Source organism: Delphinus delphis, chromosome 2 (genome assembly GCF_949987515.2).
Source record: "Delphinus delphis chromosome 2, mDelDel1.2, whole genome shotgun sequence".
In the NCBI taxonomy this organism is placed as follows: Eukaryota; Metazoa; Chordata; class Mammalia; order Artiodactyla; family Delphinidae; genus Delphinus; species Delphinus delphis.
Window position 1 is genome coordinate 125,886,209 of NC_082684.1, and position 142,086 is coordinate 126,028,294.

Genomic DNA, 142,086 nt, shown 5'->3' on the forward strand with positions numbered 1-142,086 from the left:
ATCTTTTCTGAATGATGAAGGGGTTGAGGGTGACCCCTTGGCTGAGATGGGGAACAGAGGAGGGAGGGAAGTTTAGTGGGGAGAGTGATGAGTTCAGTTTTCAATGTAGAAGCTTGGCGAGCCCCGGAACTTCGAGGGGCAGTGGCTGTGCAGAATTGCTCTCCAAATGCCACTGAAGAGGGGGAAGTACAGTCAGAGAGTCAGTCGGTTCATCTGTTTGGTCAGTAAACATTGTGAGTGGCTCTGTGTGGGATGGACAGATCAGCAGGGGCTGAGAGGCTCACAGTACAGGTGTGTGTCTCGTCTTGTGGAGGAGACACACACCTGTACTTTCTATTTCCTAGATGGGATTTCCTAGATGGGATGCTGCCTGATTCACGAACCATTGAATAGAGTCAATTAGATTTTCAAATTTCCCCAGTTGAATTTTGTATTTTGGCACCATGATTAGAGCTTGGAATTTTCAGCCCTGCTCCCCATTCTCTCGGGAAGAGAGAAGGGCTGGAAATGGAATCAATGATCCATCATGCCTATGTGAGGACGCCTCCATACAAAACTCCATACAAGAGTTTCCAGGTTGGTGAACACATCTGTGTACTGGGAGGATGATGCACCCCAAATCCACAGGGTCAGAAGCTCCTGTGCTCGGGACCCCTCCAGACCTTACCCTGTGTGTCTCTTCATCTGGCTGTTCATCTGTATCCTTTATCATATCCTTTAATAAACTAGTAGATGCATGTAAATATATTCCAGAGTTCTGTGAAGCCACTCCAGAAAATTAATCAAAACTGAGGAGAAGGTCATAGTAGCTTCACATTTAAAGCCCATGGGTCAGAAGCACAGGTGACAACCTGGACTTGCGACTCTCATCTGAAGTGGGGTGGGAGCAATCTTGTAGGACTGAGCCCTTAACTTGTGGGATCTGACACTGTCTCGAGGTATATAGTGTCAGAATTGAGTTAAATTGTAGGACACCCAGCTGGTTTCACAGAGAATTGCTTGGTGGGGAACGCCCTCCCACACACATTTGGTGACCGGAAGTGTCAGAAGTGTTGTGAGTGTGGCAGTAGTGTTAGAGTTAGGAAAGACACAGGAGGAAAAGAACCAAGGTTTTTCCAATACACATGGATAAATCTTGAAAACATTATTTAATTTCTAAGTGAAAGAAGCCAATCACAAGAGAGCACACATTGTATGATTCCATTTGTATGAAATGCCCAGTGTAGGCAAAGACATAGAGACATAAAGTAGATTGGTGGTTGCCAGGGTCTGGGGTGGTAGGGGGATGAGGAGTAGCCAAGGGAGCAAGCCATGAGGAAGAGCATTCCAGGCACTGGGAACAGCAAGTGCAAAGGCCCTGAGCTGGGACAAAGTGTGGTCTGATCAAAGAACAGCAAGGAGGCACATATCTAAAAGAGAGTGATGAAGGGGAAAGTGGTGGGAGATGAGAAAAGAGAGGGGGCAGTGAAACTGAGCAGGACCCTGTGGGGCCCCTGGGCACTGAAGACTTTCTGCGTCCCCCATTGCTTGTTTGTACAGAACTCCAGCCTCCATGACCTTCCCTGAGTTCCAAAGGGCAGATTCAGACAGTTGCTAATCAGGGAAGGAAGGGGATGCAGTGACAAGGGAGGAGGAGCCAAGAAACAATAGTGCAGCCTTGGGGCAGGTCCTGGTTCTGCCTCAAGGGATACACATAACAACATGTTTGAGCTCTTCATAGAACTAAAACACAACAAATGGCAGATGTCAGCATTCTTCATACCAGAGAAGACCACCTGAGTCCAGAGTAAAGGAACCAGAGAAACTCATCAAAAGATTACCTGAGGGACTTCTCTGGTGGTCCAGTGGTTAAGACTCCAGGCTTCTACTGCAGGGGGCGTGGGGTTGATCCCTGGTTGGGGAACTAAGATCCCGCATGCTGCATGGCCAAAAAAAAAAAAATTACCTGAGACCAGATTAAAGGAATGCAGGCCCTGCACACACCCTAATCTTATCAGCAACCCCACCCTTGAACCATTGCTTATAAAACTCCTCACCAAATCTTCCCAGGTTGGGACACAGTTTTCAGGGACAGGAACATGCTGTGTTGCCCTTTGCCTGGCAAACCAATAAAGATATTCTTTTCTACTTCACCCAAAACTCAGTCTCTGAGATTCGATTTGGCACCAGTGAACAGAGGCTGAGTTGTTGGCATCAGTAGTAAGACCAGACTGTGTAGGGCCTTGTGGGCCACTGTCAGAGTGTTGGCTTTTACTTGGATGGAGACGAGATAACACTGGCTATTTCGAGCCAGTGGAGGATGTATTTGTCTTATGTTTTAACAGAATCCCTAAGGCAGGAGATGGACTGTAAGAAGGCAACGGTGGAAGCAGGGAGATGGGTTTGGAGGCTACTGTGTTGATTCAGGCAAGAGACGATTTTGGCTTGGACCAGGATGGGAGCAGTGGAGGTGGGAAGAAGTGTCCAATTCTGGATCTATCTGGAAAATAGAGCTCACCTTCAAGTCTTGTGGTCTGAGCAACTGGGAGATCGCAGCTGGATTTTATCAAGTGAAGGAAGACTGTGGGAGGAAGTAGTTTCCCTGCTAGTCTCTGCTCACGTATAGCAAGAAGTTATAGCAGAGCAAACATTTTAAATTTGATATTTTTTTTCCTGAACACTAAACCATAGACACTGAGACCCTAAAGAGTGTTCATAATGATCACTTTTGAGGGCTGTGTGGTGTTCCATTCAATTCATTTACCCTAAATTACATAACCATTTCCTTGTAATTATCTAGACTGTTTCTGTTTTAATTTTAAAAATTATAGATAATCCTATAATGAATATCTTTGTGCTGATAGCTTTGTCTTTGTGGATCTTTCTTAGGAGATTTCTCAAGGGATTGATTCTCAGGAATGGATTTACTAAGTGAAAGAGTAAAAACACTTAATAGCTCTTGAGACACATTGCTAAACTGTTTTCCACAAAGACTGTGGCAGTTTATAAGGCCAGCCAAAACTTAGAGTGCGGCAGTTTCACCATAAGTTAGATAGTAGAGGACATTAGCATTTCAGTTACACTTTCTAATAAAAGGGGTAAAAGCTTCAAATTTAAAATATCTTTGCATGTACTTGATTATGGTTAAGGTTGGACATTGAAAAAGTTTATTTGTGTTTCTTTGACTGTGAACTGATTATTCAGGTCCTTTGCCCATTTATTTACTAAAGTCTTAATAGTTAGGAAAATAAACTAGGGAAATTCTGTGTAAATAAATTTGTGTTCCTTTTGTAAAAATTTTTTAAAAGCCTTTGGTATGTGAATAATTATATTCCTATTTTGCTGACTGATTGATTTAAAAACTGCCATGTTGATTACAAAAACATTTCTTAGAGTGAAGCACACCTGGATTGTGTTGTGCTGTAGTCACCAATAAGGGCCCACCTTCTAGATCCTTCTCCTGAGTGGCAAAGTTTTCCCACCGTCTAGTTCAAACATACCTCGCTGATGGGACCTCTGGCACTACAAAGTGCAAGGGACAGGACAAAGGGGCTTGTCCAGAGGAGAGTGACCTGCATGTTGGAGAAACTCTGGAACATGTATGAGGAGTAGCGGCTGGCAGTTCTGGACTCAGGGAATGGGTCCCAGCTGAGCGGGAGGTAGCTTCTGTCTTCCTGGCGTCCCTCCAGCTGCTCCAGAGTCAGGAAGCACCTTGTTATGGGAGTTAGACTGGGAAACCTCTAAGGTCCTTTCAGTACTGAGAACCCGAGCTTCTGAGAATGACACTTTTCTGCCTCAAAGTCTTTGCTGGCCTTGGTCCCTCCTTATTGCCCCATCTTAGGCTGCTGACCACTTTGACTTCTTCAAGGGCTGATTCAAATGCCATCTCCATAGTGGAATCTTCCCTAATCAACACCCCTCTCCTGCCCAGCCCCACCCCCCAAACTGTTAGAGCACCTGTCACTGGCTGAATTTTTTCTGTGTTTCTCCCTCACTAGACTCCGAGGGCAGGGCTGGGGCTTATTCATTTCCTTGTCCTCACAGTGCACCTGAGAGGGACTCCGCTTAGGAAGCCTTTGTTGAGTTGAATGACCCCCCTCCCCAGGGGAAGCTTAGCAGTTAGGAGAACTGCCATAGTAATTAGGAGGCATCCTAGTACAATGTCGGCATCATCACTTACTAGCTGTACCTCAGTTTCCCCATGGAGCTGTTGTGAATTAAATGGACCTCTTGGAGAAAGTCATTTTGCATTTGTTTTGTAATCACTGAGCAGCAAGTACTCTGAGTCTATATTCCAGACACAAAGACATAACAGATGGTCTCTGGGCTTGAGGAGGATCTCAGTGGTACACAGCAGGGTAGAATGTGATAAGGTTCCTGGGAGAGGTGGGAACCAAGTGCTAGGGGGCTCTGAGTAGGGAGAAGGAACACATGGATGAGCCTGGGGAGTTTCCCAAAGGAACCAACATCTGAGCTGAGTCTTGACAAGTGGCTGGAATTTCAACAGGTGGAAATGGTGCAAAAGGGCATTCTGGCAGAGGGAATGGCATGAGCATAGGGTGGGTAAAATATGGGAAGCATTTGGGGGCTGGCCAGGAGCCCTACTTGGCTGGCACTCCAGGACTTTGGGGCTCGAAGGAGTGACAGGAAATATGGCTGAAAAAGACAGTGGTGAGAGATGAATGCAAGAGAGAGCCAGGAGGTTTTAGGGCCCAGATGGGCCCTGGTCAGAGCTGTGAGTGAAGGAGAGGATTGTGTGGAGAAAGGACTGGGTTGTCTGGGCATCAGATGGTCAGTCCTGCAGGAGGGCAGGGGTGGCAGTGGGGATGGAGTGGAGGGGGACTGGGGAGAACACCCCTGGGTGGGACTGCCAGGGCCTGATGAGAGGAAAGGCCAAGGAGAAGAGATTGATGAGATCCCTGTATCCTGATGAGGCCACAGACTTAGCTGTACTTTATTATCTCATGAAAGTCACTGGCATCACTTCTGCACCTAATTCACCACCTTTCTGGGTAGATGGGTAGCTCTTCTCTGGAAACAACCTCTTCCAGGGTGGGGTGGGGGGAGACTTAGTCTATCACCGCGGCACCCAACTAGGGGACCCGTGATCAGTAGAGCTTCAGGACTCTGGTTGCTGAGGAGAGGATGAGGAGGAAGGGGAGTATGGGTGTTATTTCCTCAGAAAGGCCTTCTCTGTCCTCTCTGTTAGATTTGAATCAGGTCCCCTGATTTTACCTTCTCATTGCTCCTTGCACTTTCCCTTCCTGACACTTATCACAGTTTTAATTTACATATTTGTGTGTAATTGATTGGTGCCTGTCTTTTCTACTGGATTGTAAAACCCAGCACTTAGAACAGTGTCTGGTATCTAGTTGGCACTCAGAAATATTTGTAGAGCTTTAAAGACAGAAAGCAGATCAGTAGTTGCTGGGACCTGGGATTGGAGCTGGGATTGACTGCAAATGGGCAAAAGGAGTATTTCCATAGATTCGAAAACTGGATTGTGGTGATGGCTGTGCAAACTGTTTATATTTAATGAAAATCATCGCGAAATTACAGTGAGTGAATTTTTTTTTTTTTTTTTTTTTTTTTTTTTTGCGCTACGCGGGCCTCTCACTGTTGTGGCCTCTCCCGTTGCGGAGCACAGGCTCCGGACGCGCAGGCTCAGCGGCCGTGGCTCACGGGCCTAGCCGCTCCGCGGTATGTGGGATCTTCCCGGACTGGGGCACGAACCCGTGTCCCCTGCATCGGCAGGCGGACTCTCAACCACTGCGCCACCAGGGAAGCGCCACAGTGAGTGAATTTTAAGGTATATAAGTTACAGCTCAATAGAGCTAAAAATAAATATTTGTGGAACGAGTAAATGACCTTTCTCCCTCTCTGAGGCTGTAAACTCCGTAAGAGAAACTAAATCCCCCAAATCTAGAAGGGTGACTGGCATCTAGCAGGCGCGGAACAAACATCCCATCTGAACAGTGAATCTATGAATGAATGAGGAGAGGAAGGACTCTTACCGGAGATCACTGACTGCAGCTTCCGGGTCGCTGCTCCGCACGTCGCCGCGAGACTAGCCCGGCGATTGGCCAGCGGAGCCAGGTTGTCCAGGACCGGGACCAGGAGCGTGCTCGGAGAATCCCCTAGGCGGGTCCGTGGGGGCGGGGCTTCCAGGGGGCGGGGCTTCCAGGGGCGGGCTCCCGGCGCGGGCTGCCGGGCTGCGCGGCTGCGCAGTACTGCCGCCGCTGTCGCCGTGGTGAGAGTGGAAACGATGGCCGGGCCCGCGTGGATATCCAAGGTGAGCGCCTGGCAGGCCGGTTTGTGACTGGCGGGCGGGTCGCGTGCTGGGCGGGGGCAGGCGCGCGGCCCCCGATGGGGAGGCGGCGGCGCGCGGCCGGCTGGGGACAGTTAGAAAGCCTGTCCTGGCCGCCTGTGCCCCTCGCTCCGTGGCCCGCGTGCGGTGTGTAGGCAGCCTCGCTCTCGGAAGGTAGCGCCTGGGGCGGGGACAGCATCAAGGTCAAGGCAGGGGGCGCAGTTCCTGCCCCGGGCAGCATCCCGGTTCCACCTCCGGCATCTGCCCCGTCCGGAGCCCAGGCCGCGCGCGCAGCCCGGGAAGGTCACCGGAGCCGCCGCCCTGGCTCCGCCATTCCGGCGGTTTCCGAGGCTGCGGCCCTGCAGCCTGCTGATCGCGCGGAGAGTCCCCTCCAGCACGGCCCAGGCCTCCCCCAGGTGTCTGCTCCGGCCCGGGCCGGGTAACCTCCCAGGTGAGGGAATCCCGAAGTCATTTTCCTGCCAGACTTTTTCTTCCTTAGAGCTCTTACCAATCTGATCGTATAGCTATTTCCCCTTCAAAGGACACAGAGTACCTTGCACCTTGGAATTGCTATCTGAACACTGGGAGACTGAGAGAGGGAGACCAGCAACACCTTTCTTTCACCTTTTATTTGTGAGCATCCTGCGTTCTCACCTTGACAGCTCAGATGCCTGCCGCAGCTGGATAGGGTTTCCGACCATCTCTGCAATTCTTTGGTTCCTCAGTGGAACTAACTGTGCCTGAAAACGTAATTGCTCAAGATCACACAGAAAGTCCGTGTCAGAACTGGAAGAGGAACCCAGATGTCTCGGGATTCCCAGTTCTAAGTCCCATTCTGCCTACTCTGTGGCCAAGGTCACACAACGAATTATAGGCAGAGGGAAAAATGGGCCCTCAGGTCTCCTGTTGCTCTTAAGAATGATCCCCTAGAAACCTACCATAAGCAATTTAATTTTTTTCTATAAAATTTGATACTGCATTTCTCCTTTGTTTTAAGTTTAAAGCGAGGTCCGCATGCACTGTTATTTAGTGAAAAGCAGTCTACACTGGAGTTTAGGAGTCTTAGGTTTAAGTATTGTTAGTACCATTGATTGGCTGCGTGACCCTGAGCAAATTACTTAACATCTCTGAGCCTTAATAAGCCTGTAAAATATTTGTACTTGCTTCACAGAGTTGTTTGAGGATTGAAAAAATTAATGTGAGAGCACCTAATACATGCAGAAGGAACACAAAAACCTGAAGCTTTCCTAGCTGTCAATATACTTATCTTACAGTCTTCAAGCAGACAATTGGGCATCAGTAGCTAGGTTTTATTTAGTAACTGGGTTCTGCTTTGTTACCCTCTTCAGACCTGGATTTGTGTATGATGGTAATTTATTTCACATTGGCTCCTGAAGGTAAAGCAACTTCTGTGTCATTGTCTAACAGAAGTCAATCCTTTAACCACTGAGCTTACACTTAACATCTAGTCATCTTTGGTAGGTACATTAAGCTTCAGAATGAGGGACTAAATAAAACAGCTAGTAAATTTCTTTTGCCTTTAGCGTGGTCTACAAGAAAAAAGTCACATAGTAGGAATTCAGAAAGTGTCAGAGGATGAGGTTCTCCTCTGACATGGAATGGACTCCCCGTGTGACCTTTGGCAGTCATTTGACCTCTGTGGGCCAGTTTCTCCCTTTAGGGACTGGGATAGACTGTGTCTCGGAAGCTGATGTCCCAGAATTATGAGAAAGCTGAGCTGGATGTGAGTTTCAATCAGAACAATCCTCTATTAGCGTTCCATTTAAGGTTTTATTTGAAAAAAAGAGATCTGCAGCTTAAATTTATTTTTTTCTAAAAAAGCTTTATTTAGAAAAAATAGTGAGTTTCTAAAGGCCTTTCTGGCTCTAAAATACTATAATTATAACGAGGCAGTTCCCCCATCAGGAAGCTTTTATTGAGTGAGTACCTGCCATACATTCTACACTGTATTTACATGTTTTTAAGTTGGAGGATGAAGGTAAAAAAGGAAATGAGGTGCTATGGATGAAGATGTCCAGGAAGTCAGAAGTTCAGTCCATATTCTGTGAGCCTGGCCTTAGTCTCCTTATCTGAAAAGGGCTACTAATACAGTCTCTCCAGGTTTTATTAAAATAAAATGATGTAGTATATGTACAAGTATACTATAAAGTAGAAGTCAGCCTGTGCTTTAAAAAATCTTGTCTTAAAAGCTCCGGGTCATTCTAATGATTTAGATGCAATACTACCTTATTCTAAGATCACGAAGGAGAGATGACAAAGATGAAGAAGACTGGTTGTTAGAGAAAATCATTGCAAGTATTAAAGCCATTTGCTGGAGTGGGAACTCATCAAATAGAGAGATGCTTGAGGCTGGCCTCAGTTTTTCCAAAAGTATTCTGAGCACCTACTGTGAGCTAGGCACTGTTCTAGGTACTAGAGATAGAACAGTGAACAAAACATGAAAATCTTTGCCTCATGGATTTACATTTTAAATCAGTTATTTTGGTTGGGTCTTTTATCACAAAGACATGGGCCGTTTTTTTTTTTTTATTGGAATGTAGTTGATTTACAGTGTTGTGTTAGTTTCAGGTGTACAGCAAAGTGAATCAGTTATACATATACATATAGCCCCCCCTTTTTGTTTTAGATTCTTTTCCCATGTAGGCCATTACAGAGTATTGAGTAAGGTTTCCTGTGCTATACAGCAGGTTCTTATTTATCTATTTTATATATAGTAGTGTATATATGTCAGTCCCAATCTCGACATAGGCCTGTTTTTTTTTTTAATTAATTTATTTATTTTGGCTGCACCAGGTCTTAGTTGCAGCACACGGGATCTTCGTTCAGGCACGTGGACTTCTTAGTTGTGGCATGCAGACTCTTAGTTGTGGCATGCATGCGTTATCTAGTTCCTGACCAGGGATCAAACCCAGGCCCCTTGCATTGGGAGCGTGGAGTGTTACTCACTGGACCACCAGGGAAGTCCTGACATGGGCCTGTGTTTTTCTTTTGTTTTTTTTTTTTGCGGTACGTGGGCCTCTCACTGTTGTGGCCTCTCCCGTTGCGGAGCACAGGCTCCGGACGCGCAGGCCCAGCGGCCATGGCTCACGAGCCCAGCATCTCTGCGGCATGTGGGATCTTCCCGGACCGGGTCACGAACCCGTGTCCCCTGCATCGGCAGGCGGACTCTCAATCACTGCGCCACCAGGGAAGCCCATGGGCCTGTTTTGAGTGAATGTTTTTTCTTTCTTTCTGGGGAGTGGGGAGAAGGACTCATGCAAATTTTATAACATAGCCTTTAAATGGTCTCCCTTCCAATAGCCCATTTGCTGGTGGATGAATCATGTCCTAGGATTAAGTGTTTGGCCAGTGGTTTTGGCATAGCATATTCTTTTGGATCTCACACTGTCTTTTATTGTCAGTCCAGAGAGATGACTGTAGATGCCAGGTTAGAGGATACAATTCGTTCACAGCTCCTTGGCTCTTGGTTAGTGTCTCTTTAGTGGGTGCTGATATTACAGCAAAGGTTCAGGACTTACAAGAACGGTCCCCCAAAAGGAAGACTAAGGATATAACAAATGTATCTTTGCTCATGTATCTAGCATGAAAAAAAGTTAACATTTAGAATTTTTAATGAATTATTATTTATTTATTAAATAATTTTATTTATTTTTGGTTGTGTTGGGTCTTCATTGCTGCGTGCGGGCTTTCTCTAGTTGCGGCGAGTGGGGCTTAGTTGCAGTGCGCGGGCTTCTCATTACGGTGGGCTTCTCTCTAGGTGTGCGGGCTTCAGTAGTTGTGGCACGCAGGCTAGAGTGCAGGCTCAGTAGTTGTGGTACATGTGCTTAGTTGCTCAGCAGCCTGTGGGATCTTTCCGGACCAAGGATCGGACCTGTGTCCCCTGCATTGGCAGGTGGATTCTTATCCACTGCACCACCAGGAAAGTCACTAAAACTTTTAATGAATTTTAATACCTTTGGTTTCTGTACCCAATTTCTTTGATTATATTCTGTTTATTATAATGTAATATGACTTTGTACCAGTTTTCAAGGACTGAATTATTAAAGTTCAAAATAACCTTTCAAAATTTATATTTCTGGTGTGTCATAGTGTTAAGCGGAAAAAAAATGTACCGGTGGTAACGTCTTGGGGTAGTGGGATTAGTAGGTCACATTCCTTTTATTTTTCTGTATCTTTCCCCTCTCCCAGCAATTAACAATAATGACCATGTCACTTATATTATCAGAAGAAGTAGATAATTTATTTAAAATCTTCACTCTGTATGACACAGGTGTCAAAATAGTATTAAATAAATTTTGTTAGATTTTTATTATACCGTGTAATTTCTTAATATTCATGGGAGAAGAACAGGCATAATGTATAATTGGAGGAGCCCTGAACTAAGAGTCAGGAGACCCAGATTGTGGTCTCTTTGTGGTCACTCTGTGACCTTAGGCAAATCCCTACTCTTTGGACCCACTGTCTCCACTGTATAATGAGTAAGTTGGGCTCTGGGATTTATAAGGACCCTGCTGGCTCTTAAAATTAGTGATAGTTTTCTTAGAGTGTGTGTTACCCCCAAATTGACCCAGTGGTCAAGAATGTTGACATTAAACCATCCAGATCATCTGAGAAAAATCCAGTGTTTGAGCTAAGAAAGTAGAGTTTCATTCTAGCTTCAATGTCTTTTGACAACTTTTCATAAAATTGACTTTAAAAGTACATATATCGTACTTACATTCTCAAAGTAAAGGTAAACTGAATATTTCAGTTTTCAAATCCAAAAGAGCTTGCTACATTGAGCTAATACATGAGAAAAATAATCCTCGGAAATTCCTGAATATATCTGTGCAAAGTTGCAGCATTATCAGCTGCAGAGATGGTTCCATCTCTACCTTTTAACTATATGTGGTTTAATTCTGTATGTAACATTTCTTTGTTGATATTAAATGTAGGTCTCTCGGCTGCTGGGGGCATTCCACAACCAAAAACAGGTGACCAGAGGTTTTGCTGGTGGTGTGAGTATAATTACGTCTTTTATTTTTTCCTTTTAGAAGTTTCTCAAGAAAGATGCTTAGACACGTTATGTAGCATTTAATCTTCACTTATTTAAAATTAGGGAAAATTGGCCATACTTATATTGTATATTTAAATTATTGGTGAACATGCATAAATCTATTAGGTCACTTGCACATTAAAAAAAATTGTATTATAGCTGGTGCTGTAAGCCTATCACATTAATATCTTGAAGGAGGCTTGTTAAAAATAGTTATAAAATAGATTATAAAAAAACAGATATTATCTAAAGAGAGCAACTACCCTTGAGCCTGTTACTTTATTTCACAACCTCATTTGGATAAGACAGTTTTTTTCCAAACTAGTGCAGGTTGAGACAAAATTGTTGAGAAGCTTCAAAACCTGCTTTGCATTTTTATTTTGTGAGCTTCCCTGAAAACAGTAGATTGATCGCCAATCAGGAATGCCTCAAACATCTATAAGCCCTGTAGGCTTAGATGCATCGATACTTTGCTTACGTAGTCTTCATAGGCTCTCGTGTTAGCGGATCATCTATTTCTCATTAAATCTGCTGCTTTTAGAATTCCCAGCGTTAGAGTTCTGTGCTTTAAAAGCTGATACCACATTTTTAGAGCATTCTAAGACTGTGGGTCAGTGACTTCCTGTATGTTTTTATTTTGCCTCCTTCTTACAGAATCTGATTTGGATTTCATAATTCCTATACTCCCGTATAACATCTTACCCTGTGAGGGATTTATAAGACCATAGTATATCTTTTTTCATTTACTTTCTGAACTGTGGAAGTAAAATAGTTTTTTCTGGTGGCCTGATGACGTTTGTTATTACATGTTGGGAGAACAGGAAGAAGAAGCCAAAGGGGTTCTTTTGGCTCTGCTTTTGCTGCAAAAGATGCAGAATGAGGCTTGCGCTTTAGCTAAGCTAGCATTTAGCTAGCTAGCATTTCAAATGCATTCTGAAAGCTGATGAGATGATCATTGCTCTCTGCTGTTATTTAATTTCCAGGCTGTCCATTAAAAAATATATATTGGCCTGGTGGGGAGGGGGTTATATTTGAAAGAAATAAAAGAAACTAATTTTTAAAAAAGATTTCTTCAGTTGTACAGAAAAATTCAGAAATAATTAGTCCACCTGCTTTGGGAGCATCACTGGAAGGTAAAAGACCAGGGAAATGTAAATCAGTGATTTTTTAAAAATGTAGCACAGGCAGCTGGCACTGAAAAAGGCCAGGGACTGTTGTCTGAACCTAACTTCTAGGTAGGGGAAATACCCAAATAATGACATATATAGTTTCCAAATGGTAATCCTCATTTAAATCCTCTCATCATTTCCCTTTACACATTTTTTTTCTGTGTTTGAAATGCTGGCTGTATTTTGTTTGAAGCCTTTGAACTAAATCGTTGCTGTTACATTACAAATACACTTGTCATTCTAAGTGTAATTCAGACATTGCAGGTATGATCACATACCCTATTCTTGTTGGTTCCAAGTAAACTTTGCTGAGCTCATTTGGATTACTTTTGTCATTAGGAGCCAACTTTATAAAGGAAATCAGGAAAATGGAGACCCTCTCTTGATGTGAAGTCTGATTTTCCGAGTGCCAAAACAGGCCTCAGTGGTACTCTGGAAGTGTCTGGGAGTGTTTCGTAAGACTGCACGAGTTGCATGAGAAACCGAACTTCCTAGGCTCCCGGTGGAGAGGAAAGCCCTTGCCTTCCTGGGAAGCCCTCTAAATTTTACTGAGAGAACATTGTTGAAATGTTTTGCTCTCCTTGGTTTTACAGACTTGAATTAATTGGTCTCCTTGTAGTTTGTCTGAAATGAAACATCAATTGGGAAGTTTACCAGGTAGTTTATTTTTGTTTTATCTGGAGAGCATCACTTAAGTTCTTTTTAAAACCTCTGGGCTCAGCTATAGGGAGTAGAGTTGTGGAGTCTCTTGATTCTTGACTCCACTTTGTTAAGCCGTTGGAAGGTAGGTCTGTTTTCTTAAAGGCATTTCTTATGAGTTAAGAAAACCCATAAACTGGATTTCTTTGTCAATGATGTTCCTTTTTAAACCTTCAAAAATCAATTCTGACTGTCTTCTTTGATGATTTCTTATATTCAGGTTAAGACGGTAACTTTAATTCCAGGGGATGGAATTGGCCCAGAAATTTCAGCCGCAGTTATGAAGATTTTTGATGCTGCCAAAGTAAGTGGGCTTAAAAAATACTTTTGATAATAATTTGTAGAAAAGTTTTCTTAGCCAGTTGGAGACAGTGAACTCTTAGGATGAATTGTTCACGTTTGTATGAACTTGGTGAGGTCTGTTAAATTTCACAGATTCTGACTTTAAGAGTGTTGTTTGCTGCCGTCATTGTCAATAGTTTAAGCTACTGCACTGGCATCAGTTATATATAAAGTAATCCAAGTAGTACTGTAATTTTTGTGGACTTTTGAACACTGCCTGGGTTTAAAGTCTTTAAGCCCCTCCAAGTCACCTGTCTATCTCATTTTTCCTTCCTGCCATAAAAAAGAGAATAGAATTGATACTTCAGAAAACTATATAGGGCATTTTGAAAGATTCTTTTTTTTTTTCCCCTGGTGTGGAAATATCAAGTATGAGGTATTATTATCCAACAGCCTAGCCTTCAATGCAGGTAGATATTTAAAAATCTAGAGAATTTAGGAAACTTGGACTTTGTTTGACCTGATGCTTTATTCTTGCTATTTATAGCTGCTAGGCGAAATAATGTGTAAGATTAAATCAGGGTTGTTATGATACCAACAGCTATAAGTCAAGGAATTCAATTTATTTATACTAAACATACATTGTTTTTCTATATGAGTTTTTAATTAAAACTCCTACAGAGGAAATGATGCTTATACAATAGCATTCCCTAAGGGAACTGAAATAGGATGGCTCTCAGCTGTAAGCTCCGTGTGAACAAGGAGCACAAGTCTTGCTCTGTGTTCCTATTCCTAGTGCGTGCCCAGTTGGCTGTCAGATGTGTGTATACACACTGAAGGGTGTGGGTGAAGAGAAAGGATAACGCTGGTTTATTCCTTAAAACTTCTTTCATAGGTTATATAATATGTCTTTTTTTTTCTTAACAGCTTTATTGAGATTTAATTCATGTATCGTTCAATTCATCATGTAAAGTACACAGTTCATTCATGGAGTTGTGCAACCATCACCATAGTCTAATTTTAGAGCATTTCGTCACCCAGAAAGAAACCCCATATTCATCAGCAGTCACTCCCCATCACCCTTATCTCTCCCACCCTGCCCCCTCCCATCACCAGCCCTAGGCGACCACTAATCTACTTTCTCTCTCTGTAGATTTGCCAATTCTGGACATTTCATATAAATAGAGTCTTAAAATTACATGGTTTTTGTGTGATGAATTGGGAGATTGGGATTGACATATATATACTAATATGTATAAAATAGATAACTAATAAGAAACTGCTGTATAAAAAAGTAAATAAAATTCAAAACTTCAAAAAAAATTACATGGTTTTTGTGATTGGCTCTTAGCATGATACTTTCAAGATTCATCCATGTATCAGTACTATGTGATATTTCTGTGAATCATGTTTCTCTGCTCCTTATGATATTATAATTATAGCCACGTTAACAGTGATTGTGAAAAAAAGAAGTAGGCAAGTGGCAGCTAGGAGTGATGACTGGACAAGGGTAATGTGGAGAATCCATCTGGACATGCTAGGGAATGACATCTCTTCTTACATGCCAGGAACTTTCTGGGCCTTTACTGTATGTGTTTTCACCAGCTGCATCCAAAGTGAGGAAGTTTGTTTATAAATGTAGTGTGAATGTCAGTCACATGTAGGTCTTTCCAGTTCACTGTGCTCTGTGGTGTGGCATCTAGGCACCTATTCAGTGGGAGGAGCGGAATGTCACCGCCATTCAAGGACCGGGAGGAAAGTGGATGATCCCTCCAGAAGCCAAAGAGTCCATGGATAAGAACAAGATGGGCTTGAAAGGTAGCACTGAAGTGACTATGATGCTTATTATTGATTTCTGCTCCAGGTGTTATATTTATCTTTACCTAGATTTATCTTTTGTATAATTTTTACATTTTTATTTTAATTCATACATGCTCAAGGTCATGATTCAAAATATTAGCATGTGACAGATTGGAATTCAGCATAGGCTTTAAATCCAGACAGATCCACTGTGAATCTCATCCCTGCTGCTTACTGGCTGGGAGGCTTGGGCAAATTTCTTACTCTTTTTTTCCCCTTTACCTTTAAATGACAGCAATAGGGAATTCCCTGGCAGTCCAGTGGTTAGGACTCAGTGCTTTCACTGCCTAGGGCCCGGACTCGATCCCTGATCAGGGAACTAAGATCCCGAAGACTGGCACAGTGCAGCCAAAAAAAAAAAAAAAAAATGACAGCAATAGAGTTGATACCTCATAGGGAGGTGGTGTCATAGGATTAGCTAATGTCAAGGACCTGATACCGTGCTTGGTCCTCAGTCAGTAGATGCTCGATGCAGTTGATATTCCAGAAAGCTTCATTGAGGAAATTTCTTCCTTCATCTGAATCTGAGGGAGAGGGTAAAGTTAGAGGCAGAACATATTTTACAAGGTAGCCCAGGAGGGTCTGTAGATGACACAGGGAGTAGGCACTGAATGTTGCCTGAGAGTGACCAGCTGTAGATGGACTCATTTACGATGAAGAGAACATCTGACTCAGAAACAGAGCACCTGTCTGCCCTTTTAAATGACGCTTGTAGAGGCTTCCCTGGTGGCGCAGTGGTTAAGGGTGCGCCTGCCGATGCGGGGGACGCGGGTTCGTGACCCAGTCTGGGAGGATCCCGTGTGCCGTGGGGCGGCTGGGCCCGTGAGCCGTGGCCGCTGGGCCTATGCGTCCGGAGCCTGTGCTCTAAAACGGGAGAGGCCACGGCAGTGAGAGGCCCGCGTACCGCAAAAAAAAAAAAAAAAAAATGACGCTTACTTTGTTGTAAAAGTGTCCCTTGATTCATGAAGCATGCACGTTAGATGTGTCACAAAGCTACTTCACGTCCAAACAAAGGATCCTAAATACATCTCTGATGGAATACTGGAAAAAATAAAAATTGGAATTTCAAATACAGTTGGCCCTCCATACCCACATGTGCATCCGTGGATTTGCAATCATGTATGGAAAATATTAAAAAAAAAAATTCTGGGCTGGGACATCCCAGTCCCGGTTGGTCCTCCTTGCCTGCCACCGGTGCCACCGGTCCGTGCAGCCAGCCCAGTTAGCCCGGTCTGCACTGCCCACCGGCCAGCTGGTCTCCCACCACAACCATGGATGCCATCAAGAAGTTGCAGATGCTAAAGCTGGACAAGGAGAATGCCATCGACTGCGCTGAGCTGAGGACCGCAGCAAGCAGCTGGAGGAGGTGCAGCAGGCCCTCCAGAAGAAGCTGAAAGGGACGGAGGACGAGGTGGAAAAGTATTCTGAATCAGTGAAGGATGCCCAGGAGAAACTGGAGCAGGCTGAGAAGAGAGCCACCAGTGCCAGGGCAGATGTGGCCTCCCTGAACCACTGCATTCAGCTGGTAGAGGAGGAGGTGGACCAGGCGCAGGAGCGCCTGGCTACAGCCCTGCAAGAGCCGGAGGAGGCTGACGAGGCAGCTGATGAGAGTGAGAGAGAAATGAAGGTTATGGAAAGCCGAGCTATGAAGGATGAGGAAAAGACGGAGATGCAGCTGAAGGAGGCCAAGCACATCGCTGAGGATTCAGACCGCAAATATGAGGAGGTGGCCAGGAAGCTAGTGATCCTGGAAGGAGAGCTGGAGCACTCAGAAGAGACCGCTGAGGTGGCGGAGAGCTGGGAGGAGGATCTTCGGACCAGGGACCAGGCCCTCAGGTCCCTGATGGCCTCAGAGGAGGAGTATTCCACCAAAGAAGATAAATATATATGAAGAGGAGATCAAACTGCTGGAGGAGAAGCTAAAGGAGGCTGAGACCCGAGCAGAGTTTGCCAAAAGGTCGGTGGCAAAGTTGGAGAAAACCATTGATGACCTGGAAGAGACCTTGGCCAGCACCAAGGAGGAGAACGTGGAGATTCACCAGGCCCTCGACCAGACCCTGCTGGAGCTCAACCACCTGTGAGGGCTGGCCCTGCCCCCAGCCAGGCTATAGTTGACACCCCAACGAATAAAACTGGTGTTACCAGCAAAAAAAAAAAAAAAAAATCCACAAAGTTCCAAAAAGCAAAACTTGAATTTTTTCACTGGCAACTATTTACATAGTGTTTATATTATATTAGGTATCATAAGTAGTCTAGAGATGATTTAGTTTACAGGAGGATGTGTGTAGGTTATATGAAAATACTATGTCATTTTATAATAAGGGGCTTGAACATCCATGGATTTTGGTATCTGCTGGGTTGCTGGGTCCTGGATCAATCCCTCCCCCCAAACCCCCATGCCGAGGGACAAGTGTCAACACTATGTACTTGTGTTTATAAAGGAAAAGAAAAGACCAGACTGTATCCTCTTGTCATCTGGGTATTCTTCTTTATTACAGGCCCTTTAAAAACCCCCATAGCCGCGGGTCACCCATCCATGAATTTATTGCTGCGTAAAACATTTGACCTTTATGCAAATGTCCGACCATGTGTCTCAATCGAAGGCTATAAAACCCCTTACAGTGACGTAAATATTGTCACCATTCGAGAGAACACGGAAGGAGAATACAGTGGAATTGAGCATGTGGTATGTTCATTTGGATACTTTTTCATTCTTAGTTGGGTTGCTTTCTGTGCACTTGGGACCTTTGTTCAAATTCCCAGTTGAAAATATTTCCCAAAGACAGTTCTCTTGCATTCTGTGAGGAGTTGTGGGTGTTTGTCTTGTCCTGGGTCTCTGGCTGACAGTACTCAAATGGATGCCTGGGCGAGGGGTTGTGGTGCTTCAGGGTATGGGCTTGGGAACTTGTCCTGTTTGAATTTTGAATCCTCAACTTCATACGTAACCACCTCTGCACCTTGGTTTTCCTCATCTGTGCCGTGAGGCTTATAATACCTGGCTCCTAGGACTGGAGTGAACATGATTAACCTCACTGACATACCATATGCATGATGCTTGCCTTGGCAGCTGGTGCCACGCAAGCCTGCCACAGATGGTGTTGTCTGCACACTGCCAGCAGTCCAGGACCGGGTTGTTGCCATGCCCTTTCAGCGAGGCAGGACTTCCTCTGTTTCAGATTGTGGATGGAGTTGTGCAGAGTATCAAGCTCATTACTGAGGGGGCGAGCAAGCGCATCGCGGAGTTCGCCTTTGAGTATGCGCGGAACAACCTCCGGAGCAACGTCACGGCCGTGCACAAAGCCAACATCATGTGAGTCCCTGTGGGTGGCGCTCCGTCTGGCTTTGTGGGCGAGGAGCAGTGACAGGGCTTTCCTTTCCTCTCTCCAGCTTGCTCATTGACTCCTGATAGCTCTGGAAAATGGCCTTGTAGCCAGTCAGAGGGTCAGGCATTTCTCTTGTGTCAGAATATCCTATTTAATGTGCTTCATTGGGTGGATGACTGGAGCAGGTTTGGAGGGAGCAAGAATTCAGGTCCCGGAAGTTTAAGGAGGGCCTGAGAACCATCGGGGAAGGAAGCCGGAGAGTCTGGATCCCCAGGTGCGGTGGGCAGTTAGCTAAGGCCCCGTCTGCAAAAGGGCAATCGTTTCTGTGTTAGGAGGGAATAGCAGGAATGTTTCTGAGATGGCCCCCTGCTCAGGGGCTTAAAATATTTCTCGTAGTGCTAATACTATCTGATGTATTACTCTAGCAGTTTGAATTCTTCTCAGCCCAACTCAGTGTATTAGGAAGCAGGTTTCCTAACCTAAGGAAAGTGTTGAGCATGTAAAATAGTAAAACCATTTAAATAATTGAATAAGTTAACCTTTTAAGGCAATTTTAATGTTTTATTAATAGATATTGCTGGATAACACTATAAAAATATAGTCTTCTTTATTATGATCAAACTATATTACATTTTTTATCCTTTTGTACTTCCAGAAGTATCCTAAAACATTGAAATTTGCATTTTACTGATTGCCAAAAAAAATAATTTAGCTGTAATTGAAATCAGATATCTGCAACTTAAATTTCTTGAACTTACTTTACTTCTCTGATTTGATCTTTTTCTCTCTGCAAGTCTTTGCTTTCAACAATTTTTATTTGATTAAATACAGGCGAATGTCAGATGGGCTTTTTCTGAAAAAATGCAGGGAAGTTGCAGAAAACTGTAAAGATATTAAATTTAATGAGATGTACCTTGATACAGTATGTTTGAATGTAAGTATATATTCACACTTACCTGCCACTTTTTGTGGTGTATAGTGTGTCCGTGTGGTGCACAGTTTTTGATTGCTAAACGCACAAATGCATTTTTTGTAGATGGTCCAGGATCCGTCCCAGTTTGATGTCCTTGTTATGCCAAATTTGTATGGAGACATCCTTAGGTGAGTCTGGCTGTACCTTTTAGCCTACAGTTTATTTATAAATGTCATAAAATAAACTGTGGCTTACAAATTTTAATCAAATATTATAAAATACAGCATTTGTTACAAGCTGCGAGTTGAATTCTGACAATTCAGGTGGTGATATCAATGGTGATATGCTGGACGGGTTATTCATTCATTTGCCAAATCAGCTCTGGGCTCTTGCTCCCTGACCATTAGTTCCCGTTTCCCATTTTACAGATATTTTATTGGTTGGTTGATTGATTGATTTCAGTGTTTTATCATGTATAGCTAGGTAGGTGGGTGTTCATTTTTATAAATTTTTTGTAACTTTTGGCATAATTTCAGACTTACAGAAAAGTTGCAAGAATGGTACAAAGAATTCCTGTGTACTCAGCACCCACATTCACCAAATGTTAACATTTTACCAGACTTACTTTATTACTCCCTCTCTCTCTCTCTCTCTCTCTCTCTCTCTTCTTCTCTCCTTTTCCCTCCCTTCATCCTCCTCCTCCTTCTTCTTTTTTCTCTCTTTGTCTCTACAAACATACACATGATGGTGGTCAAATGGTGCTTTTGTAAGTCCATCATTCCTTCTACATGTATCAGTTGGCATTCTACTGTAAGGATAAGCTTTTCCTTCTCTCTTATTTATTTGTTTACTTATTTGCCTATATCAATTTGGACTCCTGGTTTCTATTTTATTTAGTGGTTATATCCATCACTATCATCTTTTATATCGATGCATATGTTGTGCAGACTTGGCCAGTGGGAGTCCCTTTGAACTGTCTCTGTGCCCTTTTGACACGGCCCATCATTTGCTTTCTGGCACAATAAGGTGCTTCAGGCTCATCCTATATTTTCCTAACTGTAGTCCTGGAATCAGTGATTTCTCTAAGTAGCCCAGGTTCCTTTTAGTGGAGAGTGGTATTTGAAGATGAAAGTCTGGGTGCTAGGTGAGACATTTTATTTTTCAAAATATCCTTTGAAATGCTTTTCTGCCCCCAGTGACCTGTGTGCAGGACTGATTGGAGGTCTTGGTGTGACACCAAGTGGCAACATTGGAGCCAATGGAGTTGCAATCTTCGAGTCGGTAAGGACCCTGGTGACACCTGAAGCAGAATTCAAGTCAGAATGACATGAGAACCCAGGAGGGCTTATCTGCATAAATATATTTTAACTCTTGAGTTTTTCCAATTGCCAGAAGAAAATGAAGCTTGGTTTATTCATTCGTTTTCCTCTTATTTCTTTTTCATCCTTATTATTTATTATGTATCCTTCCTCAGTTAAAATATTTTACTGAAAGTTGGACTGGATAAGATTGTTAGTCCATATTATTGCACTTAAAAAAGAATTTCTTTAGCTCTTTATTTTTCTGAGGTTTTATTTCTAAGACATATGTCTGAGCAGCTATTTTTCATCGGTGAGGAAAGCTGATTAAGAGCCCAGCTTCCCTGGAAGAGGGCTGTTTGCTCCTGTCTCCCTCCTGACTGCACTCTTTTCCCCCCCTACCCGGGCAGGTTCACGGGACCGCCCCAGACATCGCAGGCAAGGACATGGCCAACCCCACGGCCCTCCTGCTCAGTGCCGTGATGATGCTGCGCCACATGGGGCTTTTTGACCACGCTGCAAAGATTGAGACAGCATGTTTTGCTACAATTAAGGATGGGAAGGTATTGGTAATCTTGCCACACTTCTGCTGGGTAAAATGCATTTCCTCTTTGGGTTTGTTTTTCTTTTGTGGTATGCAGGCTTCTCACTGTTGTGGCCTCTCCCGTTGCGGAGCACAGGCTCCGGACGCGCAGGCTCATCGGCCATGGCTCACGGGCCCAGCCGCTCCACAGCATGTGGGATCTTCCCGGACCGGGGCACGAACCCGTGTCCCCTGCATTGGCAGGCGGACTCCCAACCACTGCGCCACCAGGGAAACCCCCTCCTTGGGTTTTATGTGCGTGAAGGACCGATGATGGTTCTTCTCAAGAGGGCCAAAGGATTGGATGTCGAACGGGCATTCTTAATGTGGGCTCCCTGAGTGAACTCGGGCAGTCTGCACACTTGTGTGCATTTTCTGAAGAGAGGATAAACGTATTTCATCAGGGAAGGGCTGAGAAGCACTGTGGTAGGGGCACCAGAGTGCAGTGGAAAGAGCAGTGGTGTGGGCGTCAGAGCAGTGCAGGCCCAGTTACCCTGTTGTTACCTGTGGGATCTTGGCCAAGTCCATTAATTTTTCTTGGCAGCTTTCTCCTCTTCCCAGCAAACATCTATTGCGTACGTGATAAGGTACGGAGAATATAATAAAATGAGGAATAAGGGGTGGTCTCAGGCCTCAAGGAGCTTGGAATCTAGCAGTGGTACAGATGCAGATGTGTCTGTAATACCGTGGAGCTATACATTATACTACGTGCATCTGTGATATAAAAGTAATGTAGAAGTTTTGTACAAGTAATAATGGCTGATATTAATTGAATACTTTCGTGATTTTATATTCATTATATATATCTCAGCAAATCTCTACTCCTATGTGACATAGATACTGTAATTAAGCCCATTTTTTAGATGAGGAAACCGAGGCACAGAGAGATTAAGTAAGTTTGTCCAAGGTCTCACAGCTCCTAACTGGCCAAGTTGGGGTTCACACCCAGTCTGGCTCTTACCCAACAAGCTTCACTGTTTCCATAAGCAGTTGTGACTCATAGGAGGGTTGTGATCAATTATTCTGAAAGTGGGAGGAGAACAGAGGAGGTCATGGCTTTACAAGGCTGGGCCTGAAAGGCTGATCCCTAGTCCGAGGTCTCTTCCTTTTTTTAAAAAACTAACATTTTAAAAAAGGATAAAATATACATAGTATAAAATCGACCATTTTAATAATTTTTGAGGCACACAGTCTATTGGTATTAAATATTAATACTTTTCATATTGTGCGACCTTCACCACCATCCATCTCCAGACTTCTTCATTTTCCTAAACTGAAACTGTCCCAATTAAACAGTAATTTACCTAGTTTCTGCCATTCCCCCAGCCCCTGGCAACCACCATCTACTTTCTGTCTCTGTGAATTTGACTACTCTAGGTGCCTCTTGTAAGTGGAATCATACACTGTTTGTAACATTGTGACCGGCTTATTTCACTTAGCATAATATCTTCAAGGTTTGCTTCTTCTTTTTAAAAAATTCTATAATTTGAAATTCTTACGGCCAAAATATAAGAAACCCAAGCTTGTTTTTAACAGCCTGATATAGTCATATTGAAGGGCATGTGATTATATATATTTTTTATTCTGACGCTGTGTTTGAGAAGCTACTCATAGAGCCCAGCAGAGAGATGCCTAAATTACACAGTAGGCCCTTTAAATTGTTTAGGATGTGATGGGACAAGAGAATTAAATATATTGAGTTGGGAGTAAAGAGAGTATAAGCTGGTAGAAAACAGAGAATATGGGAGGATTTCTTTCTTAAAGAGGGGAATTTAAGAGTTAAGTGATTTAAATATTTCCTTAGTATTTGTTTCTTAGCCTCCAAAAATAGGTCAAAATGTGTCTTTAAAAAAAAAATTTTAAAGTCCTCAAGGAATTTATGCAACCTCTTGTTTCAGATTTGCTGTCATTTAAGTGTCCGTAATCAAATGCTTCCTTAGGGTCTATTGTATGGACAAAGGGAAAATTTTTGGAAAGCCTCCCTGCTTCCCTTTGTAGTGGGAGCATCTTGTTCTTCCAGAGTGTTTCTGTGTACACTATCGAATTAGCTTTTCTAAGTCCTTGGGTAGGTGGATGGCGGTGGAGTGGGTCTCACTTTGAAATGAGGAACTAAATGAAAGAGTAGTCAGGTAACTCACTCATCTGGTATCTCACTGAGAGCTTTAAATAAAAACATCCTTGCTTTGGTTTAATGTGTGGATACATTTTTTATCTTTGCTTTTTCCTTTTCTCAGAGCTTAACAAAAGATTTGGGAGGCAATGCAAAATGCTCAGACTTCACAGAAGAAATCTGTCGCCGAGTAAAAGATTTAGATTAAGGCTTCTACAAACGCTTTTGCGTCAGTCACTCCTAACGGACTCCATGTCAGCCTGTATTAGAATACCTCCCATTATGTATGCATTTATGCATTTGTTGCTTGTTTCTTGACAGAGTACATTTTTAGACCTGGCCTTTTCTTAACAAAGTCTGTGCAGAGGATGCAGGTGATGTCCCTGGGCCTGCTTTCAAAGGACTTTATCCAAGTGCTTGTTTTATTTATTAAATGTCTATCTGGTACACATTTTTTGAAAACTCTAAGTGGACTGTACTGTATCATTTGCCATTGTTAACCATTTTACGCTTCAGTTACAACAGTTTTTCTTTAACTGTAAATATCCTGATACAGAATTAATACGAGAAAACATAACTTTTTCAAGAAAAACAATGATTTCCTTGGTTTATGAAAAATATAATGAAAATAAAATAGAATGTTGACATATTAGCACAAGATGATATTCTTATAAAACTAAATGGGCACAAGAGAAATTTCCTGGGAAAGTTTACATCAAAAACAGTGAATATGGTATATTTCTTAGTGATATGGAAAGTAAAGACTGATTTGTGCTTTAAATGAATTACTGAGTATGAATAAAGACTTCAGATCCGAGAAATATATAATGAGAGATGTAGTTTTTGTTAATAAGATATGGGTAATATATCAGGTACAAAGACACAAATGCATTGTGTGTTCAATTATTTTTATCTTAAGATGATTGACTATTCCTGGCGAGAGCTTTTAATGAAGGAGTGATCCTTCCTTTTCATTGGACATACATCAGGCATCGTGTGTAACGCAGCCCTTGATCCCCTGTGCAGACCCTGAGTCAGACATGGGAGCCGACCATTGTGTGCGGTCACTCTTCCCCAGCATGTCTGTCTCTGTCTGGAAGTGGACCACACTCCCACTGATACTGCTAGAAGGCCTGACCATATAAAATTTGACTGCAGTTGAGGACCCTGGGGTGCTGGCTACTGACTTTATACTTCAGTGGCTACCCCTTCCCCAAAACACCAAACTACCACCCTGTGCCTCAGCACCACCAGTTGCAGGCTCAGCCTGAGATGAGTCACCAAATCGTGCCATCCTGGGGCTTGCCTCAGCTTTTGACCTTCAGGCACTTCCCCATCCCTCCTCCATTCCCCATCCTTAGCATGATTTTTCTTTAATCTTCAGACACTCACTATTTTCATGGACCCTTTGGTCCCACACCAAAGGCAGCTCATGTCCTCCTTGGCCCTTGTGTGACATTGCAAACCTGTGGCTTTGCGTTGTGTACCCTGGTCACAGGGGATTTCTTTTTTGTTTTTTTTTGTTTTTGCGATACGCGGGCCTCTCACTGTTGTGGCCTCTCCTGTTGCGGACCACAGGCTCCGGGCGTGCAGGCTCAGCGGCCATGGCTCACAGGCCCAGCCGCTCCACGGCATGTGGGATCTTCCCGGACCGGGGCACGAACCCGTGTCCCCTGCATCGGCAGGCGGACTCTCAACCACTGCGCCACCAGGGGAACCCACAAGGGGATTTCTTAACTACAACAAATATCCCTGTCTGGGTCCTTTTTTAGGCTGGTAACCAGACTCACAACCTTATATGTATTTTACTTTGTTTAACCTGCTGCTTCTGTTTTATTGAATTGTGCTAATTATCAGTGATCCTTGGGTTTACACTAATAAAGAATTCCCAAACGAATTGAGGTGTATGCTTTCTCTACCGATTCCCCATTTAGATGCCTTAGGTCATTTTGGCTCAGTTTGCTACTAAGAATGGCTGCTTCAAGTATTCAGAGTAGGCAGGGTGAGGGGACATGGGTTCGATCTCTGGTTGGGGAACTAAGATTCCACAAGCTGTATGGCTCAGCCCAAACAAACAAAACAGCAGAGTGGGCAGGGTGGCAGGGTGGCGACAGACTAGCCCCTAATTGACTGCTTTCCCTAGAATGCTCCACTTGACCTCCTCCCACACCTTTGCTTATTCCAGGGCACTGGAGGTCATTGGTAATACCTATTGCTCAGTGTCCTGTGGGTTAAATAACCACTACTCTGGACTGATCTGCTGCTCTATTGACAAAAAAATCAGGTACTTGTTGACAGTTCTGTTAAAAAGTTTAATTTCAAATTACACATTAAATACAACCAAATAGGCAGCAGCAGTTTTATTAAGCATCAAAGTCAGTGGGTGTGTGTATGGTGGAGTGCCTGGTAATGAGATGATGGGGTCGGCAATGTCCAACAAGATTCCAGAGTAAGTCGGGTGTTAGGTGCGTTACAACTGAGCGCTTTCCCTGCGGCACACTGGTTAGCCGAGCCATCTTCCCCCTCTTCCCTCCCCCAACACCCAGCCTCCTGTTAAGTGAGCTAGCAGCCTGTTAAATCTACCTGGAAGTAAGGCCAAAAAGTCAGCCCTTTAGTTCTGGAAAGAGAGTTGATCTCACTTGTCACCCAAACAAAAAGCAATACTTTTAAAACTATCCACACATGAAGCCTCTCGGCATAAGACCTGGCAAATGTAGATGCCAGGACCGTACCTGACCCAGAGAACCTAACAGACTTGCCAGAAGTGCATGTGCCCAGACTGAAGAGGACCTGGGGGGGTCAGGAAAATACTCAGCCTGCCACCTTCAGGAGAAACCCGGGAAGGACGACCCCTGATTACTTTTTTTGCTCTTGGTAAAAGGAGTCGATGATATCTTTGTACTTCTCTAGGACTGTGAGCCGTTTCAGCTTCATAGTGGGACCTAAAAGAGAAATTGGAAGAAATGAGTGAGGGCTGGGCTCTGAGATGTCTGAGAAGGTGTGTGGTAAACATCTAGACTCAGTGAGTCCCAGAACTCTGGAATTAAGCCAGACCAACAAGTAGCCATCCTCCAAGATGGCCCATGGTGATCCCTGCTCCGTGGTCACACCGTTGTGTGGCTCCTTCCCACACTGTACCAGGGTTGGTCTAAGTGGCCGGTAGAATACAGGGGAAGTGGGGTAATTTACATGACAACAACTGATAGGCAAATCATCTCTGCGTTTCAGTGAAAGTTCATACGATGTTGGATGTAATGCTTTGATTGCTTGTGATGGGGTAGGGGAAAGCCCTGGCCAGGGAGGGCCTCTGGCATGGTCTTTATGAGATGTCTTCCTCATATCGCTTTTCTTGGCCTTGGTTCTCTCCTCTAATGCAAGGTCAAAAGGGCTCTGATTTGGGTAGCTTCAACTCCATTTCGTGCTAACTCATACTTGGCTGTGTAACGGGAGACTTCAAAATCAAAGCCATTTATATAAACTGCTTAGACAGGACACCTATCTGGTTGACCTTGCATTCAATTTGCTGGCACAAGACAACCAGATAAGCTCAGGGTCTCTGATAGCAGCTCAGCATTACTGTGAATAGTTGCATCTGGGTTCAGCCTTGATGGGTCAGAGGGAATCTCATTGAAGGAGCCATTTGCATACCCACCCCGCCATGCCATGAACACCCCAAGATGCTATAACCAAGAGCGACTTCATCATCCAACTGAGGCCACACCAGAGGCCTTTTCTGCTTCTGTGGACCATGGCCCAGAAGGGCTTCCACCCTTTACCTGTTGCATGAGCTGACTTTACAAAAGATTATGGTGGTCTCACTCCCTAGAGCCAGATGACTCCAGCCCAAACACTAACAGGAACTTGGTGTCTGCCTGGTGGTCCCACTGTGATTTCAGGGGAAAATGGTTCCTTAGTCAAAACAAAGTTAAATGTTATAGGTTCAAATTAATGAATTCCAGCACATATCTTATATACTGAACAGGCCCTACCTAACCACAAGCCCAGGCACTGAGCAATCAATGTCCTCCCACAGGAAGGAGGTGGGTGTCATCCAAAGTGCTGTCAGGGACCTTCTGTTTGCCATGGCTGCTTCCTAGTGGGCACCTCCCAGGCTCTGCCGTGGCCTCTGCCCTCCTGCACAGCCCCTGCAATAGTGCAAGGAAAACACCTACCCAACTCTCCACCCGAAATGGAGAAGTCCCTCTCAAGAACGGCCCACTTCTGGATGTGGTAGGGTCGGGCAGCTGCATTCATGTTGACCCTCTGGATCCCCTCTTCAATGGCCTGATACACGGCCTCATCCTTCTTCCCCACGACCTCCGATACCGTGGCAGCTTTGCTGCCCACCCTCTGGCAGAACTCCACAGCTTGCTCGGTCAGATTATCAGTTGGGTCAGAGGTATCAGGATCCAGAGTGCACTGAAAAGCCAGAGAGAGATCAAAACCAAGCCTCACTCCACAAGATGTGTGCCCTGGTCTTGGAGGAGGTCACACTGCTGATCGTCAAGGACGTGGATCACCATGAGCTCTGTTTCAAAGAGATGGTTCTAGAATGAGTAGGATGCTACTCGGACTGCGTTGAGCCCCGTGGTGGGGTGGAAGGAAGGGAGGCCTGAGATTGAGATGACCTCAGCCAGTGAGATCATCTTTTAAAACAGGGACCATAATTCTGGCCCCATCCAGTACCCTGGTATCAGATACCAGATTGGTTATCTGCTGAGGGGACTGAGGGCAGCAGCGCTGTGTAAACTGGACTGTACTGGAACACAGAAGATCATCGGGGCAGCATACTATTAACTGTATTACCAGGGGCAGAAGGGATTTCCTTGCGCTACGGCTGCCCCTTAGGGCAGGCAGCACTGACTAGTTATTCCAGAATACAGTCATGAGATCCAGACATGTCCTGGTTGAACATGGCTACTGCTGGGGTCAGACCCACAGACCACCCACTGGCTGCTCCTCCAGAGCCAGACCCCAACCCCCCCACCCCCGACACACCTTCAAGGTGAGCAGCATGGACAGGAACTTCCTCTGGTCCCCGATCAGCACGGCATTGCTGATGATGGGCAGCTCTGTCTTCACGGCCTCCTCAATGGGCACAGGGGGCACATTCTCCCCACCAGCCGTGATGATCAATTCTGGGGAGGCAAGCCCAGGTCCCTGGCACAGGCTTCAGTCCAGGTGCTCAGACCAAGCACACCCAGACTCTGCCTGGAGAGCCGACCCTCTAAACAGGACCCAGGCTCGATCACACATCTGCCTGCGTGATTTCCAGAAAGGTGTTTATCCATTCACCGAGCTTCAGTTTCCCCTGGGAAATTGGGGCATGGGATTCCCACAGGGATGCTGAGGGCACTGTATCCACTTGGGCAAAGTAAGCAAAGCACCTCTTCCATGGAGGTGTCCCCAACTTACTTCCTTGGGAGAGCCAAGCTGTTCATGGGAAATTTCTTTGAAATCTCATGCTCTATTTTAAATTTTATGTCCAATTTGTGTTCTACTCTACCTCATATCCATGTTTGCATATAAAAATACATATTTATGTCCTCAAATTTTCTGGAAAGACTTGCCTTGTTTATCTAGGGACTTTGAATCTCAGCTCTGTCATTTACTAGCTGGGTGACCTTGGGCAAGTTACTTAACCTCTCTGGTTGTCCTCATTAATAAGTCGAGGTAATGATAGCATCTTTCCCATGGGAGACAATAGTAAGTAAAATGATGTCATTCAAGGTGTGTGGCACTTAATAAGGGCTCAACACTTGTAGTGGGTATAAATTGTGGTGGCAGTATAATTCCTCTGACGTCCCAGCACAGCCTTGAACCCAGCCAGAGGCGCTCACCTTTGAGACGCCCAGTGATGTAGAGGAAGCCATCGGCGTCCAGGTGGCCTGAGTCGCCCGTGTGCAGCCAGCCGTCGGCATCAATGGCCTCACACGTCTTGTCCTCCATGTTCAGGTAGCCCATGAAGATCGTGCGGCCCCACAGGCAGATCTCTCCGATGCCCTCTGCATCCTCATTCACCAGCTTCACCCGGCAGCCCGGCACCACCTTGCCGGAGCTGGGGGGATGGAGGGGCCGGGAGGCATGGTCAGAGGGAGCAGTTTCCTCCAAGCCCTGGATCAGCCCCTAGTCTGATCCATCTAGTCTTCACCGATGCCTAGAATGTCCTTTCCCAGGATTTTTGTAATTTAATAGGGTCCTCAGAGCTGAGACGTAGGGCCAGTTAAAGGTTTTTAGGTGAATGAATGAATCAGTGGGGGAAATCCTAATGGGACTTTAAGCACTGTGATGGGCAAGCAGGGAGGGGAGGTGTTTAAGCACAACAGAGAATCCTTCAACTCACTCCCTAGAGCTGATTGCCCCCTACCCCACACCAGAGGACCGGCCCAGTCCCCCCAGCTCCCATCCCAGATGAAACCAGGGCTACCAGCAATGCTGGGACACCCGCTAACACAACCCACCCTACTGGAGGCAGAGGCCAAAGGGAAATTCCTCCATCAGAGCCCTGCTCAGGAAGCCCCTGGGCTGCAAGGCTGTTTGCAACCACAGACCCAAGTGACACTGTCACAGAGACCATCCCCACGAGACTCGGGCCTGGCCAAGGGACTTGGCCCAAGATAGAGCTGTTGGCACTCAGGGACCCATAGTCCAGTGGCCTGGGCTCAGGGACCTAATCAGCAGGGGGCGGCACTGAAGGGTGTCAGCCAGGACGTGCAGGCTGGCATATGTGCTGAAACCTGGGCCACACCTGTAGAGCCGGTAGTTGTAGGGGCTGGACATGAAGTGAGGGCCCGAGGTCTCGCTGAGGCCATAGCCCGCATACAAGCGGATGTTGAGGCCCAGGAAGAAGTGCTGTGTCTCCGCGGTCATGGGGGCTCCTCCGTAGAAGTTTTTCTGACACTTGGCAAAGCCCAGTGCCTGGCGGACTTTGGCTAGCACCAGGTAATCTGCCAGTCGGGTTGTGAAGGGCTTCAGATCGCTGGTGGGAGAGGGAGAATGGCTCACAGAAGACCACTCACACACACACACACACACACACACACACACACACTTGCATTAAAAGGGTGGGTGTTCAGTGGGTACCCGGAATGGCCGTTCCAACGATCTATTCTGATTGGTTAGTGGCAATGCTGAATCCACTGCTAAATATTTTTAATATTGGCCCTGCCTGTGAACATGCATGCACACCTAGGTGTGTACATGTAGTTATGTGCAAATACGTCTTGAGCTGGGAAGTTAGAAAACCAGATTCAGCTGTGTATGCTTGCACAGACAACACAGAGGCACGCAAGTTCGCACACAGTAATACACACTTGCAGAGACTTGAAGTATATATGCACAGACACAAACATGTGTCTGATGCCACTTGAAGCTCTTGAATGGGTCATTCATGCATATTCACTTTTCATGTCTGTGCAAATGAAGCCCTAAGTGCATAGACACGTGTACATGTCTCATGAGACATGATACCGTTTCACAGACACACTAGTAATGGAAAATATTTCTAAACTGGAACAGGCCAGATTTATGCCATTGATCCTCCCACAGCACTGGTTGGGAATTTTAAAGCAATCGAAAGGCTGTGGGCGAGAGATGAGTGGTCACTTTGGATTATGGGAAGGCTGGAAAACCCCCATCACTGTGGCCCCTTCTCTATAGCCACCTACTGAAGTCAGGAGGAGACCCCTCAGGAGGCTGCTAGGAGCTGCTTCCAGGGAGGTAAATGCCACCCCAGAGGGAGCAAGTCAGTCCTTGCTGTCAGACCCAAAGATGGGGTGATGGTCTCCTGTGGGATCTGGCAAGAGAATAGGGGCTCAAGCCCAGCCACTGATGGGGCTTCTGTGCAGGGGTCTGGACAAGCCTGGCCAATGGGGCCTGGACAAACCTGGCCTATCAGATCCTAGGTTGTGTCCTGGGGTTATGACCCAGCCCTGCTGCCTCCCCAGGCCTCCTGCCCCCTGGCCCTCTCTACCTGCTCGGGCAGGTGAGGTTCTGCTCCAAGGTCACCGACATGGCCCACAGCAGCATCTTGCGCCGGATGAAGCCAGACTGAGCCGCCACCTCCTGGATCCGCTCCATGATCTTCTCCCACACCCGCGGCACCCCCATGTGGGACGTGGGCTCCACTTCCCTCAGCGTGTTCACCAGGCTCCCCTGTTCACAGCCAGCAAGAGACAGGGCTGTGGTTCAGAGCCGGCCGGGAGCCAGGAGGCCCCTGTCACCAGAGGCAGTGTGCACACACGCAGGCATCCTGTATACAGTAGCTCACACAGGTGTACGCACACACCTCATGCAACTCATGTCACATACTGTCGGCTACGACTCAACAGCCATCTACTCACTGCTCTTCTTTGCTAAAAGAACCTTGATGTAGCTCAGGTACCAGGGTGGCCAGATGCTTCAGAAGTACCTTAGTCCCCTCCCAGTCCTGGGGGCAGTGACTTTTTATTAGTCTAACTCAAACATGGTAATCCCATTCCCTTAAGCAGTGACTGGTTGATGAATGGACACGGGACAACATTTGAGCCAATGTAGGGGAGGGGGAAGTCTGCTAGGGGGCTCTGGGGACGTTCTCCTCATGGTTAAAAGAAGGATCCCAAGCACAGGTGTAGTTTATGAGGCTGGGATGCAGGGCAGGGCCGTGGCCATCTGTGACCATCCTGTGATCTTACTCTGAGGGTGGCCCGTCCTAGATGGCACTGTGGACCCACACACCACTCTGACTCAACTTTCCTTTATGTAATATCATCAGTTTCCCTTCTTGTTTGATCATCTGAGTCAGGCTGTGCTAATTGCAGTTGAAAGAATTCTGACTGCTAAACACATGGGGAACCGGCGTGCTTATGATGCACACACAGGGCCCACAGACACAAGCACACACTCGGGCAGGCCCTTGCACACACACTTGGACACCCACTTAGGCAGAGAGGCAGACTGACCTTCAGGGCATCAGTCTCAGCAAAGCAGACCTGGGCCCCCCACTGGATGCCTGTCCACAGGTCATAGATCTGGGCAGCAATGTGGCTGAGGGGCAGGTAGCTGACCACCACCTCCTGTTGGACTTCTGCGGGTTGGATGTCACCAGCCTGGCTGCCGTAATGTGCTGTCCATGTGATCTGGTGGACAGGGAGATGGGTCCTGGCAGTCTACAAAGCCAGCCCTGGAAGTGTTCACATCTGTGGCCACCCTGTGGGCTTGGGCTATTTCTTTGGAGTGTTCTTTGAACACCCTAGAGGTTGTTCACCCTCCTGGGCATCTCTGCAGGAAACACCCTGGGACAGGCCTCCCCCTCCCAATCCCCACCATTTTGCTGGGCTCAGTCTGTACCACAGACTTAAGGGTTGTCCTACTTATCCCAGCTCCCTGAGCTGAGAGACTGAAGGAAACTCCCTGGGAGTTGTTAGGGCAGGGCCACTGCCCAGATCCACCCATAGCCTACCCCTACCCATCTGGGCATCTGTCCTACATTGTCTTGACTCAGCATCACGCCCTTGGGATTCCCAGTGGTGCCTGACGTGTAGACCAACACGCAGCACTGGTTAGGCTGCTGGGCATTGATGATGGTGTCCAGGGCCTCCTCAGTCACCTCATTCCCCAGATCCATGAACTCCTCCATCTGCGGCCAGGTGGGAAAGTGCAGACAGGCCAGGTGAGCTGGGCAGGCTCACACAGACCCCACCTGCCCCACACGAGCCCTCTACCCATACCGTGTACACATTGGCCATCTTTGTCGGAGGAGGTTCTTGAAATATCACTACTGCCTTCAGGTGTGGCAGGTTTTTCCAGATCTGTATTGACAGGAAAAATAAATGGGGTTTCATTTTAAAAAGTCACCTCTTGAGAAGACCCCCATCTCCAGGTGTTAGTCAGCCTGGCAGGCACCTTGTGGCAAAGGTTGTTGGTCCCCAGCTCTGACCTTTCACTCAGCAGGACACTTGCCACCCTTCATGCATGGTTCCCCATCATGAGAACTTTGAAGCAGCCAAGGTGGGATAAGCAGGGGGCAAGGAATGACTTCTATTAAAGGAAAACCAGACAACCTGGGGCCTGGCTGAGTGCAACAGGGGACTGTGTGACTGCAGAAGAGAGAAGAGAGGAAAGGGTAGAGGGAAACCAGAACTCAGTTATCTCACTGAGTTGAGATGTCAGAGGTCAGAATTCAGGAAAGCCGGGGTGCCTAGAATTTGTGGGACAGAATACCAGACAGGAGAGAACTATGCAGAGAAAGAGTTCTAGAAATTTCTTTAGGGGTCATCTTGATTCTTTGGCAGATTATCAACCTGCACAGGCATAGGTGAAACTCCGTGAAACTAGATGAAGAATAAATGCTGGAGGAAGATCAAGGACTGGGGCTAGAAGACAAACAAGAGCATGTACGGGACCAGAACTGTTTGTGTCTCCATCAGCCAGAGTGGAGGGACTTCTGGAAATAGAGACCCCAGAAGGGTCAGGTCTTAGGTCTGGGGCTAAATTAGCCTTAGAGGAAAGGCTATCTAAACCTGCTCTGAAAGGCTTAATTAAACACAAGTCTCAAAATGAAATTGAAAGAGAGAAAAAAAATGGAAAAAATTAACCTGCAGGAGAAAACTAAGAAGCCTAACATATGTGTAATTGGAGTTCCAAGAAATATTTTTGTTAATTGAAAAAAGTCTGAGAAATTTCCAAATTTGATTAAAACTATAAATCCATCAATTCAAGACTCCCGGTGAACCCCAAGCAGGATAATCACAAAGAAAAACCACGCCAAGACACAACATAATCCAACTGTTGAAAACCAGTGACAAAGGAAAAAATCTTAAAAGCGGCCAGAAAAGCAAGATACACCATGTGGAAAGGAACAAAGATAAGAAATTATAGACTTCTTATCAGAAGCTATGCAAAGTAGAAAACACTGGGATGAAGTCTTTACAGAGCTGAAAGAAAAAAAAGGAAACCCTGTCAACCTAGGACTACAAACTAAATGAAAATATCTTTCAGAAAATGAAAGCAAAAATGAACAAGTTTTCAGACAAAGAGAAGCTGACAGAATGCATTGCCTTCAGACTTGTATTGCAAGAAATGTTGAAGATTAACATATATATGCTAATGTGTATAAAATAGATAACTAATAAGAACATGCTGTATAGCACAGGGAACTCCACTTCGCCGTACAGTAGAAACTAACATAACATTGTAAAACAACTATACCCCAATAAAAAAAGTAAAATTAAAAAAAAGAAAGAAAATTCTTAAGGAGGAAGGAAGATGAACCAGATGAAAACTTGGGTTCGACTTAAAGGGATGAAGAGTGCCAGAAATGGCAAATACGTGGGTAAATAAAAAGACACTTTTTCCTTCCTTTAAAATTTCTTTGAATGATACTTGACGGTTTAAAATACTGCATTGCAGGAGTTATAACTCACATAGAATTTAAGTATAAATGACAACAGCACAAAGTATGGGAGAGAGAAGGAAGTACACTGCTGTAAGATTCCTACATTATATGTAAAGTAGTACAATATTATAATATTATTTGAAAGTAGACTGTGATGAGTTAAAGTTGCATAGTGTAAGCCCTAGAACAAACACTAGAGGGAGAGCTAGTAAACCAATGGATAGAATGGAATACTCAAAAACAAACCAAAATAAAAACAGAAAACTCCATCCAAAAGAAGTCATGAAAGGGGAGAAAAGGATCAAAGAATGGATCGGACAAATGCGAAACAGCCAACTGGTAGTTTTATAGACAATTTTGTCAGACTGGATTAAAAGGCATGACGCAGCTATACGCTATCTATAAGAGTCTTGCTTTAAATATAAGGACACAGGTAGGTTAAAAGTGAAACAATGCAAACATATATACCATGCAAACGTCGATCATAAGAAATCTGGAGTGGCTATATTAATTTAAGACAAAGTAACTTTGGAAGAACAGTTGCCAGAGATAAAGAGGGACATTTCTTAATGATAAGGGGATTAATTCATCCAGAGGGCATAACAACCTAAATATGTGTATACATAACAGAGCTTCAAAATACACGAAGCAAAGACAGAACCAAAAGGATAAATAGATAATCCTCAACAATAACTGGAGATTTCAACGTTCCCTTTCTCAGTATTTGTTAGCACAAGTAGACAGAAGATCAACAGGGATATAGATGACTTAAACAACATTAGAACACTATCAATCAAGTTGACATTATTAACATTTATAGAACATTCTACCCAACAACTGCAGAATGCACATTCTTTCAAATATGCGTGGAACAGTCCCCAACATAGATCGTTATTCTGTCTACCACACCTGCTGTGTACAAATGGGGTGCTTCAGGTAGCAAAGAGTCCCAGGTGATGAGAGAAAGTTCTTCCTTTGGAGAAGAATCCCAGCTGATCAATTAGAAAACATTTTCCCATGGCTCATGAAATAATTAATTCAGGCAAAGATCATCAGTGGAGAAAGGCTGATGGGGAATGTCACAGTGGATGAGCAGGTAGCCACCACAGGAATCCAGGGATGAAACTCAGAGTTCACTACGAGGTACCACCTGACATCACGTGCCTCTTGAGGCTGTGCCATGGGAAGTACACAGTGCCACCTATGGGTTGCTCCTGCCAATCACTGTCTAATCTGAAATGCATCAACACTTGCCATCTAACAGGAAGTGCAGAGGTTAGAGGGACAAGCTGAACAACAGCTCAGGACGGCTAACCTAGTTTCTGCAGCACGTCAATGACAGAGGTTCTCACACTTAAGCCTGTGTCAGAATCACCAGGAGGCGTGGGCCCCATACCCCGAGTTTTGGAATCAGTAGGTCTGGGGGGGTTCTGAAACTAAGCTCCCGGGGGATGCCGTTGGTCCTGGACCACACTGCTGTATGGTACGGGAAACAAAAGGTGGGGCCTTTGTTTTGAATTAAAAGACTCTTAAGAGACACCACCAAATGCAACACATGGGCCTGGTTTAGATCTTGATTCAAATGAACGAACTGTAAAAAGACATTGCTGGTATTAGATGATATGAAAGAATTCTTTGACTTGTGTAAATAAAGGTGATAAAGTTACTTGTGATTAAGAAAAATGTCATATATGTTAGAGGTATTGAAATATTCGGGGGGTGAAATGTTGTGATGTCAGAGATTTGCCTTCAAATACTTCAGCAAAATAGGTAAACTGATGAAATGAGTGTGACAAAAAACAGTGATGATGATTAAATCTGGATGAGCACTCTATGAGGGTCCACTACACTCTTCTCTCTATTTTTGTTTATCTGGAAAGTTTCATAATACGAATTTTAAATAATTACCTAGGGTGGACATTTCTGATTCAGTAGGTCTGGGCCTCGGTTTCTTCAGTGGTAAAATGGGGCAGGGAGAGGGCATTGGGATTCAGTAGGTCTGGGCCTCGGTTTCTTCAGTGGTAAAATGGGGCAGGGAGAGGGCATTGGGATCAGATCAACCATCTATGCAGAGCGGTTGTCTCCCTGAGGGATGGGGCAAAACTATTGGGGGGCTTTTTAAAGCTCCACTGCCCTCCCCACTCTGGGGTTCTGACATGAGCGCCCACGCTGAGGAGTGTGTGACTCCCTCGGGTAAGGCTGAGGACGAGAGCTAACACCATTGCTACTTGGTAGCTGAGGCTCTCAAGGAATCTTAAACCGGTGGGGCTTCAAGCAAAGCTGGCCTGGGGGCACCTGGGTCAGAGGGCTCTGGCATCTATGACGGCTCCAAACCTGAGGAAATCAGGGCCCCGATGAGTCCTAGGGGGCCTGGGACACCCCTGCTGTGCACTCTTCTCTAAATATTTGTCCCCTTTCTATGAAGTGAAGGGCCCAAGTGCTTGGGGAGGGGGAGGGCGAAAGGGGGTGCTGAGGACAGCTCGGGTTCACCTCAGTCTCTCAGAGCCGTTCACTTTGGGCCACTTTATCTGCACCCACATCTCCTCCCCCAATCTCAAGCATTTATCCAAATCAGACAGAATGGAGGCCCTCAGAATGAGGGAACCCTGACAACAGGGTTCAAAAGGAGTGGAGACAGAAAAGGGCTTCACGCAAGCTGAGGGAAGGCCCGTCCTGCGATCCAGATCCCACAGTCCTAGGAGGTTGGAGACCACTTCTCCTGCCCTCAGGTACAGGTGGGGAGCTGAGGTCCAGGTGATATCTCCAGAACTAGGGCCCAGCCAACAAGTCAACCCGGGAGCCTCCTTTGAGAGGCAGGGAGCCTTGGAGGATCTTGCAGGCTACTGGGTGTAGCTGGGGCCCAGAGGTGCCCTCAGGCCACTGCATGCCAGCGTGGTGCCCACGGGGGCAGAGCCAATCAGGGAGGGACCTTAAATGAATCAGGAGGCATCAATGCTCCAGAAAAGACCCAGCTGCCCCAAGAGGCACTGTTGAGCCCCTCCAGTGCCCTGCTGTCTTCAGAAGACCCTGCGGCACTCGCTGTGGCTTAGCCCAAGCCCCACCCTGTGGCAGCCCACACCCCCACTCCCCATCGAGACTCAGACTTGGGTGCTCACGTGTCAGAGCCCTGAGCCACCCTCAGGGCACACAACCCTTCCCCGAAGGGAAAGCCATGGGGAACAGCAGGCTGGCTGGGGGATGTGGGGTATGTCCCTTGGACACTCTGGGCCTCAATTTTCAGACCTGGCAAATGGGTCGGCGGCCATTGCCCTGCCTGTGTGCGTGTGGTGGGGCGGGTTGCTGTTGAGAATGATGGAGGATTCTGGCAGGGAGGGTGGAAAAGCCCTTTGTAAGCTGGAGGTCTGTGAGGACGCCCAGCCTGACCCCCATGGCCCTGGTCCCTTTCCCCCAAACCTTCAGGATCTTTTCCAGCTGCTTCTGTGTGTCGACCACGATGATGTTGGCACGGCAGTCATGGGCGATGTACCGGCAGGCTTCGGGGGAGCTGGTTGTGTAGATGCCAGTGACGATGCCACTGCAGGAGACCCAGGAGGATGCGTGTCTGGGCAGGTGCAGTGGGCCACCCCCTTGGCCCCACCCCCTGCCCGACACACCCACAGCCCCCAGGCCCAGAGAGCTCCCATGGCCCAGACAGGCAGCTCAGCACAGTCGCCCTAGGCAGAGCAGGGACAAAGGTGGTGCTGGGGAGGGCCCCGGGGAAGAGATGGGATGTTGGGGACGGGGTTGGGGGCCCCTAAAAAGAGATAACGACCCTCTCTCCGCTCTCTGCCCACCTCCAACCCACTGGAGACCCGGCCCCTCCCTCAGCCACTCACCCTGCGAATACTGTGCCCACTGCCGAGAAGAACCACTCCGGGGAGTTGAAGCCGAGGATGGCCACGCTGTGGGCCCGCTCCAGGCCGAGCTCCAGGCCAAAGGCAGACAGGCCGGGTCAGCCTCTCATTCTCACCAAGCCCCCCTTCCAAACTGCAGGGACCCTGCCGCCCACCTGAGGGACCACCCTCCCAGGCTCCCTCATTAGAGAGTGCCCTGGGGGACGAGGCACTCAACAGCCCTTGCTGCCCCTCCCAGGGCCTTCCCGGGGAGCCCAGACCTCAACCCAGTGCACCAGGCTTCTCAGGCCCCTTGAATGGGACAAAAAACGAGAAGCTCATGTCACGTCCTGGCACACGGCAAGGGCCCAGTGAACGTAAACCCTCAGCACCAGGCCAGAGTGGACAATTAGCTCAATAAATGGGCTGGTTTTTACTGTTATCCTTTCTAAGGGCTTGCCCAGTGGGGCGTCGGAAAGAGGCCTGTGAGGACCAGAGCTGGAAGGCAGGGCTGGGGAGGGGAGAGGCTGTGCCTGGAGGGGCTCCCTCACCTTTAGGAAGCCCTTGGCGGCTTTGCGGGCCAGCAGGTAGTATTGGTTGTAGGAGATGTGCTCCCACATGCCCTGTCGCTTGAAGCCCAGAGCGCTGAGGTCCCCGTACTTGTCCAGAGCCTCGCAGAACATCCGATGCACAGTGTAGGGAGTCTGTGGGCAGCTGGGGTCTATGCGCAGGTGGACGCGCCCATCGGCCCGAGTTGTCCACAGCGCCTCCTCTGCAGGGTCCGGGAGACCACAGCTTGGATCGTGCCAGCCCAGGGTTGTCCCCAGGGGACCCTTGGTCCTACCTTAAGCAGAGCTCCCAGGCCTCTGTTCCCAACAATGCCTTGGGCACTGGGCCAAGGGGGCTGGCAGACATACCAGGAGGCTCCCTGGAGGGGGAGGTCTGACAGCCTTGAAGGATGGGCAAGCCTCTAGGGGTGCAGCAAGGAAGAGGAGAGAGAATAGCTGGAGGGGAGGAGGAGGCCTTGGGGACCCTAGAGACGTTTTCCTGCCAGCTGGGATTTGCCCCCTGAGGGTGGGCAGTCTGCAGTGGATTTGCGGCTGCCCCAGAAGAGTGGGACTGTCAGATCCTTGGGGTTTCTACCCTTCCTCTGCCTCCTGAGAATGGCTTGGGGACAGACCCAATTGACAGAAGGTCAAAGCATCAAAAATAGCCCCTTCCAAGGGGTTAGAGGAGACTGAAAACCAGCAGGCTCTGATCACTAGCCTGGAAAATTTCCCAGTCCCAGGAAATAATCTAACCATCTCTGCTCATTCTTGCCTAGTGCCAGGCCCCATGCGAATGCCTCACATGGGGATCTCATCTAGTCTGCACAACATGGGTCTGGTAGCCCCATTTTACAGATGGGGCAGCTGCAGCTCAGAGAGGTTCAGTCATTTCCCCAAGGTCACACAGTGGGAAAGGTATGCCTGAGGCCAATGCTCACACTTGGGACAGTGTCCCAGGCACAACCTAGCCTTTTTTACTGTGTGCAGTAGGTGGGAACAGAGCTTCAACATTTAGTATGTGAGATGTGAGGTGAGCCGTTGAACCCTGAGTCTGTTTTCTCAGGGGAAAGGTAAGGGTTTAGTTCTCATGGATGATATGAGGGTCAAAAAAATGAAAAAGCCTTGGCATATAGTTGGGGCTCAATAAATGCACACTTCTGTTCTTCCTCCTTTTTCTAAGTTCTCCAGATCATTTGCAAAGGAGGGTTGGATGGGTGGTCTAGATCCTTTTGTCCATGAGGCCACTTTTTGGGGCCATGGTGGTCATTCTAAAAAGGTGACTCAAGGGTGAGGAAGTGAGGGCTGACTAGGACCACAGGGGCTACCCTGCCACCTGCTAGCCAGACCCATGCTGAGATGGAGAGGTCCCACCTCCTTGGATGTCCATCTCGAGGCGGGACCAACAGGGGTCCTGTGACCAGCCCTTCCCTTCCTTCCAGCAGATGGACTGATGACCTTGTCTCTCCTGTTCAACACTCTAAGGTTTCATGTGGACCCTGAAGTTGGCAGAAAGAGGTAAAGATCCTGGGGCTGGGACAGGAGAGCCCATCCTTCCTCCCATGGAGGGCAAGGATGGGGGACAAGGGGACATATTCCGGCCCAAGCAGAAGAAGGGAATGTCTGAGGCAGGGGAATGTCAGCCTGGGAATGTGGGCTGGGGCAGAGAGAAGGTCACCCAGTGCCAGGCCTTGTGTTCTGACAGAAGTCAGAACCATGCTGGCTGGCGTCCACCACCTCCCCAGGCTGAGACCCACATCCCCAGGTGGAGGCGTGAGCCAGGGCCGCTGAGGACCCCTCTCCAATCACTTCTCAGACATCTCTAAGCCCCTTTCCCATATCCTGGGACCCCAGCCTGGCAGATCCCAGTGATCAACCTCTTTAGGGTCTCCAGTCCCTGCACAAGGTGAAAGTCCATTCACATGAGCAGACCAGGGCAAAGACACAGGCTGTGGAGTCAGGTTGACCTGGGTTCCGATTCCATTCTGCCACTCCCTGCTGTGTGACCTAGGAAAGTCTTTCTCCTCCTAGCTCCATTTTAATCATCGTCAAACGCAAAGGGTTGGAGAGGTTATGGAGAGGCTGTAACCCTCATACAGGTGGCGGGAATGTAAAATGGTGCGGCCATATTGGAAGCCAGTTTAGCAGTTTCTTAAAAAAATTGAACCTAAATCTACTATACAACCCAGCAATTCCACTCTTAGGTATCTACCCAAGAGAAACGAAAACACACATCCCCACAAAGACTTGTACATGAATGTTCATAGCAGCATTATTTATAGTAGTCAAAAAGCGGGAACAACCAAATGTCCATCAACTGGTAAGTGAAAACTAAATGTGACCTCTCCACACAGTGGAATACTATTTAGCACTAAAAAGGAACAAAGTACTGATACAGGCAACACCATGGATGAAACTCAAAAACATGTTCGGTGAAAGAAGCCAAAAGCAAAGGACCATGTATCGTCTGATTCCATTTACATGGGATGTCCAGAAAAGGCAGAAATGATAGAGAGCAGATGAGTGGTTGCCTGAGGCTTGGAGTGGGAATGGGGAGTGACTACAAGTGAACACCAAGGATCTTTTTGGGGTGATGGAAAAGTTCTAAAATTGGATTGCTGTGATGTTTGTACAACTGAAAATTTGCTAAAAATCATAGAAAAAGTGACTTTTTTCAATGAAAAAGTGACAAATCGTTACACTTAAAATGGGCAAATTCGATGGCATATAAAGTACACTTCAATAAAACTGCTTTTAGAAATGGGAGGAAGGGGAATTCCCTGGTGGTGCAGTGGTTAGGACTCCGCACTTTCACTGCTGAGGGCCTGGGTTCGGTCCCTGTTCGGGGAATTAAGATCCCACAAGGTGCGTGGCACAGCCAAAAAAAAAAAAGGGAGGTAGAGTGGAACGCTGACACACAACCTCCTCACCCAAATTGGGACAAGAATTCCGCGAGGTAGCCCGGCCTGCGTGCCCAGAGCCTGGCAGAGTCACTTCCCAGTAGCTGGTAGCTCTCTTCCTTTCCCTGGAACAGATTCCTCTTCGTGCTTAGACCAGAAAAGGCACGTTTCTCCTGTGGGCACTGCTAGATGCTCATGCCGCACTCCATTTACCTGTTCCCCCAGGCTTGCCAAGATCATCACAGGTAAGGCTTACAATCTGCTGTGAAAGCTTCCCTCAGCCCAAAGTTTTAACTCTAACTTATCATCTTTTAAGTTATAACCTTTTTTAAAAAATCACAAAACAATACATATGTGTTCTAAGAAATAGAAAACAATTTAGAAGTACATGATATAAAATGGGATAGGGCTTTCTTAATGCTGCCTGTCTAAGTAACCACTGTTCACATTTGGTGTATGTCATGCTTATACAGATATACATACAAGGAATTCATTTTAATTCTGTTGCTGTTGTTTTTTTATCCAAAGGGAAAAAAAAAAGAATCGTGTTACTATTGTATTACTCAAGGGTAGCAAACCCAAAATGCCCATAGGGGATAGGTAGGTAATGTACCAGCTTCATAATAAATAATATATAAGAGTAAACAATAAATGAATGAAGTGCCCCAGAATTTGCATGTGAAACACAGAGGCACAGTCTTCATTTTCACAAAGAAATAGGCTCCCTCTCATTTTCCTTGAGACACGTGGCCCTTGTAGTCCACCTTTCGTTTCTCTGTTTTTTGATAAAGACAGAGAATAGTGCAACGTTTTACTAAGGAAAGCTGCAATACAAGGGTAGTGATCACTGCCCCGACCCCAGCCTCAGTGTCAGGGAGGCAACATGGAGTGGTGGGGACTGTGGGGTGGGGGGAGCACACGCTTCATCTAAAGGGGTGGCTGCTCCTTGGCTCTAGGATTTGGTGCCCAGGAGGAAAGGAACCTGAGGGCTGCCTGAAATCTGGTGTTTATGTGTGATCATCTGATTTTTAAATGTTGGCTCCTACATTCAGACAGCCATTAGCCAAGTCATCCGTTTTTAACTTCCGTGACATTAATGTATCTCTCTCATTGTGTGTGTGTGTGTGTGTGTGTGTGTGTGTGTGTGTGTGTGGCTGTGTTGATACGGCTCCGTTGGCCACATCATAATTTCGTATCATCATGTACATATCACAACCACTTCCCCATTGAAAGACACTCAGATGATTTCCAGGTTTTAGCCCTTAGGCTTTCCAAAGGACAGATTTCTAGAAGTGGGTTTACTGCATCTGAAGAAAAAAGCACGTAAAATTTTGTTGGACGTTTTGGACAGAGTTCCTTCACCTGATTTCTTCTCTCCCACTAACTACACGGTTCTGCCTTTCCCCTGTGTTAGTTTTTTATCTCATGGTGCCTTCGCTTTGGGGTTAAGGCATCTCACATCCTTCTCAGAAGGAGGAAGGAAGGAATGGACAAGGGAAGGAAAGGCAGTTGGTCCGTGAGATCAGTCTCTTCTTAGCCCAGCTGCTTTGTGACGGGGATGAGAGGCCTGGCCCCTGGTGGACCCACGCCCTTCGGGAAGGGTGACCGGGCAGTGCAGCTCTGGCCCAGCCCTTTCTCTCTACATTTACTGCACAGGCTCACCTGTCTGAACCCCAGACTAGCCAGAAGGGAAGACTTTGGTGGGAAGGGGCCTGCCCCTGCCCTTGGCCTCCCAGAGGCCTAGTCATTCTCCTTCCCTTGAAGGAATTAGAATGGGCACAGCTCCCATTTACTGAGCACCCTACTTGTGCCAGGAGGGCTGCGCGCCACCTTGTTCTATGACCTCGTGTTTAACAACCTTCCATCCTGTGAGACTCACAGAGGCTAAGTCACCGCTGGCAGAGCTGGGATCCCAACCCACAGTCTGACTCCCAAATCCACACAGTTCCAGTTGGCCATGCTGGGGTCATGGTGGGGGCCTTAGTGGAAGCACAAGTCAGTCTCTGTCCCATCCCAGTCCCAGAGGCTGGATTGAATGACGGTGTGTCCAGGGGACCTGGGCCTTTCCCTCTCTCCCCTCCTCCCTTCCCCCCCAGGATGGATGAGGGTGGTACAGGACACATTGCTGCCCAAGTACAGAGAGAGGTGGGCCCCCAGAGCAGATGCCTGCCCAAGTGGGCCACGGCGGGCTGAACCTCCGTCCTGCATGCTTGAGAGCCCCCAGGTAGGGCCTGGCAAGACCCAGCCCCTCTCAGTGCCCTCCTGACCTGAGTCCACCACAGCTCAGTGGCTTCAGGCTTAGGAACCGATGGAAGCAAAGGTAGGTGAGCAGTGCCTGCAGTGCCTCGTCCTCTCCCGCTTCTCATGTCCATGTATCCCCACTTCTGGGCCTTTGCTCACACCATTCTCTCTCCTAATCTCATCTCTCTCGGAAGAGAAATCTCTGGACAGTGAGGTAGAAGACCTACCTATCAGCAAGGTGGGCAGAGCAGTCAGAAGGGGTCCTTTGCCCACAAAGCACTGGATATTGGCCCTGCTCCCCTGGCCACAGCAATGAGTCCAGAACCCCATGCCCTGCACAGGGGCCATGAGGTCACCGTGCTGGGCCTTGCCCCGAAGTGAGCGCTCCTTGTGGGCAGTGACTGATCCACTCAGAGCCTCTCTCTTGCAGAGTTGGACAGTGACTTGCAGAGATCATGACAGATCCACCGAGATCAAGGGGTGGTAGGAGTCCTAGCACAGTGTGGGGAGCAGAGAGAAGCAGGCAGTGGCAGTGCAGCAGAGAGGGGCTGGGTCTGAGCAACAGTGGTTGTCACCAAAGTGGGGAACCACGGAGGTCTCTTTCTTCCCATCCCCACTGGACACTTTCTAAACTTCCTTTCTTCCCTGCCTGTCCTCACGATAACCTCCATCAACTAAAGCCATCTGAACTCACCTATCTACCTATGTACCTACCTACTTACCTACCTTCCTACCTACATACCTACCTGGGTTTCTCCTAAAGTCAAAGAACATGAAGTAGCAAAGATGGAATTAGACAAACAGACAACACCCACTGTTGGCAAGGGTGCTGTGCCGTTTGGAAGTGTGAATTGGTATGACTTTCCCGGGAGCGATTTAGCAATAAATATCAAAGGGATTAAAAAAGAAGTAACTTCTGACACAGCAATCACACTTCTAGAAAGTACCCATGGGAAACAATCAGAGACACACAGAGCGAGAACAGGGAGATGGATATCTTAGCAGCTCTGTTTCTATTAACAAAATCATTGGAAAAAACCCAGTGTCCAATAGGGGGACATGATAAATTCATTAGGGTACAGCCCTATCACTGATTCATAGGCAGTCATCAAAATAGTATTTAAAAAATATTTAATGACACAAGGAGATGTCCAGAGTATACCCTCAAGAGAAAAAAAGGGAACAAACAAAAGTGCATATAAAAATGCAGAGAGAAAACTAAAAAGATCTGCCTCAAAGTAATATTGTTAAAAAGCTTAGCACATGGTGGGTGCTCAAGAAATCTCTCTCCGTCCTTTCTGACTAGACTCTGAACTTCTGAGGCAAGCACTGGACTTGCAATAAATGTTTGCCAAAAGAATAAATAAAACTGAACATGTGATGCCCATCAGGGATATAGACTGAGACCTCAGTGGTGGGGGAGCGGTGGGGGGTAGGGCATCCTTGAGCAGTGGAGGCAGGGCATTCCTACACATAGTACCATCAGAGGGAGAAGAAACTGAGTCTCAGTGGGGGAAGGAATGGCCGAGGTCACAGCAAGTTAGGGGCAGAGCTGGGACTGACTAGGACAAGACCTCTGACTGGCAGCTGCCTTGCATCCAGTGGCTAGGGGGCTGGTCAGTGAATGAGGTTTAGGCTCGGGGATCCATGGTCTATTCCTTTGGGGATGGTGTTGGCGGAAGAGGAGAGTGGTACCTGAGTCCCCTGACCCTCTGCCACAAAGTAGGCTGCTCAGAACTGAGCAGGAGGGAGGCATCACGAGTGGGTCCAGGGCTGCTCTGGTACGTCTCAGCCAGCCTACCTGCAGGTGATTCCTTGGAGGAGAGCAGAAATGTAAGAAATCGGGATGGATTGCCAGACCCTTAAATTTGTCCCCATCCCCTCACCTCGAAACTCAACAGGGGCGTAGGTCTATCCCATGCCCAGCCATCTCACTGCTGCGATAACAGCCCAAACATGCCCAGGACCCAATCAAGGTCCCTATCACCCAGCAAGGCACCCCACATCCAAACCAGCCCTGATTCCAAACGGCATCCGAGGGTTAGATCTATGGGGAGATCTACAGAGAACCCAGCTAGCAGGCAGCCTGCAGCCAACAGCCCCAAGCACACACCCGGAGAATGTCCGCTGAGCGCTGGGGGCGGGCTGTCCCAAGGCCCCGCTTGCACTTTGTCCTGCCTCTGTCTCGTCTCCCGCTCTCTCTCATGTTGCCCCACCTCGTCTTGGCCTGACCCCGGCCTGTGTCTTACAATCACCCATTGTGCTGGGAGTGGTGAGGCAGGCAGGGAGCTGTGTTCTCTGGGGCTCTGGAATAAAGGCTCCTGAACAGCAGAGGAAGTCACTCTCAATTAGCTGGGAAAGGGAGAAACACGGAGAGCAGAGAGGAGAAGCCCGGGGTGTTTCCTGCAGCCTGTGGGAATGGCCTCGGAATGAAGCTGATTAAGAAGAAGGAGGGAGACACTGATCCTGGGTAAATGTGGTTCTAGGGCCGGGACAGATGTCTCTCTTCAGGGCACGGCATCCTGCAGCCCCTGCTGCAAAGGCTCATCTGGGACGAGCACCAGGGTCTCCCTCTTCATACAGGGACCCTTTGCTAAGGGTCTTTGGAACCTGCTTAGCCCCATGCCAGGCACTCTGGGGATATATGAGGGGAAGAGCCCACGGTGGCTTCAGGACATGATGAGAGATTAGGGTCAAGGCCTGCCTGGGCCAGAACAGTTTGTCCAGCCCTTGGCACACCTGTGGCTTGACAGAACTGGACATTTTGATTAGGGAAGAGTTTTTACAAGGATCCCCAGAGGCTCTGCTTTTTTCAGCTGGTGTGGCTGAGATTACCACCTGTTCCCATTTCCTCTGACCTCTGGGAAGTCGTTCTACCTTCCCCTACCCCCACTCCCACCAGAAGCTGAAACGACAGCGATCCTCTGCCTCACACTGTGCCCAGGGCCCCTCCCTGCCCCCCAGCTGCAGGCTCTGAGCTCCCTGAGGACAAGGGTAGTACCTGTCTCCTTCCAGACGAAACACCACACATGCCCTTGAAACATTTGGGAAAGGGTAGGAGCGTGGGACAGAGGGAGGCCTGGTGAACAAGCTGGACTGAGCTCCCAGCCTCCTGACCTCCAGCTCAAAACTCCCCAGTGGGTGTGAGAGTTTCCTAGGGAGAGTGAGTGCAGGGAACAGGTCTGGCCAGCACCTCCACCAGCCCCATCACCGGCAGCTGCTTGCCTTAGATCCCCTCCTCTTCCCTGTGGTCTTGACATTGCCTTGATCCGGCTGGGGTTCACGCTTAACCCAGAAAGGGCTAGAAAAAAATGTATGTCTAGGCCCAGCACAAGGCTGCCTTTGTGTGGAGGTCAGATCCCAGCTGCTCTGTGGCCCAACTCAGTGGAGCTGTCCCCGGGAGAACAGCCATCTGGGCAGCTCAGAGCCCAGCCTGGGGACCAGAGCTTGAGGACCCTCCAGCTTCTTGGGAACTCAAGGAGACCCAGGTGAACTCTGATTCCTGCAGGCAAGCCTCTAAGAGCTCTCCAGAGGGACTGCAGCTTGGCAGTTAGGAGGCAGGGGCTGGCCAGGGCATGCAGGAGGGGAGGGGACCACACCTAAACAGTCCCAAAGAGGCAGTGTGCCAGTTAAGACTTCCACATCTTACTAGCTGTGTCATTCTGAGAACTCACTGAACTTGTCTGAGCTCAGTTTGCCCTACCACATGAGAATGATAACAGTGCCTACCCCACTGCTGCCATGAAGAGAAGATGAAAGATGAAAGTTTATCCCTGAGCACAGAGCCTAGCAGACGGTAAATGTTCAGTAAAAGTTGCTCTTATTAAGGTTCAGATGTGTGGAGAAGAACGATTTAACCCACTGTAATCCGCTGAAGACCCTCTCCCCAAACAGTCTTTGGTACAGATAGTTGCCTTTCCTCAATTTTATGGAAATGGCAGCTTCGAGGCCCCTTCCCACATGTGGCTGCGCCAATATCCTCTCCCATACAGAGTCTGGAGCCAGGACTCTTGGAGCTGCTGGGGAATCGTGCAAATAAGCCCCAGGGCCAGGCCAGCACACAGGGGGCACTCAAGCCATGGTGAACCTGGATCTTACTGCAGCTGCATTCCAGAGCTCCCCCCACTCCACCCTTCAAAACCCTGGAGGCTACACGAGTTGGGGTTCGGAGGAGTGTGACCCACAGGGAAGGCTGGTGGGAGCCAATGAGGTCTGGCACTGCCCTGGGCAGTGCCTGGGGTCCCTTGGGCAATGGTGCTGAGAAGCCTCCTCAGCCCCTCCCACATTGTCCCCTTCTTCTTATCACCAGCCCTAGATTCTAAACTCCCAAGGGCAGACCACTCAGCTCGGGCCCAGGCCCAGAGGGAGCTTAAACGTCTGAGGCCAGCTAGAGGTCCTCCTCATCCAGGAAGCACCCTGATCACCCAGTTCCCAGGTAGCAGGCCTTCCTTCCTCAGCCTCTGTGTGCCCTTCACCCAGAGCCTGTCTGCCCTCAGACTAGGAGCGCTCTGAGGGCAGGGTACTGTCCATCTCAGTATCCCCAGCAGCCTAGCCCTGCGCAGAGGATGGAGAGTCCAGGTTCGCCCCCAGCCTGGCTGTCCCTACCAGGTTCCCGAAGTCCTGATAAACCAGAATGGCTCTGCTGCCTCCCCTACAGTTGACTCCTCCTTCCCCACCCCTCCTTTAAAGTTGGTGGCCCCCTTCCCACCCTCGGCCCTTGCCTGGCCCCTGGCTGCCAGCCCTCTCTGATGGGTCCCTCTCTGGGATTCCCTGCCCGCTTGTTTGAAACCTGTCTGTTCTCTGTGCCCCGCTGCTGCAGTGCTGCCGGATGCTAACTAAGATTAAGCAACTGAGGCCCAAGGGGCTCGGATTACTTGTTCCTCCTTGGAAACACTCCCGACACGGAATGCTCCACGGGACGCTGAACTTGCACCACATTGGCTCCCTTCCTGCCCCTTGAGTTGCAAAACACCAATGCCATCACTCACAGTCAGGACTTCTGAGCTCCAGGGCTTTGCTGTGCACAGTCCCCGGGTGCTGACAGCTGCTCTTTAAGCGCTGCAGAGAAGGAATTATCCAGTCCAAGGAAAGAAAGCCTGAGCAAGCTGATGGGACCTGCCAGAGGTGACGCAGCAAGCTGCCCTGGCTCTCGGGAAGAGAGTGTGCCAGCTGCCTGGGCCCAGCTGGCCCCTCTCCTGGGCTCTCTCGGTGCCTTTCAAACCCTTCCCCTCAGAAATCGGTCAATGCTTTCCTTGGTCCAGGTCCCTCTTCATCTCTAAGGAAGAGCAGAGAGGCAGAGTCCACTCCAGGAAAGTGCACACCTCAGGCCAGATCCCTGCCGAGGCCACCCCAAGACACCCAGCCTGGGAGAGGGGCAGCTTGTCTGATGGCAGCAGCGAGCCCCGCCGCGGTGAGGGGATTGGCGTTTGATCTCCAAGGGACCAGGCAGCCTGGGGAGCAGGGTATCTGAAGGCCTGGTCTGGTGTCTCCCCTTGTTACACCTTTTACGTCTCAGCTTCCTCACAGACCATGGGCATGGTGACCTTGGCCCAGCTGTCTGCCCTCCAGCCCACGACAGTGCTAGTGACAGAGCAGAGAGGTCCCAACTCTGTTCCTGCCCTCTGACAGGGAAAGCCAAGTCAGAAGAAACTCTGAGGGAAGTCTTCAGAACAAAGGCTCCAGTCCTCTCCGCCTTCACTGGCCTCTTTATTGCCCCATTTGGGGACCCTTGGAACTGGCCTCCCCAGCTAGTCCCACTTTGAATGCTACCACCCACTCCCCTAAACCCACAATCCCTGTCTAGCCATGAGGAAGACCCTGGATGTACCCACATTGAAGAACATTCTATGAAATACACAACCAGGGCTTCCCTGGTGGCGCAGTGGTTGAGAGTCCGCCTGCCGATGCAGGGGACACGGGTTCGTGACCCGGTCCGGGAAGATCCCACATGCCGCAGAGCGGCTGGGCCCGTGAGCCATGGCCGCTGAGCCTGCGCATCCGGAGCCTGTGCTCCGCAACGGGAGAGGCCACAACAGTGAGAGGCCCGCGTACCGCAAAAGAAAAAAAAAAATACACAAGCAGTTCAACAGTCAGCTTGTCATCTCCCCCGACCAGCTCCCACCCAAACGAACGCCCAAGGGAGCTGGAGTGGCCTCGGGATCACCACCTGCCTTCTCTGAGGAGCCTGAAGCTGGGCAAATCACAACTGAACTAACCAGCACCTCAGAGGAAGCTCTTCACCCCTGAGACGTGACACAGACCAGCGACAAGACAGCAACAATGTACCATCCCAAGGACAGCACTGAACCCGGGAGGCAGTGACCCTCTGTGCCACGCACCGATTCCTTGCATTTTTTTTTAAAACGTCTGTTGTTGCTACAATATTGTTGTACAGCCAATAAAAATGAACAAAAGCTGTGTTATTATCATTTTGATGACTCGTCAGGGTAAATGATAACTCTGTTTCTCACAAGGTGCAATTATCTGGCAGTGAACGTCCTTGAAAGAGCATGTGGCCTCCCAAGCTTCCAGAAACATCTCTGCCAGCTCGGGCCGGCCAGCCTGCCCCTGGGCCCAGTCAACCCGCTTGGACTCTCCAAGGCCTTGCTTATCTGGGCCTCCTCCCATCCTTCAGCAACGGCTTGCCCCGGATGAGGCCCCAGCTGTCTTTCTACCTCTGACCTCTCTCCTTCCCAAGCTTCTTGAAGAAAAAAACTTCCTCCCTCTTCCTTCCATCAAGTTTGGCCCTGATGGCGGCAAAGAGGGTAGGGGCGTGGTGGGGTCCCTGTGGGCATGGAGATCAGGATTTCCGCCTTCCCAGTCCCCCAAAGTTCTGTCCTGCGTGGGTCCCCTGGCTTGCTTCGTTAGTGTCCCGTCAACCCCCTCCAGCACACCCAGTACAGCTCCATCCCTGCCCTGGACCACCCGGCTCTGCCCAGCAGCCTCCCACCTGGCTCACCTGGAGAATTCATCTGGGCATCTTTCACCTTCACTGGGGACGAGAGCTTGAGAGCATGGCTTAGGGGCTCTTTGGAGAGTGTGTGCCCGTCAGTCAGGGAGCTGGCAGGGGAGAGGGAAAACAATTGTTAGAAGATGGCAGACTGGCCTGGGCTCCCGATGCTGGCCCAGAACACGTCTCAGCAGCCCCGGGGGTGATGATGGCATCTCTGCCTCCCGGCTGAGTCAGGGGACAAGACCTTAGTAGTTGCAGGAGTTAACCTCACCCCCATGCCACCCTCCCCCTTCAGGTTCTAAGGACTCAGTAGAAAGAAAAATCAAGTCCTGCTCTGCTTTAATTTGCTGTGAGACTCTGGGCAAATGCATGCCTCTCTCTGGGCTCAAGTGTCCCCGTCTGGACAAAGAAAGGCTTGGGGTCTGGCACTGGAGGAAAACTTTGAGGGTTGGGAGGTGCCCCCACCCTCTTTCTCTCCACACCCACCAGCCCTCAGGCTTTGGGAATAGCCATGCTTAGGAACTCAGAGTGGAGCTGAGGACACTCCTACAGCTCTCACGAGTCCTAAGCAGGCCCCCAAGTGAGGCCCTCTCCCCTGCAACGGTGTCTGTGAGTGTGCCCTATGTCCATGACCTGATGGACAGAACAGGCATAGGACCAGGGAAATCTGGGGCTCTTGCCATCTGTCTTCACTCCTGGCCCAGATCCCCCTTGCCTCCCAGGCTTGGCGGCTCTGGACAATGAATCTCCTCTTCTGGTCAACACAGCCCACGGGGTTACTGGGCCTCCATTATCAACTCAGCCTCACTGCTCCTTGACATGATTGCTCCTCAGGGTTCAACTGGCCAGACCTCAATCTCCTGGGTGGATGAGCAGATGGGGTTCAGTATACACCTCAGGGTCAAGCAGGATTACTCAACTCCGGGGACACCTTTCACAGTCATCGGGTATGTAAACAGAGCCTACTGGAGTTGTGCAGTGTGCAACCTGTGCAGCTGGTCTTGGCAGCCCTGAGGGCAGGACCCTGGCTTCAGGGAATCCCACCTGTCTGTCAGGGTGGGGCTGGTCCCATCCCTACCTAGTCCCCAGGCAGCTTGCTCAGTTACCTGCTTCTCACATTCGTTCTTACTCCTTGCTGGTACCGCAGGTTCAAATTAAGTTTGCAAACCCATGCAGGCCCACCTGGTGCCAGTCTGTTTAAGAACCTGAGATAGGTTTTAAAGCAAAAGACATCATGAGGTTATGAAGGGAGGGCAGTGAGGAGGAGGGGGATGAGTGGGGTGCCAAGCTGGTCCCCTTCTTGGGAACTTTGTGAACAAGGCTGGGCCACGGGGCTGAAGCAGCTCTTCTGTTGCTATGGTGACCTGCTCCAGGGAGGCTGCCGGAAGGACTGAAAAGATGACAAAGCATGCTTCTGGGGTGAGGCCTGCTGTGCCAGGCAGAGGGAAACAGAGGGTTCTGAACACCGTGGGACTTGTCCTGCTGACTTTGGATCATCGGTTACTGCCATTACTCTCTTGGGTTGTTGAGTAAAAGCTGCCTCCACCTTGGGACAAAAAAGACTATAATGTTATCAAATGACTCCTGCACTCTGGGCTCAGACAATTACAGGGCAAATGGGGGGACACGCACATAACTAGGCAGAGGGTCCCACACTGAGAGTCCGGGGGAGGACTGTGAACTTGGTGTAACATCCATGCTCTATCTCGGCCCCTGTCCTCCAAAGATAGGGCTGCCCACAGGGTAAACCAAGTGCTTAAAGCCAATCAGCTTTTGAAATCACCAGCTGTGGGCAGCCACCCCCAAATTAGCCAAGGCATCACTGGCTGTAATCTCCCACCATCTTAACTGCTTCCTCACAAACAAGCCTGTTTTTAAATCCTCACCATCAAAAGATACAGGCAGCATTTCTGCCACCTAATAAAATTTGCATAAACTGGTTCTGGTTTTAAAATAGCTAAATGGGTTTCCCGGGTGGCGCAGTGGTTAAGAATCTGCCTGCCAATGCAGGGGACACGGGTTCGAGCCCTGATCCGGGAAGATCCCACATGCTGCGGAGCAACTAAGCCCATGCACCACAACTACTGAGCCTGCGCTCTAGAGCCCACGAGCCACAACTACTGTGCCCACGTGCCACAACTACTGAAGCCCACATGCCTAGAGCCCGTGCTCCGCAGCAAGAGAAGCCACCGCAATGAGAAGCCCGCGCACCGCAAGAAAGAGTAGCCCCTGATCGCCGCAACTAGAGAAAGCCCGCACAGCAACGAAGACCCAACGCAGCCAAAACTAAAATAAATTAATTTAAAAAAAAAACACCTAATTATCCAAATGAGTAAAGTATGCTCTTCCGCTTGGTTTGAACCTTCAAGGTTTAGTCCCCTTAGGGGGAGGGTATCCTTGTCCATCATCTGAAACAGAATTTGCTGGACCCCCCTATAACTTTTTCCTGCTCACTTCACTCAAGGTCATACTAGTAACAAACTCTACAGGTCTGGCTTGTAACACAAAAATGAGCGAAACTGCATCGCGTCGAGGGCCATCTGCCCCTTCCCAAGGTGGCTGCTGCCTCACACGTCTTTGTTGGCCATGGTCGTCTTTACTTTTTAATTCTCATCTGCATTACTAGTGGTCACTTCTTGCCACTGTCACTGTGCCGGCCTGTAGCAACTCACCTCCCTCCTACTTTACAGGGTTTTTTTGGTAGCAGACTAGGAAATAAAATATCCAAGCTTGTTAGAATTGTCAGTTAACTCAGAGGAGATGGCTTCCAAAGTGAAATTTATAATGTTTTCCTCAAAGAAAAGAGATTTGGGGAGCAATCCCTTCAGTTTTGACTCCTTAAAAGTATTTTGGGCCCCTTCTAATTCTTGCTGCCATGCCAGAAGGAACAAGTGGCTGGTAAATGACCCCAGCAAGTGAGGTACGACTATTATAGTCAACACGATGAGCCGGGCAAAGGTGATTGACACGGTATCCCCGTCATTCTGGAATCTTAGACTCCTCCTGGAATACAGCGCTCCAGAACTTGGCTCAGTCCCAGAGGCGGAAGTTCCTAAGCAGCAGAATGACAGTTATGGTGGGAGAATGGCCCAAGGAGGCTGACTTGCCCTGCTTTACTCATTCCTAGGAGGAAGAAGATCCAAAAAGTATCCCTGGTGAGGACGGGAATTGCTCTCAACCCCAGCTCACACTACACACACACACACACACACACACACACACACACACTATGAGCATCTTGCCTTTACTCACTTTCACAGAAGCAAAAACTTCTTCAGCACCTGCCCAGTAGCACAGGGAGCAAGAAAACACTTGAAGGGCATGTATGAGCAGACATATTGTGAAGTGTGTGGGGCAGGCAGAGGAGTCTGGGAGAGCCCGCACTCTCCTCTCTCTGAACTGACTCTCCTTTCTCCTCCAATCTTGGCAGAAGAGCTGATGGGAACCATTTAAAGACACAGCCTGCCAAAAGCTTCCTTCAGCTCCTCCAGGAAGTCCTCCCGGATTATCCCCAACACCTCTCATCCTTGTAGCCCTCAAACACTCAGGTTTGGGCTTTGAAGGCCACACGTGGCTTGGGAAGCTCCTTGAGAGTACGGGTCATGTCTGATTCAACCCTGACCTCTGTCCCTAAGTACTCTCTGGCATGCAGTTGGAGCTCAGCAAATGTTCGTTGGATCTAATTGTTCCCAAGTTGTCACTATGCATGTGACACGTAAGTCGAGGGGAGCCTTCGTTCTCCATGTGAACCCCTCATGGATGGGGATCCATCTCCTCTTTATTTCTGTGGCTCTTTCTTCCCAATCAACCCTCTGCTCTGTGTGCAGTAGGTGTTCAATAAATGCTTTCTTGAAATAATAGAGCGTTGAGATTTACCAGAGTCGGCCTGTTCAAGTCACTTTACTTGCCGTACAACCTTGGGCAAGTCACTGTACCTCTCTGAGCCTAGGTTTTCTGCCTAAATCCTATGGCTGTTGTGAGGATAAGAGGATACATGTAAAGTGCTTAGTAGATCAACAGCTCTCATCCTTACTGGTGAACTCTCATGGATCTTTTGGGGAATAAGTAGGAAGAAATTCTTTGGTGAGATTAGGATGGTGACTAAGAAGGGTGAAAAGACCCAATCCAAGTCTGGGGGTCCAGACACCCTTCCAAGCCTGGGTACTCTCGCTGTGAGACAGCGTGGGGGCCGGGAGGTGGGAAGAGGGTGGGATCCTTGTTCCTTACATGGTCCTCAGGGTGGAGCTGGCAGACCTGAGCAGGAGTGCCTCTGGCATGGTCCCTGAGGGGTGGCCACACCCTGCGAGCTCACCGGGGAGAGAGTGAGAACCTCAGAGAGCTTGTCCCAGCATTCCCCGGGAGAGCCGCATCAGCCCCAGAGAGGTCCAGCACCACAAAACCATCCTGCAATAGAGACACAGCGTGAGTCACCTCGTGGCCTGGCTGGGCTAAGGGGGCACCTGCCCTCCTTCCTGGACACGACTCACTGGCTCCCAGCCTCGGTACCGGACTGCAATTTACCGCCTCCTAAGCCCACATGCTCTATTCGCATCAGGAACAACGCAGCATTGCAGGAGGTGGCTGCCTTCGGCCTCCGGGCTCTCTAGTCCCCAGGATCAATCGGTCACCAGGATGAGCAAATACATCAAATTCTTGGGCCTCCTGCTTTGCAAAGACTCCTGCCCACTATTGGCAACCGTCCGGCCCCACACCGCCGTTTCTTGTTCTGGTTCTCACCTCTCTCTGCTCTGGGGGCAAAGGGAGAACCCTACTCCTATACGCCACAGGATGTTTTCAGTGGAGGGCGTTGCCCAAATATTTTCCCAAATCCTAAAAACCCCAAGTAGGGAGAGGAGCAGTGCCTCCTCCAAATCCCACGGTCCTGGCCACACAGGCTGGTCCCTCTGCACAGGCTGGAGTTCTCAACAGTGACCTAGTCTGCAGCGCTGCTTCCCACGGGTTTCCCCATTCCCCTGCACGGTGGACCCCACGCCCCCCACTGCTCTTTAGTCTGCATGACCTGCCTGTCTCACCTCAAAGATCAGTGCCCCTGAAATCTCTCTTGTGATTCCTGACTCCCAACTGGAAGGCCCCCACCGAGGACTTAGAGAGGACTGCATGCCGCGAGGGTCTGGCTGCCGCAGGCACTCACCTTCCTCCTCGGGGCTGGCAGGCACAGAGCTCAGCATCCCCTGTGCTCCTTCAGCTAAAGCATCATGGGTGTCGGAGCCAGTGCTGCCGGGTCCCCTGGTTCCAGGTGATGATGCAGTGGGGCTGGGCATCAGTGGGGACCCGCCCCATCCTGCCTTGGGCCTGCGGGTGAGGTGTGGCCCCAGATACCTTTGACCCATCTGGCTCAGGTCCTAGCTGCTCCCCTGTGAGGCTTACATAAAGAGGGCAGGAGGCAGGGCAGGGGTCTAGATGCCAGTGCAGGTGGGTGTGTTGGCTGTCATCCTGGGTAGAGCCACACAAGGACACTGTTCCTGCCACAGGGCCCTCCACCTGGAGCCAGCCCTGGGCCCCAGGGGCTGGGCAGGAGGTTTGACATTTTTTTTTTTTTAACTTTTCTTTACTAAATGCACGCATTGTGCCAAGTGCTTTATGTGCGTTAGCTCTCTGCATTCTCCCAACAACCTAATATGGAACGTAGTAATAGTCTCATTTTGCAGGTGAGGTGAGAGGCCCAGAGAGTTTTAGACTTGTTCAGTGTCACACACCCAGCAAGAGGCAGAGATGGCATTTGAAATCCAGGTCTCCATAACTGGCCCTGAAACCAGGACACCACATAAGCTAGATCTAACCATTATTTGCATCATAAAATTCAGCCAGGGCTTCCCTGGTGGCGCAGTGGTTGGGAGTCCGCCTGCCGATGCAGGGGACACGGGTTCGTGCCCCGGTCCGGGAAGATCCCACATGCTGCAGAGCGGCTGGGCCCGTGAGCCATGGCCACTGAGCCTGCGCGTCCGGAGCCTGTGCTCCACAGCGGGAGAGGCCACAATAGTGAGAGGCCTGCGTACCGGAAAAAAAAAAAAAAAAAAAAATTCAGCCAACAGCTCCATCTCACATTGCCTCTGGCAAGCCCCTCTTCCACGGTAACAATATCTCTGCACGTTGCCCTCTTGTCCTCAAACGCCCCCTCCACTTGCACCTCATTCCAGAGACTCTCAGGTTTGTGGCAGTAAACCTGCATCTTCTAAAACTTGGGCCATGCTCTCTAGAAACCCCCCTCCCAACCACTGTGCTGTTTCGCCTCCCACTCCCATCACCCCAGAGCTACCTCCCCACCTTAGTTTTCACCTGCCAACTGCCTTGGGGTGAGTGGGGATTGGATGAAGTGAAAAAATGGAGGCAGTCCCACTGGGTGTTAGGGGGAACTTAAGTCCTAATTCGAAGGCTAAGAGTCAGGGCATAGCAGCAGGATGGGGCAGGAGTTGTTCCAAGGCCCTCCACCCAGTCAGACGGCAGATGACTTCCAGATTGCTACACTAAGCTGGCCTGTCACTACCAGCACACCAACTTCAAGAGAATTCTGCCCTTTCAAATTCCAGTTTGTTTTTTGGCTGCACTGCATGGCACGTGAGGTCTTAGTTCCGCAACCAGGGATTGAACCTGTGACCCCTGCATTGGAAACGCAGAGTCTTAACCACTGGACCACCAGGGAAGTCCCAAATTCCAGTTTCTTAATGGCCTTTTCCCCCAGTGATCCTTGCCCACTGCCACCTCAGGGCACCCTGACAATTTGGGTTCGGGGTGTTGGTCCTGAGCCTCCCATGAGTTATGAGCCCTTTGAGAAACTGCTGGAAGCCCTCCCCTGGCCCCACCATCAATGTTTGCAGATGGTCTCTTGCAGTTTCAGGGCACCCAGGGGGCTTGGGAAGCCCATGCTATATTAACAACCAACCCAGTGAACCCCAGAAGGGAATGCGGACTCTTCCTCTGTCCTGAAGAGAATACGGGCTGCCCCTCTTCTCCTCCTCCCGCTTTCCTAGTGAGGACAGAGCATTGTTGTTGATGATAGGAGTTGGCACTGGGGGTCGACGTGGGTGGGCATGGCGGGAGAAGTGTCCTCACTTCGGGGTTCTAGCAGGAACACGTGCCCAGATCCCTCAGCCCCTCCCGGGCAGCTCGACAGCCACTCTGGATGTAGAGTTCCCAAACTGACGAGGAGGCTGGGCAAATGGGCTTATTCTAGGCAGGAGGGCTTGGGAAATGTGTCATCTTCCCTTTCTATCCCCTAGCGCAGGGAGATCAGCTTGGTGCTTTGTGACCACCTAGAGGGGTGGGATATGGAGGGTGGGAGGGAGGGAGATGCAAGAGGGAAGAGATGTGGGGACATATGTATATGTATAACTGATTCACTTTGTTATAAAGCAGAAACTACATGTAAAGCATTTTACACCATTGTAAAGCAATTACACTCCAATAAAGATGTTAAAAAAAACAAAACAAAACAGAAAAGCCACAAGGTTGCCTCCCCCTGGCAGAAGCTTCCAACTGTTCTTCAGACCCTTCCTCCTCCCGGAAGCCCTCTGGGAGGGACCCCCAGCTCTCATGTTTCTTCCTGGAGCTGTCCTGGCTGAGCCCATCCCAGAGCACTTAACATTGAGAGTCTGGGTGTTACTTTTTAAAACATAATTGTCTACCCTGAGATAAAAACCTTAAGCCCATATTCTCAGAGCTGGAAATGATCTCTCCCCGCCCCATGACGGACGTCTCCGCGACTCTCCTTCTTCCTACTATGATTATTGACTGAGTGCCTCCTCTGCAGACATTGCAGGGGGCCTGGGGGCAGAGGTGAGCCCAGTGAGCCTGGTCCCTGCCTGGAAGGCTTGGAGATGATGGGACTGACAGTCAAAAAACAAAGATGCATTCAAGGTCACTGTGGGGTCACCAGACCCAGGTTGGGGTAGGGGGTACAGCAAAATTAAAGGGAGAAAGTTGGATAGGGGTGAAGTTTTATTTTATGAGAAGCAGAGGGTAAGCGTCCCAGGCAATGGTGCCACAGGGGATGCTGGTGCAGACAGAAGAGGATACAGGGCCCTGGTCATAGACTCAGGCTGAGGACCGTCCCCGGCCTTGGTCCCCCAGCTCACAGGGGGACCTTGCCAATGCAGAGATCTTTTGGGGATCCATGGTCTCTTGGAAAGGGTGAGGACGGGGCAAGGGTGGTCTAAGACATATCCCCCCAGATCCACCAGAAGGAACATATTTGGGGCAGGCACTCAGGGGCCCTTGACTGTGACTGAGCCCCCAGTCTAAGGGCCCAACAGCAGAGTGTTTGCTGAGAGGCCAAAGGCTAGTCCCAGCTTCACCTTGGCTCCCACCATCCATGGTGGTGGGGCCGTCCCGCCAGCCAGCTGACTTCTAACCCAGTTGGCAGTGGCTCAGTGTTTAACCCTGTCTAGCTAATCACACAGTCTGCACGGTCACACTGAACTCCCCTGCAAAGCCTGGAAGGAGTCTGGTCATGCCCAAGACAGGTCCCTGGGCACTGGGACATCTGGATTCTAGCCCAGGTTCTGCCTTAGTTGGGTAAACTTGGGCAAGTTCCTGGTCCTCTCTGGGACTCAGTTTCCTCAGGTAAGTCACAGACAGAGGGCCTTCCAGTTTTCTGTCTATGGCTGGTGATTTGGGGGCCTGAGCTGGAATTCTGCTGCACCAGGCAGAGACAAGGCTACGAGGTTGGGTGTTACTAGGCTCCCAGGCCTGAGGAGCCGGGGGAAAACAAGGCAAGAATAACGATAGTAATGGCTAATAGCTAACAGGTATGCAGCACTAACTGTGTGCCAGGCAATGTTCTGTGCACCTTACACATATATTAACTCATTTAATCCTCACAACAGCCCCGTAAGGTAATTCCTATCACTATCCCCACTTTACAGATGAGGAAACTGAAGTACAAGGAGATTATGTAACTTGCTCAAGGTCTTTCAGTTAGCAGAGTAGGATGCAAATTTGCGCAAGTGGGCTTCAGTGTTTATGTTCTTAACCAACAGGCTATACCTCAATAGTCTCAGGTCTGCTGGGTGATTCGAGTGGGTGGGGCAGGGGCAAAAGGGCGGGAAGTGTAGAAAGGTGGGCACCCCATGGTCCTCTAAACTCCTGCTTCCAATCATTCATCATTAGACCCTTCTTTACACCCTTCCTCCAAAATTTTGAAAAATTTTGTATATAGCCAAGGTTTAAACCGTGAAACCATTTTCTTGTGTTGCATTGATGACAGACACAGATAACTGTCAACTGGTGTCTTGAATCATCGTTGGGAGAGCAGTATGAAGCTTGGAGTTGACATAATTCCAACACAAAGCAAAGACTCCTAGAAAATTGCCATTTGTACGTGAAGTACCACGAGTTTGACTTTGGGCACATTTTTCCTGTTAGGACTTCAGTGACTCCATCTATAAAATGAAGGGGTGGAAGGGATAGTCTCTAAGTCCCAGCTCTGATGATAGGTGGTTTTCCATGTTTCTACTAAGGAGATGAGAGGAAGGAAGAATACTGCCCACTCCTCGGCCAGAGGAACTTCATGGTGTCAGGTTGGGGGCAGAGCTGGGAGTTAGACTTCTACCAACAGGGGTGTCGTGTCCCTGCAGCACATGAATGTTGGCTCCCAGACTTGGTCCCTGCCCTAGAGGAGCCCACAGTCTAAAGAGGAGGGTGAAGGAGAGAGGCACGTACATGGCCTGTATACAGGAGAGGTATCTGTGAGCATGGCAGGCAAGGGGGTTGCGAGGTGGAGGCACAGCGCTGTGGGAGCCTGGTCTTTTAAGGGAACATGGTTTCACTTTTTTAAAAGCGAGAACTAACATTTACTGAGCAATTAGTATGTGCCAGGTGCTGTTCCAATTGCGTTACATGTGTTATTTACTTATCTCAACGATCTTATAAAGTAGGTACTAAATTAGAATCCCCCATCTAATTGGAAATGGAAGGACAAAGAGATGAAGTAACTTGCTGGAGGTTATACAGCTTGTAATTGGAATAGTTGGGATTCAAATCCAGGCAATCTGATTCCAGATTTTATGTTCTGAACCACCATATGCTCTGCCTAAATTGGGTGAGGCTCTCTGAAGCTCCTTATGCCTCTCCACACACTTCAGCAACATGGGTTTTCTTAGGAGCAACTGGCTCAGAAAGGCAGAGCATTGTGGCTGAGACGCTAGTTTAATGCACATGTATTTTTAAATTCTTCAAATCAGCATACTCCTGACGTATCACAGTATCCAACATATAACAAAAAAATGATCAGACATCTGAAAAAGCAGGGAATGTGAGCCAAAATCAAGGGGAAGAAAACAGCCAATAGAAACAACTCAGGTATGACGCAGATGTTAGAATAAATATGCAAAGGCTTTAAAACAGCTGCTAACACATGTTTGATAATTTAAAGAAAAAATGATAACTGATGAACAGATGGAGAATTGCAACATAAAAATAGAAAGTATAAGAAAAGTACAATCTCTGAAATGAAAAATTCACCAGATGAGCTTAACAGCTGATTGGAAACTACCCCCCCCCAAAAAAGTTCATACACATGAAGACAGAATAGTAGAAATTATTTAATCCAAATACTGGAGAGAAAAAAGATTTTTTAATTGAACAGAATGAAACATTGTTGAAAGAAATTAACAAAGAGCTAAGCAAATGCTAAGCTAAGCAAAGAGACTTAATATTGTTAAAATGGCAATAATAATATTGTTAAGATAGCCAAACTGGGTATTCCCTGATGGTACAGTCATTGGGAATCTGCCTGCCAATGCAGGGGACGCGAGTTTGAGCTCTGGTCTGGGAGGATCCCACATGCCGCAAAGCAGCTAAGCCCATGCACCACAACTACTAAGCCTGTGCTCTAGAGCCCGCAAACCACAACTACTGAGCCCACGCGCCACAACTACTGAAGCCCACGCACCTAGAGACAGTGCTCTGCAACAAGAGCAGACACCGCAATGAGAGGCTCACCCACTGCAATGAAGAGTAGCCCCCGCTCACCGCAACTGGAGAAGGCCCACGTGCAGCAACGAAGATCCAGTGCAGCCAGGGATAAATAAATAAAATTAATTAATTAAAAAAAACTTTTTTAAAAAAAGATAGCCAAATTGATCTATCGGTCAACATAAGCTCTATCAAAATCCTAGCTGGCATTTTGGCAGAAATTAACAAACTGGTCTAAAATTACTATGACACTTCCAAAGACCCAGGATAGATGAAACAATCTTGAAAAAGACCGAAGTTGGAGGACCACACTTCTTGATTTCAAAACATACTATAAACCTACACTACAGTAATCAGGACAAAGTGATACTGGCATAGGATAGACATATAGATGAATGGAATAGAATATAGGATTCAGAAATCCACCTTCACATTTATAGTCAACTGATTTTCAACAAGGGTGCCATGCCAATTCAATGCGGAAAGTATTCTTTTCAACAAATGGTACAAATCAACAAATGGTGCTGGGACAACTCAATATCCACATGCAGAAGAATAAAGTTGGACCCTTTCCTCATACCATACACAAAAAATTAACTCAAAATGTATCAAAGGCCAAAATGTAAGAGCTTAAACTGTAAAAATATTAGAAGAAAATCTATGTGGACTTAAGTTGTTATTTTTTTGTTTTTTGGGGGGCTTTTTGGCCACACCACATGGCTTGTGGGATCTTAGTTGCCTGACCAGGGGTGGAACCCACACCCTAGGCAGTGAAAGCACGGAGGTGGACTTCAGTTAGGTAAAGCCTTCTTAGCTATGACACCAAAAGTACAAGCAACAAAACAAAAACAGGTAAATTGGACTACATCAAGATTAAACCTCTTTGTGCTTCAAAGGACACCATCAAGAAGGTGAAAAGATAACCCACAGAATGGAAGGAAATATCTGCAAATCATTTATCTGATAAGAGAATTGTATAGAATATATAAAGAACTCTAACAATTCAACAACAACAAGAAAGGAAAGAAAAAAAAACCCAATTAAAACGGGGCAAGGATTTGAATAGACATTTCCCCAAAGAAGACATACAAATGGACAACAAGCACATTAAAGGATGTTCAACACCATCAGTTATCAGGAAATGCAAATCAAAACCAGAATGAGATAACATTTCATACCCACTGGAATGGCTGTTTATAAAATACAGATACTAACAGTGTTGGTGAGGATGTGGAGAAATGGGAGCTCTTGTACACTGCTGGTGGGAATGCAGCTGCTTTGGAAAACAGTGTGCTAGTTCCTCAAAAGGTTATACATAGAGTTATTATATGACCAAACAATTCCACTTCTAGCTTTATACCCAAAAGAAATTAAAACGTATGTCCATACAAAAACTTGTACATAAATATTCATTGGAGCATTATTCATAATAGCCAGAAAATGAAAACTCAAATGTCCATCAACTGATGACTGGGTAAACAAAATGTGGCATGTCCATACACTGGAACATTATTTGGCCATAAAAGGAATGAAGTACTGATACATGATATGGCACGGATGAATCATGAAAATATCATTCTAAGTGAAAGAAGCCATTCACAATAGATGATATATTATATCAGTTCCTTTAAGTGAGAGGTCTAGAATAAGCAGATCTACAGAGACAAAAAGCAGATTTGTGGTTGCATAGGGCTGGAGGCTTGAGGGGAAATGGAGAGTGACTGCTAATGGGTCTAGGGTTTCTTCTGGGGTAATGAAAATATTTTTAAATGGACTGTGGGGAATTCCCTGGATGTCCAGTGATTAAGACTCCGTGCTTCCACTGCAAGGGACAAGGGTTCATTCCTGGTCAGGGAACTAAGATCCCACATGCCTCACAGCACAGCCACACAAAAAAAAATAATAAAATAAAATGGACTGTGGTAATGTTTGCACAACTCTGAGAATATACTAAAACCCACTGGATTTTATACTTTAAATGGGTAAATTTTATGGCATGTAGTTTATATCTCAATAAAGCTGTTATATTAAAAAAAATGAACAGAGCCTCAGTTACCTGTGAGATAACATCAAATATTTTTCAAAAAACATCTTTCAAAATGAAAGCAAATATAAAATGGATGACCAACAAGGACCTACTGTATAGCACAGGGAACTATACTCAATATCTTACAATAACCTCTAATGGAAAAGAATCTAAAACTATATATATATATATATATATATATATATATATATATATACATATATACATATATATATATATATATATGACTGAATCATTTTGCTGGACACCTGAAACTAACACAACATTGTAAATCAACTATATTTCAATTAAAAACAAAGTGAAATAATGACATTTCATTTAAATGCAGGATGGGAGGATTTTTCACCAGCGCACTTCTGTGATGGTTTGAAATCATGTCTGCAAATTCTTTACACTATTCCCATCAATAGGCTGAGTTTTATTCTCTTCTCCTTCAATATGGGATGGCCTTAATGACCAGCTTCTAACAAATACAATGTAGTAGAAGTGACACTATGTAATTTCCAAGGCTAGATCACAAAAGGTGATACGGTTTTCACCTGACTCTCTCAGGATACACGCTTTTTGGATCCCTGACCCACCATGTCAGAAACCTGGCTACCTTGAAGCCACCATGAAGGAGACCATGTGAAGAAGCTACATAGAAATAGAGATACTGAGGCTCCCCAGCTGTTCCCAATCCCAGCTTATTGAGTCTTACCACCTCAGGCATCAGACAGATGAGTAAAGAAAACTTTGAGATGGCCCTGGGCCCAGCCACCAGCTGTCATGTCAAGAAGACACTTAAGCAGCCTATAGAGAGGTCCACTGGCAAAACTAAAGTCTCTGGACAACACCAATGTAGTAAGTTGAAAAATGCCCCACCCCCCTGCAAATATTCATCTCCTAATCTCTGGAAACTGAATATTATCTTACATGCCTTTACACGCCTCCCCTCCCCACCCCCTAAAAAAGGATTTTGCAGATGTGATTAAATTAAGGATCTTGAGACAGGGACATTATCCTGGATTATCCAGGTGGGCATTAAATGCACTCACTTGAATCCTTACATGAGGGAGGCAGAAGGAGATTTGACACACACACAGAAGAGAAGGCAATGTGACCACAGAGGCAGAGACTGGAGTGGTGCGACCACAAGCCAAGGGTGGATGCGGGTAGCCTCCAGGAGATGGAAGAGGCCAAGAACGGATTCTCTCCTAGAGCCTCTGGAGGGAGCACAGCCCTGCTGACCCTTGATTTAAGCCCTGTGAAACTGATTTCAGAATTCTGGCTTCCAGAACTATGAAAGAATAAAGTTCTGTCTTAAACCACCAAGCTTGTGGTAATTTGTTAAAGTGGCAATAGGAAACTAACACAGCCAGTGAGGAACAGAGGTCTACCAACGACCTTATAAGTGAGCTTGAAAGAGGGTCTTCCAATTCCAGATGAGTATTACCCTGGCTGACATCTTGGCTGTAACCTCATGAGAGACCCTGAGCCAGAACCACTTAACTAAGTTGCTCCTGAATTACTGACCCATATAAACCATGAGAGATAAATGATTGTTGTTGGTTTGAGGCACCACAGTTTTGAGTGATTTGTTAAGCAGCAAGAGATTAACTAGGACACCTTCACTACAAGAAATGCTATAGGGATTTATTCGGGCTGATAGGAATTACACCAGATGAAAACATGGATTTACAAGAAGGAATGAAGATCAGTGGAAATGCTAAATATATTAGAAACAAGACAAGGATGCCCACTCTTACTACCTCTCTTCAGCATCATATTGGAGGTCCTAGCCTGTGCCGTAGGGCAAAAAAAAAAAAAATTAAAAGGCAAAATGATTGGAAGTAAAAGAAGTAAAACTATCTTTTAAAATAGATAACAAAATTGTATATATAAAAAAATCCTAGGGGATCTATGAAAAGAAACACTAGGGCTTCCCTGGTGGCGCAGTTGTTGAGAGTCTGCCTGCCGATGCAGGGGACAAGGGTTCGTGCCCCAGTTTGGGAAGATCCCACATACCACGGAGCGGCTAGGTCCGTGAGCCATGGCTGCTGAGCCTGCATGTCTGGAGCCTGTGCTCTGCAATGGGAGAGGCCACAACAGTGAGAGGTCTGCGTACCGCAAAAAAAAAAAAAAAAAAAAAAGAAACACTAGAACTAATAAATTAATTTAGTAATATCACAGGATACAAGGTCAATTTTTTTAAATTGATAGTATTTTTATATAAATAACAAATTATTAGAAAATTAACTTTAAAATACAATTTACATAGTATCAAAACCCATACAATTCTTAGGAACAAATATAGGAAAAAAGGTGTAAGACATCTACAACTGAAAACTACAAATCATAGTTGAGAGAAATCAAAGACCTAAGTAAATGGAAATACATACCATGTTCATTGATCAGGATATTCTCCCCAACTTGAAATATAGATTCAGTTCATTCTCAGTCAAAATTCCAGCAGTCTTTTTTGTTGTGACTGACAAGATAATTCTAAATTTTGCATGGAAATACAAAGGAGCTATTGTGTTAGTAACCTATTATTCCATAACAAGTATCCCAAAACGTGGTGACTTAAAATACAAGCATTTATTATCTTACAGTTTCTGTGAGTTAGACATCTAGGTGTGGCTTAACTGAGTGCCTCTGGCTCAAAATCTCTTGTGATGTTGTCATCAAACTGTCAGCGAGGGCTGTGTTCTCATCTGAAGGTTCAACTGGGAGAGGATCTGCTTCCAAGCTCACTCATAGGGTTGTTGGCAGAATTAAGGTTCCTTGCAGGTTGTTGGGCTGAGGGTCTCAAATCCTTAATGGTTGTTGACCAGAGGGTTCCCTCAGGCCCTTGCCACCTGGGCCTCTCCCTCAGAGCAAGCAAGTAAGAAAATGAGGGAGAGCAGTAAAAATGAAATCATGGTCTTTTTGTAACCAAATCTCTGAAATGAAATTCCATCACTTTTGCCATATTCTACTTCTTAGAAATGAGTTACTAGGTTGGCCCACATTCAAGGGTAGGGGATTACACAAGAATACAGAAGGTAAGACTCATTGAGGAGCATCTTAGAGGCGTCTACTGCTCCCAGGATAACCAAAACAATCTTGAAAAAAAAAAAAAAGAACAAAGTTGGAGGACCAACACTATCTGATTCAAGACTTAATATAAAGCTATAGTAATGAAGACAGTGTGTGTTGACATAAATATAGAAAAATAGTTCAATGGAAGGAAATCTAGAAATAGGTCCCTACATATGGACAATTGACTTTCTTTTTTTTTTTTTTTAAAACAAAGGAGCCACAGCAATTTAATACTGAAAAAAAAATCATTTTCAACAAATGGCACTTGAATAACTGGATAAAAATGTGGGAAAAAAGAAAATATTAATTTGAGATGGATCATAGGCCTAAATGTAAAGGCTAAAGCTTTTAGTAGAACACATAGAAAAAAGTATCTTTGTGACCTTAGTACAGGCCAAGATTTCTTAGAGAGGATGCAAAAGCACTAACCATAAAAGAAATACTTAGATAAATTAGATTTATCAAATAAAAAGATGTTTGCTCATCAAAAGACAGCATTAAGGAAATGAAGATAAGCCACAAACTGGGAGATAATATTTTCCATACAAGTATCTAGTTAGGGACTGATATCCAGAATATACAGAGAAATCTCTGCAAATCAGTAATAAAAGGATTAAGAACACAATTATAAAATGGTCTAAAGATCTGGATAGACACTTCACAAAAGAAGATATAGAAATGGCCAATAAGCACATGAAAATAAGCTCAACATCATTATCAGGGAAATTAAAACCACAATGAGATACCACTATTCGACCACCAGAATAGGTAAAATTAAAAAGACTAACAATATTTAGTGTTGACAAAGATTTGGAGCAACAGAAACTGCTCTTGGTGATGGCATGACCACTTTGGAAAACTTCTGGTGGCTTCTTTAAACATATACCTATCTTCTGATGCAACAGTTGTATTTCTAGGGTCTTCTCCAAGGAAATGAATATATATGTCCACAGAAAACCTTATACAAGAAAGTTCACAGCAGCTTTACTAATAAAATCCCCAAACTGGAAACAACTCAAATGACCTCAACAGGAAAATGGACAAACAAATCGTGGTCTAGCCACTCGGCGGCATTCTACTCAATGGTACAAAGGAATGAACTACTGAAACACTTCACACATGGAGGAATCGTGCAAACGTCATGATGAGTTAAAGGAGCCAGACATAGAAAAGTACATACTGTGTGATTCCATTTATATGATGTTCAAGAACCGCCAGAAAACAGTGGCTGTTCAAAACTGGTTTGCTTAAGGACAAATGGGGGTGAGAGCTGACTAGAACGGAGCAGAGAGGACATTCTGGGCTGATGAAAATGTCCTATATTTCTACTGAGTTGTTGATTACAGGGGTATATACTTTTTGTCAAAAGTCATCAAATTATACTCATATCTGTACATTTCACTATATGAAAATTTTGCTTACACACAACCTATTATATTTTGCAGATGTAAATTCTTGTTTTACAGCTGCTTGGGGCTAGAGTCCAAGCTAGGTCCTAGATGTCCTTCACACGGTGCAACCTTTGCAGTTTCCAAAGCACCTTCCCAGCCCTGACTTTAAATGTTCCTCACAGGCTCCTTTGCAAGGAGCCAGGGCTGCCTGGGGAGGAGGGCTAGAGCCAGGACCCAGGGGGCACTCATAGAACCCAGGGTGATATAGGACTTTCTCTCACTATCACTGCCCATGTCTTTTGCAGGACAAAGAGATAAGTAGTGAGTTCCTCATCCCTGGAGATATTCAAGTCAGGGTAGGTTGACAGTATGTGAATGTTGTGACAGAGTGGGTTAGACTCAGTGACCTAAAAAACCCCCACTGGCCTGAGAGCCTACCATTCAGGGACTTGCCTAGGGACAGAGTGAGTCAGCTTCTGGCCCAGCGTTCTGACTCCAGGCCAGCTTGGGCTCTACTGACCCCAGCCAGTGACTCTACAGCCCCTGCAGGAACTCAGTGCTGGCCTAGGCTCATCTGCATCCTGAAAGCATCCAGACTTGTATTCAGATGTCTAGGACCGGGACTTCCCTGGTGGTCCAGTGGTTAAGAATCCACCTGCCAATGCAGGGGATGCGGGTTCTATTCCTGGTTGGGGAACTAAGTTCCCACATGCCACGGGGCAACTAAGCCCAGGTGCCGCAACTACTGAGCCCATGTGCTCTGGAGCCCATGTGCCACAACTAGAGAGAAGCCTGCCCACGCACTCCGGAGCCAGCCCTCCACAGCTAGAGAGCACGTGCACCACAACTACTGAGCTCGTGCACTCAGCACCACAACTAGAGAGAAGCCCGCGCACCGCAATGAGGAGTCGCTACAAAAGATCCCGCGTGCCACAGAGAAGATCCCACATGCCGCCGCTAAGACCCAATGTAGCCAAATAAGTAAAATAAATAAATAATCATTAAAAAAAAAAAAAAAAAGAGGTCTGTGCCCAGGGTTACTTTGCCCCAGGGATTCTGACTTCTGGGATGTGCCCTGCCCTTTATCCTGGGACTCTTGACCTTGCCTTCCTGTGGTACTTATAATATACTCCCACATCCTCTGTCCTGTGCCGACTGGTCTTTTAGTTTCTCAAACACTGCAAGCTCCTCAGGGCCTTTGCACGTGCTATGCCCTTTTCTTAGAAACATCTTTCCCTACCAACTCCTACTCCTCTTTCGGGTCTCAGCTTAAATGTTACTTTTCCCAAGGAAGACTTCACCAACCTCTGAGTCAGATATTAAGAAATTAAACATTTTCCATTTTAATAATTTTTAAGTATGCAATTCAGTGGCAATGACCACATTCCCTCCTTTTTCCCCTTAATTCTTTCATGGCACCTTTTGCACTTATAGTTTAATAAGTAATTGTATAATTATTGGGACTTCCCTGGTGGTGCAGTAGTTAAGAATCTGCCTGCCAATGCAGAGGACACGGGTACAAGCCCTGGTCTGGGAAGATCCCACATGCCGCGGAGCAACTAAGCCCATGAGCCACAACTACTGAGCCTGCGCTCTAGAACCTGCAAGCCACAACTACTGAGCCTGCGTGCCACAACTACTGAAGCCTGCACGCCTAGAGCCCATGCTCCACAACAAGAGAAGCCACCGCAATGAGAAGCCCGCGTACCACAATGAAGAGTAGCTCTCGCTCGATGCAACTAGAGAAAGCCCGTACTCAGCAATGAAGAATCAAAGCAGCCAAAAATAAATAAATTTACAAAAAAAAAAGATAATTATATAATTATTTGTTCATGTCTGTCTTTGCTGCAAGTATGTTAATTCCTTAAGTTGGGGCTTGTTTTGTTTTCTATGATATTCTCTTAGCATAGTACCTGACATATTCAATAATAAATAATTTTGAATAGATGAATGTATACTTATGAAAACAGATAGATAATAAAGATACCAAAATAAGAGGGAAAAGGCAACTCTACGATAACCATTTCTCATATTATGGGGAAGTGAGGGGGAGGAAGTTGGGAAAACTAGAAGGCCCTGGATATTCCATATTCTTAAGGATGCCTGTATCATTTCCATAGCATTTGCATTAGGTTTGTTCCTCCCAGGCTTGCACACCCCAGAGATGGAGAGCTCACTCCCTACCATCCTTGGAAAGCTTTATCAGTGAGAACAGCCTTCTTCACTGGGCTTGCAGCAGCCTCCTGTGCCTGTCCCACACTCCTGGCTCTGAGGGAACTCCTCTCGGCACCCAGTCTTTGAGCAGGCAGGGCTGGGAGAGGCAGCTGGGAGCCCAGGGGGAATATGGTCAGTTCAGAGTTCACCATCCTTCCCTGGGCCAGACTCGACTCTGCAGGCTCCCTTCTCCTGGCGTCTGCCTCCCAACTCCAGCCTGTATTCACTGCTGCCAGAGTCACCTCCCCAAACTAGGCTCTCCTTCTGCTTCTACTGCTTCCACGCCTGCCAGGGCTCCTCTCTGCCTCTTCCTCTGGCTCTGGCAGCCCTCATGCCTGGCTGCCCCTAGTCTGGCCACACCAGCCTACCCAGACCTAGGAGTTAGCTTAGGAGTTAACCTGACTGGTCTGACGGCCACCTGTAACTCCTCCACAACCACTGCTTCTGTCCACAGGATGCCCCTGCCTACCACCAGGGCATCCACCACCCTTCAAACCCAGGATGAACTGTCTCCTTCTCTGGTTCTTCTGAAGCCCTTCCTCCAACCTGGGCTTCTTCAGGCTCAGGGAGGCTGGTGTCCCTCCCGCACCGAGAGTTTAACAGGGCTACTCCGATGGGTACTCCTGATGGATGGCATGGTCTACAGCCACAGCCTCAAAGGACACAGAGCGCAAGCTGCCAGATCAGCGCCTGACCCGTCTTGGCTCCAACCCAGCAGACCCATCCTCTCTTGGCCCTGGCCCGGCTCCCTCCCTCCAACCCTGCAAGTGGTGTGGCACAAAAGGGAATTCATGTGGGTCAGCCTGGTGTGCAAACTCTCCTCTTCCCAGTCTCCACCTCCCTGATCTCCGGCCTCCCCTCTGCAACCCTGGGAAGGGGAAGGGGGTAAGATAAGGCCCCTCTCAGGCTATTGGAGGAATGTAGGCCCACCCTCCCCCAGGAGCAGCAGCCAGCCCATGGCCACAAGGCCAGGACAGATAGGCAAGCCTGAGATAGAGCCCTTTGCTGCTGGGGCTGGCCTGAAGGGGCATCACAGCAGCTGTAACGGCCTCTGACTTGAGAACAATGTTAAACAAGGGTTCAAAGTTCTTTCCTCATGACTACTCTGCAAGGCCGACAGAGCAGGCGTTATCATCCCCATTTGACAGATGGAGAAACTGAGGCTCAGAGAGGGTGACTTGCCCAGAATCAGATTAGGTCCAGAGCAGAGCTGGATGGGAACCCAAGGCATGAGCACCCGCAGCCTGCTAAGAGAATTCCCAGGCATTGCTAGGAGGTTAACTATGCATTTGAGCGGTGGCCCTTGTGCCTTTGAAAGCATTTCATACACACCAGCTGATAGAATCTGTCCAAATTTTCTGCAGGGTTAACAGTGGTCAGGCGTTTTGTCTTCATTTGTACAGACGGTGATACTCAGGCTCAGAGAAGCTCAACAACTTACCCGAAGTCGCTAAGCAAGAAAGCAGGGGGCCTGACCTTCTGAGTTTTCAGCCCTCTCTTCCCCCACAGGGCTCCTCACCTACCTACCCTTAGCAGCCCTGCCCCAGCCTGGGGCTCTCTGCTGCTTCTCTTTTATGGAGTCTGCAAAGCAGGTCCAGGCCTCTGTGAGCCCATTCCCCAGGGTGAGGGAATTCCAGCCAGCCCACATTGAGGGCCCCACTGACCCTCCCAGGGAGGGGGCTGGACCTCATGCTCTTGGAGGTCTTGAAGGTAAGGAGTCCCTGCTTCTGGCAGGACAGGAGTCCATTCTCCGTTCTCGGCAGACCCAGGGCAGGGCCCAGGCCTCCAGCCCTGGGAGGGGCCTCTGCCCGTGAGGCACTTTCACATTTATTCCATTTGCTCCATCTTTCCTTCCTTGTAACCCCTCATTGAGAACAATGGCCATTCACTCTGTAGCTCAAACCCTGGCAACTTCTCCCCATAGGGCTCAGCCCCCGGCATTTCTCCCTTGTCCTTCTCCCCTGCCGCACTCCAGCCACCCAGGCCTCTCCCTTCCCTGAGTTCCCCGTCTTGCTTCGCATATTCTCACCCTGGCAGTGCTGGTCCCTTCTCCCGCATGGCCCTTCCTCTCTGACTGTTAGTGCCCTCCTGACCATCGAAGACCTGTCTCAAGAGTCTCCCGTGGGAAGCTTCCCTCCTCCTCCTGGCCTGTGTTCCTCCTGGGCACAGACCACAGGCATCTGGACCCTGGAGTTCCATGTGTCTGCCTTCTCCCTGCCTCCTGGTTGAGGGCTTCTTGGGCCAGGACTGGGTCTCAACTTCTCAGGATCTTACCACTCCTTGGATGGACAGGGCCTGGGCCAGAGTGGGCACTAGTGAATGGCTGACCAATTGAATCCGCTTCCTCTGAATCACAGATTAGCAGAACACATACAGCAGGAGGGCTTTGGGGAAAATTCAACCACCGCATTCATGTACAGACAGGGAAGCTGCAGTCCAGAGAGGCGCAGGGACCCACCAAGGTCACACAGCAAGCTGGAGCCAGATCCTCTGGCTCTCCCCTGTCCTTGTCCGTCATTGACCCCCACATGCCAAAGGCCCCCTTGAGGAGACGGGGAAATATTCCTATTGACTGAAAACTTCTTCCTCCATCCACCTGCAGCCCCCTACTCATGCCCTCATTCCTCGGTTGAGCCCCTCTTGGCCACACAGGGGAGTAGACAGTTTCAAGTGACACATGTCCCAGTCCACGGCTTATTCCATTTAGAGATCATCCAGACCCTTCCCTTCATTTCCCAGATGAAGAAACTGAGGCTCAGAGAGTGAAGCAGCTTGCCCAGGTTCACACAGCAGAGTCAAGTCCACAGCTCGGCCAGAGGCTCCATGGACAGAGACCGACCTCCAACTTACCTGGTTCCCAAGTGTCCTTGGGTGGTCCCCAGGCTCGCATCCAGCCGGCTCTCCTGCGGGATCACTCTGCTGTCCGGCATGCTGGGGTCCTGGGGGGGACAGCTGCGTCCGGCTCCAGAAGTGCACGGCACCCGCCGCGGGCATCTGCTGGAGAGAGAGCTGTCTCCCACTGCATGAGAGGTTGGCCTTGACTGGGTGGTGGGGGTTGGCTGGGGAGGCAGTGACTAGAGTGGCCCAAAGAGACCCATTTCCTCTCTATTTTTAGAAGCTCAAAACACCCCTCAGCGGTGAAGTTGCTCAGGATTAAAACTTTCCTTTTCTTTGTGATTTTGTTTCACTCAAGACGAGGAGAATTTCAATGAAGCCAGTGTTCTTTTTCATGCAAATCCACTCTGGTTCTCCCAGGAAGTCTGGCCAATGGGCTCAGGGCTTCTGGGCCCCCAGAAAACCTCCTCACTGGCTTTAAAAGGCCACGTCGTAGCCCAAGGGGTTCTCAGCACCAATCTGGATTCAGATCCTGCAGTGGCTGCTAACCTCGACTGCCCACATCCTGCAACCTTGCCTCACCGTCCGCTGGACGCAGCCCCAGGAAGGGGTTTCACCCGCACAGCCCACCTCCCCCAGGCCCTGCACTGGAGGCTGGGGATCCGAGGAGGACCTGTGGCTCCTTCCCTCAAGGAACCCCAGTCCAGGGGAAGGAAAGAGACATTTCCAACACTGAGGACTATGATATAGTTGACAGAAGCATTTGCACTGAAGCAGACGTGATAGAGGACCTAGAAACGTGACCACCCAGGGGCACCAAAATAGAAGTGTGGATCTGTTCCATCAGCTAAAGGAAAGAAGAGTACTGATGGTGGGTCTGCAGCATCTGTAAACCGATGTGGAAAATTCACGTAGGGCACGGCAGGTGGCGGGGGGCTTTCTCTGAGTACCAGAAATCTCCCCCTTAGACTGTACTAGTTCCCTGCAGGAACGAAGTACCACGAACTGGGTGGCTTAAAACAGAAATGTATTCTCTCACAGTTCTAGACGCCAGAAGTCTGAAATCAAGGGGTCATTAGGGCCATGCTCTCTCTAAAAGCTCTAGGGAAGAATCTTTCTTTGCCTCTTCTAGCTTCTGGTGGTTCCCAGAAATCCTTATGTTCCTTGGCTGGTAGATGTGTCCCTCCAATCTCTGCCTCTGTCTCCACATGACTGTCTGCCCTCTGTGTCTAGGTCCCTATTTTCTCTTAAGGACAACAGTCATTGGACTAGGGCCTACCCTAATCCAGTATGATATCATCTTAACTAATTATATCTGTAAAGAGCCTATTTTCAAATAAGGTCACACTCCAAGGCTCTGGGTGTGCATGACTTTTGGGGGCACATGATCCAACTGAGTACAGCCTGAATACAGGAGGCATTGGTGGAGATTCTACGAGATGTCCCCAAAAGGGGTCAGCAGGTTCAGCTGGGTCACGGGTCTTAACTGGTAGAGGCAGGTGGCTGAGAAAGAGCTTGCCTGAATCCATGAAAATTCAGAGCGTGGACCCTAGGACTGCCTCCCAATACACTGAAGGCACATTAGACAGGAGGCCTGGAGGCTGGCTTTGACGCCCGAATCTTCCACTGACCCCTTCTCCCCATGACCTTGGGCAGGTCTCTGCCCCTCTCTGGGCGTTAATTTAACTGTTTGGATCATGAGGATGGTGGCTGCCAGCTCCAACTGGACATGAGAAGGTGATGGGGAGAGCCGTGCTCATGGGCTGACTGAATGTGCCCAGTGGGACATCATTGTGAGTGATAAGTGGTGAGGCCCCACCCCAGGGGAAACTGAATCAGAGAAAAAAATGACATCAAGTTCTTAACTTTTAAGTTCAAAAGCTTTGGTTAAGATGAAAACCTGGAAAGGTTTGGAAAAATGTATAATGAGGCAGAGCAAGTTTCCCCTCCCCCAACCCCACCCCTCAGATTCTTAGGGACCCTGAGAGCTGGAAAAGGAAGAGAGTTCAAAAAGGAGGCCAGGACCTGGCAGGGGGGTGGGGGGTGGCTTGGAGAGGGGCTCCTGAGCCCTAAGGAGGGAGGGGGGTAGTGGGGTCTGAGGCTTCCCAAGAAAGTGACAAGGCCCTACAGTATGCAGTGCAGGCCACAGAGGAGGAGGTGGTTCCAAGGCACCAGGGCCGAGAGGGCCTGGGCAGTCCCGCTCCTCAATGCAGGCAGTGGGCCAAGGGTCCACGTGAGGAGAGGGTAGGGTTGGCAGGCTGGCAACAGAGGCTGATGGGAGCATGGGTACTCAGTGGTCCTGGCGTGGAGGGTTGACCCCACCTGAGGACCAGGACCACAGGTACATCTCACACATAGGGTTGATGCTGGGACGTGGTGCTCAGGGGAAGGACAGGGAACCGCTGATTCTGATTTAGCTGAGCTTTAAAAATAGTTAACGGGGCTTCCCTGGTGGCGCAGTGGTTGACAGTCCGCCTGCCGATGCAGGGGACGCAGGTTCGTGCCCCGGTCTGGGAAGATCCCACATGCCGTGGGGCAGCTGTTCCCGTGAGCCATGGCCGCTGAACCTGCGCGTCCGGAGCCTGTGCTCCGCAACGGGAGAGGCCACAACGGTGAGAGGCCTGTGTACCGCAAAGAAAAAAAAAAGTTAACAAACTTGATTTGGAAAAGTGTCTATAACCATGTGCTGGTTATTCTGCCTTTGCCCCCCAGATTCCCTCTCCACTGGCTTGGTCCCCCAAAGCTCACCTGTGTGGGTATCACCAGGGCCCCTGGCCTCTGGCTGAGTTAGGCCAATACAGATGGCAGCTGGAGAACAGAGGACAGGCAGAAAGAGGTTGTGAGTTTGATTCCTCTCACTCCCTCCCTGATGGCTGCCCTTTGGGCAGCAGCTTTATCCTTGTCCTGACAGTTGAAGGTCCTATCCGACATCCCGCCCAGATGGCTTGGGGCCAGAGGAGTGTCCAGCTCCCTGCTGTTGCTTCGCCATCCTTCGTGGCTCCCTTAACCCTGCCCTCCCCTCTCTAACTGCCCCTCTGAGTGGGCCATTTCTTTCTTGTCGGGACCCTTGCTGATATAGCAGGAACATGGATAATGTATGAAGGGGTATGATTGTTTAAGAGGTACAGGGTTTCCTTTTTGGGGTGATGAAATGTTTTAGAAGTAGATAGTGTTGGTGGATGTACAACATTGTGGATGTCCTAAATGCCACTGAATTGTGCACTTTAAAATTGTAATGTTGTGTGAATTTCACCTCAATAAAATTTTTTTCTTAAAAACTGCACAGAGAACTTCAGTGAAAAGTAAATTTTTCACCCCTCTTCTCTCTCCTTCCCTCACCCATTTCTTCTCCCAGAGCCAGCACTGTTAAAAGCTGCTTTTGCATCATTCTAGAAATATTCTGGTTATAGACAAATGGTAACACGGTATACACGATTTTATACCTGTTTCTCATACTTGACAGTGTTGGCTGGAGAGCTTTTCCTATTGTTGTGTTGAGAGCTTCCTAGCCCTCTTTTCAGGATGTACGGCATTCCACGGAAGGGCTGGCCAGGATGCACTTAACTCGTCCTGTACAACGAACATCAAGGTTGTTTTCAGTTTTTTGCTGAAACAAACAGCCTTATTCCTGCACCATAGGCACTCGAGTTGGTCTAGCTCTAGGATTAGTTCCTAGAAGTGGAACTGCTGGGACTTAATTTAAACTTGAAAATGATAATTAATGTGCCCATTACACAAAAACTATTTTGCCATAGGAGGAAGGGAGGAGAGATTTTAAAAATTCATGGAGTTACAGAAAAATAATGTCTTTACTCAGACATCACCTTCTCAGTAAGGCCTTCCCCAACCACTGCAGCTAAAACCACACACCCACCCAGCACTCCCCACCCTCTTTCTGTTTATTGTCTCCATGCTCTCACCATCATCTAATTCCAGGATACTCTGTGTTATCATCTATCTGTCCTTTAAGATGCAGGCTCCTGGAAGGCAAGGATTCTGTTTCTTTAGTTCCTTCCTCAAAAACAGTGCCTGGCATTACTGTATATAAGATAGATAACTAATAAGAACCTATTGTATAGTACAGGGAACTCTACTCAATACTCTGTAATTATTTATATGGGAATAGAGGCTAAAAAAGAGTGGATGTATGTATAAATGATTCGCTTTGCTGTACAGCAGAAACACAACATTGTAAATCAACTATACTCCAATAAAAAAATAATACAACTGCTTAAAAGTGAGTTCCTAAAAAGAAGTCCTATGGGGTCATTTTGGAAAACAAAGTGTAACCCTTTGCATTAAAAAAACAACAACAACAGTGCCTGGAAGAGAGTAGGTTCTCAATAAATACTGATCAAATGAACGAATTCCGACCTGTGAGTGTAGATGTGGAACAGCTGTGGACCCCAATCACCGCAGCATAATCAACAGTTCCTGGATGTCTCCAGGCAAAAAGGGGCCCTCCATGCAACAGGTGGGATGACTGAGATGATGATTCAACCTGAAGATATGCTGTTTGGTTAATGAGGGGAAAAAAAAAGATGATTAGGAATACCAAGATAAACAACTTGCAAAAACAAATCATAGTGCAAGGATGAACGTGGAACGATTGTAAACAATTAATTGGAAGAAGACAGAGTCTACATGTGGGTTGGGCTGCACCCCACAGGCCTGCAGGCCTGGTAGTTGTCCAGCCTTGAGACCGAAGAAAGAGCCCGAGGACAGCAACAGAGACAACGATGATCTATTGGACAAGGGATCTTACATGTCTGAAACAAAGGGTCCTGGGGCGACACCCCTCCGTGCATGGCAGCTGGCAAGACATGGCAGCTGGCAAGCAGGACGTGGCAACCATCTTCACTACTCAGGGGAGAAACAGGCTACCATTTATAGGGGAGATTTGACTCAGGTGGGCTCATCAGTTACCAGGGACTAATTAACCCCTATAATTAAGAGGATTGGATAGTCATGTGAATGAAGCAGGGCCTGGTCTAGAAGGGGATGTACGAGCAACAGAACAGCCATCTTGAATGGCCTGACCGTACAATGTCCTCAATGCCGGCACGTTGCTTCCTGTGTAGCTCAGGCTCTGGGGCACCGGCCTACGGAAGGAAACATCTCAGCTTGCCGCCAGGCTCAGCAGTGGAGGATAAGTACTCTCACAGCAAAGCAATTGCTGTGCTTGCTGGTTTTCGACTTTGAGATTCAAAAGCAGTTTTCCAATCAATCTCTTAGCTCCCGTCATGATTTTTTCCATATCTGCATGCCTCGGGTATTGGACAGCATTTAATATTTTTCTTCACCTTGACTCAGCTTTAACTTTTAGGAATTCACTCTAGCTTCATCCTAAGCAATTAGATTTGTGAAATCACACATTGAAGGACTCATCACATACATGCATACCTATATTTCCCGACGCATATTAAAATAATTATAAAACTATTTTGTAAAATGCTTGTCCATGTACCACCTATAATATTTGATCATAGGACATTTTTGGAATCTGCTATAGAAAAAGCTGGGAAGTTTCAAGTTGGTTTCATTAAAAGAATGTAAATGTTGTTCATCTGAACAACACCAGAGTTAAGTGCCGGCTGACAGAAGACGCAGGGTAAACAGGAGTAGGGGTCCCTCAGACCCTCATCTTACACTGAGGGCTTTGAGACACCGTGAAAAGTGGATGGAACAAGAGGTAGAGGGATAAGATGCTGTTTAAAGGTACAGAAACAAATAGTAGAACCAAAAATTGGAGTAAATGTTCAAGTATTGGAAGAAGGCGGGGAGGGGAGCTGAGTGGTGTCGTTTGTGGTGATAAATCAAGATCTAGAGATATAAGCACATGCTTTAAACCCGTGGAACCCTCTCAAGAGACAGGTTATAGATAAACACAGAAATGGCTATAGATAAACAACAAGGATTTACTGTATAGCACAGGGAACTATATTTAATATCTTATATTAAAAAGAATCTGAAAAAGAATACATATATGTATAACTGAATCATTATGCTGTATGCCTGAAACTAACACAACATTGTAAATCAACTGTAATTCAATTTTTAAAAAAGCAAAATAAAGAATAGAAACAGTGGTTTGTACCTGTTAATCCCATGCCCCTAATTTGTCCCTCTCTACCCACCCCTCTCCCCTTTAGTAACCATAACTTTGTTTTCTATGTTTGTGAGTCTGTTTCTATTTTGTGTATACATTCATTTGTATTGTTTTTTCGATTCCACATATGAGTGATATCATATAGTACTAACACGATATGGTAAATCAACTTCAATATAAATAAATAAATACAATACAAAACAAACACCCCTGCCCTGCCCCTACCCTGTGCCTCTGGGGCTTGGGCAGGGGGAGCATTGCTGTATATTTTCAGTGTCAGCTCCTCTGGGCTACTTTTTTGTTACCATGTGTATGTATTACTAGGATGTAATTTTTTTTTTTTCCGAAATGCTGCATCCTGGGGCTCTGGCTTGAGGCTTCATGGGCCCAGGCCTCAGAAGAGCAGGAGAACTTTGGGCCTCCACTGGCCCTTGCTGGCCACACCGCCTCCCACCTTCTCCTTTCCCAAGAACCATGGATCTTGCCATCACCACCGCTACCCACAGAAAATGCCTTTCTCCATCCCCCACAGGATGCCTGCGTCAGCCACCACAGCGTGCCCTGGACATTGGGTCCCAAGGCTCAGCTGCAAGACCCCCGTGCACCTGAAGGTGCCGTGGCCCTGGGCTGCAGCCGTGTCCTCTCGGGTCCCTTTCTATGATGAATGGGGGGAGTTCAGGTCCCAGCATCAGAGCTGAGTTTCCTCCAGCTGTAGACAGAAGCCAGGGATTTCTGAGGCTCAACCTCTCCTCCAGGGACTCAGATTCTGAGAGGCCACCAGGGTAGAATTTTCCTGAGAGCAGGGGTAGAGGAATGTGGGTGCATAGAGGATTCTAACAAGTGGGGGAAGTCTGGAAGGGGGCAAAGGTGCCACCTAGGACCAAGTCGTTTGGTGGTGCAAGTTAGGGCAGAGGAGAAGGAAGGGAGCAAACCCAGATGCCTGCCCCATGTCTGCAGAGGAGACCCCTTCTTCCTTCACCGGGATCTTCCCTCACCTGGAGAGGCCTGGATAGAGGGCCGTGTGACCTGCGTGCCCAGGATCTGCATGGGACAGGCCGAGGTTGAGCACACCGGTTTTTGGATTAGCTGTGTGACCCCGGCCAAGTCATCTTACCTCTCTAAGACTCAGTTTCCTCATCTGTAAAACAGGGACTCTTGGTTGCAAGGGGCAGAAACCCTAACTGAGACCAGCTTAGGCAAAAAGGACAACAAAAATGACTCGTACAATCCAAGACGAGGTTTGTGGGAAGCGGTCAGCCGTGAGAGCAGGCTGCGGACGCGGCAGGCACGCCGCCGCTGCTCGAAGGGACTGTGCCTACTTGTTCCCCTCCTTGTTCCAGTCCATGGGAGATAAATCAGCAGGGCCCAGAGATCAGAAAGAATGTAAAATGAGACAAGCAAAGCTGTGTCCCCCCTGCACGTGCAGGTTATTTTTGATGATTCTGGGTTTATGGGTTTCCTCCCAGGGAAGTTAACCTTGAGCCAAGATAGTCTTTACGTAATGTAAACCACCGTCTGGCAACCTTCCATTTTTCTAGTCTATATCATCTGCAACTGTAGCACAATAAAATTTGCCTTGCAACCATCAGTTGTCTTGGTCCTTCTGACCCCATTCGTTGGTGCTGTTTCAGTTCCTTACCCCTTCCCTTCTGGCTCCGGTCGGTTTGGTCTTCTTCGTCCGGCTGGTCCACGGCAGAGGTTAACAACTAAATATGGGAGGGTGAGGGTGGCGGGCTGGGACCTGGATCTGGTCTGCCGCCAGGGCGGTTCTCACCTCTCTGGTCCTCTCTTCTTCCTGCTCACCACACTCCTCACTCTGCACGGGCTCCCTCTTGTGGACACAACAGGAGAGGGGATGCAGTAAGGTCCTTCCCTTCCTCCCCTCAATGAAATGGTCCAAAGTGCAGGGCACAGGGCCTGTCCAGATGTCCTCCATGATGTAGCAAAGAGCTATGTTTTCCTGTGGGATGCTGGCCAGCTCAGAAATGCTTGCACTACCTTGTGCTTGCTTTCCTCCCTTTTCTGCCTTCCTTCCTCCCCACCCCCTCACTTTTGTGCCCTAGGATGCACTCCCAGCAAAGTCTTAGAGCAAAAGCTCTTGGTAACCTGGGATGAGATAGTTGCTTACAAGCTGTGTGACCTTGGGCACATTGCTTAACCTCTCTGTGCTTCAAAGTTCTCATCTGTAAAATGGAGTCATAATAATTTACTAACTCATAGGGTTATAGTGAGTTAATACACAGAAAGCACTTAGAGCAGAGTGGAAGCTTTCAATAAGAGGCAGTGTTTATTATTTTTGTTACCCTGAAGCCGGCAAAGCTCTCTAAATTGGGACAGAGGCAGGTCATCTTGAGAAGAACAGAGGTTTGGACCTCCAGGACTCTTGTCAGCGACAGAACCTCAGGGCTGAGGGTGCTCGTTGCTGCCCGGGCCGCACCCTCCTGGGCTGGCTGCCCCTGAAGTTGGGGGAGTGGGCTGGGGTGGGGAAGGGGCACTGGACTGAGAGCTAGCATGACCTGGTTTCAGCCTTCACGACTCTGGACGCGGCCTTCACGTCTCAGAGCCTTCATTTCCTCACCCAAAAGTGACATTGACATACACACCTGTCTCTGAGGGCCCTCACCTGGGCAGGGGCCAAGGGTGCGCCAAAAATTTAATTATTCAAAAACCCAGTGAGCGCTCCCTCAGGTGAGGTCTGTGAATCTCAGACCTGAAAGGCCTGGAGCCCACGTCCTTCAGCCCTCTGCCTCCATTGTACAGATGAGGAAACTGAGGCCCAGAGAGAGGAAATAAGCTGGTTGATGTGAGAGAGAGGACCTATGGCATTGAACAGGGACAGATGGGTGCCCTGGGGGGGGGGCACACAAGTCCCCCTCTCTGAGCCTAGGGGCTGGCCTGGGAATACCTTCCTCTGGTACAGACCCCAACATCAGGGAGTGGGGGGTGGGGTCTCTTCTGAGTCTGGGGACCCCTCCAGCATCTGCCTGGGCTGCTTGACCTCCCTAGGGGATGGTCAGGCATGGGGAGCAGAGACAATCAACCAAGGCCTCGGTGTCCTGGCGAGTGGCCCAGGCAGCCGGAGCCGGAGCCAGGCCCAGGCAGGCTGGGGCAGGTCGGCACTGCTCCCCAGGGGGGCTGAACACCCAAGCGTGGAGAATCTGCTCTCCGCTCAGACCCAGTGTCCAGCTTAATGACAAACCTCCAAGGCCAGGTAGTGGGGGGTACAGAGGGAGCATCTTTAGCTGAGTCAGGCGGGGGCCCTCTCAGGTTCAAGCTGACCCTTTTCTCTCCCAGACCCTGCTCCTCGATGTCCAGGGGGCATGAGCTGTGCCCAGAGATGTTCATACTCAGCTGTGAGTGGTGGCTTCCTAACGGTGCTGGGAGCCTGGCCTTCCAAAACAAGGGCGGGAGGGAGGTTACACCGGTGCCACGGTGCCCAGAGCGATGCCAGGCAGCCACATGCAAGGTTCGTGTGTGCTTCATGACAGCCCTGCCTGGAGGCACTATTATAATCCCCGTCCTACACTCTGAGGGTGGGACATGCCGAGGTCCCAAAGCTAGCCATCGTGGACGTGGGGCCGGTACCCAGATAGTCTGACCTCTGACCCAGGGCTCGGTCTCCAGCACCAAGGGCCGGCCAGGCTGTGGGTGGGAGCTCAGATGAGGCCTTTGCAGCCACAGGATGAGGAGGGGGTGCAGTGACCCGGGGAACGGGGTCTTCCCTGCTTGTTCTCCAGACGCCCAGTGGAACTCACAGTGCAGGGCACAGTTACAGCTGAATAAGCTGGAACTCTTTCCTGTAATCTTGCCAAAGTGTCTAAAAAATGATTTTTTCTTTTCCCAGATAGGGATCTGATCGCCCCAATAGACCCCTCTAGACCGGTAGGACTTTAGGAGTTCTGTTCTTTTTCTTTTTTTTGGCCGTGCAGTGCAGCTTACAGGATCCTAGTTCCCCGACCAGGGACTGAACCCACGCCCTCGGCAGTAAGAGCACAGAGTCCTAACCACTGGGCAGCCAGGGAATTCCTGGAGCTCCATTCATTATGGAGGTGTTCCTAAGGCAGGACCGAGACAGACCTTGACCCACCCACCCCCAAGAAGCCCTGCGGGAAAGAGCCCCTCACCCTGGCTGAGTGGGGACAGGTGAGTCAGCCTTGATCAGCCCTTTTGCGGAGCCCTGGTCACAGAAGAGCCATCTCAACCTCAGGAACCTTCTCAGCACCTACAACTGACTTCTCCTGGTTTTGCCACCGTTTGAAAGAACATTCACGCTGCAGGGCCTGGGAGGCTGCAGAAGGTGAGGTAAAGAGGCAGAGGAGTGGGGGTGGGCCCAGGTAGAGGGGCCGGCCGTCCCCATGCCTCTCCTCACTCCAGGCTTCCCACACTCGCCTTCCCTGGGAAGCCTCCTAGATACCCCTACCTTCTGCAACTTTCTTTGGTATGTTCCATGGAGACGTTCCCCCACCACTGACAGCTAACTGCCACTTCTGCTCGGCCTGGAGCCATGGGAGCCTGCTTTTCCTGCTGGCTCCAAGGGTCTGATAACTCGCTCAGCTAGATGACTGCAAATAAATGTGGCCACGCGTCCGTCCCTCCATCCCTTCGATGCAGATCAACAAGCATCTGTGATTGTACCATGTGGACCCCTTGGGGGCACAGGGTTGAGTAACACGGATTTACTTATGAGTTATAGCCCAGCTAGGAAGGGAGCCTTGCACATCAGTAACAATGGAAACAGGACCATTTTTTAAATCAAGCTTTTATTGCATACCAGGCTCTGTGCTGAAAACATTTTATGTACGTTGTCTCATTTAATCCTCATACAATCTTATAAAACCACCATTATTATTCTAAAAACTTTTTAAAATTATTATTTTATAGATGTGGACACTAAGACACACAGACGTTAACTTGCCTAAGGTCACACTGGCAGCGAATGACAGAGCCAGGCTTTGAGGCCCTGCAGCGCCACCTGTCAGGTGTGTCTTCGTGTGTGTGAGTCAGGAGAGGAGGCCACGCTCATCCGGGGGTCAGGAATGGCTTCCCGTGAAGCTGACTTTTCAGTGGGGCCTTGAAGGAGAGACTGGATTAGAGGTACTGGGTTTTGGGCTGTGAACATTCTAGGAACAAAGGTGACAGACGTGTAGGGTGACCGAGGAGGAGCACGTGGGCCAGGAGAGGGGGGTGTGGGTGTGGACGGACCGGAAGGAAACGCAAGTTCATAGGTTTGAGGCCCTGACTGCCAGGTTAAGGGTTTGGGGCTTGTGGCTGGCAGCAAGATGGCCCCTGAAGACGTGCATGTCCTAACACCCAAAACTTACAAATATATTACATGTCAAAAGGCACTTTGCAGATGTGATTAAGTGAAGGGTTTTTTTTTTTTTTTTTTTTTTTTGCGGTATGCGGGCCTTTCACTGTTGTGGCCTCTCCAGTTGCAGAGCACAGTCATCCAGACGCGCAAGCTCAGCGGCCATGGTTCACGGGCCCAGCCGCTCCGCGGCATGTGGGATCTTCCCGGACCGGGGCACGAACCCGTGTCCCCTGCATCAGCAGGCGGACTCTCAACCACTGCGCCACCAGGGAAGCCCAAGTGAAGGGTTTTGAGATAGGAAGATTATTCTGGATTATGTAGGTAAGCCCACTGTAATCACAAATGTCCTCAAAGAGGGAGGCAGGAGGGTCAGAGTGAGAGGAGGAGATGTGACGATGGACGAAAAATCAGAGAGAGAGATTTGAAGATGCTGTGCTGCTGGCTTTGAAGATGGAGGGAGGGGCCAGGAGCCAAGGAATGTAGGCAGCTTCTAGAAACTGGAAAAGACGAAGAAATGGATCCTTTCCCTAGAGCCTCTAGGAGGATGCAGCCCTGCCCATACTGTAATTTATCCCAGTGAAACCCAGTTTGGATTTCTGACCTCCAAAACTGGAAAAGAAGAAACACGTATTGTTTTAAGCCACTCAGTTTGTGACAATTTGTTACAGCCGCAGTAGGAAATGAATACAGGGCTGTAGGCTGAGCACTGCGTGGGGTACCAGGACTTTCATCAACATTGTCTCACTGCCATTTTAGAAAGCTGGATTCAACCCCACAAATATTAACGGAGCACCTCCCACGTAGAGGCACTGCGCTTAGCCATGGGGAGATAATGGCAAAAGGATCTAGGCAGCCCCTGCCCTGGGTGGAGCTACAGTTTCATCTGAAGTTGCTCTAGCTCCCGCATCAGGGTAGAGGCTGGTGCAAGATGAGCAGATTATCACTAACTTGCAGGCTGAACCAGTTCCCAACTGGCAGCTGCAGGGCCTATGTTTGAAGGGAGTCATCTGAAGAGCTCTAAGGAGAAGCACTTCTCGGCAGATGTGCCAGAGCCAGCCAGGGCGGCCACCTGGTACAGCAAGCTTGTGCCCACTGCTGCCCACCACCCTGTCTCCACAGTGCAGCCAGAGAGTCTCATGGGTAATGCGGGGTGTGTGTGTGGGAGGTTCCCACCGGGGATTTCTCAAAGCACCAAGTAGGAGTCTCTATGGTAGGGGAGGTGTGCTGGGGGAAGGCAAGAGGGGCCAGCCACCCCCAGCTCATCAGCAATTTCACTCCTAGAGGTGTACCCAACACAAGTGTGAACATACATGCACCAAAACACATACACCAGAATGCTCATGGCAGCGCTGCAATGGCCCCTGGCAACAACCTAAATGTCCATCAGGCTAAAGTGGGCTTTAGTCACACACTGGAACACTACACAGCAATGAGAATGAAGGAACTATTGTTAAACCCAGCAACACTGATAATTCCCACCAACTTAATATTGAGCAAAAGAAGCCGGACACAAAAGAATACCTATTACGTGACTCCATTAATAAAATGTTCACAGAGAGGCAAAAGTGTATCTCTTCTAGAAGTCAGATCAGGGGTTCCCCTGGGGTTGGGGGGAGGGTGGGAGCTCACAGTGATTGGGAGGCAGCACAGGGGGCTTCTGGAGTGCTGGCAATGTTCTAATTCTGGACAGGGGTGAAACAGGAGTGTTCACTTTGTGATAATGCATTGGACTGTACACTTGTGATTTTTGTATTGTCTTTGGGAGTATTAGATTGCAATGAGAAGTTTATTTTTAAAATTATCAATGAGCATAGTACAGTGATTGGTGTATTTTGGTGGCTGTGTGATGAGGAGGACATTGGTTGGGAGTTACAAGGCACAGGTTCTAGACTTCACCTGCCTGGACGAAGATGCCATGTGACCCTGTGGCCCCTTTTGGGGGTCTCAGTTTCCTCATGCAAAAATTAGAAGGGTGTGTGTGTGAATTATATGATTTTTTCAGAAACTCGGCATAATGCTTAAACTGTGGCTAACCTGACTCCTTATTTAAAAAAAAAGAAAAAAGAACCTAAGACTTGGTCAGAGCTGGAGCTATTTTCCTGTTTCCTTGTTAAAGTGGTCAGGTGAAGACTTGGCTCCATTACTAATGGCCCAGCTATCTGACCTTGGCCACAGAAGCAGGTGTGAGGTGGACTGGAAAGAACATGGTGGGCTTGGGGATCATTCAGTCTGGGTTACAGTTCTGGCAGGGTCCCTGTCTTAGTTGTGTGTGAACTTGGGCAAGCTACTTAACCTCTGAGTCTCAGTTTCCTCACTGGTAAAATGAGGGTGAGTGTGCCCTCTCTGCTGGGCAGGTGTGAAGGTTAAGTAAAAAGTACCCAGGGACTTCCCTGGTGGTCAGTGGTTAGGACCCCACACTTGCACTGCAGGGGGCACAGGTTTGATCTCTGGTGGGGGAACTAAGATCCTGCATTGCCTCGCGGTGCAGCCAAAAAAAAAAGTGCCCAGCCCTTGGTAGGTGTAGCTGCTTTCCCTATATTCCATGAGGTCCCAAAGTTAGGTAGGTGTCCTGCTGGGACCAGGCCAAAGAAGACATCTATCTGACTGTTTTGACACTTTGCTGATCCAAGCTAAACAAAGTAAGTAGAGATGGCTGGGGAGTCCTTGGGGAGCAGGGCCCTCCTTTACACGTGGTACAGAGACTGTGTCATGGAGGCCCCCCTACCCAGGCACCTGCCCGTGAGGCCTTGGGAAGCTGGGGCTTGGAGAGGGATCAGAGTAGAGGGAGGGGTACAGGCTAGTGTTCTGGAGCCTGTCTTCACTCCTTGTGTGGCCTTTCCAGTGCCTTGTGGATGTGCTAACAGCAGGTGCTCGGAGGTCCAACCTTTCATAATGTGCTCAACTCTGGGCCCCGCTATGAGGGGCGGTTGACAAACAGGACTCCAACGAAGAGTCCTGGGGAATGGGGAAGGATCTTGACACACGAGGGACAGCTGGAGAAACTGCTGGGGTGGGGGCAGTGTAGCTCAGGGAAGACTCTAGAGGGCCTAGGGTCGTCGCTTTTGCTAATCTAATGGGCTCTCTGAATTTCCTGGCCTCCTGTGTGGAGGCTAGTATTTTCCCATCCCCAACTCTCTCAGAGAATCCAAATCTCTGAGAGAGTTTTATTTTTTAATGACTTATTTTTTAATTATACACACACACATAAACACACACACAATATATGTTCAGGCAAAAAAAGAAAAATGGAAACACATAGGAAAGCAAGATAAGAAAATAAAAATCACCCATAATTTCATCATCAGAGATAGCTGATTTCTGTGTATATCCTTCAGATTTAGATAATAATAACCAGATATATTTTATCAGTCAGAGTTTTTGGTGGCAGGCAACAGAAACTGGCTCTGGTGATTGCTATTAGATAAGGTATAATTAGCTGCTGTATTAGGAAAACTCCTCAAATTACAATAGCTTTACACAGCATAGATTTACTTCTTGCTCACATAAAGCCCCAAATAGCTATTCCTGAGGGGTGTGGGTATGTGGGGGGGAAGCTCTGCTTCACACAGATGTGCAGATACCCAGGCTGAAGCTGGCTCCATCACTCAATACATGGCTTCCAAGGTCAGCAGCCAATATGCAGCCAGCGGACAGAGGAAGACAGAGTGGAGGATTATGCAGGAGGATTTTGTGGGTCTGAAGTGGTGTCCATACTTTCCCTTTACATTCCATTAGCCAGGATTCAGTCATGTGGCCCCACCTAAATGGGAAGGCTGTAGGAGGGCTTGTGGAATTGACAGGATGCTGGGCGCCCCGCCTTGAGACTGAGAGGTGTTTCAAGATGCTCCAGGGAGCAAAGAAGCAGGAAGCAATAAACATGGCGACCACCTCATAGCCAGGCAGGCTGGCCACTGCTGCCTCTACCAGGGCTGCCAAGAATTGCCTCCAATTCTTCTCAACTCCTGGGGTGAGCCCATAAAAGCAAAAGGGATAGGAAAGAAAAAGCCTACAATGTAAATTTTACCTCCCACCCCCCAATTTGGAGGTGTTTTGTCCTCAGGGGATCTCACTCCGTGATTTCCTGGGTCCTTGACCTACCCCAATAAGTTTTGAAACAGTAAGTATGTAAAAAGATGCTCAGCATTGTTGGTTCTCGGTGAAATGCAAATTAAAACCATGAGGTATGACTACTCATTCACCAGAAAGGATTAAAATAAAAAACACTGACGAAACCTAGAGCTGACAAAGATATAGGGCAACTGGAACTCATACACATTGCTGGTGTATACAATGGGAGTAACTGGAGAAAATTGTTTAGCAGTTAAACATACACCTATTCTATGACTGAGTAAGCCCACACCTGGGTATTTACTGATGAGAAATGAAGCCATATGTTTACACAAAGATTCATACAGCAGCTTTATTCATGATAGACTAAAATAGGAAACAATGTAAAAGTCCATCATTGGGGGGGGGGTGGAGTCAAGATGGCAGAATAGGAGGATGTGGAGGCCTGCTGGTGTCCCAGGCCTGTCCCTCCTCACAACCAGGGCACCTACCAGGCACTGGTGGGCAACCTGGGACACCTAAGGGGATGGGAGGAATCCCCGTGCAGCCAGGTAGGAAATGGTGGGGAAGGAGGGGGGGAGGAAAAGTGGAGGTGGGATGGGACTGGTGCCCCTGAGGGGTGGCTGGAGGAGAAGAGGGGTTCCCACATTCAGAGGGGCCCATTCACAGTGAGGGGATTAGCAGGGACAGGGAGAGACCTTCGGGGGATCAGGGGATTGGAGGGGAATGTGGCCAGCATCTCCCCTGCTCACTTGGGTCCCAGCAAGCCTGCTGGTGTCCCAGGCCTGAACTTTCACCCTCCAGGGCCCCCTCCAGCCATACAGGTCCTGAGCCTAAGCCCCCCACTCTGCCCCCCGCCACCTGGGCCTTTATTTTTGCTGTTGTGGTTCTGTTTTGCTTTGCTGTTTCATTTTTATTTTTTATTTTTCTAATTTTATTTTATTTTTTATTCTTTGTTATTGTTCTGCTCCTTTTTGTCTGTTGCCTTTTTTTGTTTTTTGCCATGCCATGAGACTTGTGGGGTCTTGGTTCCCAGGCCAGAGGTTGGGCCTGAGCTCCTGTGGTAGAAGTGCTGAGTCCAAACCACTGGACTAACAGAAAACCTCAGACCCCAGGGAATATTAATCAGTGTGAGCTCTCCTGGAGGTCCTCATCTCGGCACCAAGAGCCGGCTCCACCCAAGTGCCTGCAAACTCCAGTGCTGGATGCCTCAGGCCAAACAACCAGCAAGGCAGGAACACAGCCTCCCCATCAAAAAAATGAGGTGACAAAAAAATGTGTTACAGATGAAGGAGCAAGGTAAAAACCTACAAGATCAAATAAATGAAGAGGAAATAGGCAACCTATTTCAGGTAGGCAACCTACCTGAAAAAGAATTCAGAGTAATGATAGTAAAGATGATCCAAAATCTTGGAAATAGAATGGAGGCAACAGATTGAGAAAATACAAGAAATGTTTAACAAGGACCTAGAAGAACTAAAGAACAAACAAAGAGTGATGAACAACACAATAACTGAAATGAAAAAATAAACTAGAAGGAATCAACAGCAGAATAACTGATGCGAAGAACAAATAAGTAAGCTGGAAGATAGAATGGTGGAAATAACTGCTGAGGAGCAGAATAAAGAAAAAAGAATGAAAAGAAATGAGGACAGTCTCAGCGACCTCTGGGACAACATTAAACACACAACATTTGAATTATAAGGGTCCCAGAAGAAGAAGAGAAAGAGAAAGGGTCTGAAAAAATATTTGAAGAGATTATAGTTGAAAACTTCCCTAACATGGGAAAGGAAATAGCCACCTAAGTCCAGAAAGCACAGAGAGTCCCATACAGGACAAACCCAAGGAGAAGCATGCCAACGCACATATTAATCAAACGAACAAAAATTAAATTCAAAGAAAAATATTAAAAGCATCAAGGGAAAAGCAACAAATAACATACAAGGGAATCCCCATAAGGTTATCCGCTGATTTTTCAGCAGAAACTCTGCAGGCCCAAAGGGAGTGGCAGGATATATTTAAAGTGATGAAAGGGAAAAACCTACAACCAAGATTACTCTACCCAGCAAGGATCTCATTCATATTCGATGGAGAAATCAAAAGCTTTATAGACGAGCAAAAGCTAAGAGAATTCAGCACCACCAAACCAGCTTTACAACAAATGCTAAAGGAACTTCTCTAGGGAGGAAAAACAAGAGAAGAAAAACACCTACAAAAACAATTAAGAAAATGGTAATAGGAACATACATATTGATAGTTACATTGAATGTAGATGGATTAAATGCTCCAACGAAAAGACACAGACTGGCTGAATGGATACAAAAACAAGACCCATATATATGCTGCCTGCAAGAGGCCCACTTCAGACCTAGGGACACATACAGACTGAAAGTGAGGGGATGGAAGAAGGTATTCCATGCAAATGGAAATCAAAATAAAGTTGGAGTAGCAATACTCATATCAGACAGAATATACTTTAAAATAAAGACAATTACAAGAGACAAGGAAGGACACTGCATAATGATTAAGGGATCAATCCAAGAAGAAGATATAACAATTATAAATATTTATGCACCCAACATAGGAGAACCTCAATACATAAGGCAAATACTAACAACCATAAAAGGGAAAATCAACACAATAATAGTGGGGGACTTTAACACCCCACTTACACCAATGGACAGATCATCCAGACAATATAAATAAGGAAACAAAAACTTTAAATGACACAGTAGACTAGATAGACTTAATTCATATTTATAAGACATTCCACCTGAAAGCGGCAGAATACACTTTCTTCTCAAGTGCACACAGAACATTCTGCAGGATAGATCACATCTTGGGTCACAAATAAAATTAAATTTAAGAAAATTGAAATCGTATCAAGCATCTTTTCTGACCACAACACTGTGAGCTTGGAACTCAAATACAGGAAAATAAAACTGTAAAAAACACAAACACATGGAGGTTAAACAATTCACTACTAAATAACCAAGAGATCACTGAGGAAATCAAAGGGGAAATCAAAAAATACATAGAAACATATGACACTGAAAACACGATGACACAAAACCTATGGGATGCAGTAAAAGCAGTTCTAAGAGGGAAGTTTATAGCAATTCAATCTCACCTCAAGAAATGAGTAAAATCTCAAATAAACAATCTAACCTTGCACCTAAAGGAACTAGAGGAAGAAGAACAAACAAAACCCAAAGTTAGTAGAAGGAAAGAAATCATAAAGATCAGAGCAGACATAAATGAAATAGAAACAAAGAAAACAATAGAAAAGATCACTAAAACGAAAAGTTGGTTCTTTGAGAAGATTAAAAAAAATTGACAAAGCTTTAGCCAGTCTCATCAAGAAAAAAAGGGAAAGGATTTAAATCAATAAAATTAGAAGTGGAAAAGGAGAAATTACAACTGACACCACAGAAATACAAAGGATCATAAGAGACCACTACGAGCAACTATATGCCAATAAAATGGACAACCTAGAAGAAATGGACAAATTCTTAGAAAGGTATAAGTTTCCAAGACTGAACCAGGAAGAAATAGAAAATATAAACAGACCAATCACAGTAATGATGTTAAATGTAATTAAAAATCTTCCAACAAACAAAAGTCCAGGACCAGATGGCTTTGCAGGCAAATTCTATCAAATATTTAGAGAAATGCTAACACCCATCCTTCTCAAACTCTTCCAAAATGTAGCAGAGAGAGGAAATCTCCCAAACTCGTTCAACGAGGCCACCATCACTCTGACAACAAAACCAGACAAAGATATCACAAAAAAAGAAAATTACAGAACAGTATCACTGATGAACATAGACACAGTAATCCTCAACAAAATACTAGCAAACAGAACCCAACAACACATTAAAAGGATCATAAACCATGATCAAGTGGGATTTATCCCAGGGATATAGGGATTCTTCAGTATATGCAAATCAATCAATGTGATACACCATATTAACAAGTTAAAGAATAAAAACCATATGATCATCTTAATAGATGCAGAAAAAGCTTTTGACAAAATTCAACACCCATTTATCATAAAAACTCTCCAGAGAGTGGGCATAGAGGGAAACTACCTCAACATAATAAAGGCCATATATGACAAACCCACAGCCAACATCATTCACAATGGTGAAAAACCGAAAGCATTTCCTCTAAAATCAGGAACAGGATAAGGATGTCCACTTTCACTACTATTATTCAACATAGTTTTGGATGTCCTAGCCACAGCAATCAGAGAAGAAAAAGAAATAAAAGGAATACAAATTGGAAAAGAAGAAGTAACACTGTTACCGTTTGCAGATGACATGATACTATACATAGAAACTCCTAAAGATGCCACCAGAAAACTACTAGAGCTAATCAATGAATTTGGTAAAGTTTCAGGTTACAAAATTAATACACAGAACTCTCTTGCATTCCTATACACTAATGATGAAAAATCGGAAAGAGAATTTAAGGAAACACTCCCATTTTTCATTGCAACAAAAAGAATAAAATACCTAGGAATAAACCTACCTAGGGAGACAAAAACCTGTATGCAGAAAACTATAAGACACTGATGAAAGAAATTAAAGATGATACCAACAGATGGAGAGATATACCATGTTCTTGGATTGGAAGGATCAATATTTTGAAAATGGGCTTCCCTGATGGCGCAGTGCTTGAGATTCCGCCTGCTGATGCAGGGGACATGGGTTCGTGCCCTGGTCCAGGAAGATCCCACATGCCATGGAGCGGCTAGGCCCGTGAGCCATGGCCGCTGAGCCTGCTCATCCAGAGCCTGTGCTCTGCAACGGGAGAGGCCACAACAGTGAGAGACCCACGTACCGAAAAAAAAAAAAATTTGAAAATGACTATACTACCCAAAGCAATCTACAGATTCAATGCAATCCCTATCAAATTACCAATGGCATTTTTCACAGAATTAGAAGTAAAAATTTTACAATTTGTACGGAAACACAAAAGACCCCAAATAGCCAAAGAAATCTTGAGAGAGAAAGATGGAGCTGGAGGAATCAGGCTCCCCAACTTCAGACTATACCACAAAGCTACACTAATCAAGACAGTATGGTACTGGCACAAAAACAGAAATACAGATCAATGATATAGGATAGAAAGCCCAGAGATAAACCCACACACCTATGGTCACCTAATCTGTGACAAAGGAGGCAAGAATATACAATGGAGAAAAGACAGTCTCTTCAATGAGTGGTGCTGGGAAAACTGGACAGCTACATGTAAAAGAATGAAATTAGAACACTCCCTAACACGATACACAAAAATAAACTCAGAACTGATTAAAGACCTAAATGTAAGACAAAACACTATAAAACTCTTAGAGGAAAACATAGGAAAAACGCCCTTTGACATAAATCACAGCAAGATCTTTTTTGACCCACCTCCTAGAGCAATGAAAATAAAAATAAAAATAAACAAATGGGACCTAATTAAACTTACAACCTTTTGCACAGCAAAGGAAACCATAAACAAGATGAAAAGACAACACTCAGAATGGGAGAAAATATTTGTAAATGAAGCAACTGACAAAGAACTAATCTCCAAAATCTACAAACAGCTCAGGCAGCTCAATATCAAAAAAACAACCCAATCAAAAAATGGGCAGAAGACCTAAATAGACATTTCTCCAGAGAAAACATACAGATGGCCAAGAGGCACATGAAAAGATGCTCAACATCACTAATTAGAGAAATGCAAATCAAAACTACAATGAGGTATCACTTCACACCTGTCAGAATGGCCATCATCAAAAATCTACAAACAGTTAATGCTGGAGAGGGTGTAGAGAAAGGGGACCCTCTTGCACTGCTGGTGGGAATGTAAATTGATACAGCCACTACGGAGAACAGTATGGAGGTTCCTTAAAAAACTAAAAATAGAACTACCATATGACCCAGTAATCCCACTGCTGGGCATATACTCTGAGAAAACCATAATTCAAAAAGACACATGTACCCCAATGTCCATTGAAGCACTATTTACAACAGCCAGGATATGGAAACAACCTAAATGTCCATCGACAGATAAATGGATAAAGAAGATGTGGTACATATATACACTGGAATATTACTCAGCCATAAAAAGGAACAAAACTGGGTCATTTGTAGAGTTGTGGATGGACCTAGAGTCTGTCATACAGAGTGAAGTCAGTCAGAAAGAGAAAAACAAATATTGTATATTAACGCATACATGTGGAATCTATAAAAATAGTACACATGAACCTATTTGCAGGGCAGGAATACAGACACAGACGTAGAGAACGGAAGGGTGGAAACTGGGGTGGGGGAAGGGGAGGGTGGGATGGATTGAGAGATTAGGACTGACATATATACACTGCCATGTGTAAAATAGATAGCTAGCGGGAACCTGCTGTATAGCACAGGGAGTTCAGCTTGGGAGGGGATACATGTATATATATAGCCGATTCACTTCGTTGTACAGCAGAAACGAACAGAACATTGTAAAGCAATTATACTCCAATAAAATAAAAAAAATAAGGAAAAGAAGTCCATCATCAGGAAAATGGATAAACAAATTGTGGTCTATCCATACAACAGAATTCTTCTCATCAATGCAAATGAACTACTGATACACATACAGCCATGGATAAATCTCAAAAAAATATATAATGAGCAAAAACAAGCAGACCAAAAAATATACATACCACATGGTCCCATGGATGTGGAGTTCAACAGCAGGCAGACTCAATCTGTGGTGACAGCTCAGGATCCCGTGGTCACCTCTTATCCACAGGGGATACGTTCCAAGACCCCCAGTGAATGCTTGAAACCACAGATAGTACTGAGGCCTATATAGCCTATGTTTTTTCTTATGCATACATACCTATGATAATGTTTAATTTATAAACTAGGCACAGTAAGAGATTAATAACAATAACTAATAATAAAATAGAACAATTATACCAATATACTGTAATAAAAGTTATGTGCGTGTGGCCTCTGTCTCTCAAAATTTCTTATTGTACAAACTTCATGCCTTTTCCACCTTCACTAAGCACTTACCAGGCACTGTGGCCATAACTCTTTTAGTTTGAGGTGTGACAGCAAAACTTGCTCGAATTTCTTTTTCCTTCTTCACCATTTCACAGATAGAAGGTTCGTTCTTACCAAAGATCTTAGCAACCTCAGCATACAATTTTTCTTTCCTTATTAAGTCAAGAACTTCCACCTTTTCACTTAAAAGAGGCACTTTACGGCTTCTCTTTGGCATATATGAACTGTCAGCATCACTACTCTTGCACTTTGGGGCCATTATTGAATAAAATAAGGGTTACCTGAACACAAGCACTGAGATAATGTGACAGTCGGTCTGATTATGGAGACGGCCACTAAGTGACTAGCAGGTGGGATACGCAGGATGGCGCGAGATTTCATCATGCTACTCAGAATGGCACGCAATTTAAAATTCATGAGTTATTTCTGGAATTTTCTATTTAATATTCTTGGACTTCGGTTGACCACAGGAAATCAAAACCATGGATAAGGGGGACAACTGTAATGAGGAATCTTTCTGGGGTGATGGAAATACCCTCCATCTCTTGATCTGGGTGGTGGTCACATGGGTATACACGTGTGTAAAGTCACTGATCGGTCCACTGGAGTTCTGTGTATTTTACTATGTGTAATTTATACTTTAATAAAGTACTATGAAAACCTAAACATGATCAAGGTTGGCCTCTTTGGGGTTACAATGGTCCCTCCCAGGTTCATGCTGGGATTTTCTGAATTCTGCCCCCCGCCTCTGGGTGTGTAGGGGGACGTGCTCTCTGTGGCTGCTGGGAGTGGGACTTGGACCCAAGTTTGGGACACTTGTCGTCTGGTCTCTGGGAGGCCTGAAGCAGGGAGACATGGTGCTCTCTCTCCCCACTGTACAGCGACCAGGGGTTTCTGTAAAGACCTAGAGTCTCTTGGTCCTCACTGGCAAACAGTATATATACCTCGCTGCTGTTTTAGTTTGCAGTGCTTTGATGAGCAGTGAGGTTGAACTTTTACAATATGGTTACTGGCCATTTTCAGTTTTTTTGTTCAGAGCCTGATGTTTTCCAGGGCCCTCTTCCGCAAACCACTCATCCACTAACCAGAAAGGAAAGATATATTTCTGACAAGCAAGCATTTCTAGTTCCAGTTGTTTTTTTTTTTTTTTTGCGGTACGCGGGCCTCTCACTGCTGTGGCCTCTCCCGTTGTGGAGCACAGGCTCCGGACGCACAGGCTCAGCGGCCATGGCTCACGGGCCCAGCCGCTCCGCGGCATGTGGGATCTTCCCGGACCGGGGCACGAACCCGTGTCCCCTGCATCGGCAGGCGGAATCTCAACCACTGCGCCACCAGGGAAGCCCTAGCAAGCATTTCTAAAGGATCTCTGTTTTGCAGCAAAATTCTGTTCTTTCTTCTGTGTTTCTCCCAGGAGGGAGTATCTTTTTAGAGGGGTTTTTTTGGTAATGACAATAGTAATAATTATAAATGGAACCAGATGATCATTAAAGTAGGTAAAATCGGCTCAAATCCCCCAAACTCGACAGCCGGTAGCATTCCAGAACTCTCCCCACAACTTCGATGCCTTCCCAGAGGCTGAAGGTCCTGCGGTCTTCTCTGTATAATATGCTCAACCCCTCCTTCTAGATCTACTCTACCCTACAAACACACATGCACACACCCCGTCACACACACGCACGTGTGCATGTACACTCACTCACACCCACCCCCACCAAATGTTTGGGAGTTTAGCAGACTAAAGATGGGCTGGGATGGAGGTGAGGAGACAGAGGAGGAGCTGACAGCCCCCTTCATCCAAGATGCTCTTCATCTTGCCAGCTCTCCTCCCTCCTCTCTTCTCATTTGCCTCCACCTTCCTTCCCCAGGACATAAATTCCTCCTCTGTGTCATGCCAGGAAATTTGCCATCATCTTTTAAGGCCCTGCCCAGAGAATCTCAAACTCCTCTCTAATGTGTTTACTAACATTTTTTCCAAAGATGGTTTCTATTCTGAGAACTCAAAGTCATCTACTTAGATGTCCGTGTTTCTTTAAATGTTACTTCCTGTCATCACAATAGAATTGCGGTGTCTCTGCTTCTGAACAGATTCCAGGCTTGTTCTCCTAAGTCCTGAGCTAGTGAACAGCACTGCGCTATTCTGACAGTGCAAATAAGGGTTCTGAGTGGGACTTGGAGCCAAGAAGGGTGAGCTGGGTTCAGACCATGGAGAAACTTCAATGCCAAGGGAAAGAATTTGGATTTGATTATTCTGTTCAGGGATCCATCAAAGGCTTTAGAGCTGGACTGTGACTGGAACAGAGCTGGGCTTCTGGAAATTTCACCATCTGGCTGCTGCACAAGTAGCTGGCATTGAAGGGGAGTGATTAGAGGGGGCTAGGCAAGGAGGATGAGGGCTCGTCTTAAGGCAGAGGGCAGATCTGGGAGGCTTTTCTGAGGAGTAGCCAGAGCCTCCGGTGACGAGGAAGGAGGGAGAGAGGAATTGATGACAGCCTGAGTGTCTAAGGGGGACACCAACTCCTCCCTCCTGGGCTGGGATAGTCTGTAATTTGCTAAGAACCATACCTAATATGAGACAGGACTGGCCAAGGACATGGACAGACTGAAGAAACTAGTAAATAAGTATGGCATTAACTAGACACACAGGGCGTCCTGCAACAGTGGTGTCATTAAGGTGAGTGTCTCAGCTCAGTCCTCCTGGAGAAGGGAGAGAGATTTCAGCCTTCCATCCCACTGGGCTCTTTGTATTTCCCAATGTGATACTTCTAGGCAAATGCATTTACAGAGCTCTTTGCATCAAATAACAGCAGCCAACGTTTATTGCATGTTGTGCCGAGTACTGTCCTAAGACCTTTTTACTGGGTAATTTATATATACGTGTGTGCGTATAATCATATATATAATCTTATATATGCCCCACAGCCCTATGAGGTAGGTACTCTTTCATAGATGACAAACTGAGGCAGCCAAGTTAAGTAACCCTTGGCCAAAGTCACACAGCTAGGGAGTGGTAGAGCCAGCATCACACCCAAGGGCACTGATGGGTTTATTTCCTGGAAAGAACCAAATTAGGAGACAGCAGAATAGGCTTCTGGGCCCAGCTCAGCAGCTGACCAGGGCAAGGTGGGGCAGGTCGTCTTTTAAGTGCACACTCTCTCATGAGGGTGAGGAGTGATGGATGTTTGCGACCTTAAGGTGATAGTTTCATAGCTATATACATATACCAAACTGTATCAAATGGTACATTTCATTATGTGCAAGTCACTGTAGGTCAATTATACCTCAAGAAAGCTGTTTTAAAGAATTGATAACAATTATATGATGAAATTAAAATATCTGTAATATTTCTACAGGAACTCTTATCTTATGTGACCCCATTGCAATGTTCGAGCATGATGCATAAAATTCATGATTCACTTCTGAATCTAAGTGTTGCTTTGAGAATTTTGCTCTGCCTCAGAAGAGCAAAGCGTCTCCAGATTAAAACTAAGAGCCACAATGACTCAAGAAATGTTTTGTCATCTGGCATTACTGAAAACAGAACACAAAGTATGCAATGAGGCTGTTTATAATAATATAGCGATTTTGCTGAAATAAAGGAAAACAATAAATATTATTGAATAAATATACAACAATTTCTTAAAATGCACCACTTCAAGCCCTTTGGGGGCTTCAACTCTTAGAATCCAACTCTGCCCAGTGGTCCACACCCCACTCCATCTCTGTTCCAGAAACACTGGTTCTTTGAAGAGGTCAAGGTCTTACACGTATCAGGGCCTTCACCTGTGCTGCTGCCTGGGCCTGGAACTCTACCGCAGGCCCTGCAGAGAAGCCTCCTTCTCAACCTCTAGGTCTCAACGTGAACATCACAACACACACACACACACGACCTCCCTGACCACCCAGAACTCAAGAGAATGAATACTCTTCCTCCGTGGCTCTCATCAAAATGCGGAGTTAGAGGTTTATTTCCCCGCTGGCCCGTGTAGGCTCTGTCGGTTCCCAGATGTGCTCCCAAGCCTCCCACAGTGCTGGGATGCAGAAGGTGCTTTCCTGACATGCTGAAAGGACGGATCCATGTCCTATCTCTGGACTCTGTGACCTCATGAGAGGGGTGCCCTGATGGGAACTTTGTCTGTAAAGTACAGATATGCAGCAGGATGACCACTCCCTCACTTTCTTAGTTCTTTCTCCCCCAATGAGAGGCACCCCCGACCTCTGGGAGCAGCCGCTCTGGATGAAGGCTGAGCTCCAGGGGGGAAGCGGGCTCTCAGAGACCATGCACTCACCCACAGAAACATCACAGAACCTTGGGTTTTGTCAAAGCAAGGTGGCTGTGGATAACTATTTCGGTACAAGTTCTTGGAAAAACTCCAGGGGCTGGAGTGCTGGCGAAATGGGCCCATGCTGGGGGTTCCCCAGAGTGCCGAGATTCAGGTGCTCAAGCCTGGCCAGACTGTGAGCTCCTCCAGGGCAGACTCGGCCTGCACGCAGCACTGTACTGCCAGTGCCCAGCACAGAGCCAGCACTCAGCACGTGCACACCGACCCTCTGCGGTGGTACAACCAAGAAATTCCATCTGAGAGCACTGGCTCTCTGCCAGGCACAGGCTAATACTGTCCCCATTAATCTGTACAATAAGCCCATGAAGTTGCTGTTCTTATCCCCGTTTTACAGAGGTGGGAATTGAGGTTCAGGGAGAGGTAATTTGCCCAAAGTTGCACAGCCAGTGAGAGGCAGGGCCTCTCCAAGCAGAAGTCCTTAGGGATAGTCAAACAGTGGCCTGGAGTGACAACTGCTATTTTAGGGGCCAACAAATTAACATCCTCCCATTGGAGAAACCCTGTGACAACCCCCTGCGCCCCGCAAGCACCAGCTCCACCGTTCCCGGCCTGGGTGCCGCCTGGGCACTGGCCCTCTGCTCCTTTCACCACCCTAGCCTCTCATGGTTTGGGCTCCTCTCTACATTCCTGCTTCTCTTGCCTCTCTGATGGCTGTTCTTCCTCCTCCTACTTCCTAAAGGCAGGTGTTCCCCGTAGCTTCTCCTTGCTACCTTCTTCCTCTCTCTACACTCTCCCTCTAGGCCAGCCTGTCAACCCCTTGGCCCCTCTTTGGAGGGGGCTCTCACATCTGCACGCCCAGCTCAGACCTCTCCCAGCCCCTGGTTATTCCTCCCAGAAGGCTGCTCCTGCTCTGAGACCTTCAGTGGCTCCCAGGGGCCATCAGAGGAGGAACAAACTCCTCCCTGAGGCATTCCGGGCTCTGCTGTACCTATCTCCACTTCTCTCCCAATTCAGAGCCTTCATCCATGCCAGCACTGTGCTCTCTGCCTTTATTCTGCTGTCCCTTCAAGCAGGACACCCCTCCCTCCCACCTCTGCCCCAGGTAGCTCTCACTGCCTGGTTTAGGGCACATACCCTCCCCCTGGAAGTCCTTCCAGACCCCTTCCCCAATCACAGGCGGCTCTCCCTCTTCAGTAGACTCCATGGAGAACCTGTCCCAGGCCGCCTTTGCAAGAGCTATTTCTGTGCTTGCTTTGACTCTCCTCCCACCCAGGGTCACACGGGGAGTCTGGTACTGGGATTCAGGGAAAATGCCCAACCTATGACTTTTAGTTTTGCCTCTTTGTGTAGAAGTCTCCTCAGCTGTAAAGTGAGGGGTGTGGAACTGGATCAGCATTTCCCTAATTCCCAAGTACCGTCATTTTTGCTTTATCCTTGTGTCACCTGTACTATCATATACTTATATTGCTTACCTTACATATTTATCTACTTATTTTTTAAACTTTATTTTATTGTTGGCTGCACTGGGTCTTCGTTGCTGCGCGCAGGCTTTCCCTAGTTGCGGCGAGCGGGGGCTACTCTTCGTTGCGGTGCGTGGGCTTCTCATCGCAGTGGCTTCTCTTGTTCCGGAGCACGGGCTGTAGGAGCACGGGCTTCAGTAGTTGTGGCACGTGGGCTCAGTAGTTGTGGTTCGTGGGCTCTACAGCTCAGGCTCAGTAGTTGCGGCACACGGGCTTAGCTGCTCCGCGGCATGTGGAATCTTCCCAGACCAGGCTCGAACCTGCGTCCCCTGCATTGGTAGGCAGATTTTTTTTTCCATCTTTAAAATATAACATTTATTGCTTAGATGGTTTGATACAGAACAGCTTTTTCTTCTCATTTTGAACTTGGAAGTACTATACAACTGAACGCAAAGCGGAACGAAAAGTACCCAAACCGAACTTGGGATTCTGTGTTCATGTGGCATAAACCAGTTTTGTACATAACGCAGCGGGAGTTTTTAAGTTCCCTTTAGAAAAATATGAATTCTACACGTTTATTATTGTTTCCTGCTTAACGCATGGGCTGAAATCACTAGGATCAACTTCCTTCTGGAGGAGAGAGAGGAACAGAGGGTGGAAAGAATGGTGAAACTTTCTGAAACCGGCCTCCGACCGTCACATAGCTTCCCCAGGGCTGGTGGAAAAAACAGCCCTTTGGGTTTTTTGTTTTGTTTTCACAGCTGGGAGTTTCATGTAGTGATTGAATCTCAGCATCGTGTCCATAAATCAAGAGAAAAACAAAAGAGAGAAATGTGCACCTCAAAAACCTTCTCAGAAGATCCATATATATATATTTGTAAAAGCCCTGAGAGAAGGAGAAAGAGAATCAAACAAACGTATAGAAACAAATTAGCTGGACATGCAAACTAAGCTATGATTCACCCAGAGTTTAAACAAATCACAAATTTCAGTTTAATACCGGGGGAGGGGACAGAACAACAAACAAATGATACATCTCTCAACCTCACTAGTAAAATGTGGCAAAACCTTATCCACTAGGAGGGTGCAGATGAAGGCTAAGTAAAGCTTTCATATCAATAGAGATTATTAAAAAAAAAAAATAGTGATTACTGCGAGCGGCAGCCCCGGCTGTGCTGCGGCCTGGTTGGCAGGAGGATTCTTAACCACTGCGCCACCAGGGAAGTGCCTATACACATACCTTTTGTTCATTTGTTTTTATTTTTTTATACAGCAGGTTCTTATTAGTTATCTATTTTAAACATATTAGTGTATATCTGTCAACCCCAATCTCCCAGTTCATCCCACCCCCACCCCCCAACTTTCCCCCCTTGGTGTCCATATGTTTGTTCTCTACATCTGTGTCGCTATTTCTGCCTTGCAAACCGGTTCATCTGTACCATTTTTCTAGATTCTACACATATACGTTAATAAACGATATTTGTTTTTCTCTGTATGACAGTCTCTAGGTCCATCCATGTCTCTACAAATGACCCAACTTTGTTCCTTTATATGGCTGAGTAATATTCCATTGTATATATGTACCACATCTTCTTTATCTATTCGTCTGTCGGTGGGCATTTAGGTTGCTTCCATGACCTGGCTATTGTAAATAGTGCTGCAATGAACACTGGGGTGCATGTGTCTGTTTTTTTTTGGCTGCGTTGGGTCTTCGTTGCTGCACATGGGCTTTCTCTAGTTGTGGTGAGCGGGGGCTACTCTTCGTTGCGGTGCGCAGGCTTCTCATTGCTGTGGCTTGTCTTGTTCCAGAGCACGGGCTCTAGGTGCACAGGCTTCAGTAGTTGTGGCACGTGGGCTCAGTAGTTGTGGCTTGCGGGCTCTAGAGCGCAGGCTCAGTAGTTGCAGTGCACAGGCTTAGTTGCTCCGCGGCATGTGGGATCTTCCCAGACCAGGGCTCGAACCCGTGTCCGCCAGCATTCGCAGGCAGATTCTTAACCACTGCACAACCAGGGAAGCCCGCATGTGTCTTTTTGAATTATGGTTTTCTCTGGGTATGTGCCCAGTAGTAGGATTGCTGGGTCATATGGTAGTTCTATTTTTAGTTTTTTGCTTCTTTTTTAGTTTTGGTTTTTTGGCTGTGAGGCATGTGGATCTTAGCTCCCCGACCAGGGATTGAAGCCGCACCCCCTGCCTTCCAATGAAGGTGAAGTCTTAACCACTGGATCCAGGGAAGTCCCCATCTACTTTTTTTAACCTAAATAAAAATGAAAGTTTACCTTGCCTTCTGTGACTCGAAAACCAATGTCACTTGCAATAAAGGTTGCAATACAGAAAAAGTGAACCATGAAAACAAACACATAACTGATAAAGTAAGAAACGTCTGTGCACAGCCTCAAATCTTCCCATGCATAATTCGAGGAAACAATGTCCTAGAACATCAGAGCTTTGTCAAACGTAAACAAATCTGGATGCTGGCTGAAGTGGTAAAGAGAGATTTTCATCAGTAGTAACTATTGCAATAGGGAAAAGAGACCAGCATGAACTGAACTCAACTTTAATTTGGACAGAAATAGCTGGGTATTTTAAAGTGAAAATGAAGAAGGGAGGGAGGCACCTGGGGGCTCAGTAGAGTCAGAGAAATGAAAACTTACCAAAGGTCAAGTGTAAATGCAACTAGGCCAGTGGTGTGTGCTAGCTGGTATTATTGAAGTTAGAATTCTACTTTCTCACAGAGACTGGGAGACAGAGGCTCTGTCCTCAGGTGTCCTCAGGTGTTGGCTGGAACAAACAGTAAAAATTTTTGGCAGCCTTTTCTCAGGCAGGTACTTTGGGGGGGGGGGGGCGGTGTTAGAGCCACCTTAGGGAGGCAGCCTTGAGCTATTAGAAACTATGCTAGTGGTTGTTCAAGTCTTTACAGGCCAAGGCTGAGGCCTAGTTGAGAAGAGGGTTCAGAGGAGCCTGGCTAGAATTTCATAAAGGAGAGAATCTTTGTCAGCTTCTTCAGCTTAGATAAAAGTGAAAAGAATATAATGCATCATCGTGTGATGAGACTATGAGCCAGGGGCTTCAGGCGCTTATGAGGTAGATACTCTTAATATTTTCCCCATAAAAAGGTTGAGGAATCTAAGGCTCAGAAAGGTTAAATCACCTGCCCAAGGTCAGGCAGCCAGAGGTAGCAACTGGAACCTAGGTCTCACTGGTTCCAGAGTTCATTGGCCCAGTCTATGCCTATAGGCTCTGACCACCCACAAATGCCCTTCCTGCCAGTGTCACCGGTCCAGACTATTGAGTCTGGATAAATGTGTGGTGCAGGGCAGTGGTTCTCAGCTCTGGCTGCTCAGTGGAATCACCTGGGGACCTTTAAAAGTACTGATGCTTGGGTTCCACCCCCAGAAGTGCTGGTGCAATTGGACTGGGGTGCAGCCTGGACACTGGGATTTTTAGAAGCTCCCAGGTGATCCCTATGAACAGCCAGGTTCGAGATTTGGATGATCACTGTGTGCTAGAAGCCTTCACAGTGATCATCCCATGTGATCCTTGCAAGAGCCCTGTGAGGAAGGCAGGCAGGCAGGCAGGCGGCAATGACCGTGTCCTGCTGATGAGGAAACAAGCTCAGAGAGGCTAAGGCTCATATAGTTAATAACATCTGGGGATGGAACCAAGTTTGTTGACCTCTGCCAAAGGTTACTGCTCTTCAGAGGTCTAATTGAGAGGGAAAAAGCAATGTCTCCAAGAACAGAAATGAGCAGCTTACTTTCTCTTGCAAGTTAAAAGTCATTTCTCACCCCCACTGAACACGTGGAGGAGGGGATAGTACTTGCCTCAGCCACAGGACCCAAAACGAGGCCAAGGGATCCCAGACAGGTGAGCAGTGGCCAACCCTCCCTGGCAGTGTACCATCGGCAGAAGTCAAGGCTGGGCTGGAGCAAGAAGGCCTGCAGTTCTCTGATAGTGCTGCTTCCCACGCCCACGTTCCTGCAGTGGGTGGTGATCCTTGCTACCAGGCACCTGCAGGGAGCTGGGCACAGCAAAAGGAAGTCAGGGACCCGTTACTGTACCAGGCAGTGAGGGTCCTGCTGCAGTCTCCAGAACCGCTCTCCCACCCCACCCCCACGCCCACTGCGCCCACGAGCCTGCTCTGGAGGGGAGGGGGCACTGCCCACCTTTGGGAGACCTGGGGGACGTCACTGCTCACATCTAACGGGCGTCACTCCCCACATCTGGGGGACGTCAAGGCTTCCCAGTTATGGGCAGTTGAGAGAGCACCGTCCACAGCTGGAGCCAGCAAAGCACCACTGTACGTATCTGGAAGGCTTAGGCTCACCTCAGCCTTGATGATGCCCCGGGGGGCGCCAGCAGCTTCAGGAAATGGCCTCAGGAAATGCGACTCCAGCACAGTAGAGGGCCCCTACCCACTCCAAACCCCTCAAAAACGCAACAATCCGAGGCATGCCTCAGGGCGCATCCGGGACATAACCAAACAGAGGGCGGCCACACCCCCAGGGAGAGGCCGGGTGGGGACAGCAGGGCGCAGCCCTCCCAGTCCAGCCCCTCGGGGCAGGGTTCCCGCCGACGCTGCCCTCCAGGCCACCTGATCTTCGAGCCAGCCGGACCCACGGACCCACGCAAGGGAAAAGGGACGGCCCCGGGGTGGCGGGGCGGCCGTCGGAAGGCGCCCTCCACTCCGAAGCCGTCTTCCAAGACCCCCAACATGGCCCGGGGCGGCAGTCAGAACTGGAGCTCCGGGTACTCAGACTGCAGGCCGGAGGAACAGGCGACCGGGTGAGCCGGGAGGTCGCGCCGGGCCGGGGCGTCGGGGGTCCGGGCCTCTAACCCACCGCAGCGCCCCAGCCACTCAGCTCCAGGCGCCGCCGGAACCTCCGCGAAGGTTCTGGGCCTTTGTGGCGTCACTGTCTCCTTGCGGAACCTTCCGCCGGCGCCGAATAAAACCCGCCGCGGAGGAGCCGGCGGCTCGAGTGCGGCGGAGCTGAGAGAGGAGGGTATCCCGGCGCAGGCGGGAGAGAGCCCCGGGCGGCGGCGGCGGCAACGGCAGCAGCCGTGACCGTGACCGTGACCGTGACCCGCGGGCGGGCGGCGGGGGCGCGGGCCAGGGGCCCGGCTGGGGCGTCCGGGGCGCGCTGACCGTCCTGCCCGCCCCGCCCCGCAGAGAAAAGATGGTGAAGGAGACCCAGTACTATGACATCCTGGGGGTGAAGCCCAGCGCCTCCCCGGAGGAGATCAAGAAGGCCTATCGGAAGCTGGCGCTCAAGTACCACCCGGACAAGAACCCGGATGAGGGCGAGAAGGTGCGGGCCGGGCTCGCGCGGGGCCCGCCGTCAATTATTCAGCCCGGAGCTCGGGGGCTGTGAATTATTGAAGGCTGCGGGGAATCCGAGCCGCGTTTGTTGGAGAGGCGGTCGCCAGGTGCCGCGCACCACGCCGCGGGGCCGGGGCTGGGGGTGGTCCGAGGCGGAGGGGGCGCGGCGCGGTCAGTTGGAGGGCGCTTCGCCGAGCCCCAGCCTCGCCGGGCTGGGCATCTGGGCTGGTGCCGGGGCCCGAGGCGCCGGGACCCCTCGTGAGCCCCCGCGCAGCCCATTCATTCCTCCCTTCGCTCCACAAGGGCCCCTCCGAACGCCGGGGAGGGCCGGGACTGAAACGTGGGGGCCCAGTTCTCCTAGGGTTTGTGGGCATTCCTGTCGGAAAGGCAGCCAGCAAGCCGGGAAACTGAGGCACACGCGACCAGAAGAAGTTGTGTACTTGCTGGGGACGACCGGGGTTGAATTATTTTTTGCTCATATTCCCTGTTGATGCATAAGCCCTAGAGGTGAGTTTCTTTAATCTGAGTTAGTACCTGGGACAAACCCGGTGTCCTTCTTGAGAATGGCCGACTGGATTTGTTCTGTGTGCCTGTCTCCTGCCTGATCACGGTTGTCAGACATTGAGTAATCACCTTTTCTTTATTAAACAGGGACATGGAGATCTTTAACCTGACACATCATTTTATATGAACATTACAGGTTTCCTGTGACAAATGACCCGCAGTGGATCCTAAGTACCAATAATAATAGGCTGAAAAATGCTCTGCATCATAGAGGCCTAAATTAAACTTTTTCATCCAGTTCACAGAGAAAGAGTCAACCTGTTTTTTATGCCCAAGGAAGCTCATTACCCACCAGAATAGGTGATTAGAAAGATCAGGCATTGATCCTTGGGAAAGCTTGTTGGCCTTCCCACTCCTCCTTTGACTTCTTGCCATTTTCTTATAAAACTTGGGGTATCCTAGATGGCTTTTGGGAGGTGGGGCTTTTGTGGTAGCTGATAGCAGTGACACCTGGGCCACTTTTGAAGCCATAGATTACCTGTCTAGCATTAGACTCGTGGAAACGACTGTAGTATCAAAATACCTGTCTGTGTTAGCTTTTCCAAGCTGGAGAAACCTGCCTAAAGAAGGTTGGCTGGGTGGCAACAGTGATAGGATATTTATATTTAGCCACAGGTGCCGAGTGTCGCTGTCACAAGTTTAAAATGCTTTCCTGGAAGACCATTTGTCTGTTACTCGTGTTCTTTCTCATCTATATTTAGGTGGCTTACTGTAGCTTTTAAAGTCACTGGCTTTCTACGTGGTGTTGGTGATTCATAGATGTGCTCCCTAAATTCACTGTAGGCTGTTTCTGTGAGTAGCCTTTAAGGAGAGCGCACCCAGGCTTCTAATTTCACGTTTCAGAGGCGGCACATGGGAAAGCCTTCTGACCCTGGTTCAGGTCAGATCTCTCCAAGAGTGAGTTCAGGCACTCTCCAAGAGTAAGTCATGGCTGTGTGCCATTGGAGTGAGTCTGCTCTTGGTGTTCTGAAGCTTTTTTTTAAATTGGACTTAACCTGTACTACATTTCTGTAGGTGTTGCCCTGCATATACCTGCCTGGGCAGAGGTGGTTGATTTGTTTTAAACTAATATTTATTTATAGCCAGATACTGAATTAGTGTCACTTAAATGAGGCTCCTGAAGTGTCTGGCGGGTCCCTTTCAGCTTAGAGGTGGGGGGTTCTGTGATGTTCCAGGAATACTTTTCCCTTCCCACCTTCCATGAAGGGGATAAAACCCTTTAATTTAGTTCTCAGCTAAAACTTCTTCCGACCTCTGACCATAGGCTGAACCACTGGTCTAGTCCTCATCCTCATTTAATTATGATTCCTTGTTTGCTACCTGTATTCCCTAGAAACGAAAGGGTTTGAGGAGACTGGGGACACAATTTATAGAAACTGCTGTAAAGTTCCCTAGAGAGGACTCATTCATTCATTCACTCACCAGATACCTCCTTTTTGGTCCTGCTGTGGGCTGGGCACACTGTGTAGGCCTTTTCTTTTTTGTGCAAGTTTGTGTGTAGTTCTTGTCCACTTTGTCTGTTCATAGGTGGAACCTTTTAATTTTTTTCCCCCAAGTTTGTCACTTTATTAATGTCTCTTCAAAAACAGACTGAGCCAGTCCGTTCCCCCTTGCTCCAGGGCAACTGAGAAGGCTATTATGGTGTTGGTCTTTGTTTTGTGGCCTGTTGTCCTGTGTTGCTAAGCATTGGGCAGCCGGTGTTTGTTGTCAGGTGTTCTGTATGGAGTCTCTACTTTTCTGCAGCTGGTTTTCTGAAAGACACACGGGCAGCGGGTCAGTAAGCGAGTCCCTTTCAGGGGTCGTGATAGGGGGCATGTTCTTGGCTATTAACCCCAGCCAGCTTTTGAGATGAGTTTGGTCTTTTGGCCAATTTTACTGTAACTTTTTTTTTTTTTTTTTTTGCGGTACGCGGGCCTCTCACTGCTGTGGCCTCTCCAGTTGCGGAGCACAGGCTCCGGACGCGTAGGCTCAGCGGTCATGGCTCACGGGCCCAGCCGCTGCGCGGCATGTGGTATCCTCCCAGATCAGGGCAAGAACCCATGTTCCCTGCATCGGCAGGCGGACTCTCAACCACTGCGCCACCAGGGAAGCCCTACTGTAACTTTTAGTTTGAATAATATATTTTTAAGTTAAAAAATCATAAAAGAGAGCATAACAGTGCAGAAAATTTCAGAATATTGAGAAAAACCCACCAAGTACACATCACTCTAACTGCTGTCCTTGTGTTTCTTTCCAGGCTTTCTCCAGGGTGATTGTACATGGTCATCCTGGCACACAGGGTTTTTTTTTTTTCCTCACCACTGAATATTTTATAGTAAATACTTTCCCCAGTTGCTACATAGTCTCCAAAGCCATTTTTCCAGCTGCGTAATGATCTTATTAAAGGAACTGTGGCACATTATTACAGTCTGAAAGGTGAGCTGGTCAGAGGACTAGTCTCCAACTGTGAGATGGGTGAGGGTCAGGCAGGGACTGAATTAGACTCTGGAGTGCTGAGACCCCACCCCCACCCCCAGGGTAGTGGGAGTCCCGCCCCTTTGTGAGGTCTGGCCTCTGGTTGAATGCCCCAAGTGACGGGGCATTACTTTTCCTTTTTAGAGTAATCATCCGTTCTGGTAAGTGCAAAAGTCTTTCAATTATCCAGAGTGTTTCTAATGGACATTCTCTTGAAGCATGTTTACCTAGTACAGACAGGCCCAGAGACTCCCTGGGGGCAGCCTGGCCTGGTTGTTTTCTGATCTTCCTTACCGGGCGCCTAATCCCTACACCTTATTTTCCTTCTGTGGAAAGGAGTGGTGGTGAACGATACCTACTTCTTTACAGAAATGGTGGGAGAATCAACGCACCAAAAGACCTAACTACCTTGAGTATGATTCTGATGTCTCTAAGACAGTTTTTTAAATTACCCAGTTGTTAGCTATTATTTATTAGCTATCACTTATTATTTATTAGTTACTTATTAGATCTCTATCGGGGATCTGTAGTACAAGAGAAAACCTAGTGTCTGTCAGTTTCCATATTTGTATATTCAAAGTACTTTTTTTTTCCTGTATGTTCTGTATTTTTTTTTTTCTTCCTAAACCATTCCCCTGGAGGGCGAAGACCCTATCTCACTTATTCATTTCTCAATTCCCAGAATTGAGCCATTCATATAACAAGTATTTACCAGGTACCTTCTACAGGCCAGACAGTGTTCTAGGTTTGGGGATATGGCAGTGGACAAAGCTGACCTAACCACCTGTCCTCATGGAGCTGACACTGCAGTGGGGACACCATCCCAGCAGTAAGTGCTCTGGTATTGGGGAACAGCAAGGAGGCCAATGGCGCACGATCAGAATTGCGGGGAGCTGGAGTCAAAGGTGTCAGTTTGGGCTTGTAGACCAGAATAAGAACTGGCTTTTACTCCAAGTGAGCCAGGCCCCTTGGGGGCTTGGGGCAGAGGACTGACGTGATTGGCTGGCAAGTTCTGGCTGCTGTGCAGAGAACAGACTGAAAGCTGAGGTGAAGGCGGAAGATGGGAGTCCAGTGAGGAGGTCACTGTGGCTATCCAGGCCAAGGAGGGTGTCCTCCGCCAGGGCGGGCGTGGTGGTGGTAGTAGTGAGAAGGGATGGATTTTGGATATTTTATGTGGTGTTTTGATTTTATGTTAAAAACTTCCATATATCTGCAGAAAAGGTGAGAGTGGTACAATGAACACCTGCCTTTCTTTCACGTACCTTCACTGATTGTAAACAGGTCGTCACATTTGCTTTCCCTATATTATTATTATTTGCTAAAGCTTTTGAGGGTAAGTTGCATACATCATAACCTTTCAACCCTAAATGTTTATCCTTGGGAAAACAACATCCTTGTACATAACCACAGAACATTTATCAAATTTAAGAAGTTGAACATTGAGAAAAAAATTCCCATTTTTCCAGTTGTTCCAGTGTCCTTTGTAGCAATTTTTTCCCCAGTGCAAGATCCAGTCCAGGATCCAATCCAGGGTCACACACTGCATTTAGTTTTCCTGTCTTTTAGTTTTGCAGAATATACCTCAGTTTGGGTTTTCTGATTCTTTTCTTACAGTTGGATTCCAGGATACATTTTTGGCAGGCATGTGACACATGGGGTGTTCTGTCTTAGGGTACTGGAGATGGACATTTGAAGGTAGCACCAGAAGGACTTGTTGACAGATAAGATGTGAGGGAGAGGAAATGAGGTTTTGGAATTGCCAATAAGTGAGCTATGGGGGAGACTATGGGAGGGGCAGGACTTTGGAGGGAGATCAGGACAGATTTGCTCACAGTGTCTGCAGCCCGCATGCGGATGGATGCTCACAGGATGTCTGTAGTTGCATTTTATGCTAGTAACCTAGGAAAGCAGCCCTCCTGAGCTGGAAAGCAGCCCTCATGGGCTTTATCCAGTTGTAGGTTAAGCTCTGGCCTGGTCTCACTATATCTTAGCTCCATTCTACTTCTTCCTGTCTGGTGCAGCCTGAGGAGGGAGAAACTCCTCCTTACTGCTCTGTATCCTTATTCTCTGCAGTGGCCCTGCCTCTCATCCCTTAGTCATGTTTGCCCTATGTATCCCACTCTACAAAGGGATTAAATGGAAAAGTCAGGTTTCAGATAACATATAGACCTGCTAGTTTGGGGGTTGGGTGTAGAATCCCTCTGTCATTGCATTTATATGGTGGGTTTGCTTCATGAACAACTCAAACCTTCTCTTTTTAATCTCTCTTTTTTTCTTTTGAAGTTTAAGCTCATATCCCAGGCATATGAAGTGCTTTCAGATCCAAAGAAAAGGGACATTTATGACCAGGGCGGCGAGCAGGCAATTAAGGAAGGAGGCTCAGGCAGCCCCAGCTTCTCTTCCCCCATGGACATCTTTGACATGTTCTTTGGTGGCGGAGGACGGATGGCTAGAGAGAGAAGAGGTAACTGCTTTGAAAGACGTTAAGCAAGTTTTATAGTTTCCAAATTGTACGTGTTGCTGGAATCAGGACAGATCATGCCTTAAAAGGGTGTAGTTGTCATGTTTGGGGATCATTAGCTTTAGTTCGTCGCTTGTTTAGTCTACCTGGAATCTCTTAGTGCATTTAGCAATTAATTGCCTGACACCTTCCCAACACCACATATAAAGGAGCAAATGGGGAATTCCCTGGTGATCCAGGGGTTAGGACTCGGTGCTTTCACTGCTGGGGCCTGTGTTCAGTCCCTGGTCAGGGAACTAAGATCCTGCAAATGGTGTGCCCTGCCCCCCCCCCCTCAAAAAAAAGGAGCAAATGGCGGTGAGGAGAAAGGAGGAAGTTCAAGTTCATCTTGCCCTCTTTTTCTCTTTTGTTGGGGTCAGTTTCCATTTATGTTCCTAAGGGACATAAATGGCACCTCCTGTGGTTATTAGTGACACCTCTGCCGAGAGTGCTCTTCTCCCCTCCTGCACGCTTCCTCCCAGGCCTCCTGACTTGGGCCAGGGCCCGCGGGCTCTATTTCCGGCTGGGGCTCTGCCATGTGCAGTGTGGCCTCATTTTCTCAGCCTGCTCAGGAGATTTTCTAGGTAACAAAATTTACCCCTTGATGTTTGAACATCTTTGTAAAAGAAACTACTTTGCCTGTCTCTTCAGAATGCATTAGGACTAGCAGCTTCATCCCCAGAGGTGAGTTGAGAGACTTAGCTATTGGTGAAATGGCCCCAGGCCCCCGTTTTTGAGTTCTGGGTTTGTTCTTCCTAATTTTTCTATACCTTTTACCTCCTGCCAGGCTCTGGACTGTCACCTCTGTTACCAGTGGTCTCTAATAGCCCCCTTCCCCTGTCCTGCTTACGGTTGATACTCTGCTTTGGACCTCAAAACCAGATAGATACCCAAGCTTATTAAAATCCTGGGTGAAATCAAGATAAGCTCTGCATTGAGGTTTAAGAAGGGTGGTTTGAGGTCAGCAAGAGGCCCCTGGATAAATAAGGCTGTACTTGTTCTCACATTATAATTGACTTTGAGCTTTGAAAAGCTTGGCTGTCAATTCTGTGAGTACAGTGTGCTGAAAATCACAAAGGGTTTATTAGGGAAAAATCCTTACCCTGTTTTCTGGGTATGTTGCCTGCTCATATAATTGACAGTGTGGATGTGATTAAAACCTTGGGTATCCTCTTGCCTAGCTCTCTCACTGTCTCGAGATGAACAACTTCACGCCCTTAATTAAGTCATCTCTCAAAGTTGACAGCCAATAAACAAGGACAGCATCTCGGTGACTTCGAGAGCCCTATGGGCAGCAGAGAGGGACCTGATGCTGTGGGTCCTGACAGGCTGGTATGGTGCCAGAGCAGACAGACTCCCACCCTGAAGCTGAAAGGCCCACTGTCCTGGATGCACAGACAAGATTTCCACAGATGAAAGAGTTCCCACTTGGCCACAAGACACAGAACGGCTCAAAAATTAAAGGACGTTATGTTCAAGGAAGAGTTTCAGTTAAAGGTCCAGAGACTGACTTCGTGCATCATCTATAAGGAAAGGGCTCCTTTCATGGGGAGAACGTAGTTAACCAATCTCATTGGTTAACATTGCCTTGGGTTTCCTCATTGATCTCTCATTCTCAGATTTGTTTTAGCAAATAAAGATGAAAGTCTTTGACATCTATAAATGATTGAATAATTAGCTCATAGCTAGAAAGGGTATTAGTTCTCATACTGGCAAAGGGCCAGAGGATGGGCCAGGTGTAACAGAAGCAAGCATTGCTTCCCACAGGGAAGGGAATGAATGACACAGGCACAGTTTGAGACTTCATACCACTAAAGGTCATATGGGTGGTATTTAATACAGTGGTATATTTAATACAGTGTTACTAATTGGTCTTCTTTTTCCCTCGGTAAGGCAAGAATGTTGTACATCAGTTGTCTGTAACTCTTGAAGATTTATATAACGGAGTCACAAAGAAATTGGCTCTCCAGAAAAATGTAATTTGTGAGAAATGTGAAGGTAAGAATTTCTGAATGAGTCTCATAGTTCTGGTCCCTTAGATCTGGAAACAATTCTTACTGTTTTACAATTCAGAGAAAAATAATTTGTCTTTTTAAATGTGAAGGTCAGAGATTGCAAACAGGTAGCCTGAGGGCCAAATCCATTTCATTTGGCCCTGTACATTTTTTATTTGGACTGCACATTTATTTAATATGTTGACAATTATTTTAAAAATAAAAAAATCAAGAATGGTTGACCCAACCTAGGGGTCGGCAGACTTTTGCTGTAAAGGGCCAGATGATAGGTATTTCTGGGCTTCGTGAGCCATGCAGTCCCTGTTGTAACTATTCAACTCTTATCGCAAAAGGAGCCATTGGGCTTCCCTGGTGGCACAGTGGTTGAGAGTCCGCCTGCCGATGCAGGGGACATGGGTTCGTGCCCTGGTCCGGGAAGATCCCACATGCCATGGAGCGGCTGGGCCCGTGAGCCATGGCCGCTGAGCCTGCGCTCCGCAACGGGAGAGGCCACAAGAGTAAGAGGCCCGCGTACCGCAAAAAAAAAAAAAAAAGGAGCCATAGACTGTAAACAAGCAGATGACATACCTGTCCTTCCAATAAAGCTTTATTTACAAAACCAGTCAGCTGGCCATAGTTTGCTGTCCTTGATTTAAGTGTAAATGTAATTAACGTAATTTTTAAAAATCTGATTTTTCAAGAAAAGTCAGATCTGGTGACTTGGTCACACATTGTCCCACAGAGAAGTGGCTGGGCTGGGTAGCCACCCTTGTGGACAGGGCTGTTTTCGCCAGTCTCCACTGGTCACACGTAGGCATGTGTGTTCTTCCACCCTGGGGTGGAAGAAAACACATTTGGTGAAGTTAAAGCAATGAATTTATCTTGGTATAGCCAAACGCACAAATGTTTGTGCTTACATGTTAACATCTGGATATTGTCTGCTTGGCTAGAATCATCCAGGCTCTTCCACATGGCTTTTCATGATTGTAAATAGTCAGAATTCAAACCCCAGTGTCCAATTTCATGGCTCATGTTCCTTCTCTGGTGGCACCCAGCAGAGATGCTTCTAAGGGAAGAGCACAGCCTTGTTCCTGTCTCCCCACAGGCGTTGGTGGGAAGAAGGGATCTGTGGAGAAGTGCCCAGTGTGCAAGGGGCGAGGGATGCAGATTCACATCCAGCAGATCGGGCCGGGCATGGTGCAGCAGATCCAGACCGTGTGCATCGAGTGCAAGGGCCAGGGCGAGCGCATCAACCCCAAGGACCGCTGTGAAAGCTGCAGTGGTGCCAAGGTCATCCGAGAGAAGAAGATTATCGAGGTGCATGTGGAGAAAGGTGAGTCTGTGCAGCAGTAGCGCCCCACGCTGGTGGACGTGCATCTGAGGTGCTGATTGTGGGGCACAAGGGTTAGGTATCGGGGAAACGAGACACAGCACAAGTGGTATTTAAATGCCGTTAGAGTGTGCCGTCAGTTCTTCCAATTCCCAGGGCATCTTCCATTGACCCTCCCTGGCTTTATTTCCATCCATGTCACCTGCCAAAGTTTTCTTGCTTACAAAACTTCTTTGTAAGGTTTTCCAATGCCCTGGAAGTCACTTAACCTTGATTTTGGTTAATTGCCCTCTCTTGCCCTTCTCAAACTATTACTTTAGAGTCACTGGGAGTGTTATTCCTAATGGCTTTTGTCGCTCATTGGCCATAAAAGCTTATCTAAGTCTTCACAGCTGTATGTCCCTTTTCTCCACACATTTCCCCTCGGTTGCAGCAGATTCTCCCAAATCTAGCACCTTCCTCCTGCTGTTCATTTTGCCTGGGGCCATCATTTTAGGGTCTTTTTCCCTCTTAGTTGTTCCCCCTGATCATTCTGTGGCTTCCTAATCCAGCAAATGTATTTAGGTGAGAGACCAAAGTACACAAATCAACACCCAAACCAGCACACACGTGGAGGGACTGAACACTGTGCCTGTGTGCACAGAGACTTAGTAGAAGGCCCCCAGAGCCCAGTGCTGCTTGTGCGTCAAGAAGCAGGCGGGGACCTTCTGCTCACAGTGCACTGTCAGCTGTGGCATCGCATGGCCAGGAGGGCGGGGAGTGCGCGGGGAACTTGCGATGTGGCGGCCTCGTTTCCCACTCTCCCTGCTGCACACTTGGCTGAGGAACCTCGTTATACTGAGGAGAGTGAGGCCTCTTGGTCAGTGGTAATCCCAGCCCCAGGCCTGCACGAGGTTGGGAGGTTTGATGAATGAAGAACCCCCAGAGGGCTCTCTGTGAGCCTTCTTCAAAAGCTTTGTCGGAAGTACGGTTTTAAAGAGAAGTGGCTAATCAGAAAGGGATGATGTTTCATAGGTATGAAAGATGGGCAAAAGATACTGTTTCATGGAGAAGGCGATCAGGAGCCTGAGCTGGAGCCTGGTGATGTCATAATTGTGCTTGATCAGAAGGATCATAGTGTCTTTCAGAGACGAGGCCATGACTTGATCATGAAAATGAAAATTCAGCTTTCTGAAGCCCTTTGTGGCTTCAAGAAGATGATAGAAACACTGGATGATCGAGTCCTTATTATTACATCCAAATCAGGTAATGTTTCAAATGTGTTTCGTTGTAGTTCTTCTGTACGTTTGGCATAATGATGCTGGCAGCTTAGCCTGGTTTCACATTCAAGGTTGACTTCTGTTGCACAAGTTAGTGTGACTTGATTTTCTCTAAATTTAAAGTCATCACTAGGGACTTTTGAGAATTTTATGAATTTCTTTTATAATCTCCACGAAAAAAATTCAGTTTTGGGGAAAGAGCCTCAAAACAGGAATCTTGGGGATCTAAACTTCTACCTGGAACCTTCCAATTTAACTTAAACTTTTTTAAAAATTAACTTTTTTTTTTTTTTTTGCGGTACGCGGGCCTCTCACTGTCGTGGCCTCTCCCGCTGCAGAGCACAGGCTCCGGACGCGCAGGCTCAATGGCCATGGCTCACGGGCCTAGCTGCTCCACGGCATGTGGGATCCTCCCAGACCGGGGCACGAACCCGTGTCCCCTGCATCGGCAGGCGGACTCTCAACCACTGCACCACCAGGGAAGCCCTAAAAATTAACTTTTGTATAATAATACACACCTGATAATAGGTGGTGTTTTTCTATCAAATGGTGATCTGTGCTGATTCATCCATGTTTCTCTAGCCTCTGTGTTGTCGATTACATGTGAGAGACATTTTAAAATAGAATTTTCCTGAAAAAAAAAGACATTGCCTGCCAGCTTATCCTTGGCGGCTTCTAGAGAACCGCCCGTCTGCACACAGGCACAGGAGCTTGAGGGAGCTGCCTCTGGACCCAAAGGGTTCTCAAAGGCCTGAGAGCTCAGCCTGCCAGCATGTGTGTAGATGCCAGGCTCCCAGCTCCCAGGAGGGCTAGTGTTCACTGCAGTTGAGTCCATGCCTGGAAGGGGCTGTGAGGAGGCCAGGCAAATTGGAGAAGGGAGAGAGGCCAGGCTGGGGCCCTCAACTTGAAGCTGCCTCCGAATAGCACTTCAGGTCAGTTGTCCATGTCAAAGAATGTCTGGACAGGTGCGGTGGTGGCTGAGCCACCCAGACATCCGTGACCCCATCACTGGCCGTGAGCAGTGCCGCTCTGGTCCCCTCGCTGGCCACAGGGTTAGGGAGTGACTTCTCCCGTGGGTATCTGAGGCTTAGGCTAGAGGGATAGGCTCAGAGCTGGGATGGGAGGTAACCAGCCAATAAGCCTGTCCGAGGGCAGTGTAATTAAGACCCTAAGTCCAGTAGAGTGAGCCACCTTGCCTCCCCAGCCTCCATCCAGGGCTTTCCTGCCTCTGTGTCCATTTCTCTCTTCCTCTTTCTGGCCTGTTCTCTTTCTCTGCCACTCTCCTCTTTGGCTTTTTCTGTTTCCTCTTTTCTGGGTATAAGTGAAATGGAATTATATATCCAAGTCTTGATCAGAGGTTTGTTTTGGGTTTTTTTGCTTTTGTTTTTTACTTTTTATTTGGAAACAATTTCAGACTAACAAAAAGTTGTAAAAATAAAAACAGTATGAAGACCACGCATGTATGATTTGCCTATTGTTAAAATTTTACCCTGTTTGATTTTTCATTTCTGTGTTTGTGTATAGATATACTTAAGGATTGTGGAAAAGCACTGCAGTATAATGAAAATATGCATGAAAATTTAAAACACAGCACCTTCCTTTAGATTCCATTCTGTAAGCCTCCCAAGGTACCCAATTCCTCCCCTCACTTCGTAGGAAAGTTTGGGGATCATAGTTCACACAAAACCCTAGGCCACAGGCTGTGAGAGGGTGTGTGCCCAAGACCCCTGGTATCATGTCCAAGACCCCCAACATTGTCTCAGACCTGATTCCAGTCCTTCGGGGAGCATGAGCTGGGCAGCATCTTTGGGGTGCTGTGTAACTTCTTTGCGAAAGCTAGTCCTTGGCCAAGCTCCCTGGAGCAGGGGCCTCTGCCATGGGATTGGAACCCAGTGTTCCTTGCTGCCTCCCAGCTGATCCCAGCCACAGGGAAACTGGGAGCCAAGGACGAAAGAGAGGAAGTGAGCCCCAGAGGGAAGGAAGTCGTAAACCCCGAGAAACCCGTTTCCTTGCTTAGTTATAAGGAAGGGCAGGGTGTCCAGAAAACCTTCTGCTGGAGATTTCTCTTGTGCTTTTTCTTTTTGCTCATTTATCTTGTTTTGAGTTCTTTTCTTTCACCTCTTTTCTTGTTTTGGCTTATTTCTCTTTCCTTCATTTCCTCTTCTCTCTTCTGCTACTGAAGTGCCTTCCTCGCCAGAGGCCTTTAGGCTGTCTTGAGCATGGCTGAGAATCAGGAGATTAAAGAAAAAAGTGCCTTAAGAGCTTCACCAGGGTGTGATCCCCCTGAAGGCAGATTTGTACCTCACGGAAGAGCTGGCTCATCATCTCTTTCCTTCTCTTACACGTGGTTGCCCATGCTTGGTCCCACAGTTTCCCTGCCCCGCGGTGAGTTAGAAGCAGAAGCCTGAGGAGTTGTGCTGAGAGCAACAAGAAGTGTGACACCTGACAGGAGCAAAGAGACAGAAAAGCTATTAAAAACAAAGCAAAGACCATAACAAGCCCAGCAGGCTGGGGCCATTTAGCTAATGGGCTCCTCCTGCAATCAGCAGCTCTGAGGGCCACATGTGAGTCACAGCCCTGCACTGAATGACCCCCAAGGAGAGAGTCCTTCACACCCTTTATTTTAAAAACTCCCATGAGATACTTTAAAAGATTTCCTCTTGGGGCTTCCCTGGTGGTGCAGTGGTTGAGAGTCCGCCTGCCAATGCAGGGGACACGGGTTCGTGCCCCGGTCTGGGAAGATCCCACATGCCGCGGAGCCTGCGCGTCCGGAGCCTGTGCTCTGCAACTGGAGAGACCACAACAGTGAGAGCCCCGCCTACCGCAAAAAAACAAAAGATTTCCTCTTGAGAGAGTTCATCCAGGGGAGTGGGATGCTGAATAAATGAGTGTTTGGGCTCCCCCCAACCATTTTTTCTGAACATTTGTTTCTTTGTCCATTTTCATTACTGAGCTGAAGAACATACTTTTTAAAGAGACCCTTTTATCCCTTTTCTTTTCATGTTTGGAAGGAAATGATATTTTTAGATTTGGGGGCAAACCAAGAGCTCTGGGGGGACTAAACTCCCATGATTCCTTTTGAAAAAGTGTAGAATTAAGATCCAGCCCACCAGCTCCTGGAGACTGCCTGTGGCCGGAGCCACCTTGTGAGCCCCCCACCCAGAAGGCTGGCTCTCCTGCCAGGTGGGATCTGGCTGGACTCTGAGGCCCATTCCTGCTCCAAGCTCTGCTTGAGTCTGTGAGGAGCACACTCTCCTCCCACTCATGGGAAGGTTGTAGTGACAGCCTGACGCAAGAGGCAGGCTGACAGGTATCGCCCCTGTTTACCCGGACTGAGTGTTGACTCCCAGTTCACTGTTTTAAACCAACCTTATGATGGAGGCTTCAGCCCGCTCCTCCTTGGGTACACTGCAGGAGCCCCGTGCGTGGGTCAGAGAGGGTTCCACTCCCGCCCCCCTCCCTCTCATCCCCCTCACCCAGCCGGTTCCTCTGACAGGCATCCTTCTGGTCGGGACCAGCTTTTTAGTCAGATGCCCTGTGACCCCTGCCTTTGCCTGCTGCTGTGGGGGTGATGGTGTCTGCGCCAGGCTCTCCCAACACGGGGACTGACCTCTCCAGGCTGCCCTCCATCTTCCTGTTTCATAAGTAAACCTTCTCTGCGGCAGGTGAGGTGGTAAAGCACGGGGACCTGAAATGTGTGCGTAATGAAGGAATGCCAATCTACAAAGCACCCCTGGAGAAAGGGGCTCTGATCATACAGTTTTTAGTAAGTGCATGTGTTTTATTCTCATGGGACATATAATTAAATGCCTTAATTGGGAAGGGAAGAAAGAACTGCTCTTTCCCACCTCACCCTTTACAGGTTATTTTTCCTGAAAAACACTGGCTGTCTCAAGAGAACCTTCTCCAGCTGGAAGCTCTGCTCCCTCCTCGACAGGAAGTCAGGATTACAGATGACATGGATCAGGTGGAGCTGAAGGAGTTTAATCCCAATGAGCAGAACTGGCGCCAGCACAGGGAGGCCTACGAGGAGGATGATGACGGGCCCCGAGCCGGAGTGCAGTGCCAGACGGCATGATGTGGCCCGGTGCAGCGTGGCCCGGCCGGACTAGCATGTGATGAATGTATAAAGTTGGCACAATGAAAATGGCATCGCTTTAATGGCCTCGTGTTTGGGGTGTCCTGTGTATGTGTTCAGCATTCTCAACTGCTGAGTGTCTTTTTGGTTTTTCTTTTTTTTTCTTTTCTTTTGGTTGTAACTTAAGTTATAGCTTAATTTATATTTAAATGTTTTAAGTGTAAATCACTCTAGTCTGCATATGGAATCTGTTTATTTACATTTTCAGGATATTTTTGAGATGCCAGTGACCGCACTGACACTTTGTGCTTCTAGTGGCTTTGCCATAGTTCAGTTCCACCAATAAAGCACAGCCCAGACGACAGCACTCAGCCCCCTACAAACCTCCAGGCATGAAGTGGGCGACCTGGCCCAAGTCTAGCTCTGCGGTTTCTTCCCCTCCCCACCTCCCGCATAATGGCAAAGTTACTGAGGGCATGATCTCAGGGCTGCTCATGTGACATTTCTGAATCTAGATTCTAGATGCTTCTCCTCAAGAATAAAAGCACATCTGTGGGTTGGGCTTGGCTGCAGTGCCTGGTTCACGCTGAGTGGGCTTCAGGGCCAACTTGGTTCCCACTGTCCTGTGCCCTTGAATGCTTGGAACGGGGTGTGTGTCTGATCATCTCTCTTGGAAGCTTCCTGAACCTTCCAGGCCTTGCGGTGAGGACAAACCAGTGTTTTAAATGAAACGCTGATAAAACTGTTTGCCTGCGCCCACTGCACCTTGTTTTTTGTTGTTTTATTTTCTGTTGACAGTATTTGCAGTGCTCTCCCACCAAAGTGCTTACTTGTAAAGATAACGAAACCATCCATGTCTGCAGCAGCCTCAGTGCAACGGAATCCACGGGAGATGCTGGTGGTTCAGCCCTGTGGCACAGCCAGCTTCCCTGTCTGCCCAGTGATCCTGGATGACTTGAGGGTCTGGAAAGGCACCACCTCATTCTCCCAGATTGAACTCCCTTCCAAAGGATGGTTCCTCTCCTTGCACAGCCATATCACAAAGGGCTTCCTGCTCAAGGGATAATGTTTTAGTGAGAACTGAAGTTCTACTCTGGACCGCAGTCTGTATGGACTACCACTGTAAATGATAACTTGTTGGGAGGGATATTATTCATTAACTCCTGGCAGGCAGACTACAATTTAAATTTAGGGTTACCTCAACCTTTAGCCATTACTGCTCCTTTCCTTCCCACAACAGTCATGAAGAAAAACTCCTGCCTTCTAAGCTGCTGGGTTAAAGCAGAGGCCACTTTTCAGATCCACCCTTACTGGTTATACAGTATCTGAGAGTTTGACTCAGACCAGGGACCTCCCCAGGAGGGCCAAAGGGTAGATGAGACCCATGGCAGGTAGGTCCAGTGGATGGACCAGGCTCCAGCTGGCTAGTGGGTGGGCATAATTTGCTCAAAATAGGTATAGAAAGAGCCCACCTGTCCCACTTTGACCATCAGTCAGGAAAGACATAAAACCTATTCTTCCAACTAAGCCTATATGAAAATCAATTGACGAATGGACCACAACTCCAGGGTGTTGTTTCTGTGCTGTGACTTCCTAATAAATTATTGCTAGAAAACTGTCTAGTTGATGATGAGGCAAAATTACATTCAGCTCCTTGTCATGTAGAGAATTTGGAGGGTGTTGCTTAAAATTTATTCCACCTGTATATTTGTCACTTTAAAATTAAAATTGAGCTGGTATGAGAGACAGATGGTTTTGTTTGCTTGTTTTTTAATTTTCTCGAGCTCCAGTGACCAGTGCTAAGTGCCAGTTTGCCTCATGTTGGTTGATATAACGGAATGAAGTTTCCACTCTCACGGAGCTTATATTTTGGGGGTGGGGATCAATACAAACATCACGCAGTGATGACTGCAGTGAAGAAAGAGTAATGGGAAAGGGGCCAGGGGAAGGCCTCTACTGGGAGCTGCCCCTGAGCGGCTACCTGAAAGCGGTGAGACCTCTCAAGGTCTAGGCAGAGGAAGTGGCCAGGGCTATGTGGGTACAGGAAGGTGAACAAGGCAGAGGCAGGAGAGAGAAGCGAGGGGCTACCTAAAGAGCACGGGCTTGATGCTAAGGGTTATGGGGAGTTTGGAAGAAAAGCACAGGACCTGACATGAATCACATGAAGTTATGATCAGTAAAAAGCAACAAACTTCAGAGGGTTAGCTACTTACACCTTTCCTATTACACGCAGACCATGTCTCAAGTGGGTCGCCGAGGAGAAAACTGAGGTACACGTACCTCCAGGCAAGAGGTCAACCAGAGTAAGTACAGGTTTGAGCCTGTAGACACTGTCAAGGCAGTAATACCCACCCAGCAAGTTACAGCTTCTCTAAAATTAATAGGGTGAAAAAGAGTGTGACAGGGGACATTTTTTAATCTGTCAAATAGAAGAATGCCCAGATAGGACTACAGAATGTTCCCACCCAGTCACATATCCTGTTTCCTTCAGGATCCCATTCTGAAATAGATTAGCTTTTCTCTTACAGCTTCTGCATGACTCATTCCTTGGAAGAGTGAGCCTGAATTTCTGTACTGGAAAGTTCAGTAAGTGCCTGGATGCATTCATTTCTGAGGCAGATACTCGGTTTCACATAAGGATGCTGATTCCTCTCACTGTTCTACCAGTAACAGGGCAAATGAAAACGAAGCATGTTCAAGAACATGGGTGTCTGCATTAAGAACACTTTATGTTACAGTATGAATGGCGTTTCCAATAAAACATGAAAAGATTTATACTGTATCTACAAAATTTAAGTGTTTGCTACAATAAATGCTATATTTCTTTTAAACAAGCTAGAAAGGTAAGGAATGTCATGATCAATCTATACATTCTTTCTGCAGCATTAGCCTGGAAGATTGATGTTTAAATTGGACAATCGTAGATGTGAATTTCCTGATCATCTCCGACAGACACAATCTTTGAGCCATTTCCATTGTATTTTACTCCCCAGACCTGTAAATAAAAAGAAAAAAAAAATTCCACTAACACCTTTATTCTTTATGAATGAACATCCTTACTCTATTCTCATTATACTGAATCTAGAAAAACACTGAGATGAGGATGTTCTCGTGCTTTCTGCCTTTCCTCTAACCAGGGATCTTCTATTACTACTGTTTGATTATCATTCCACTCACCTCCCAACTCAAGAAAATTTCATTTCTAAACACAAATCAAGATATCTACAAACCTTTCAAAGATTCACAATCTAGGAAGTGACCTAATGCTGTGAAGATGGAACCCACAAGGGACCAGCATGTGGTCTCATTTATGTTTCCAGGAAGGAAAAGGCCCAACCACCCTGAGGTCGCTGCCTACGGGGATCATTGCAAACTGTGCTCCTCACCTACCTCCTCGGGCTCACCCCCACCACGGTCAGTACTTCTCACTCTCTTATTAGAGGCCTATGAAACCTGCCTGTCCCTAGGAGCTAGATAACTTGGCGTCACACATCATTGCTTTCATTTGCTATGTACTGAATTAACAGATTCACACCTCCTTCCCAGACAGAACTGATGTGGCAGGAGTTTTATCAGGTCAGCCTGTCACCCTACCCCTTAGTTGGGTGTTCTAGCCCTGATTTCAGTGCTGTGATTGGGCCAGGTGATGGCCTCATTTCCACTCCAAACGTCTTCCTCTGAGGAAAGCACCACACACTGACCTTCACCTGCCAAGCAACACAGCCAGCCAGGTCTTACTCCCTGAGTTAAATGTTTAAATCCAGTAGTGGAATGTCAAAATTAAACCCCCTCAACTTTGTTGGCAACAATTTAAGATTAAATGTAAAAAAACATGAACAACTGTTAACTTTAAGCTGCATTCCGAAGAGATTATATGAGATTGCCATAAGAGCATTTAAAATATCTTAAAAGACAACTTTACACTGCCATGGGTATTTTATTTTATTTTATTTTATTTTTTTCGCGGTACGCGGGCCTCTCACTGTTGTGGCCTCTCCCGTTCCGGAGCACAGGCTCCGGACGCACAGGCTCAGCGGCCATGGCTCACAGGCCTAGCCGCTCCGCGGCATGTGGGATCTTCCCAGACTGGGGCAGGAACCCGCGTCCCCTGCATTGGCAGGCGGATGCTCAACCCCTGCGCCACCAGGGAAGCCCCGGGTATGTTATTTTTTATACTACTTCCCCAAGACCCTTGCTATTCAAAGTGGTTGGAACCAGCAATGCTAGCCTCACCTGGAGCTTGTGACAAACACAAAAACTCAGGCCCAGGCCAGACCCACTGAATCAGCATCTGCATTGTTACCAGATCCCCAGGGGATTCCTGTGCACATTAAAGACAGAGAAGCCCTGCACTAGAATGCCTTTATCATTTCACATTCATCTTGGAAAGATAAGACTCCTATGAAAACAAAGCCTCTTCTCCCTAATTTAAAGACTGAAACAAAAGTTAGTAATATCACTAACTTCAAACAACCTGTAAGAATTTCTGGCTTCAAGTATATTCAAAGAAAAAAAAAAATCACTTCACTTCTTTGGGCCGCTCCAAAAGAGAAAAGTGATGGCTGTGGAATGGAATGGAAGCTTCTGAGGAAGCAGGTTCTTCTTGAGCCAGCCATGGCCCAGCTGTACCCAGAAAAGGGCCCAGGCACGCCCCAGGCACCAGCTGCAGCATGTTTCAAAGAAGGCATTTTAAAGCTGTTGGCTAGTACCCGTTTTCTGGCCTACATAGGGACATATCATGCCTCGTGGGTTGCTAGGCTGACAGCACGTCCTGAGCCTCCGCACCCCAGAGTGCGCACAGGAACACGGGCTGGATGGACATCCAAGCAATCAGAGTAGCTCAGCCCCAAGGGTCGACTGGTCTTGACAACCCAAGCAGCAAGGTTAGGAAAAGGAATGAGTTTTGGCACAGTGGTCAGACAATGCTAGCAATCCAAAGGAATATGAATGTTAATTATGCCATACCTGATCCTGGTGGTCAAAGAAGGTGTGAACACAAGTCCTCGTTCCAACATCCCAAACTTTTACACTTTTGTCAGATGAGCTATTTTAAAAAAGGGAACATTAGTATCAGAAAAGTTCTCAGACTGGTTTGAAGTTGGAAAGAACCTGATCAAAAATCCCACACTCCTTCACTCAGCCTACCTAGAGGCCCCCTTGGTGCCTGGGTACACAAGTGGCCATCCAGGGCCCCAAAAGGTGGCCAAGGATGTTGGCATCACTGGTTGGCTTTCCCCTCTCACAGAGCAGCTATTTCCCTGAACTTCTGATCTGCCTGGCCTTCATATTAAATGTTCTCATCAGGAGTCTCGGATGAGAGTCCTATATCCGGATGGGAGGGAGGCCCGTGAAAGCTTCAAAATAAAGGTTCTCAGAGGCTTCTGTAAACCTCTGTGCAATGCTATTAAGCCATCCATCTCCTGTTTTTCAACTGTCTTGGCCATCCTGGGCCTAAACAACATTGGGGTCTCAAAGCACAACATTTTAAGAACAGATTTTCATATCTGAAGTTACTACTGTAACTGTGTTATCCTGTGTTACAGTAGTAACTGTAGTAGTAGTAACAGTTACAGTAGTAACTGTTACAGTAGTAACTGTAGTAGTAACAGTTATAGTAGTAACTGTTACTGTTACAGTAGTAACTGTACTGTTACTACAGTCCCTTAAGTAACTGTAGGTAGAAGCCTAGATTTATAAGGCAGAAACTAAGAGCTGAACTGTTCAAAAGAATCCACTTTTGTTCCAGCTAAGGACAATTAACTTCACAATTTAAAAAACACTGCAGAAAACAAAGGCTATCTGAATTTAAAAAGGGTCTTCAAATTTTAAGGCAATTCATACAAGATGACCATCTTCATCTTCCTAACATTTTAGAAACTGATAAGAATCATAAGTACCTGGAAACAAAGTGTGTGTCATCAGGACAAAATGCAACGTTCAGCACCCAGGATGCATGGCCACTCAATGTGCCAGCCAAGTTAGCGTGCTGTCTGAAATGGGAGTTTCAAATAAAATGGAGAGGTTAACTTTTGGAATACAATCACTGAAATGGAAGGTATACTCTTAATTGCCCATTTAATTGGACCAAATCTGCTATCCTTATAATCACCACAGTATTAGTTTAAAAATTCCCTTTTCAATGAAGTAGCATCACACACTGCAGAAACAAAATTTTCAACAGCATTAACCCCAAATATGTCAATGTCACCAAGAGCCAAAAATAAAATCCTGAACAAGCACAGCTTAAAAAGCTCAAAATAAAGAAGGCTCAGCAAGCCAACTCCTAAGATGAGGAAACACAACCAGCAGGGGCAAGGAGGCCATCTCAGGGCAGTTGCAGGTTCTGACCCCTGCCCACCCAGTACCCTTTCCATATAGGGCCAGTGCCTTGTGTCTAAGGAATGTATCAAGATGTACTCTTTACAACAGATGTGGCTTGGATAGACCATTTTTAAGCTAACCAAGAACAAGACAGATCTAATTACTACAGTCATTTTCACTCTTTAAAAAAGTGAAATGAAATCACTTATGGCTGGAAAACAATCCTAAGACCCGACTGAGGCCAGCCAGCAGTTTCACCTCTGAACCCAGAAGAGTAGAGCAAACCTCAGTTAGGTACGAGGAGGAGAGGTGGCCTCAGTGGAAAGCAGTGGGATCACAAGAAGGTAAAAGTCCTAGGTGTTCATTCAGTAACAGCACCTTAGCCAAACCACCACCTCAGCTTGGGCTTCTCGCCTGCATTATGGGGACGCTAATCCGCGCTACCTTACCGGTTGTTGGGAGGATGATGAAACTGTAGCACTGAAAGCCTTATTAAAGAAAACTGGATACTTAAGGAATTGCTGCTATTTATATTGGCTCTGCTACTGACAGGCAAGCACAGTTTGAGAGAGGCATCTTCCCCCCAGACCCTAACACCCTCATTCAGCTCTAATTCCAGAAGCTGCAGTTCTCATTCCATGTCTCTTTGACAACTTTTCGTCCTCCAAAAGCCCCCAAGTTTAAACTCCCGAAAAACTCTCACAGGCCCATAAAAGGACATGCACGTGGATGATCGTGGTTGTGGCACCCGTCGTTGGGAAGAAGTGTAACATACGCACCCAGTGGATTAGAATGCTACCTTTGGAAGCCAGGAACCAGAGGCACACGGATTGCAGTACTGAGTCAAAGCATCACACACACGTCAAACACTGTATAGGGGAGACCTCAGGGGTGAAAAGGAGTGGGGACTGAGAAAGACAGGGGGAAACAACAAGAGAAAGGGCCCTTGCACAGGCTTCCAATGAAACAGAGCCGTGAACTGAAGATTAACTCACTTCTATACCTGTGGTCAAAAACCAACAACAAAAAAGCTCCCTCATCTAGACCTGCTGCAAGCTGGCTTATGAACTGACAGTTCCCTAACTAGGGCAGAGAAGTACCTTCTAGAACACCCCTAGAAAATGGATGTTCTAATTGTTTACCATCACTCCAAGCCAGCTACAGCCCATGGCTCCATCTCCTCAACTGTACACTACTTACCTACCTAAAAGAATTTAAAATCACAACAGACAGGATGCCTGAAAAAAAGTAGCAAGTATGTGATCCTAGTAGGTAACCCATGCACGTCTTCCTCCATAACATTCTAAGCTCAAAGCAGGGACGCTGACAGGGGAGGAATGACTGGGGAGACTGAGCGTCTGACAGGAGCTGAACACAAGTCTTTCCTAGACCCAGAGAGGGAGCAGCACACTTGCTAGGGCTCCTCCTAATGATAAGAGGCAAAACAGGCATTGGTATTAAGTGAGAAGCCTTGAATACCAACAGGTAACTTACACATCATAGATCTTGATGTAGCCATCATCTGAAGCAGTGACAAGGAGCTGCGAATCCGGGGAAAAAGTCAAGGAGCGAATGGGCATAGCGTGGCCTGAAATTCACAAAGACGCTTGTTAACTAATACAGTGTCCACTAACTATGTCACTTTTAATGACTGTAAGTCACTGGGTTGCACTGCCCAGCTGCTTCAGTCAGAGAGGGTACTGACTGGACCCTTCCTTCTAATGCTCTAGAAACATGCACATAACCCAGGCCCCTCCTGCTGGAGCCATTTCACCTCAGATCCCTTCCTTGACCAACTGGACCTCAGCACACATTGCTTAGAAGAAACTCCTCTGCCACAGATATGGCCAAACATGGAAATATGCATCGTTTCTGATTTGCAAGGTTGAACAAATAGGATGCTATTTCCCTACCAAATCCTTTGTTGTAGGGTAAAGGATACACTGAAGAGGTAATATATCCTCTTGGTAGGATTCAGAATAGTACAAAAGAATACAGAGTAGAAGTCGCCCTCCAGCCCTTCCCCTGTTCTAGTACCCAGTTCTCCTGCCCAGAGGTCATCAGTGCAAAGGGTAGGCACAGCACTTTCATCTACCTTCAAATTACTGACAAAAAGCAGTTATTTTCTAATCACAAAGTTCTTTAGAACCAAACATGACAGAAATAAGACACTCATATAGCTAGGATATATTAACACATAAATAAAAGGCCTGTTCACCAAAAAAAGCATTTAACACTGGTACAAGAGCTAATATGTCTAGGTTATAACTAGTGACAAAACTGAACCTTAGAGGCATTTGAGATCTCCAACTGAGATTGATGTTTTGCAAATCTAATGCTCATTTGCCATTTAGCAGCATTTTAATGAAAGAATACGTCTTCCTTTGTGATCTGATAACCCAGTTTGCACAAAATAAACGATGAACCACACCTTCCAGCGTGTGCAGAAGTTTCCCGGTTGCAATATCAAAAATATTGATGATTCCGTCTATGGCTCCACTGGCCAGATACTTCCCATCAGGACTCTGCGCAGAGAACATATTGAGATCATTTGAAGCTCCATATTGTTAAGCCATCCCCACCAAACACAAGCAATCTGCTGGCTGCAGGTCTAACTGGCTGACTGGCAAACCATGCCAGTAGCTGCCTGACAAGACCAATGCAGAACGCTTACCAAGGAATACAATGGGCTAGAAGAGTAAACTGAAAGAATCAGAGAGAGAAAAAGTGAGCAACGTTTCCTTACATATGCAATACTAAGAATGAATTTTCCTCTTGTGTCCAAAGAATATTCCTTTTTCCCACTTTCCACACCAAAAATGTTCACTTTCCCCACATGAGTTCCTGTGGCCAGATACTGGGAATCAGGAGAAAAGGCCAAAGTCCAGGCATCCACTGAACAGAAAAAAGAAGGGAAAAAACTATAGTGAGAAAAGACGTGATTTTAATTTTAAAAAAGTTGTGAAGATATTAATTCTATACCAATTTAGTTTAAGGGCGTCTTAAATTTTTACTAAAAATGTAGATAGACAGGACAATACCAAGTGTTAGCAAGGATGTGGAGAAACCAAAATCCTCATACACTGGTGGGAAAATAAAATGGTACAGCTACTTTGAAAAACAGTTTGACACTTTAAGTAAAAACACTTACCATAATACCCAGCAGTTCCACTCAGAAATGAAAACACATGTCCATGCACAGACTTGTACCTGAATGCTCATAGCAGCATTACTCAGAATATTAAAAAATTGGAGAGAATCGAAATGTCCATCAACTGGTAAATGGATGAACAAAACGTGGTATATCCCATAATGGAATACTCACTGCTCAGCAATAAAAAGGAACCAACTACTGATACATGCTACAACACGGATGAACCTCAAAAACATTATGCTAAAGAAAGAATGAAGATGTATAAGACAATACGATTTCACTTATGTGAAATTTTTCAAAAAGGCAAAACTATAGGCACAGAAAGCCGATCAGCGGTTGCCTGAGGCTGAGGGTGGGAGCACAGATTAACTATAAATGGGCATGAGGGAACTTTTGTGGGGCATGGCAGTGTTCTAAAACCGAATTAGAGTGGTGGCTGCACAACTGTGGAAATTTACTAAAACCTGTTAAACTGTATACTTACAATGGGTTAATTACAGAGTGCAATTATAGAGGTGAAAGTCTACCTCAATAAAACTGTAAATAAATGAAAAGGTACCAGAAATACTCTTATATAAAACTGTAATATGACAAAGTATTTACCACAAATTAACAGAGAGTAAGGACTGGAAAGAGGCACTGCTTGTTTAAAAAAAAATCAGCTAGTTTTTAAGTTATACCACACAGCCTAATTTCAAGCGTTCTATTCAAATGTTATTTGTGTATCACAGTGCTTCTGTGTAAAAGTCTCCAGACTCATGGGCAGCCTGGGTAAACACATGTGCTTTGTATTTCCATCTGGACCACTGATAATATTTTAGCATTTCTTTTCTCAGCTACATGGGAACCTCTTCATAGGCAACCCCAAAGAGCTTTGGGAGCTTTCGGGGGCAGAGCCTAGAGGCCAAGGAATAATCTAGTTGTCCAGTGCTAGTCTAGGTCCCTTTGCCCATACCCACTCTTATATGGGAATGTACCCTAAGTCCTGCCCCTCCTGCACCTGCCCAGAAACAGTACTTGTTAGATCAAAGGGAGAGGAGAGAAAGGCTCCTTCCCATGTCACTCTCCTTATTCCTGGGGCAGGGCTCAAAGAGGGCCCTTCTCAGCCCAGGGGAGAGTGAAGGCCTCTCTGAGCTTAACTCATGGTAGACAGGGGCTCCTAGCACAGATGGGTCAGCACCATGTTCCACGGTGAGTTTTAAAATAAAAAATCTCTCACAATTTTTTTTTTTTTTTTGCAGTATGCGGGCCTCTCACTGTTGTGGCCTCTCCCGTTGCAGAGCACAGGCTCCGGACGCGCAGGCTCAGTGGCCACGGCTCACGGGCCCAGCCGCTCCGCGGCATGTGGGATCCTCCCGGACCGGGGCACGAACCTGTGTCCCCTGCATCGGCAGGTGGACTCTCAACCACTGTGCCACCAGGGAAGCCCTCTCACAAATTTTAACACACATATTCAAAGTAATAATAAATAATTTAGCTCTATCACTTTTCTTATGAAATATTTGTTTTAAAAAGGAAATTAACTTCAACAGGGCTCAATTAACCAAGAAGATCTGAAAAAGCTTTTATAATCAATCTCTCAAATAACTGCTCTTTAATATCTATCTTTACTCCTAAATGAGTAAAGCATTATTCTAACAGGATTGTTTTCTTATTCCTATCATAATTAACTGTTTACAGGTATAATAGTTACTAGAAAATCTGATTTTTATTCCTTGAAGTTTAATAAAATCACACTTTTGAATTATTTTTACATTTGCCTATTAACTGTTTGATAATATAGAACTTTTAGTGGCAAATATCCTTATACTCGAAATTGAAGGAATTTTTTTTTTTGGAATTTTTATTCCTCCATTAAAATGTGCAGTCTAAAATTTATTTTAACATTTGCATAATAAATCACTAAGTTCCACCTCATCAGCAAAAGAGTAGCTTTTCTTTACATTGGGACATCTTGAACCATCTGATGTTGAGAGGCCCCTATGCCTCCGCCTTTGTTCTTCTTCAATGTCAGTTTGCTGGAGCTACAGGATGGGTGAGGTGCCCAATGGAGGATCTTCCCCTTCATCTTCCCTTTCTTCTACTTCCTCACTTTCTTCTTCAGGATCTGAGATTTTCTTTCTTGTCTTTTTCTCCTTCTTCTGTTCCTTCTTTCACATTCTCCAGGCATATTTTCAAGATAGGTATAATGTAAATGCCCATTTCCCTACATTCATTAGACCTAGACTTATTAGTTTTACCTTCAGATGAATTCAATTCAGCCACTCCTTAGTTGTCAATAGCAATGCTTGCTTTTATTACTCACCCAAATAACTGTTGTTTAATGGTCTGGTATAGTTTAGGAATATTCCTATCCAAAAAGAAAATAAACCCAACCCTCTACTCATCTCAGTATCTTTTTTCTTTCCTAACAGTAATCTTTCAATGATCATTTGCCACACGTGGAACCAGTATGTAGTTTAAGGTACTATTTGTCAGGGAAGGCAAGGTGGATACAGACACCATCCTTTTCCTTGGAACCAATCCAGTAATCATTTCTTCAGCTGTGGTGTGCCCGGGGTGGGGGGGGGCACAAAACCACGCAGTGACCTTGGCGTCATGGGAGGGCTTAGGTGTCCAATATGAAAAGGCAGCAACAGATCTGCCTCTTCCTCCTCTCAGCTATAAAGCAGAGTCTTAACAGACTTTGTGGGCTAGTTTGGGGACCCAAGTCCTCTGTAAGAGATTTCAACAGGGCAAGGACACATGCAAAAACAATCATCTGGGGAGTCAGAGTGTCTGGGTAGCTTTTTTCAAATACATATCCCAGCCCACACACCCCAATAACTGTGATTCAGTGGATCCAAAATAGGGATTGGACATATGCATTATTTAAAAAGCTGTAATAGTTAAGAATCAGAGACATGGAACATTGCCACTGAGGGGAAATGAACTCAGTTTCCAGACAACCCAGAGTCCTTAAAACCCTCGGACCATCATTCTTTCCAGAATAAGTACAGCCTATAGGGTCTACTGAACATAACCAGTGGGAGACAAATCCACCTGGGTCTCCAATCAAGGGAATTAAGTTAAGGAAATCCCTGAGCAGCTCTTCCGTAGTCAACCCACAGAGGGGTGTGCCAGAGAGGGACCAGACTCTCTGTACTCTCTACCGGTCATCACCTATTCTGGTAGAACAGGCTCTGCTCATGAATGCTATGCAGTCATTTACAAGTAAATATAAGGCTACAAGGAATCCTGAAATGTCATGTTGCTTGTTCCACATTAATCCAACCTACTGAAATCATTAGCTTCCATTACCTCAGATATTTATCAAGGCTAATGGACAAGATTATGCTGTCCTATAGAACTTAAAAAAACAAACAAACAATGGATTTGTTTCTTTAGAAGTTTCATATATCTATCATATACTAGAAACAGGCACTTTAATCATAATTAGTAGAGATTACCATGATACAGATCTATGAGGACACAGTGCTTTATGTTCTAGACCTCTATAAGGCAGTGAATGTATCAATTCAGAATATAGCAAACAGAGGACCTCTGGACCATTCAAACACAAGTCCACAATCCCAAATCAGCAATTCTGAAACCCAAAGGCAATGAAAACTGTAAGTTTAAAAAAATAATTTTAGTACTTAAATTCATTTGGTAATAAAACCTGACCTGAACTGATGTAAGGCTATTTATAGCGTGTATATACCTCTCTTAGTGTAAATACTCATGTTTAGTCGCTGAGGTATCAGTATTTGATTAGAGTGCTGCCCCCAGCCCCACTGAAGGTATTACATGACATACAGTTCATGCACCCATATTACCAGTCTCAAATCCAAAAAATTCTGAACTGTAAAATACATCTATCCCTAAAGGTTTCAAAAACGGATTGTAAACCCCTAGTATCTTCTCTAAGAGTAAAACTCTTACCAGGTCCTGCATCTATAGACTTTATCTGTTTGCCGTTTTCCAAGTCCCAGAGACGAATATGAGCATCAAGAGAACTGGACGCAGCAATGGGCAGGGTGTGGCTGATGTCCACAGACACCACACCCAGCTGATGGCCCTCCAGACTCCACTGTAGGTCCAGCTTCTCATCACGCCTTCAATGGGGGACAGAGAAATGGATTTCTTCACACACAACACATTGTACCTGGCATCTGAAATTCTGGGCCCCTGTAAGTATGCATTACCAATGGTCTGTGAAAAGCAGAATCAGAGAGGAAATCAAGAGCCACAGAACACCAAATGCAGCCAACTTTTAGCCATGAGACTTTTTTTTTTCTTAAACTATAGGGCCTGAACAGCGAATAACAGGAAAACGAGTGAGAGAAAAATAATCTGCCTTTGTATACCACCATACTACTATTGCTTTCTTGCTCAGAAAACAGTTAATACTTCTCTGATTGCAATTTGGGAGCCCAGAAGTAAAAACCCCAATTTCCAAGGCTGCATGTTAGAGGAGAGGGCACTCACCATTTCCAGACCTTCACCAGGTCATCCAGGGATCCTGTGACCACCGTCTCAGAGTTTTCTTTCTTGTTTGTCCCCCAGGCAACTGACCAAATGGCATCATCATGGGCTAGAATGGAAAGCGCTTCATTTTAAAAGTCTTCATGCAACTTCTAAACTGAATGTGCTAAGATGAAGCTGAAATACTGTTACAACAACTCTGAGGTAATATCTACCTGTATCACTTTATTGTTTTGCAAACTGCTTTCTCATACAGCTTTTATTATAACTGTGGAGGCAGATATGAAAACTGGAGGTTCTGAAGAAGCTACTTGCCCCAAATCACAGGTTACCAGGTAGGGCAGCAGTACCATAGTAATCCAATGTCCTTTCTACTTTAGCATGCTGTCCAACATGCATTAGTTTGGAATGGCTCTCACTTAGCTAAAGTGAAACCCACCCCAAAAAGAGATCTAAAGTATAAGAGTTATTTCTTAGAGATCCTTGGAAACCAGTAGGCAGGTCTGAAAATAAATAACTAAAGCAGCTTCCACGCATGAGTTGCCTTTTGCCACAATGTCTATTATGTTTAATGGGCCAGTTATTACTTTAATCCTTTTATAAGTATTACCTCAGCCACAACAACCCTATGAAATAGGTACTGTGAATAGTATTTTCATTTTACAGATAAGGAATCAGAGGCTTAGAGAAGCCTAGTAGCTCACCCGAAGTCAAAAGCTAAGAAGAGGCAGAACTGGGATTCAAACCCAACCTCTCTATTAACTAACGTCCACTTTAAATTCTAAGTCTTTAAGTTGCATATCTGGCAGGCCATGCCGGTGGGTCTGCAGACCTGGTGCAGGAATATAAATGTGACAAGTGCACAAGGTGGCTTTCTTCATACCTGGCAGCATTTCTCCAGGAACACCTTTTCAAGATATGAATACAAGGGCATTCAACTTAAACAGCTGTGAGTTACATACATGGCTTCCGTTACAATCCCCACGCGACCCAAGCCTGCTAGCTTGCCAGCCGGATGGCATTCGCTGCATACAAGGTAGCTGACTGGCATGCCTGACTAGCTACTAGTTACCTATGCTAGCTAACCTGAAAGAATGCTTTTGGCTTAAACTTTAGACTACCTAAATGTCACCTACTTAAAGTGGAAGAGCTTTTATTAGGCATTCCACAAATTCCTCCAGGCTTTACCTAACTCATCCAGGCTGTGGTGGAGAAATGGGATACATGTGAATAGTCCAGGCACATACTCCTTTTCAGGTATGAAGTCCGGTATCACTGGCCAGTTACCTTTCTAGACTGAACTCTGACCTGCCTCCTGCTCCCATTCCCACCACTGTCTCCAATGCACAGCCCCCAGCCCACCCCCCACACTCAGTAGTCTTGACAGAAATTCACCTCGCTGTTACTATATCCTTCACTTTCATTGAGGGTCAAAGGTCCTCTGCACTTGTTGTAAATGAAGGAGCCCGATAAAAACCCCCAAGAGAACTTCTGAGTTCAGGGCCAGGCTCAAGTTTACCTCCCCAGATGAGCTGTGGCATTAACAGATTTCTGAGACTCAAAGCGTTTCCTTCTTTCACTTTGATAGCTGGGAAGCTCAGAGCTCCTCAGGTGGGAAAGCTTTCCTCAGCCTGGAGTTCTCCGGTCTGTCATTTGACTCCTGCTTTTTCTTTTAAGTTAGTGGCTTGGTTTTTGTTGTTGTTGTTGTTTGTTTTTAAGTGTATTTGTTTTCAGCTGCTTCTGCCAATGTTTCTGCAGAGTACAGTTGGAAACTGCATGTCTGGTCGGCATGACAAAAACCTTACGCCAGGGACAACAGTTTTTCATAGGTAAATTTGCTTGAACAGGCAAGCTGCTTACCTTGCTCTTGTTTGAAGAGAATACTGTACTAAAAAAGAACAGAAGACACATTAAACCAACGGTCAGATTTCAGATGTGTCCCATCCCTTCCCTAAAACACCCCCTGGCACCCAACTCACCGCCCTGCCCCCCGGTAGATATAGTCACCACAGTGTTAGCTGCTTCCCCTGCCTGATCTCTTAGGAGCTCCTTGATTCCTGCTCATGCAAGGTTTGTAGAGTCATACCAGAAAAAAATTAGTTCTTTAATTTTAGACAAACTATTGTCTCTTCTCCCTAACCACTATTACCAACCCAAAAAGGAGAGTAGTAAATTACGTGTTTTTTCCTGCTCTGATCACCAGGAAGCTCAGAGTCCAGTTTGCAGCTTAATTTTTGCAGCTGTATAAAACCACACAGTCTGCATAACCTGTTAACTCTGTCCCTAATTTATTACAAAGATATGTTTCTCTTTTTCTGATCTTTGTTTCTTTCTCGTTTTTGTGTACAAATTCTTTTAAGCTTCCTCAATCCCTTTGTAAACTGTGGTACAGACTTAGATAAAATAATCCTCCTCTTAGTGTTGTGCATTTTACTAGTGCCACCTACCCTCTGGTGACTAGGTGCCCAGGGTCACCCTACTCTTCAGGAGAAGAGCAGGAATCAGATGCTAGTTTTCTGACTACACACCCAGACAACGTACTGGGCTCGAACCTGCCAAAGAGACCAACTGATATTCTTTCTCTCCATAGGCCTTACCTGGTTGGTCATTTCCTTAACCAAGGATGAAGGGCTAAAGGCCAGACAGCTCTGTGGAAACAATACCAGGGTTTCAGTAAGGGGGTGTCATCAGGACAGAGGGGGCTACAGAAGGTTCCCCTTGATCAAGAAAATAAGGCAACTCTTTGGCAGAGTTGCCCGGACACTTTTCTGTGGATCAGTCCCAGGGGCCCCCTTCACAAGCCCTACCAGGTGGCACGGACTTCTTTCTCAACTAGTATCTATCACCTCTCATGTTTTCTTCTCCTCAAGTTGACTACAGAGAGGGACCAGTCTCCCTCCTTTGCTGCTCTTCAGAGAGATAAAAACCACAGGACCTTTTAATTTAAAATTTTATTTATTCAAAACTCAACAAGCAAATATGGGGGAGCAAAGTTCTTAGAGTTCATGCGGGGATCTCAGCCAAAAATGCCTATAAGAGCCAGTAGGCATGTAAATGAGGACATGAGCTAGAGGGAGACACACGTCTCCCAAAAGGTGCTGAAGTCTTTAAGGACTTAGCTCAGCTAAACACAAACTTAACCATAGGAATAGATTTAATTTCTCAGGCTATAATAAGAGTTCTCGATCTTTTTTGTGTGTGCTATAGACCCTCTAGCAGCCTTGTAATGCCTATAAACCCCTTCTCAGGATGTTTTTAAATACATAAAATAAAATACATAGGATTAGAAAGGAAACCAAGTATGGGCCATTCTTGTTATTCCAGGCAGTTACGTTCTATAACATCACTGAACACTGAATTAGTGAACACTGACTGATCCACTGCTCCTAAGGGAGACACTGCATTAGGTTCCTGCAAGACTCTGATAATATTTTTGGTAACCAAACAATATGTAACTTTGTTTTATGCATGTTTCTCAAAACTACAATGAGGTATCACCTCACAACGGTCAGAATAGATATTATCAAAACATCTAGAAACAATAACTGCTGGAAAGGGTGTGGTGAAAAGGGAACCCTCCTGTACTGTTGGTGGGAATGTAAACTGACACCACCATTATGGAAAACAGTATGGAGGTTCCTTAAAAAATTAAAAACAGAACTACCATATGACCCAGCAATCCCACTACTGGGCATATACCCTGAGAAAACCATAATTCAAAAAGAGACATGTACCACAATGTTCACTGCAGCACTATTTACAATAGCCAGGACATGGAAGCAACCTAAGTGTCCATCGACACTTGATGATGATGAATGGATAAAGAAGATGTGGCACATATATACAATGGAATATTACTCAGCCATAAAAAGAAATGAAACTGAGTTATTTGTAGTGAGGTGGATGGACCTAGAGTCTGTCATACAGAATGAAGTAAGTCATAAAGAGAAAAACAAATACCATATGCTAACACATATATATGGAATCTAAGAAAAAAAAAGGTACTGATGAACCTAGTTGCAGGGCAGGAATAAAGATGTCGACACAGAGAATGGACTTGAGGACACGGGGTGGGAGGGGGAAGCTGGGGCAAAGTGAGAGTAGCATCGAAATATATACACTACTGAATGTAAAATAGCTAGTGGGAAGCAGCAGCATAGCACAGGGAGATCAGCTCAGCGCTTTGCGATGACCTAGAGGGGTGGGATAGGGAGGGTGGGAGGGAGGCTCAAGAGGGAGGGGATATGGGGACACATGTACGCATATGGCTGATTCACTCTGGTGTACAACAGAAACTAACACAATATTGTGAAGCAATTATACTCCAATAAAGGTCTATTAAAATAATAAAGACACCTTATTTTACGTTGGTAATTCATTAATACTGAACTTATGGCTAACAGCACCAAAATGCTTGCCTATATGAAGTTTATCTACACGTGTGTTTTCTCCATAAGGCACATCACAGTCTTCCTGCACTTAGGAACACTAAGAGTACTTTAGCACTGTGCTTGGGGGGGCCATTTTAAACACTGAAATTACCAATAAAAGCACAAAAATCCAAAAATCATGGCACTAACAGACTGAAAACAAGACACTTGTTTACAGCATGAGAACTGAAGCAAGAAGGCAGAATGTTTCCTTGTTCAACTGCAGCTGAGAATGTGTGTCAGTTGACTCAAAATTTTCACCACCTCACACATGTCCAAGAAAGACCGCAAAAGCACTGCAAGTACTGACTTGGGGCCTACAAATAAATTTTAACATGTAGATGAATTTGCAAATACAGAAGCTGAGAATAAAGATCAACTGTATACCGAAATAAAATTTTACCAAATACAAAAAAAAAAAAAAATTTTACCAAATACAAAAATTAAATTTGTGATAGCATAACATGTGATTCTTAATTTACACATTACATAACAAGATCTAGCAGCAAGTCTAATAACTACCGTAATTTCAAAGTTGTCATGAGCTTACACAGTATGCTAAGATATGAAAATATCTGTAATTTCTATTGGTGACAAAGTCAACCTGTCAATACTGTGGTTTGTTGACAACATTCATAATCGAAAGAAACGCTAAATTTCAGTTAGAGGTTAGAGAACATAAGGATGCAATTTTTCTTCTCATCCAAGTTCATGGCTCCCTCAATTCTATCCATCGACAGAGGAGACCATACAGCTAAGGCATCCAGGTTCAGGTTACTTGCTTTAAATTTGTAAACCCAAAAAGGCTACCGTGAAGGTTTTCCAAGGATAACAGAAAAAACAAACAAACGATTTGTAAATAATCTTTGCCTGTGAAGATCTCAATCAAGTTGGTAGTGCTTAATTTGTGACCCAAGAACAGGATCTTGGCCAGGGTAGGAAAGACAGGCAGGAGCTCAAGCCAGTTTTGCTGAAATGAACAGTATTACAACTCTGCTTGGGCACCAGCCCTCTGCCCAGTGAAGCAGAGGCCTACCCTCTCCCCTTCCAAATCCTGCCTCACATCCCTGCAACAGAGAGAAACAAAAGAGTAGGAAGGTTTGCAGGAAGCCAACTCCATGAAGCCAGCCTCCTCAAGACAGAGGTGTGCTTCTATCAATGAATGCACGTTTGAGGATATACCATGAGTCAGGCTCTGTTTTACGTTCTACACATAGGTTAGCTCACTGAACCCTCTCACCCCACTTAGTAGATATTCTTATTATCACCTCTACCTTCCTGATAAGGAAAGTGAGACTCAAGAGAGGTTAAGGAAGCTTCCTAAGGTTAGTCTGACAGTAGAAGGTGGATACAAGCTATAGTATAGGCCACCAAGCTACACTACCTCTTACATCAGTTTCTTATCCTCTAATAATTTAAGAGCTAAGAGGACCCCAAAGCCCTCTCTTGCTACCTTCTCTCTTAAGAGAACTTTCCTCCCAACTTCCTAGGCAGAATTCATTGCTCCCTCCTCAGTGTTTCTACAGAACTTTACACATGTCCCTATTAAAGTACTCAGGCAGGTCAGCAACCCATAACACTACATGGTACTTGAAATAAAGATAACTCAGCCTGTGCTTGTACCTGTCCAGCTCGCTACCTAAGAAGACAGCGTGGCCCACCACTGGAAAACTTCGGTTAAGACAGTCGTTCCGTCTACGGACACTGAGACCTTCACTGCAGAGAAAGCAGCCCTAATCTCGAGGCTGCAGAGAACACCCTCAGGATGCAAGATGAGGCAATCTACCCTCTCCCCTTAGGCCCCGCACGTCGAGAGGCAGCCAGGATAAATGGAGTCACGGAAGCCACTACCCTCGGGCCCCGCAGCCTAGAGCATTCCTGAGCAAACCGTCTTAGAGGCAGCCTCGGGCCCACCCTCGCTCACCCGCCCTCCAGCCTGGGCGGTTAGCGACTGCCATCCCCACCGGCTGCGCGGACCAACTCACCGCTTCACTGCCCGGCTGCACGGCCCTGCGGCTCGTCTGACGCCAGTCTC

At 47.0% G+C, this 142,086-nt stretch overlaps 4 protein-coding genes, 1 long non-coding RNA gene and 1 pseudogene across 8 annotated transcripts in view; 3 read left to right on the top strand and 3 right to left on the bottom strand.

The window, feature by feature from the left end:
• Positions 1 to 6,190: 6,190 nt before the first annotated feature.
• IDH3A (isocitrate dehydrogenase (NAD(+)) 3 catalytic subunit alpha) lies at positions 6,191 to 25,476 on the top strand. The gene is made up of 11 exons (XM_060005536.1): positions 6,191 to 6,271; positions 11,242 to 11,304; positions 13,431 to 13,514; positions 15,196 to 15,310; positions 17,851 to 18,038; positions 18,529 to 18,662; positions 19,507 to 19,609; positions 19,712 to 19,776; positions 20,785 to 20,869; positions 21,297 to 21,449; positions 23,704 to 25,476. The coding sequence occupies exons 1-11, from the start codon at positions 6,245 to 6,247 to the stop codon at positions 23,785 to 23,787; spliced, it is 1,101 nt and encodes a 366-aa protein (XP_059861519.1). The 5' UTR covers positions 6,191 to 6,244; the 3' UTR covers positions 23,788 to 25,476.
• On the top strand, positions 15,906 to 17,523 carry LOC132419779 (tropomyosin beta chain pseudogene; annotated as a pseudogene).
• Positions 25,477 to 25,882: 406 nt separating the features above from the next.
• Positions 25,883 to 74,173, bottom strand: ACSBG1 (acyl-CoA synthetase bubblegum family member 1). 2 transcript variants are annotated; one of them, XM_060005534.1, is made up of 14 exons: positions 73,922 to 74,173; positions 51,431 to 51,531; positions 39,338 to 39,558; positions 38,790 to 38,878; positions 38,368 to 38,488; positions 33,287 to 33,367; positions 33,046 to 33,195; positions 32,519 to 32,695; positions 31,552 to 31,733; positions 30,328 to 30,558; positions 29,420 to 29,637; positions 28,578 to 28,717; positions 27,752 to 27,998; positions 25,883 to 26,521 (listed from the first exon to the last, which is right to left on the bottom strand). In XM_060005534.1, exons 1-14 carry the CDS (start codon positions 73,999 to 74,001, stop codon positions 26,436 to 26,438), a joined length of 2,124 nt encoding a protein of 707 aa, XP_059861517.1. In that variant the 5' UTR covers positions 74,002 to 74,173; the 3' UTR covers positions 25,883 to 26,435. The 2 variants fall into 2 exon arrangements, with proteins under 2 accessions (XP_059861517.1, XP_059861518.1); XM_060005535.1 differs by lacking the exon at positions 39,338 to 39,558 and having other exon boundaries at positions 38,790 to 38,808; positions 73,922 to 74,172.
• A 32,587-nt stretch (positions 74,174 to 106,760) lies between these two features.
• DNAJA4 (DnaJ heat shock protein family (Hsp40) member A4) lies at positions 106,761 to 123,425 on the top strand. Of its 3 annotated transcripts, XM_060005537.1 has the most exons (8): positions 106,768 to 106,965; positions 107,351 to 107,489; positions 112,802 to 112,982; positions 114,912 to 115,016; positions 116,118 to 116,345; positions 117,357 to 117,587; positions 121,267 to 121,367; positions 121,464 to 123,425. In XM_060005537.1, exons 1-8 carry the CDS (start codon positions 106,895 to 106,897, stop codon positions 121,677 to 121,679), a joined length of 1,272 nt encoding a protein of 423 aa, XP_059861520.1. In that variant the 5' UTR covers positions 106,768 to 106,894; the 3' UTR covers positions 121,680 to 123,425. The 3 variants fall into 3 exon arrangements, with proteins under 3 accessions (XP_059861521.1, XP_059861520.1, XP_059861522.1); XM_060005538.1 differs by lacking the exon at positions 121,267 to 121,367 and having other exon boundaries at positions 106,761 to 106,965; positions 121,464 to 121,622; XM_060005539.1 differs by lacking the exons at positions 106,768 to 106,965; positions 107,351 to 107,489 and adding an exon at positions 107,772 to 108,007.
• LOC132420787 (uncharacterized) lies at positions 118,728 to 124,049 on the bottom strand. Its single transcript, XR_009518440.1, has 3 exons — positions 123,893 to 124,049; positions 122,510 to 122,730; positions 118,728 to 120,043 (listed from the first exon to the last, which is right to left on the bottom strand). It is a non-coding gene; the product is annotated as an uncharacterized lncRNA (long non-coding RNA).
• A 76-nt stretch (positions 124,050 to 124,125) lies between these two features.
• SKIC8 (SKI8 subunit of superkiller complex) overlaps positions 124,126 to 142,086 on the bottom strand; it is a 17,981-nt gene continuing 20 nt past the window's right edge. Inside the window, exons 1-11 of the mRNA XM_060005541.1 lie at positions 142,037 to 142,086; positions 138,219 to 138,269; positions 137,482 to 137,509; positions 135,625 to 135,730; positions 135,079 to 135,251; positions 130,747 to 130,895; positions 130,432 to 130,525; positions 129,495 to 129,588; positions 127,577 to 127,669; positions 126,645 to 126,723; positions 124,126 to 124,674 (exon numbers count right to left, since the gene is read on the bottom strand). The exon at positions 142,037 to 142,086 is cut by the window's right edge and continues 20 nt beyond it. Of these exons, the coding sequence (XP_059861524.1) occupies positions 124,585 to 124,674; positions 126,645 to 126,723; positions 127,577 to 127,669; positions 129,495 to 129,588; positions 130,432 to 130,525; positions 130,747 to 130,895; positions 135,079 to 135,251; positions 135,625 to 135,730; positions 137,482 to 137,509; positions 138,219 to 138,230 (918 nt within the window). The 5' untranslated portion in view covers positions 138,231 to 138,269; positions 142,037 to 142,086 and the 3' untranslated portion in view covers positions 124,126 to 124,584. The remainder of the gene's footprint in view (positions 124,675 to 126,644; positions 126,724 to 127,576; positions 127,670 to 129,494; positions 129,589 to 130,431; positions 130,526 to 130,746; positions 130,896 to 135,078; positions 135,252 to 135,624; positions 135,731 to 137,481; positions 137,510 to 138,218; positions 138,270 to 142,036) is intronic.

Excerpts from the sequence above, each read along its gene's own strand:
- ACSBG1 (XM_060005534.1), bottom strand. The coding sequence starts at position 74,001 with ATGCCGGACAGCAGAGTGATCCCGCAGGAGAGCCGGCTGGATGCGAGC. Across the intron at positions 32,696-33,045 it reads TGATGCTGAGTCAAGACAAT|ATCACATGGACAGCACATTA; the intron begins GTAGGACAGATG and ends CCTGTCCACCAG. Across the intron at positions 31,734-32,518 it reads CTGAGACTGATGCCCTGAAG|GGGAGCCTGGTGAACACGCT; the intron begins GTCAGTCTGCCT and ends GGCTGTGAACAG.
- IDH3A (XM_060005536.1), top strand. The coding sequence starts at position 6,245 with ATGGCCGGGCCCGCGTGGATATCCAAG. Across the intron at positions 15,311-17,850 it reads GAACAAGATGGGCTTGAAAG|GCCCTTTAAAAACCCCCATA; the intron begins GTAGCACTGAAG and ends TCTTTATTACAG. Across the intron at positions 18,663-19,506 it reads GTGCACAAAGCCAACATCAT|GCGAATGTCAGATGGGCTTT; the intron begins GTGAGTCCCTGT and ends GATTAAATACAG.
- DNAJA4 (XM_060005537.1), top strand. The coding sequence starts at position 106,895 with ATGGCCCGGGGCGGCAGTCAGAACTGGAGCTCCGGGTACTCAGACTGC. Across the intron at positions 106,966-107,350 it reads CCGGAGGAACAGGCGACCGG|AGAAAAGATGGTGAAGGAGA; the intron begins GTGAGCCGGGAG and ends CCCGCCCCGCAG. Across the intron at positions 107,490-112,801 it reads ACCCGGATGAGGGCGAGAAG|TTTAAGCTCATATCCCAGGC; the intron begins GTGCGGGCCGGG and ends TTTCTTTTGAAG.